At 42.4% G+C, this 139,392-nt stretch overlaps 1 protein-coding gene and 1 non-coding gene across 2 annotated transcripts; both read right to left on the bottom strand.

Annotated features, from left to right (window-relative positions):
- Nucleotides 1-3,785: 3,785 nt before the first annotated feature.
- Nucleotides 3,786-3,857, bottom strand: TRNAV-GAC (transfer RNA valine (anticodon GAC)). The gene has a single exon. It is a non-coding gene; the product is annotated as a tRNA-Val (tRNA).
- Nucleotides 3,858-4,855: 998 nt separating this feature from the next.
- STUM (stum, mechanosensory transduction mediator homolog) lies at nt 4,856-64,995 on the bottom strand. Its single transcript, XM_056853648.1, has 3 exons — nt 64,800-64,995; nt 9,263-9,442; nt 4,856-4,953 (listed from the first exon to the last, which is right to left on the bottom strand). Exons 1-3 carry the CDS (start codon nt 64,993-64,995, stop codon nt 4,913-4,915), a joined length of 417 nt encoding a protein of 138 aa, XP_056709626.1. The 3' UTR covers nt 4,856-4,912.
- Between the last annotated feature and the right edge of the window lie 74,397 nt (nt 64,996-139,392).

The following is a 139,392-nucleotide window of genomic DNA, read 5'->3' on the forward strand; positions in this document are numbered from 1 at the left end:
AGTTACCTGGGATGCAGCAACTATGACCATACTGCGAAATGTTTTTCAGGCTTAATTTTTTTAACAAATCAATTTTTAATATTCCTTACGATGCAATGAGCTACAACCACCCCCCTCTGGTTTGTCACATCCTATACTGTTCAGTGTCTATTGTTCAGTGTGGCACACATGATCAGAAAGGTTTACATTTCAAACTGGGAACAAATTCCCTTGAGTAATTACTTGTAATGCCCCTGATTCTGATGATCTTGTCCACTTGGCTTTAAAGGCAGAGGCAGCAGTTACACAGAATTCCTGACCAGATCAACGCTTGCAAGTGTAAAACTTTTCTCACAGTGGGAAAATGATGGAAGAACTCCTCTGCATCTGAATTTTAATGTAATGACAAGAGCATCTGGCTTCCTTCCTTCCTGATCCCCAGCACTATAACAAAGAAACGTAAATGGCATCTATCATTCAACCAAATTTCTTCTACGTCTCTTTCAACTGTGTAAGATTCTATTTTTAAAAGCCATATTGCTTTAAAACATAAAAGGAAATGTCTATTCTTTGCAGTGAAGATCAAAAAGAAACCAATATTAATGTATTACAGTTGTGACTTTAAACAGCTGGGACATAATCCAGCCACATGTTAAATTCCATTAATCCTATTAAAGCAATTTAATGTTTGGTGCAGACTGCATCCTTTAAGATGCTACTAATATTCTGTTATTCACACACAGTTGTGGGTGTGTGGGTGTGTCAAGGCCCCTATCTTATAAGGGGAAGACCTAGAGATGGTAGTTGAGGCAGCAGGAGGAATGGCACCCCTTCTGATGGCCCTTTCCATATCATGAGGCATCAGCCTCACACCTGCCATGGCTGTAGATGAGCCACTAGGGGAGGGACTGGCTTGGCGGGCCCCTCAGGAAGGCTCAGCTTTGCCCTGGCAACTGCCCATGGCACGGTTGACTGGAAAAGCCCCTTGGGGGTCAGGACAGTTGCCATGAGTGATGGAGGATAGGCTGGAAGGGCCTTTCAGGCTTCTGAGGGAGGAGTAGGAGGAGGGATGGAGCTGAAGGCCCAGTGAGGGCTTACCTGATCCTTCACAGGCATGGATTAAGGATATCCCCTGCACTCACTCCTAGCCCTCTCAGAGAGATGAAGGGCTCAGAGCAACAGCAAGGCAAGGTGCCTGAAACTGTCTCCCAGGGGACCAAATTGACAGGCTGATGGGATGGGGGCCTCAGCACACAGCAAGCCTTTACTCTTCCTTTTGCAATCTCAAGAACTGCCGTAGCTAGTATAGAAAATTTATTTTATTTTACAGTGTTTACAGTCTGCCATTCTCAAGAAGATTCAAGGACGACAACTAGCTGGCTTGCAATATAATTTTACTCAGGAACACCTAGTGGATGTTGTATGCTTTTCTTCCACTCTTCCTCCTAGAAGCTCAGGGCAGCGCTTTATCCTTGGAACAACCCTGCGCAGTAGGGCTGAGAGTGTGTGACTGGTCCAAGGAAACTTCTTGGTAGCATGCAGATTTACTTGCTCCCCGCTAGTGAATTTTGGATTGTATATTTATGTCAAACCTTTCTATGCCGCCTTTCTACCCAACTCAAGGTCCCCAAGGCAGTGACCCTGGGCATATAGGCATACCTAGGGTGGTGTGTAGACTTGATTCAAAGTAAGAGATTGCTCTAGTTGGCCATTTCTTTCCTAGGAGGGATTGCTGAACCATTACACCCTTGCAGTCCCTTCACAGGGCAAACAACAGCCTACCAGGTCCATTTTGGGTCAGGAAAACAGCACAGAGGGGAAAGTTGAAGGCCCCCCCTGCCCTATAGTCTTAACGTGAATGAGGTCCCTGCAGCACTTCAGAACTGAGTTCCCACAGGGAACATGCAGCTACTGTCTTGCTGCAAGTCCTTGTAGCAATCACATTTTACACATCAATGTCTAATTTGGGCTTCAGGTGGCTGTTGGGGGGTGGGGGAAGACTTCCACATATAGTAATTCTTATATGGGAATCCCAACATCTGAACCCCCCTCCTTCTTTATTAACAGCTCTCTTTCCACACCTTGTACCCAAAGTGGCATGAAATCCAAAAATTAAATTTACAAGGAGAAACTAAAGCAGTGATTAAAAACTGCAGTAAGAAATAGGCTGGGCAGTCCCAGTTGTAACAGTCTACCCCTCCACATTGCCAGTTGCTAATGGGTGTGGTGTCTGCCCAGGAAATCAGACCCATCCGTGTAGCAAGTACACTTCAAATATTACCACCCATACATACTGAGTAGCCATGCAGAAGTGTTTGTCAGCAGCCTCTGCATGGTGGACTGCATCATTTGAAATGGCCTCAAGCTATTCTCAGCGCTAAACCGGAGACTCCTGAATTCTTTCAGATAATGCCATAGTTTCCCCCAGATGCCAGCTCAGCAATAAAAATGGGGTGATCCTATTTACTCCCCTGGAATTAGACAAGTGTTTAGTAGCAAACTAATTGCACATTTACAGTGCAATTCTACAGAGTTATATTCTTCTTTCTAAGCCTATCGACTCTAGTAGACTTAGAAAGGTTATCTCTGCTGAAGATTGCACTGTTAATCTGACAAAGACCAGATCTCTGACTGCATAAATTGCAGCTGGGAATAAAAGCTGTCCTTCAATTAGAAACAGATCTTGTTACCTGCTTGGCAAGTGTGAGGAAGAGGTGTCTCAGTTGAGCAGCTGCAGACACTTGACAGAGCAGCTGTGCTTAAGGCCACCAAGGTTTTAATTCCGATACTGCGTTCCATGCAACATGAAATTGCAAGTTGAAGCTTATTATGGATGTGATCATCTACCTCTTTTGCTTGCAATTGAAGGAGACTTTGGGGTCTTGTCATTAGCCCATGAGGTTCCCCTTTATCAATAGGGAAACTTACTGAAGCCAGCCTGTTTGTCTTCTCATGTGGAAGCTAGAGCTGCTGCTGTTTTTGAAACTCCTGAAGCCCAGATACTTGTCAACAAGTTGGGGAAAAAAACAGAATGCGAAAAGTTCTTCTGTAATTCTGGTTAAATTATCAGAACTATTAATGCCAGCCTTTACCTGTAAACTGTCAAGAAACTGAAAATTCTATAGCCCATGGTTTGATAAGGAATGCAAGACTATGAAAAAACTCATATAAATTAAACAATGAAGATTTAGGAAACACTGTCATTCCTTATTACTCTGCAGTCAAAAGAAATCCAGATACTGAAAACAAAGTATAGGGAAGAAAGGCAGCTGACATCATATTAATGGTAAGCCTTTCATGTAATAATTGTCATAGTAGAAATATAAACAAAAATGTGGGCCCGCTTCCTCTTTCATTCCACCTTCCTCCTAAAAATGCAAGATGGCATAAATGCTTCCCCCCTCTCCAACTCAGACAAAACAATTCTATGAGAACATGAGTCTGTGATAGGTCAAGCTCGACTGACAAGCTTCATAGCTGAGGCTGCATTTGAATTCAGGTCTCTCTAGTCCAAATTTAACACACTGTCTTTATAATGACTTACGAAGCATTCTAGAGGGTCAGAGGACTGAGACTGCTCATTAATCACACCCTTGATTAAAAACGAATGAAGGAGCCATGAAGCTGCCCAGGATGCTCCAAGCCTTAGGCCACATGTTCTACCTGAAATGAACACATGAACGTGCCTTATACTGAACCAGACCCTTGGTCCATCAAAGTCAGTATTGTCTACTCAGACTGGCAGCGGCTCTCCAGGGTCTCAGGTCGAGGTCTTTCACATCATCTACTTGCCTCGTCCCTTTAACTGGAGATGCCGGGGATTGAACCTGGGACCTTCTGCATGTCAAGCAGATGCTCTACCACTGAGCCACAGCCCCTTCCCATTATGCTTCGTGGACCTTGTCAACCGAAGCAACTGGGCTTGCAGCAATGACAGCCTCTGACCTAGAGGCATGTGTAAGGGAATGCTGCAAGGAAACTATTTTGCTTCATTTAACCCTTTACAGAAACGTCATGTCACTGGTATGTGTCCACGGAGTGCTTATGTTGTGCCCTCTGCTGCATCTGTGTGCAGGGAAGTGGACAGCAACTACAGTAGTATTGCACACACGCTGGAAAATATAATCTATATATTTCAAGAGCACAGTTATAGTGAATTGGTAAAGTCTCTTTTGGCAGCTGATGAAAGAAAATCTTTATTATCTTTCCCTACTCCCCATAAATACAGTAAGAATGCAACCCCGTAAATCTTGTAAAAGTTGTTCCTCCCCTCCCACCCAAGAACACAACACCATGGAGTGACGGATCTTGGCAAGAGCCAGCTTCTTGCTTCCTGGCAGATAACAGATCAGAACTTCTTTTCAGCATTAAGCTGGCAGGATGCATAAACAGCTGAGCCTGAATTACCTTAAACAATGAAACAGGATTTACAAAAGCAGCAAGCAAAATCTTACGATGGCTGCAGAAACTGATCTTCAACAAGCACCATTAAAAATTGCACACACACACAAAATACATAACACACACACACAGCAGGGAAGGCTACACATTTGAACCTTTCTGCACCCAAGATAATAGTCAAGCAAGGTCTCTTGAAATACAGGTGATCCCATCACATTTGTTTTTACATCCTGTACATGTATCTATAAATACTTCCCCGGCTTCTTTGATAGTCACAGCATGGCTGTTTCTTCAGCAAGCCATAAAAGGAGGTGAAATGTTTCTGGATGGAGAAAATGGCATCTCTAGCTACCAGGTGGCCCCCTTGCATCTATGTCCGATCAACCACCATCTTCCTCAGTGACATCTCTGTTTAGACCAGTGGCTACCTCCTGCTTTTGGAATGGCTTGGCTGCCACAACAGTGTGTTGGTTATGCCAGTCCAAGAATCCATGTGGCAGCACCTCTGGGGTGGGGTGTGCTATAAAAGTGATCAGTGAAGGTCACTCTCCGCTGCTCTGCACCTTCGTTCCGCTGGACAGACAGATGGGGGGGGGGGGGGAGAGAGAGAGAGAGGAGAGAGAGAGAGAGAGAGATTAGACAAAAATGGTATTACTGCCACTGCACTCACTCAGAACTACGATGCTATGTTTTCTGTAGCCACGCAAAATGGAAAGAGATTAAACCATTATTTATTTGCATCATAATTTCAGCAACAAAACAAACAGCCTGCTCCCCCTGAAGTTCTGTAAGATTGCATGAAGCTGGTACGAGAAGTTGCAGAATTGACAGGGAGAGAACTCTCTCACTTATTTTCATAGAGATAACTAAAGCAAGGCCATGGATATTCTGTAATGGTGCTCTGAGTATAGAACTGGGTATCAGCTACCTGCTACCAAATCCCACATCCTAGGAGTCTCAGAATTATTTTTTAATTTGTTTTAAAAAAGAGTTTGGTTAAAATTCAAGGCTGCAAGATAAAAATTTGAATGAGCAGACAGAATCAGGGATTAGGATGGAGGCCGAGAATTTACAGCAATCCAACAGTAGGGTTTCTACGGGTTCTCAAAAAAAACCCCAACCCTGATCTGGATGTAATAAATAAATAAATAAAAACAGACATGATCTTTGGTAATCACCCAGAATAAGGGCTATTGCCAGGTAGGGAATAGAACAAACATTCATTTGTGTTTCATAAGCAGAGCGTCGATTTTAAAGTCCACAGATTGAAAAACACAGAGATGCAGGGCACAATTCTCTTCTCTGACATACATACACTGGTTGTGGATTAAGACCCTCCAGCCCTACCCTGCATTCTGGTTTCCAATTAACTTTGCTTCAAATAGCAGTGCTAAGCTTTGCAAGGAACTGAGAAAAGCATACCTTGTGAAACTTTGTCGATCATTTAGAAGAGGCAAAAGAAGCATGAAAGAGAGAAAAGGGGGAAATGTAACTATCAAGAGTCTTTAAACACATATAGAAGAAACTAAGTAAAAGAAACTAAGTAAAAGCATAGCATATGCGGCTTGGAAATTTTTCTCCTTTAACAGACTATGAAATTTCTTATTGCTAATTTACGACTAACTTTCTACCCGGATGTACTGTGGGAGGATACCACAGTATCTCCCCACAATACATTCGAACATAGATTGGAGAAGAGATGGGACATGCAAGCATACATGCAGGTGGATGCAAACCCCGCTTTAGTCTTCAGGGCAGCCCAAATTCTTATCCCATCCACCTATTGTAATCATCTCATGAACTTTCTGCCTGCTGATGCAATCCTTTCAGTGCCAAACTCCACCCACTCTGTGTCATATGGTCAGAGATGCCATGATGCTGGAACAACCGTAGAGATTATGGAAGTTCCGATTTACGCCTCTCACAAAACCTTACTAGTTAAAATGCACTGGAAGTTAGTTACCCATTGCTGACAAGCAGCTATTTGGCTGGGTGAGCATCAGGCAGGATCCATTTTAGGAGGAAAGCAGCCTGCGAGCCCCTTTCCTCTGCTACAGGGAATTGCAATAAGGGATTTATGGGAGAGGCATGGAGGTAAGGCAAGCCATTTCTGGGGTGGCCAGAATGGTCTCTCTCCCTAGGTGGCAGTGGGAATTTTACCGAGTGGCTCACGTCAGGTACATCCCGGTACTGCCATCCCCAGCTATTCCAGCGGGACCGCTGGAGTAGGAACAACATCAGTCCACACTGGGGTCGGCAGATGTTTGGGATCCTGCCCCAGATGCTGCGCCAATCCTTACAGCTGTTCATAGAGTTAAATAAATAAGTCGTGGCCAGTTACCACCACAACTCTTCTTCTTTTGAATAAGTTGTAGTGTTTTTCTTTGACTTCTGGTTATGATTACTTATCATTAGCTGACCCTCCCAGATAGCCCTGCACCAGCAAATGAACTGCGCAGTGGGCAGGGATAAAACTGCAGATTACAATGAAGTACCTCTTTTGACCAGCACCTCTTAAGAAGTGGTCACCAACATTCAACATGCAAAGTAAGTACTGTTGCTCTAACAATTGCATCTGATGCTTAGCACGTGAAGTAGCCATGCCAACTTTAACCAGGGCTTTTTTTTTTCCCCTCAGAAAAATGAACCATCCAGGTCTAAGGCAAATTGAATTGCTGTGCTCTCCGCTCTTCAGAAATCATGAAATTAGCTTTGACAAGGATCACTGTCTGAGTGGGCAGCTAATTTGACTCATTCCATGACATATGATGGCATCCCCCAGGAGAGACATATGAGTACTGTTCGTTAGACCAAGAAAACTAAAGATCTCTATTTCTGGATTATTTTGCTAGTTACACTGGCTGGCGAGCTAGCTAGCTTCTACTCATGAGGTACAACTTCAGTGTGCTTCCATCTACACATGTGTAAGTTGAGAATAATGTCCGCCACTTGGGGGATCACAATTAATGCTGAAATTCATAAAAGGGATAGCAAGGTGTTTCAGAAAACCCCAGAACAGCAACCTTTTGCCTATATTCCTCTCCTGCCTGATGGAGTGGTTGGAAAGAGGGTAAAATCTTGTGATTCAATAAAAATCATCATTGTAATCGGTTTTGTGTCTTGATTTATGCACGGGGTAGCATAATAGACATTAAAAATACACTATCCACGTGAACCTTTCTTCCAAAAGGCTTAGTCAGTTAAAGTTTCAGTCAAATAACTGGTTCTATTAATTCCTGTGTGTCTTATCAAAAGTTGCTGTCCACCCACCTTTCACATGCAGGGGTGGCAGACCTGTGCTTCAGTGACTCTATGGAAGAACAAACGTGGGCTAGGGCCTCATCAAGTTCTGCTCTGCCAAACACTAAGCAGCTCTGTAATTGCTGACAGGTATAGATTTGGAGCGACAAGTGGACTGAATAATTGCATATAACTAATTACAGCTCACCAATAAATCCTTGAGGGTCAGCAGCCTGCCAGTCATTAACATCCAACCGTGAAAGAACACACAATCCCTGTAAGTCATATCATTTGAGATTCTTGCCCACAAACCAACAAGACAGAAGAACAGGAATAGAGAACCCATGTACACATAGGAAGGTGGGAGATTGAAAACCCACGTGGGTGCTACCCATTTGAACTGAACCAGTGCAAACTTCCAATTGATGCAGAGATGCTGATGATATCTGGAACTGGGGGACTCAAGAATATGAACTTCCAAACGAATTATGATTTCACTTGTTAGTGTTATTTATTATTAATATTATTATTATTTTAAAAGCAACAATAGATTTTAAAAGCTTTCCCTAGATTTTTCACAAGATACTTCCCTGGAGGCAGTTACAGAATCTTCCAAATTATGTGCAGGCAGTTCCTTGATAGCTTGGAGCCTCTCTCTAGCCTTTGGAATACCATATTCACCAGAGTTCGGGAAGGCAACACCCTCTGGCAGTTAATGGCAGGGATCAAGGAACAGTTTGAAGACAGTTCTGCAAAAGTGTGGAACATTTTTAGTGGAAGTTAATTAAACTTGGCATGAAGTTGGAGAACTGGTAGAAACAGTTGCTCTCCAAAGCAAGATCAGGGACTATTTTGCCTGTTTCTGTTATGCTCAGCTTGTATTTTTTAGTACCTATTTTGTTTAGGTTTTGACCTGGCTAGCCTGATCTTGTTAGCTCTCAGAAGCTAAGCAGTGTGGGTGGGGGGACTGGTTAGTTCGTGGATGGGAAGCCACCAAGGAATGCCAGGGTTGTTGTGCAGAGGAAGGCAATGGCAACCCACCTGTTATTCTCTTTGTAGAATTATCAGATGTGGTGAAATTTTTCAGCACTCTGACCCTAAACTTACCTTTCCCAAAAAGAAACTAGTTTTCCTTCACTAAAATACATGGAAACTCTGAAATGAACTTTAGCTGTTGTTTTTTTAATGGCATAATAGGCTTGCAAATGAAAGAGTATTGCCTCTTTGGTACAAGTGTTCAGCAATAACTGAATGAAGACTCAAAGGCGAGCTCCAACCAAAAATATATATATTGTTTTCATTACTTGTTACCATGAGATGTTAGTATTCAGAAGACCATTTTAGGAAGTGAACATAAAAGGGGAAAGGGGTGGTATGAACCAACCTGACGTTGCATCAGACTGGAAAGAAAAGTGGACAGCCAGTGCATCTCATCAAGATGAAAGAATAGAGGAAGAGACAAAGAAACAAACCCCACACTTAGCCACATTTTAGTCTGATCTCACCAACATATGGAATCAAAAGAGAATAACTTGTGGTTGAAAATTAGTTTGGCAGGAATATCAATTGCCATGAACAGACTCGGCTGAATTTCAATAATAAGAAAAGACAGCTGGGAAAAAAACTAATGTTCTGTACTTACTGGCAAGAATGACCATGTCCATCCCCCAAAATATACTCATGATCCATCCAACCATTACAATGGCGGTGAGGATCTGAATCAGCGCTGCAGCAATGTTCAACCAGAAGACGCAGCAAACGTGTCTGTCAGGGAGGTCAGTTCGAGCTCCACACAGTACCGTGAAGGCCGACACAAACGTCCCTATAAAAAGGAAGAGTGCCAGTCAAAAGAATCCTCAGAAGACAAAGAAATACCTCAGGAAGACCTGGGTACAGTAACCTCTCCCCATGACAATTCTTTCCAAGCCCTATGACCACATCACATAGTTTTCACCTTACGTTCCCAATATGCCTAAGTGCTTCCTCGGTGCTTTAAAAAAATCCTCAGTGGTTTTTTAAAAAAAGCTGTTTACATAGAACTTCTAATAATTGTTGACATGCTTAGCAAATTACCCCCATCAATATACTAAGCAACTAAGGAAGTTGCTAACAGATGTAAAATCCAGTACCTGGAAATTCTCAGGTTTCACTGAAGAAAAAGCAAGTTTCTAGCAGTAGAAAGGATGTGAATGAAAAGCTTCAGTACTCCTTTCTGGGAGCATAGGGGTGACACAAATTACCGGTAAGTAGATATACACAATTCAGTTTTCATAATTTATTATAGTCATAAATTCTGTTTTTCATGGGGTAGAAATTTGGGACACCTTTATTTTTTGCGAGTAGGACAATAGTCATACAGTCCATGGCAAGCAAACGCCTGTATTATGAGAATAAAAAATTCAGCACCCAGAATATATCTGCAGTGCCATCTTAACCAGAGTTACGCTCTTCCAAGTCCACTGAAATCAAAGTCCTCAGAAGGGTATAACTCTACTTAGAAAAAGTAGAAAAAGCCTTGTTACTCATTTTGCATTATTTATTTTGCTTCCCACTTTAACTTTTAAAAATATCAATAGAGGAATTGAAGGAACTTAAAAAGCATCAGTTTAAGTAGTCAGTGGCAGTAGGAGCAGAGAATTGTAGCCACCGGAAATATGGAATGTGGAGATGGGCAGGGAATCCTCCATTTGCAACTTTATTTTTTGAATGTTCGACAGTCACACCCCTTTTCCACAAGGGTTGTTTGCCCCAGGTTTGATGCTGTTGGGAAGTGTTTTTCCCTTGCTTCCCCACAGTATTGTGGGGTATTTTTGTATCTCCCAGGTTTTCCCCAACTTTTCACTGCTCTTTCCCAAAGCTTCTTTATTGAAAAGTTTTGGGAAAGCTTGCAGCAAAGCCTGGAGAGCTGCTCTGTAGGCAGGAAATTTTGGATTTTCCCTGCCCCATCCCATCTTTCATTTAAAAAAGTCTAGAAAAAAGGACCTCAGGCAGTTCTCCAAGATGCTGGAAAGTTGCTGCAAGTCAGAGTGGACAATTATGACAATACTAAGCTACATGGTTTCATTAAGTTAATGTTTCTGTCTAAAATCCATTTGAGCTTGTGAAGTAATATTCCTTTAGGATCTCTCCCCCACGCAAAGGAAACAAGAATATATAGATATCAATGTCAACTGTCAGCCTAAGCAAATTTCCCCACGTTTTCAGAGCACACACATACAACTACAAAGAAATATTCTTCCGACATTTTAACCCTATAAGCAAGCAAGTGGGAAAAGCATGTTATTCATGGATCATAGACTTGAAGCAACCAATCACGCATACCACTGTTATCATGGAAACCTTTCGGGGAAAAACCTCAAGGAATACAGTCCTGATCAAATTCCAGAACCTTTCTACACTGTTAGGGTGAAAATAAGAGCAAAATCAGCTCTATGGGTGCTTTACTGCTGCTAAAAGGAGCACACAGTTAATTACCGTATATGTGAAGTTATTATTGTTTTTATTTATTTGAAATACTTCTGGGTTGGCTTTCAAGCCAAACCAATGTGGTATAGTGGTTAAGAGTGTCAGATTAGGACCTGAGACCCAGGTTTGAATTCCTACTCTGCTGTGAAAGCGTGCTGAGTAAACTTGGGTGAATCATACACACAGCCTAACCTACCTCACAGGACTGTTGTGAGGGTAAAATGGAGAAGAGGAGGACAATGTAAGCTACTTTGAGTTGGGGAATCATGGGCATAGGATAAGCACCAAAGTAGGAGATCTTATTGACCACTTTGAAGCCTAAACCCATCCACAGGCTCCCATCAGGCTTTGGTACTAAGATGATGGGACTTCTCCAGGGCTGGTTGAAACAATGAGTACGTCTGCTATGAGCATGTCCTGAACTTGCTGTCCAACTGGCTCCCAGGCTTTCCTTGGTAAGAGGCAGAGAGGTACCTGCAACCCCTTGTCCTGGCTCACTTTCAGTGGCATGATTAACGACAGAGGTTTGACCCACCACAGAGGAAAATAGGTCCAAGTACTGTTCCAGGAGTTGCCACAATTGAGACTATTGTTTTGGTGTGAGGCCTTATTGGGGCACTTCTGGCGGTCCAGTTGTGGTATGCCGTCGCAATGGTATGTCTTCCCTCTCAGGCAGTTCCTCTACAGGTATGAACAGGACAGGTCTCTCCTCCCACAAATGTTCCGCAAATTAACATGCAGACACTCAATTTTTGTGTGGGCTTTGGCCCACCTGTATTTCATAATTTGCTTTCCCCTAAAAGCCAAGGAATAGAAAAGGACCCCTCCAAGGGTTGCCACCTTGAGCCTCCGTGAGAACCAGGTCTCCAGGCTGGACCTCGCTGCCACAGTCATTGGCTCCTTGCCTCCTTCCACCCACCTGTTTCTGTTTCTGAGTGGGATGGGTTAGAGCGGAGGTTGCTGCCGCCACTGGGAGAACACTGGCCATCGGTGCCTTGTCACAGTGCTGCTGTGGCTGCCACAGCCCTCCCTGTTCAGACCCCTGCCCCTGGTACGTTGTTGGGGACGGGCCTTTATTGCCCGGGCTGGTCAAAATTGCCACCTCCCCTTCACCCCTCTCACACTTCCAAATGCATATAGGCCATTTATGCATGGGAGGGTTTGCCTTGTATTTGCCACTCTCTAGATGCACGTTTTTCCCATCCGAATTCTCAATCTGCATGGAGTTGAATTTTAAGAATTTGGATGGCAAAAATGTGCATCTAGAGAGTGGCAAATCCAAGGCTAAACCTCCCATGCATAAATGGCCATAGATGGGATAAACTGCAGATGTTACAGTGGTGAAGTGCTGGGATGGACAGAAACAGCAGGAGGCAATACTGGATGCAGAGCTTGAACACTTGGACAAGGGTAGAAGTCACTCTCCAAACATGCTACAGAATGGACTAAAACATTGGTGGGAGGAACTGTGCTGTCACAGACCACTGTAAATCTTTTGCAAACTCAAATCATGCAGCTTTCAAGTTCGGCACAGCATCTAAAGACTCCTCCCCCACCCCCCTTTACTGCTGTTGCTTTTACTTCCAACTCCCACTTTCTCCCAAAGCCTCTTGAAGTTAGAGAAACAGTTCAAAAGAGCTGCAGAGAAATGCAGTGAGTAGGAGCTGCTGGGGCTATGGAAAGTAACCCTACTTTGAAATAAGGAGGGGGTGAATTTCCTTTAGTGTGAGAATTCTTTTGCCTTCCCCAACGGTATAGCTCATCCAATGAATAAAATTAACAGCTGTCGAAGACTGAGGATGAGGGCTTCCATTCTGCAAGGGTTAATCAGCTGGCCCCATGTAGTCAAGCCTCGTGAAGCAAGAAAAGTAGGGTCTGTTGTCACTCTAGGATTGTCCACAGACATTATTCTTCGTTATTCTTCTGGGCAGAAATGATGCCCCACATTGTGTATTTGTAAAGAAATTCCTTATTACTAGTTTCCCTCCCTTACAATGCAATATAGGATCCCCTGCAAAGTCAAAAATGTAGCTTCTCAGAGCAATTTCCCCCCTGTGTACTCACTGAATATATAGCACACATCTGTGCATGCCATAAATACTACATACATGCATATGCATTTCTGATACAGGCATTGAACTACATTTGTGGCATAATCTATGTTTGGAAAATCTTTTAATGAAATTAGCACCCCAAACTGTCACATTTTGCGCTCCCTGCTGCTCACTACTTCAGTACTTATCCAACAGGATGCTTGACTCTGGACCAACAGCCGATGCAACAATCCCAGTTACAATAATACTGCTGGCGTGCAATATAAATCCATAATTGCTATTAAGCCAAGGAATGGAAAGCAAACACGAGATGTAATAAATTCTAAATATAAAGAAATACATCCAAGCTCGAGAGTGCGTAACTATCCAAACTTCTTTCATCTTCACTTCTTCCCCTGTTCATTTCATTTTACGCATTTAGAACTGACCAGGGAAAAGATATCAAGTTCAATGCTCCCATCATTCTTATGACCCAACCACCGATCTCTGGCACATCAATCAGAAATCTAAGCGGTCACTAGTTATAAAAGGATACCACAGATGTTCTCCTGGGAGAATGACTATACAGGACTCTGCACAGCCAGGGTTAAAGGTATATTTCCCAATAAATGCAATCTGTTCCGATTATTATTTTTTCTTTGATTCTTGTAGGTTATCCGGACTGTGTAACCGTGGTCTTGGTATTTTCTTTCCTGACGTTTCGCCAGCAGCTGTGGCAGGCATCTTCAGAGGAGTAACACTGAAGGACAGTGTTACTCCTCTGAAGATGCCTGCCACAGCTGCTGGCGAAACGTCAGGAAAGAAAATACCAAGACCACGGTTACACAGCCTGGATAACCTACAAGAACCGATATTATTTTTTCCTCTGAACAATTTATACATTCCCTCCTTTCTTTCCATTCAGGTCCACTCTGGAATGCAAAGAGACAATTCCTTTTCCTCCAAGAGTTCATATGTTTCAGACCTGAATTTTGTGGGATGTGTCCCAGGATATTCCAAGACCAGATGTTGCAGTCCACACCTCATTCTGTGTCGGGCCTGTTTGGTTCATTTCTAAGCTCTACTGTAAAGGAAGTCAGTACCTCATATTAAAAAGGTAGTATTGTACCAATAAAGTTATAGACAAGGAGCATTACTACTTTAAACAGCAGGCGAAGGTGCTTCTTTGTAAGCAGATCCAGACATAGGAATGCAGAAAATTTTAATAAGCAAGGCACAGGCAGAACTACCAACAGGTACCACCAGTCTGCTATTTCAGCTGGCAAGATGGAGCACCTTCCTTCCCACAGGCAAATTTACTGAAGAGAGAGCAGCCTCAACCTGTCACTTCAAATATCAGAACCCCCTGAAGAAATAGAGAAAGCAGTATATAGTTTATAGATATGTAAATATAACGATAAATAGCATCCTTGCTTTGTTAGCTACTTAGAAAGCAATCTAATTGTTCAAGTAAAAGTCAACATGAATAAGATACACCTCTGAAAACCATCCACAACTGACTACTTAGAGCACATTCCTGGGGGAAGGGGAGCAAAGCTCCATAGGAGCCAGTGTGACCCCATGCCGTCATAAGTGCCCATTTAACCAGGGATAACAGGCACTTATGACATACTAAGTGGCACACACAATGCCCGGAGCGGTGTGCCAGAACCTAAATCCCAGAATCAGCAGGCAGCGCTGGCATTGGGGGGGGGGGAGCGTTCCTAGGTGTTCCAAGGGCCAGTGCTGATGTCTGTCAGCTTCCTAATCCCTTTCGCCCAGAAATGCCCCTTTGAGCTGCAGCATGGCTGCGGCACCTTTTTCGGTGGCACAGCCTTGCTGTTTGCAGTGGGCATTTCTCCCCTTTTTTTTCTTTGTAAAAAAGCCTTTTTTCTCTCTGTGGCAGCCGGGAAGCCTCTGAGGAGACGTAGTGGCGCAGCCGCTGTAGATCTACCCCCCACCCCAAGGAATGGGCTGCCCGTGGCATTTGCAGTTTGCTGACATTTGTAATGGCTTATCCATAGTGTTTTATATTTAACATCTGGCATTTCATTAATGGTATCTGAAACAATGAAAACATTTGCCATTCTCCAAATAACATCTGAAAGTACTATATACTCAAAATTTGATACTAGTATTCCATTATCAATAACTGATGGAACTTAGTTCTAAAAAGTAAGTCCTGCAACTCAAGCATCTCTGGAAAAACTATGCTATTGGAAGCCCTGACTCAAGATATCAGGTTAACATGTAGAAACGACAGTTGTGATTGCCACAAAAGCAATCTGTACATGCTCATGGAGACAATTTTCCCCATTAATAATTTAAATATTACTGGTTTGAAACTGAGTTTTGAAAACTGGTTCCAGGCTGGGGCACGAGTATACACTGGCTCTTACTAAGCCCTGGCACTTCATGTTAATCGATACTTGAAATTCCTATTTAGAATAAACACTAGTTTAAAATTCAAATTATTGGGTACCGGTAGTTCAAATTTTATATTCAAAATTCAGTATTTAAATCCTAGAGTGGTATTGGTTACCAAGGAAACCACTAGTTTAAAAATACAGGAAAAACAGTTTTAAGATCATGCATTGATCTGAATTGTGCCTGTGTCCCTGGATAAATTTAAACCTTTAACCGATCTCACTGCATTTTGGAGATTAGCACATACAAATTTCAAAGACATAAAGGTTTCAATATATTGTTTCAGCTCTCACTCCTCCTTTAATAAGCATATACAAGGGGAAATTTCTCCTACCATTGTTTTGTAGTAGAAGGATCTGTCTTTTTGCTTCCTATCTTATATACAAGCTGCTGTTTAAAACTGGTGACCATCCACTTGGCCAGAAAAAAAAACTAGCCAAGAGAAAGTACAAAATAAGTCACTGATTATCTTCATTCTGCAGGTTCTAGTCAGCTAACATGACACATAAGAAATTAGAAAAACACACAATGAAACCACTTCCAAGTGGAAGGAGCCAAACTCAACAATCAGCAGACACATGGTGCAATTCTTGCCAGACTGTATCCTTTCAGACAGCCTAGGAGTCTACATATGTAAAAGTACCCATATACGCACCCTCCCTGCATATAGACCACTAGCACATCAGGAAGTAGCTTGACTAGATTACTTCTCACAACATACTAATTTTCATAGCGAGAGCCAGTGTTGTACAGTGATCTAAGTGTTGGTCTATAACCTAAGACACCACCATGATACTATCCTGTGTGGAGAGGGATTTTAATATGAATGGCAACTCAAGCACACGCAATCCCTCACCTGCAATCTGAAGGGGAACAGGCCTGAAGGGGTTCGCCATTTGACTCTGCTCACTGCGCAGCTCAGTGCTAACATTATAGCTCTACCACCTGTTAGAAATTCTTTGGAAGATGAGTTAGCAAGAAGGAAGTGAGCTGAGATCCCATCTCTAGGCTGTGAGATGCAAGGGAGTTTGCTCACACGTGTCTTATCTGTTTGCTGAACGTACCTTATGTTCCACTGAGGGATGAAAACATTTCTGAATTGACATATTCTTCTTAAAATAAGAATAAGAGCTTACTCGAAAAAAGCTCAAGGTAGCTAACCAAATTCCTCACCAACAGGCAAAGACAATACATTAAAAATCAATACAGTTACAAAATGACACCCAAGAAGATAATCATAACAAATGTCATCAGACATCAGTGGACTAATTAATGATAAAAGTTTGTCAAATTAAAAAATCAATTAAGAGCTCTGCAAGACTTGCATATTCATCTCAAAGCTATCAGGGGAAATGCCTTTATTATCTCCTCTGGCAAGTCATTCCAAAGTACTGAAACTGAGACTAAAAAATTCCTGAGTATGAGCCACAGAGGATCTTAGAGTCTTGACAGAGAGTACAAGGTGGAACTTGTCAGCTCGCAGGCTCATATAGGGAGAGAGATATAGGAATATTTCCTTTAATTACAACTTATTCTTCGTCACTTATGGCTAGGAAAGCTTGCTGTAATCTTGTCCTCACTGTTTCATTACCAGCATATCAGTTATATGCACCAACAAAGGTGGACAGAGAAACCTACAATACTACTATGACTACAATGTTGTGCTTTTATTAGCTGATAGCTGTTTGGTAATGAGAAATCCCCACTCTATCACACTGAAGACTGAAGATTGCTCCTCTGTATGATTTCTCTCAGCCACACTGGAGACTTGTATAAAGTACGAAATACAGCTTCAGGAATAAGCAAACACATTGGCTTTAAAAAACTTCTTATGCATTAATGGTCTGCTCCACATTTTATCCTCAGCATCAGAAGAAATCAGATAAATAGTTTTCAAGGAACTGACAGTCAATGCTGGATAAGTAATCCAAATGCCACAGTGCTGCTTTCATATAAAACATGGTTGCAATCTCAGAGTCTAGCTATACAAAAACAGGCCACGAACTAGATACAGAGAAAGGAAAAAGGATGAGAGGGAAATACACACACACACACACACACACACACACACACACACACACACCTGGGCAGATATGACTGATCCCAGGTGTTTATTCTGAAATAGCTTTCCGGAATTTTGTTTGGTATAAATCTAGATGTGTTTCTTAATAACATCAGTCAAATATAAACAAAGTAAAAAAAATTGGACTGAAGCCTTACCCTCTGCCCCACTGGAGTCTCACATACATATACACTGAATGAAAACATGTAGCATTCCTCTTTCTGCAGTCTCCGTGCCTATGTCCCTTCAAAAAGCAGATATGGATAGTTATTCTTTAGTTTTCCATAAAGTTAAGCATTCCTCCACTGACGTCTGCAAACATATACTGAAATAGAGGGGAATAACTCAGTGCATCCACATGTCATTGGAGCGCCCTTCTATTTATACTAGTCTATTTATATGTGCATTTAACTCCTCCACAACTAATAGAATTTCGTATGGCAGAACCCTTCATGCATACACAGATTATGGTACATTGCAAAATGTCGTGCACAGATTAAAATACTAACATTACCGACACCAGACTGTATCTAATTCGGCTCTCTTTCCCACAGCAACTGTTCCCCCCATTCCTGCCATCAGCTTTCTATAACAAAGTTTACCTTGGTAAGAAAAAAAAGCAAGCAGTCACAAGGAAGGGAAGGATGCTAGTGAATGGCTATAAAGATAACACCAAAAGCAGAACCTTTCAGCATATTTTAGTGCAATAAAGGGAGTCTCCAAATTGCCTACTCTTGCTGTTAGACACTGGAAGACCATTGCCCAACTGTCCAGAAGAAGCAAAATAGAGCACTGCTTTGGGTATTCTGAGTTGGGCCTTAAACATCAGGGATGCACACCACTTTATGATGATGGAGGAGCTAAGGTGGGAACCAGGGAAAACTCAGCCCCCAGTTCAGGATAGATCAGAGAGAAACCTCTCCCCCAGCTGTGGGGGTAAAAAACGTAGCACACTCTTTGGAAGCATGCAAGCCAAGGACCGGGGAACATGGAAAAATGAAGTCTGCCTCTGTTTCCAAGTTCCAGCTTTGCTTATGTCCATTCCTTGGAATGGAATGCCAAGGTAAAACCTGTGATTTGTACAACATAGGGCCAAACTAGATATTACGGCATCCTTGTGGCCCCCATTTTACGGTCATCCTGATCAGGCCCACAGCATGGGAGGCTGAGGCTCTCTTGTCCATCCCCACACACACAGCTTATCAAGTGCTGAAACAGTTGTGGGGGGGGGGTGAAAGGACGTAGCATTTTTAAATGTCTTTAAAATGGCAGCAGTGGCCTCATGGCAGCCACAATGACATTGTCATATCTAGGCTGTTCCTTAGTTAGCTTCATGTTTTTTTCTTAGTTCTGTAACACCTCTGTAATGTACTGAACTGACATCATTTTACAGTGCTTCTGTGCTCTTGGTGAATAGAGATGTGCGTTAATAAACAAACAAACAAACAAACATCATTGGTTCTTGTAGGTTATCCGGGCTGTGTAACCGTGGTCTTGGAATTTTCTTTCCTGATGTTTCGCCAGCAACTGTGGCAGGCATCTTCAGAGTAGTAACACTGAAGGACAGTGTCTCTCAGTGTCAAGGGTGTAGGAAGAGTAATATATAGTCAGAAAGGGGTTGGGTTTGAGCTGAGAATTGTCCTGCAAAAGTATTGTCCTGTAAGTATCAAGATAATGTGCTAATGAGGGTATGGTATGTTAATATGGAACCATTGTATCCTGAAGTGATCTGTTAATGTGTGTAATCCAAAGCTAATCTGTATGGCTATTGTTGAATGCTGTCTTTGTCTGGAGGTTTTTCAGGGCAGGAAGCCAAGCCTTATTCATTCTTAAACTCTCCTCTTTTCTGTTAAAGTTGTGCTGATGTTTATGAATTTCAATGGCTTCTCTGTGCAATCTGACAAAATAGTTGGTAGAATTGTCCAGTCTTTCAGTGTCTTGGAATAAGACCCTGTGTCCTGTTTGTGTCAGTCCATGTTCAGCCACTGCTGATTTCTCAGGTTGGCCAAGTCTGCAGTATCTTTCATGTTCTTTTATCCTTGTTTGTATGCTGCGTTTTGTGGTCCCGATGTAAACTTCTCCACAGCTGCAAGGTATACGATATACTCCTGCAGAGGTGAGGGGGTCTCTTTTGTCTTTTGCTGATCGTAGCATTTGTTGTATTTTCTTGGTGGGTTTAAACTCTGACCGTGAAAGCCTTCGACAAAACAAACATCATTCCCCCCCTTCTAAAGATCTCAGACTATATTCAAAAGATCTCATCCAGGATGCCTAGCCGCTTTCCAAGCATTGACCAAAAAGTCAGTTAGCAGGTAGGGGTGGAGGGGTAAGTGTAACAGATCACAAGCACACACATAGCCTCTATCTGCACCTCAAACTACGGATAGTAGAAGAACAGAGCAGTAGTAGAAAAGGGCAAGAGTCCAGTAGCACCTTAAAGACTAACAAAAAATTTTCTGGTAGAGTATGAGCTGTGGCTCACGAAAGCTCATACCCTACCAGAAAATATTTTTGTTAGTCTTTAAGGTGCTACTGGATTCTTGCCCTTTTCTATTACTGCAGACAGACTAACACGGCTACCCACTGTGAACAGAGCAGTGTTTCAGTAGTGGCAACCTACCTGAGGTAAAGAAGAAAGGGGAAGGCTGGGGAAGCCAAAGCCCTCTCACACAATGTAGACCCCCTGACACCTCTTGGATACTCTTGGGCAAGGAGAGAGGGGTGTAGGTAATCAAAGGGACAGTTGTGCAGTGGGGAACCTGTAAGGACTTGTGGGGGGACCTTACGCTCCCATGTATCCCTCACCCCACACTATTTCCTCTTTTCATCCTCCTGGCAGCCCCCATATCCTCAACTTGCCTTGCTTTCTTTTCTCTTTTCCACCCACCCACCCACCCACCAAGCTTTTATCTGCCCCCCTTTTAAGCTATATGTATTATTTATTTACCTCATTTTTACCCTGCCTTTCTTCACAATGGGAACCCAAAGCAGCTTACATCATTCTTCTCTCCTCCGTTTTACCTTCACAACTACACTATGAGGTAAGGCTGAGAGCGTGAGATTGGCTCATGGTCACCCAGCAAGAACCATGGCAGTAGGAATTTGAACTGGGATCTCCCATCTTCTAGTATGTCACCCTAACCCCTAGCTCAGTTTTTAAGCATATCAAGTAATGGTCAGTTCCTTCATGAGAACTTCTCAACAGCCCCTCTGGATTATCATCAGCCATCTAAATGTCTCTGTTGCATGAAACTAACCGCTCAGATATTTTATGGCTGACAGCCCATCAGAGAGTCATAGAATCCCAAAATGTCTGTCTTACCACAACTCACCACTGGTAAAATTTCCCTCTTTCTGCTCTACCCTTTTCTTACAGCTCACAGGACTGAACATTCCCACTGCCCCCCTCTACGTGCTCACAGATTCTGGCTCAGATACAGACTATAAACAATACACAAATAATTGTCCAATTTCAAAAGGATGTTCATTGGCACCAAAGTTCTGTAATTAGCTTTTTGAACAGTTTCACCTGTATGACATTCTCCAGGGTGGCATCTTGTAATTAATGGTTAGAGTTACTACCAGTGGGGTCCCACAGAGTTCCATCTTGTCCTTCCTTTCACACAATATGTTCAGGATACAGTACTGCTAGGGAAATCATGCAAATGGTACATTCTTCTATCTTTTTAATCAGACACAGGATCTGAAATCTCAGTACTTGTTCAATGCCTCAACATGATGGCGCATTTCAAGTTGCCACCTCAAGCCCTAATGTCACATGTCCCCCAGGGACCTCCCTGGGCTGGGTGGAGAAGTGTGTTCTAAAGTTCTGCACTTGCCAGGCATGTGGGCCCAATTCAGACTGGGACCATGACATGAAGACAGAGGGGCCTGAAAGTGCAAAGAGATGGGATATCTTCTCCTCCCATATCATTTCTTGGGTATTTCTTGGGTATTTTCTGGCCAGCAAACCCACTTTGGTTACAATCTTTCAAGAAAGACTGTACCAAACTAGTTTTTGGGACAACTGACAACAGAGCTGGGAAAACCTCCAATGGGAAAGCCCCCCAAAAAACTGTTGTAGTGGGGGTGGGGAATAGGCTGAAAGAAACCCTCTGGGTGAAAGTAGACCTGAACAGCACCACAGACCACTACTAACGGGCATTTTATCCTGGTCATAGTTCTTTAGGTCCCTCTTTCCTTCCCACCCACTGAAATACATATATTCACAAGATAAATAATTGTAAGATGTACTAAAAACTTAACAAGAAGTAAGAACAAAGCCAGGCAACTTACATGCAAAACAGAGAACAAAACACAAATAAAGGAAATAGGTCAGAAACACAAAAAGCACACACACACACACACACACACAGAGAGAGAGAGAGAGAGAGAGAGAGAGAGAGAGAGAGAGAGAGAGAGAGAGAGAGAAGAAAGAAAGAAAGAAAGAAAGAAAGAAAGGAAGAAAGAAAGAAAGAAAGAAAGAAAGAAAGAAAGAAAGAAAGAAAGAAAGAAAGAAAGAAAGAAAGAAAGAAAGAAAGAAAGAGACATAACCAAAAAACAAGAGTCACAGCCCAGGACTAATTCTGGGTCAATATAATGCCAATATGAAAACAAGCAACCGATTGCGTTAGCGTATATTGTCCTGAAGATTTCTTCTTTGGATTAAAAACAAACACATGTTAACCTTCATCATGGTTCAGTTCTTTTGTCACATATCTGACTTTTATCAGTAGTACCAAATATTCTATAAATGTTCATAAAATAATCTGTTTTATGTTCTTGGAATAATTTTAAATTTGCTTGAATAAACAGACAGTGAGATAGGCTCCCAGTTTCACCGCTATACATGCTAAAAGTTAGCTTCAGGTTTTGTGCTAAAGCTGGGCAGACTCCGATTCAAATCCCCACTCTGTTCTGAAGGCAGACTGTATTACCTTGAACACATGAAGCTGTCTTATACTGAATCAGACCCTTGGTCCATCAAGTCAGTGTTGCCTACTCAGACCGGCAGCAGCTCTCCAGGGTCTCAGGCGGAGGTCTTTCACATCACCTACTTGCCTAGTCCCTTTAACTGGAGATGCCGGGGATTGAACCTGGGACCTTCTGCATGCCAGGTAGATGCTCTACCACTGAGCCACAGCCCCTCACCTTGGGAGACCGCTCCCCTAACCTGACTCAAAGAACTGTTGTGAAGGACAGATGTATGCTTCTCTAGAGGAAGGGCTGGATAAAAAGTCAAAAATAGATACACGTAACATAAAATAAATAAAATAAAATATGAATGACTCCTCTTCATTCTCCAACATAAGAAAATCCACACAGTCAGCTTGCCTAGGGTATTTGGGGAGAGGGCATGAAAAAGTTTGAGAACACCTGTTTTTTTTTATGCCTGTGTACAGCCTCTAGTATTTAGCACATTAGGCCCTTTATTTTATTGGATTTTTATCCTGTCCTCCTCCACCAAGGTGGGGCTCAGGGCGGCTTACAATATAGCAACTATAAATACAATTTCATACAAATTAGTATAGTGTATAATATAAAATACTCTTAAGGCACTGCTTCTCCACCATCTGGTAGGACTAGAATTAAAACGTGATATAGCACAAAATATAGCACGAAATCTCCCTTTGTGATGTCACAATTCCTATCTCCAAAGGTTATGGCCTAAGTACGTTTATTTTAACCAAAAGCTGGCTCCCTGACTGTTCACAGATTATTATTATTTTTAATACAAATGCCAATTAAAACATAACACAAAGGGTCTTTGCAGAGGAGATTCTCAGCTGAGCTAGATTCAGGCAGGATGGAGGAGCTAGATTCAGGGAGTTGTAAGGAGGAGAAATTTCCACTGAAATTGCTTAAATAATGTAAGTGGGTTCTCATTAGTGGAATTACAAAAGCAAAAATGGCTATTGTTGCAATTCACCATGATGTCTGAATGGAAGTAGGGGGGAATCAGCAGAAATAACCAGCCTCTTTAAGAGAACGTAGCCCCTCTTAAGAAAATGCAAGTTCTCTTAAGTTTTTGTGATACAGACTGAGTTATCTATGTACGTACAAGATTAGCTGAGGCAGAATGTGGATATGCATGTTTATCTCACTGAACATACTGTAATGTAGATGGACGATATACACATTGATATAAAAAAATTGCTACAATTAGCTAACCAAGTGCTAGTACATCATATTGAAAAATGGTTAGCCTAGCTGCCTTTGTACTGGGGTACACATTCCCTTTTTCCATTTATCCAAACACAGACAAACAGATTTGTCCCCTTTCACAAATAATTGTAAAAAGAAATCACTGAAGGGGGATTCACAGGGAGTCACAGATGACTCCTATACCCCCCTTCCCATTTCTCAACATTACATTTCATAGCTGAGGGACACACAGATATACCTAGTAGGATACAGTATGATAATTAACTGCCTACCATACTGCTCAAATATGGTCTCTCAGGAACAATCCAGCAGTGATTTAAGGGCCATATTTGACTATTAAATAACATGCATGTTTAACTGCATTTCCTTATATTATTCATGATTAGAATGGGGCAGTTTCCTCACATACAACGCCCACCAAAATGAACAGCTTTTATGGGCTTCATAATTTCAACACAGCTTCACTTATTACATTAGATGCAGCATCCCAAAACAACACACACACACACACAAGTATTTTTAGCCAGCTCTGCTACAGAGAATATCTAATTGCAGGCCTTGCTGCTGTCATTTAAATGGGGGAAAAACTAACTGCAGTCATGAAAAGTTACTTTAATTTTTATGCATTCTTTGTTCTACAAGAAAAAACAGTTCGTTCCAGAAGAAAGTCTGTGATAACTGGCATACTGCAATCTTTTCACCAATGCTATGGTCTTGACTCTGGCATAGATTGGAACAAGGTCAGCAGAACTTAAGACACCAAGGAAAATTATGTATTACAACTTGCCTCAGTACAGCTTACATAGCACCATGGCAAATCTAAGGTTCACACAGACAAGTTTAATGCATGCATGCCTTTATGACAGCTTAGTTTTTGTGGGATACTCTGAAAGTCTCCATTCAAAGGCAACAGAACTATATCCAGAGATACATTGCTACAGGAAGAGGGGGGGAAACCCACACAGATTTTTTAATAGGCTGGAGGATGTGTGCTAAGATCGCTATTACCTAAATCAGTCCCCGTGTCAGAGCTAGCACATGCAGAGAGACCTGCACACAAAGAACCATGACACGAGTGTACAGACAAAAATACATGAATTCTAATCTGGCCCAACAATCCCATTTAGCAAGACCAACTGGAAGTGAGACAAGCAAGTAACTTTATTGCCCTGTCCAAGATACAGAAAAAGCAAAAATATGGAAAACCAGTCATTCTTTTGCTTTCTATTGCAAAAGTACTCTAGCAGTTTGTATACAGCAATCCAATAAAATCATATATGTTTCTAAAAACTAATGTCAAATTAATGTAACTGTCGTGAGTCAGCCTGAACTCTCCTCGGAAGAAGAGGTGGAAGGTGTGGCAGAGCAGGGTGATGCACCTGTGGAAGTTTTACCAGGGCGACTGGACCATAGCTCTGAGCCCGCAAAGACGACAGATGCAGAAGAAGGTGGTGCATATTGGCAAGGAGCAGAGGAACAGAGAAGTTTATCACCTCCAGCCCAGTTAGCTGGCAAAGATCAAAGGTTCGGCTCAGTTTGCAGGAGAGACGTCGAAGCGCGAGATTACAAGCACTTGTTCGTAAGTGTTTACAAGAACTGACACCAGCGAGTAATGCAGAACAGCTGGCCCTGGAAGGGAGTGCTGAGCAACAGCCATAAATCTTGGGCTGTCAAGTCATTCAGTGTGGGAACAACTTTGCTAATTAATACAAGCTCTGCTGCTCGTGCTGAGATCTCTGTGCACAGTATTGTCTTGCTTAGGTGCCAGCTACCCGCTCTCGCCCTTCCAGCATCCCTGCAGAACCTGGGAGGACCTAGCCTAGACTTTGAAGGAAAGGAACTCGTGCTGGTGAGTGAACCTGTTCCTTGTTTAGAGTGCTGCCTTGGTTATGCACTCAGTCTGCCCACAATACCGGGAAGAGTAAACCGTAACAGGCTCTGCTCCCCCCAGTACCCTCCATTGCCAGGAGTGGGGTCATAGGCCAAGCACCTCAGCCTGGTCCCTGCCTGTACACAACAGTAACTATGGGAAAGACTGGCTGGCAGTAAGGCAGACTGGCAACAGACAGGGAATGGGGAAGCTTAGGTCCACAAAGAAGCCCAAAGGAGAGAAGGAAAATTCTATGCTGCCTGTCCTGAAGAGGAGGGTAAAATATTTTCAAGACCATGATGCTGGAAGAAGGTCTTGGGGGGAATCCAGTGGTCTCAGCACTGGGCAAGGGTCTGTGGGGAGGGAATTGAGTGATTTCAGCAACAGAAAAAGGTCCCAGGAAAGAATCCAGTAATTTCAGCTGAGGCAGAAGTTCAGGAGCGGAACTAACTACAAGGACAGAGGGCAAGAGGTCCTTTTATATACTTAGGAATTGCCTAGGATTCAATGTGGGAGAACTAACATTGGCCAAATTCCTTGCTGAGCTGGAGTCTGTGATGGCACTGAGCCACGAGGTCAGGGTCTTGTTTCCTATTGGTGGATTTGTATCAAGGTGGAAGAATGATGTTTTCCAGAGGAAGGGGAAATCCACATATGGTCATGCCAGGTGTGGGGACAGCAGGGTGATCTAGGTGAAATGATATAATGACCTGAGTGGTGGCCTCAGACCTGTTTGACAAAGGCTGAGCAGTTGTGTTAGGTCCGCGTGGGGAGGACACACAAGGTCGAGACAGAGTTCCAACAACAAAGCTTTATTGTAGTACAAGACAGAACTGAGAACTGTGAAAACCGGCCCCGCTTATATTCCCCCTGGTCGCGTGTGGCCACTGCCCCCCCGATCTGTGATAGGGGGAACAACCCCCAGGTCGCCAATAGCGCGACCTGGCTTAGGAGTGTGCTGGCTCGGGTGCGTGCTGGCTCGGGCCAATCGCACATGCAGGGCTTAGGAGCCTTCGCCTGGAACTCAAGCTCCTAGGTTTCTCCCTGCTTACTATCCTAACTATGTACATACATAATACCCCTCCCCCCTAAGTCCGAACACAACTAGCACACAAAGTCTTTGAGGTGGCTTGGTCGTGTTCGTACCCGCTGCGACCTATGCGGCGCTGGAACCGGCGCTGGTGATACAGGATCAGCTGCTGTCATGGCGGTCAGCTCGGGTGCGCTCGTGGTGGGGCAGGCGGCGCCTGGCAGTTCCTCGGAGGGGCTGGCTCATCGTCCCATGCGATCTCAGCAGGTGCACCTTGCTCCGGATCTCTTGAGGACGCAGGGGCTTCCGTGGCAGTTGCGAAGTCGAGTGCATCAGCCGGGCGGCGGCGCAGCTGGTCGATGTGCCGCCTTAAGACACGTCCCTCGGGGGTAGCAACCCGGTAGGAGACCGGGCCGGTGGCTTCTTGTATGGTGGCAGGAATCCAGGCTGGCCCCGTCCCGTAATTGCGGGCGTAGATCGGGTCGTCCTGCCCGACAACCCATGGGGTGGCGGTTGGGTCCCTGTGGATTGGGAACTCTGGAGCCAAGTCTGGGTGAAACCGGTCAAGTGCAGTCTTGGGCCGGCGGCCCATGAGGAGTTCGGCGGGGCTCTTGCCGGTAGCGGAGTTGGGGGTGGTGTGTTGATCCAGGAGACCCAACAACAACAACAAATGCAGGACTCCCAGGGGGGGCAGCCTTGCAGGTAACAGTACTTATGACTCAAGAAATACTTGCAAAGATGTCACTGGTCCTGGAGGTAAAACTAACTGATCTCAAGGCAAATCTGAGAAGTTGCTTTTCTGTTTCCCATTAACAGAAAATCCAGTTAAAATTGGAAATCTATTTTCCCCAGCACATCAAAAAGATGCTACTCTCCTCTTGTAGGCTAAGCACGGTTTAAGACCCAGAGGAAGGAAAAATTGGGTCACTCATCATCAGCCTGATGTCAGCTCCAACAACTGTTTGCGATATTCGAGAAAACACATCCCAGAAAAATCGTTATTTTTTCTAGCTGAAGGAGGAATTGTATTTTCCTAGTCAGAATATATTTATTATCTCTGAAACAGAAGCACCACCTTGAGGGAAGATTATTGTTTCAGCACAACTGAGGATTGGCTACATTGACTGAAAAGGCCTAAACTCAGCAGTAGCCATGCCAAAAGATGCCTAACTAGTGGCAGCTCTGAGGAGAAAACATCTGGTTTAGTTTACGAAAACAAAAGGGACAATTCAACGATTATGAAGCATAATTAGTCTTATGATTTTAAGTGCCTTTTAATTGTTTTGTCCTGTTAGTTTTATCACCACATAATTTTAAAAAATTAAATTTTTAAAGAGGAGCCCTGCTGAGTCAGACTGAAGACTCTTCTAATACAGCATCCTCTTTCTAACAGCAGCTCAGCAAATGTCACCAGGAGGTCCCACAAGCAGGGCAAAGAGAGAAGCATTGTGGTACAGTGGTTCAAGTGTTGGAATATGGACAACTCTGGTTCAAATCCTAGGTCGCTCTGAAACATAACTGAGTGATCTTCAGCCAGTCTCTTTCCCTCACCCAAGTCTACCTCACAGCAGTATAAGATAAAGTAGAGGAAGAGAGAACTATGTTTGCCACATTGAACTCCTTTGAGAAAGGGTTTAGTAATAAGGAAATAATAGCAGTCCTTGCTATTGCCCCTTCATCAAATAGAGTTCAGTGGCATATTGTCTCTGAACATGGAAGTTCCTTTTACCCATCATTAACAATTAACTCTATATGGAATCTCTAATACAGAACTTTTCTGACATACTACTGAGTGTTCTGTGATCACACTTCCCTTTCAGGTATATTACCATTATTCCGATTTCACTTAGGAAACTGCTGGGGAGGCAGAGTGATTTGGCAAATACGTGTGGAGGCCTCCCACAAAAGTCCTGGTGAGATGATAAGCCATTATCCTCCTTTGGAACCCCACACCTAGAGTAAGCAGATACATATTCAACACCTGCTACTTTATTTCCAATCCATTCAGGTTTGTGGTGTGACTAGTTCATGAAGAACAGCTTCTGTTCAGAGCAGCGGACATAAAAAACTAAGGCAGGGCAAGGCACTGAATTGAGGGAAGGATGGAGAAATGTGAAATTTATTCCCACCATTTCTTTGCAATCAGGGCCGGATTTAGGTTTGATGAGGCCCTAAGCTAGTGAAGGTAATGGGGCCCTTTATATGTCCAGCTGTCCTTTGTCAACAACAAATTGTCTCTGTTTTTTTTGTGTTGAATATATGCTATATGGTAAATTTATGGACCTAATAGGTATCTAAAGCCATTTGCACATAACAAAATATGTATTTTATCAAAGTAATTGTTGAACTGAAATACAATTAAGAAGTTTTTTATCTTATATTTTGGAAATGTACATCCAGGGTTTTTTTTTCTTTAAATTTTTTTGGGGGGCCCAAGAGAGTGGGCCCCTAAGCTATAGCTTATTTAGCTTATATGTAAATCTGGCACTGTTTGCAATCCATTACAAATAGCTGGATTCTGCTAGTGTTGGTTTGGAAGTAGCATCAAAAGACACATTTAATAACTGGAGGCCTTAATCTCCTTCTTCTTCAAAAACATTCAAACAGTGAGTGTTACGTCTATTATCTACTATGATACTACAGTGCAGAATGCACGTATTGTCTCTTAGTGACTATATTGAATTTGTATTGTTATTGTTTCCTGGAACTGGGCAATTAATGGTTTCAGGTAGCAACAGCTTACATTATAATTATGATCCAATTATACCCTCAACATTTTTTTAAAAAGTTTCCCTCCTCTTATACAAATTCTTTCCCCCCTTTCCAAGATAAAAAAAAGAGTTTTATTTTCTACACACTGCAGACATTAGCTGTCAAGCCAAATTCCTTCCCAGGGAGAAAATATTAAACATGGCACTCCTAGCTGTAAGCCATGCACTGTAGAAATATTTACAATGCTTGGACTATCTATACATAAACATCCTTTAGTTGTTTTTGTTTTGTTTTTTTAACTTAATGCTTCCTCTCCCGATCCAGACCACCTTTTATAGCACCTACATAGCACATAATGAGCCCCGTGGCGCAGAGTAGTAAGCTGCAGTACTGCAGTCCAAGCTCTGCTCACGACCTGAGTTCAGTCCCGACAGAAGCTGGTTTTAGGTAGCCGGCTCAAGGTTGACTCAGCCTTCCATCCTTCTGAGGTCGGTAAAATGAGTACCCAGCTTGCTGGGGGTAAAGGGAAGATGACTGGGGAAGGCACTGGCAAACCACCCCATAAACAAAGTCTGCCTAGGAAACGTCGGGATGTGACGTCACCCCATGGGTCAGGAATGACCCGGTGCTTGCACAGAGGACCTTTACCTTTACATACACATGGTAATGGGAAATCTATGAATGAATCCTTCACTGTTTTTCAACTATAAATTGGGGCCCCAAAAGGGCCCCATTCAGATCTGAGCTGCAGCATGGGAATTCATCCTTCCTCCTGGATGGTTCTGTAATATGACTCCCCCCTGAAGGCTATTTGCCCTGACCTGGGGGGAGGCGAAAATACAGGCACCTATATTGTACTTGTTTGGTTTTGTTTTCTTTCCCACTGTCCCAATATTAACCTTGGTCATTTATGCATGGGAGTACTACCTGGGGCTCGATGCTCACTTGTCCCACACTTTTCTGTTGTGAATGCTAAAAATGCTATGCACCAGCACAATCACCAGCTCAAGTCTGGAAGTGTGAGTTCCCGCACCTTGAAAACACTGCTTAGTAATTGGCCGTAGTGCTTACTGTGAGAAAAATGTCCAATCCCCCTCTCCTCCCGCCACGGAAACCCGAGTGCCGTGTTAATAAGCATTTCACAAAAAGTAGCTCTTTTAAAGGAATGGAATAAAGTGAGGGAACCCAAGTGTTGTTTTAAAACCCATTTTTATGTGAAATAACCACTCAGAAAGAACTCCAGCTGGGAGACGAAAAATTAGGAAGCATCTGAGTCTCTGCTCCTTGAAATGCTGCTTTGTTAATGGCTGTAGTATTTACTGTAAAAAAAAGTCACACCCCAACAGCTCCCCTGTCCTGCGTTTTGGCTTATGCATGGAGAGGAGGACAATTTGACCCAGGCTGATCTCAGGAGAGATCAAAGAATCGGGATTTAACAGCATTGGGAAGACTCAGGATTTGAAAGGGCTTAGCATGAGGTCATCTCTGAGGGATGGAAAACTCATGCATAACTCCATGGAACAACCGAGTCAGTCCGGGGGTGAACATGAGTCCAAGTACCCATGCATAAAGAACCATAGAGTAATCCAGGGAGCTGTCCAAGTAGCAAAAATGCCATCTCTTTATCTACCCACAATGCAAAATCTGAAGCCTGCACAGCTACAATATAAAGTGTAAAAAACAGCCGACAATCCATTCACATATCTCCTATCCCTCTGTCAAGCTCTGCCTTTATACATTTGGGCCCATCCCCTCATCACACTCAGGCTAGAGCTTAGCATTTGCCTTGGACAAACAAGTGTCCATGGTGAGGAAGTCAGTGTTTTACCATTTATGCTGAGCCTGCCAATGGGCTCCCTATTTGTCTCAAACAGACCACTGTAATCCATACAGTTGTCACCTCCAGATAGACTACTGTAATGCACTGTACATAGATTGCACTACTGTAATGAACTCTACCCTTGAAGACGCAATTGGTCCAGAACGCAGCGGCCAGATTGCTGACTGGGTCTTCCTGGTCAGCTCATATAACTCCAACCAGGAGGCAACTGCACTGGATCTCAATTAGTTCCCAGTGACAATTCAAGGTGTTGGTTTTGACTTATAAAGACCTAAACGGTCTGGGACACTTCTACCCTCAGGACCGCCTCTCCCGATATGATCCCCTTTGCCCCTTTGGTCTTCATCATGGGGCCTACTTCAGATGCCTGGCCCAAGAATAGCCCATTTATCATCCACTAGGGCAGTGGTGGCAAACCTATGGCACTCGTGCCAAAGGGGACATTCAGAGCCCTCTCTGTGGGCACGCAAGCAGTCGCCCCAGCACAGAGTTCGCCTGAATTCGTTACTAGAAAGCCAGAGGGACATGGGGCCAGGCTGCTCCCCTCCCCCTTTCCACGTGCGCCTGAGGGCATTTCTCACATCACCCGCCCTTCTGCCCAGCAGCCCACTGGGAGCGCTTCCTCCCTCCCGTCACATGTGGCAGGGCGGCTCACATGCGGAATGCGGGTGCGGCGCAGATGGCAGCCTGTAGAGTCTGTGGCAAAGGTGATTCCCGTGGTGGGGTTGGAGAGGAGCTAGGTTGGAGGGGAGCATAGCTCACAGCGTGGCATAGCTGGAGGGAAGCAGAGCGCTCGGGCCACAGCGCGGGCTTTGTGGTGCCTCCCATCTTTCAGTGAAATCCCCTACTAACAGAAGAACACCCACTTACCCAGCATGTAATTAACCTGTGGAACTCCTTGCCACAGGATGTGGTGATGGCATCTAGCCTAGATGCCTTTAAGAGGGGATTGGACAAATTTCTGGAGGAAAAGTCCATCACGGGTTACTAACCCTGATGGGTATGTGCTACCTCCTTATTATAGATGTGGGCCACTAAACTAAAACCTCAGTATTCCAGTTAAATTGCAGTGTTGGCACTTTGCGATAAATAAGTGGGTTTTGGGTTGCAGTTTGGGCACTCGGTCTCTAAAAGGTTCGCCATCACTGCACTAGGGCAAAGACCTTCTTGGTGGCTGCCCCTATCCTCCGGAACCAGCTGCCCAGGGAGGTTCATGCCCTGTGGGATCTATTAAGATTTCATAGAGCATGAAAGGCTGCCTTGTTTTGTGCAGCATTTAATTAACCAAGAGTATGGGTGAGCTAATTAGCTGTCCAGATTTGTTCCAGAGCTGATGACTGGCTGAATTTTAATTAGAATCTGTTTATTGTATTTATTTGTATTTGTAGGTTTAATTATCTATTCAAGTTTTAATGCTATGTTTATGTATGTAGTGAACCGCCCTGAGTCCTCTGTTGAATAATCCAGGGAGCAATCCAAATGGCAAAAATTCTACTGCAGAGAGTTAAATCCCTTTATCTATCCCTAAAGCAAAATCTGAAGCCTGCACAGCTACAATTTAAAGTGTAAAAAACAGCCAACACTCCATTCATACATCTCCTGTCCTTATGTCTAGCTCTACCCTCATACATTTGGGTGCATCAGTCACTAAACACACACAACCCCCCACCATCACACTCAGGTAGAGATTAAAGTGATCTGAGGCGCCATCTACACATTAAAAAAAAATCTTCACGTTTGTTGACGAACAACATGAGGGCTTTCTATCACATGTGCAGTGGGAGTTTTGTGCCTCCCAGAAACACATCACTCTTTTACGTTTGTTACCACAGAATGCCAACAAAAGTGGCATAACCCCCCCACTCCCGCACACTGTTTTCACAAACCTCTCCATGGAGCTGCTATTGGCTCTGTTGTGAAAATTACATGTGGCCACATAAGTAACATGATGTCTTCCAGTGGTGTACACACATTTCTTTTGTTCTGCTGTCATCAGTAATAAAACAGATATTTGAAACAATATCCATGGTGATAGAGGGATGGCTGTACACACCTTAAGCAGCCATCCCTCTTTCATACTATCACCTCCCTGGGAAAACAACTACTATCAGTCACCTGCCTCATTCACTGTTTTCTACATTGCTTCTGGCTAAGATCAAGTGTAATATAATAACATATGACCATTCACAATGAACAATCCATTTTTTTCTCCAGATTTGGCTGGCTACTCAATTCACATCTCCCACCCCACTCCTCCATACATTTTCAAGCATTGTACCCATGACACAGTAAATGTGGATAGAGAGGAAAACTGTATATTCCACTAGAACTTTGTTCTCAACATGATTGTATGATCATGCTTGTGGTAGCTACTCTGAGATTTCCACACACTGGTTCCCTGCACTGGAGCTCCTCAACAATTCAATATTGTGAAGTCAGTGCTATACTAAAATTAAGGCTTTTGCTGCTGCAAATAACTAACAATACTGTAATGGTTGTATAATCATCCCTACCAGTGTGTGGTGTGTTCATATCTGAGTGTTTGGGTTGTTTCTGTGTTGGCACAAGTTGCTGTTCTGTGGAAGCTGATTAATTTTAGTAACTGTTGTAAGATCTGTGGCTGGTGGCTGTGCTGGAAACCACTTGGAAACCTTTTATTAAAGTGTTAACAATACAAGTGTGTAACATTGATCCAGCAAAGGAGAGTGATATGGTGCCAAATGCCTACAATCAACAGGCCACATACAAGAATCGACTTGTATAGCAATTTAATGTGTTTATCAATATGCCGATAGGGCTAATTTTCCAGCAGGAAAATGGTATGGAAGAAAAGGGTTGAAGAGTCACTGTCTCTCCTCACATTGTTGTTCTCCTTGTATGGCTACATTTGGAAAAGATTGTTTTTAATAAAATGGAAGAAAATATTACATGTACGGCTTTTCTGCATGCTCAATCAACCCGATCTTCTTGGCAGATGATCCACAAGCATCAGAATTAGCATTGGTACAGCTGTTCCTCACGTCTGCCTTTTCTCTCAATTTTTTCTGCTTTAGAGCCAGTTTATTCTTCCACATGTGGCCAAATAATCAGAAATATCCAGCAAGGGTACTGGTGTCACCAATGGAGTAACCAGTGGCATCACAGCACCAATCTCCTTTAAAAAACTTTTTTGTGCATGCGCTCTAGAGATAAAGCAATGTAACACTTATAGACCATTCCTCCCCCTTCAGCAAGACTGTGGTCACTGGTGTCGTCACAAGACTCCCACCTTTTGTGTGTGTGTGCATATGCTCTAGAAATACTGTGACATAACTCTACAAGAAATTTCTCCACCACCCAATAAACATGATTGGACTGATTCCTTCCCACCTTGTGGATTTTAAATGTATACTTTGTGATTGGGTGGGATGATTTTTTGAAAAAGGGTCACTGGCAAGGGATTCTTTAATTTGTACTTTTTTCTGGTAGCCCTTTCAAGACAAGAGTTCCAATTTGGATTCCAATTTCTGGACCAGTTGACAAAGTACAATGGAGCTGGAAGATTTTCTGATGGTGACACTGCAGGTTATCATTCTGTGGCTGAGAATCTCCCTTGTTGCCTTTTCTGTTTAATTGCATTGGCCACATGTGAATCAATCAACTTGTGAATGAATCAACTTGAGGGCAATGACAAAATGAGGAGTGCCACCTGGCAACATGGTTCAGTACTCATGGTTCAGCTGGATGCCTGTGCTCCATTGTTATTGGGTGTACTCAAGGAGCACGGCCTGGTAGGAGAATTTCATGCTTGGACTCTGGGGTGACGATCATTTAAAAACCAATATAGCAATCCTGCGCTAGTATGTTTCACCACTGGGTACAATACTAAGACAATAATTTGTATGGAGGTGGTGGGGTTACTTTTCAAACTATCATATGCTTGCTGTCCTTTCAGATAATGGATGGATTCAGTTGTCTGGGGTTCCCTCACTGCACTGGCACCACAGACAGGATGAACCTCCCAATTCAGTTCCTGGGCAGAGGGACCAACAAGTATGGGAACTGCAAGAAATATTCCTGCATCCTGCTGCTGGGAACTGTGAACCACACAGGACAATTCATTGATGCAGAGGTGGGGTGGAGCAGAAAGAACCATGATGCCTTTGTCTTTTGCAACTCCGCACTCTTCACTGCCATGAATGCCAGACTGTATGTTCCAGGGAACCCCACCTCACATCTTGAAGGGCTGTCTGTTCCTGCACTCACAGCAGTGGACAGAGCATACCCCATGAGGTGGTGGCTGATGAAGCCCTTTGGGAGATTCACAGAATTATAGAGACAGAAGGGGCCATACAGGCCATTTAGTCCAAACCCCTGCTTAATGCAGGACCAGCCTAGAGCATCCCTGACAAGTGCTCGTCCAGCCTCTGCTTCAAGACAGCCAGTGAGAGGGAGGTCACCACCTTCCTAGGTAGTTGATTCCACTGTCAAACTACTGTAAAAAAAACTTTTCCTAAAATCCAGCTGGTACCTTTCCACCCGCAATTTAAATCCGTTATTGTGAGTCCTATCCTCTACCTTGTCACTGCTGTAAGGAAAGGCTCTACACTGGGCTTCCAAGCTGGCTCTTCAATGTCTCTGTTGCATTTCTTGTCGAACCCATCTCCTCCACTGTTCCAGTGGCTTTGGCAAGCCCCCTCTGGGGATGCTGCTTGTTGCGAGGTGTCAGGCCCAACTGGAGTCCTTGAGCTGGAAGGCTGCAGACACACTGAGCCAATTTCTGCCTGTGGCTACTCCTCTGTTCTTACTGCGGCTATTTCTCTGTTCTCAAGCTGACTCTTCTATTTCCTCTTCATCTGAGGAGGTCTCAGCAGGCTGACTCATGACACTCATCATGTTTTTTCAAAGATATATAATCGGTTAATTAAGGGGAATCGGCATATACTTTCCAGTCAAGGTGGAGTAAATCTTTGGCTCGTGACGCTGCACCCGAAGTATGAGGTTTTATTATCTAGAAGATACTCTTTTTGCATAAGCTTGAGTATGAGGGGAAACCTAGGGAAGATAATTCATCACCTGTATCTTTCTCCCTACTGAATTGCAAAAATATATGGTTTATCTTTAAATAAATGTTGGTATTGTCATGAATCCTCTGCAGACTTTATTCATATGTGGTGATCATGTAAACATGCAGGGAAATATTGGGTTAAGATTGCTGATCTGGTAAGTGTGGGTTGTGGTATTACTACTGCAGTTTCTCTGAAGTTGTTTGTACTAAATTACATTCAACTGTATCTAGACAAGATCCGGGTCTGTCTTATGTATCTGATTACAGCTGCCAGGCTAGTCTTGGCAAAATATTGGAAATCCAAGAAATGTCCTACATCCAAGAAATGTCCAACAAGCAAAGTAAAAATAAAAAGATAACTATAACAAAAAAGGCTGGCTGTATACACTGGCTCCCATTTGGTTGCATGAATTGGCCCTTCAGTCTGATAAAGACAAGCTCTTCTTTAAATCTCTGTGTTTCGACTGTTCTTTTTTATCTCAGTGCCCTTGACCATTATCAGAAGACTTCCAAGCTCTTGAAGACTTCCCATAATTCCTTGCACCCTTCAATCTTTTCTTTTAGTCTTTTTTCCAATTGCTTTCTTCTTCAGGGCAGCTTTTTACAACATTGGTATCATTCACAAGGCTTAGATGTGCACCGTTGCTAGGAAACAAGTCCCAACTGTGCCTTTAAAACTCAGATTTTAAACATACAAGTCAAGAAAAAATGCAAGTTCTTTCCCTTCAACAGTGTTGTGTTGTGCATTTATCTAAGCTTCCTTCTCCATTTCATCAGACACTCTGAAGGCTATATTGACTTTGCAGCCTTCCAGTGAAGGGTGTGTCATTGCTTTAGTGGCCTGTATGCCATTCTGCTCATAGATGTCACAGTACAACCATCGCTGGGAAGAGGGCAGTCACCTTAGCCCCACAAGCTGTTTCCCTTTGCCAACTCAAAGGGAACTTGACACCCCTGAATAGACAAAAGAAAGTCTAACTAAGGGCTTTACTTAAAAGCATCTTTCCTCCTTTCTCCCTGTATGAAGAGATGTTCACATCTATTTTTTCCTGGATTAACCTCAGATCTGGATTTGGTGAAGGCACAAGATTTTTTTTCAGGGGGGTTTTCGGGTCCCAAAAATTCAGGAATATTTTATCAATTGCCCCCAATTCCCCCCCCCCAGAGGCAGCAGGAGTAGGGAGGGATGGAGGGAGTGTGAGAAAGCTGGTCTCACTAGTTATTTGGCGGCATTATTTCTCTAAAATCAGAGGACCATAAAAACAACTGTACTTTACAATTTAAAGGGACCAAACTGTTAATTAGATGGCAGTATCAACAAACAGCACTATTTGATGTAACTGTCTTTTAACTGTTCCATAAAGGACACTTTTTAAGATCTCCATTCCTTTTGTACCCTTTTTGTATTATGCTTTTATGCCAATAAAGGAATGATGATGATGATGATGACATATCCTCTAACTTCAAGATACCAGGACTGTAGGATCAGTCTTTAGAGATGCCCCATGATTATTTGGCCACTGATGCCATCAGCAACCAATGAGATGATCCTGATACAGCCTTAAACCTGATCCACTGATCAGAGCCTCTTCAACAAATAACATTAAAGCAGCACAGCTGGAAAATATCAATTCGAACATCTATGGATGCAGAGCTCTCTTAACCATTTGGTCATCATATAATACTTAGGTTTGACTAGAATAATAGCCAAAGGCACTGCACTGGAAGCTTCCTTTCCACACACAATTTCAGGACATAAAATATTCCACTCAGGAAAGACCATTTGCCCATCACTGTGCGTGAGGAATGATACCTTATCAAATCAGTCACCCTTCCTGCAACATCTACGGGTTAATTTCATTATTTTATCGCCAACTGTACCCTAAAGTTTGCACCAATAAAGCACCTCTGTATTCAGTTGTACAAGTAATAACTGGTATGTTATTCACCAATCAGGGCCAGAATCCAAAGTTCTGAAGCAGCAGCCATTTTCCCATAAACATCTTGGTAAATTCCAGTGTATAAGAAGGGCAACACAGGCCCTTCTACTTTGTAGATAGTGTTCTGCAGGAAGCAGAAGACACTAGGCGAACTGAGATACTGGACCCTTACTCGCAAAGACAGATGGAGTACAGTGTATTGTATGAACACATGAACACATGAAGCTGCCTTATACTGAATCAGACCCAGGGTCCATCAAAGTCAGTGTTGTCTACTCAGACCGGCAGCAGCTCTCCAGGGTCTCAGGCACAGGTCTTTCACATCACCTACTTGCCTAGATCCCTTTAACTGGAGATGCCGGGGATTGTTTTGTTTTCCTTTCTTTTCAAGCTCTTAGTCTTTCAATATGTACACTGTCAGGGTAATAAAGTAACCTTTACCTTAAGTACTTTGTCTCCCTTACATCATCAATATATCTAATTCTCAATGTGACCAAATCTGTGGATATTAAAATCCAGAGACTGGAACCATGAACAGACAAGCAAGATCTTTCTATAATCCTGAGGGGAAAAACAGGTTTGCAAAATAAATAACAAAACTTGGGGTTAACTCCTCAAAATAATAGAAGCAATGCTTGCAGCTTTAAGAAATAAATGCCTTCTTAGTGAATGTTGCTAGCCAACTACACCAGTGTTGCCAGCCTTCAAGCCGTGGTTTCTCTCAGTAAAAGGCAGGAAGGGCTGTTTCAGCTTCTGAGGGACGATTCATCAGGGCCAGGCTTATCAAAGGCCACTAGGTAACCTGCTACTGCACCCAGGACCAGCTATTGGCTAATGTTCAACAGCAGTCACTGCATAAAAGCCAGTGTGAAGTAGTGTCTGGAGTTTCAGACCCAGGAGACCCAGATTTGTATCCCTACTCCGCCATGGAAGCTCACTGGGTGACCTTGGGCCAGTCACACATTCTCAGCCTAACCTACCTTACAAGGTTGTTGTGAGGATAAAATGGAGGAGAGGAGAATGAAGTAAGACGTTTGGGTCTCCACTGGAGACAAAGGCGGGGTATAAATGAAGCAAATAAAGAATAAAATATAGCTGAAGATAGGGGCAGATAAAAGGTGGGTTTGTTGGTGCATGGGAAGGGAAAGGTGAGGATATGGGGGCTGTCAGAAGAAGGAAAAGAGGAAACAGTGAAGGACAACCAAGGGAAATTGAGATACCCCCCTCCTAAGCCCTTGTAGGTTCCCCACTACACAACTGGGCTTGATGGCCTGTACTATCCCTATAATCACTATTCCAGTCTCCTCTGCCACAGCATGTCTGCCTGTGGAGTGTACAAGCAAAATGTTTGCCCCTGTGCAGGCACAGTCTTAGAATACAAATCAACAAGCAAGTACCCCACTGCCATCTAATCAAGACAGTTCTTCCCAAGGCAGTGCAAGCGCAATGATTGTAGAAAGTCAAAATGCAGTGCACAGAAATGCATGCCCATGATGGTGAAGGCCGAGGCACTACTCTCTTCTACTTGTTAGAAGCTTATCAGATGTAAGACTCCCGATTCCCTATGCAGAAAGCCCAGTTCATGTCTTCCTCTGACAAAAAACAAAGACTACAAAGAAGGGTTTATTTTCTCTAGGGGTCATTATTAGATCATTCTATTAGGGCTGTTGAATTAAAAAAAATTCGGTATAGTTCGGATTCGGCTGAATTCGGCCCTTTTAGATTCGGCATATGCCGAAGTCCAAACTCCCCCACTTCGGGTCCATGCAATTTGGCGGGAATTCAAAGTTCGGGGAAAAAATTCGGCCAAATAAAGCCATTAAAAACACAACCGCGCCTTTCCGCGGCTCTGGGGGGGCATTTTTGGGGGTAGAGGTCCCAAACTTTCAGCGGAGCTTCAAAGGACGTTTCTTGAAAGACCCCTCAAGTTTTGTAAAGATTGGGTCAGGGGGGGCTGAGATATGGGCCCCGAAAGGGGCCCCCCACCCTTAATGTGCATGTCTGAGCAGAGCTTGCCGCCCACGCACAAAGCTCCCAGCCCTGACAAACAGCTGAGAAGTTTGCAAAGCACTGCAACATGACTGCAGAGCAACACAACCTTGTAAGCAACACCTTTGCAACTGTGCAAAGCAACACCTGACACCTGGGAGTTTGCAAACCATGGAAAGGGACAGAGGCAGCTAGCTATGCATAATGAGCAGGAGGGGTGGAATTTCTCCTTTTGCATGGGACTCCAAATGCATTCTTTAAGTCACCATTTGAAAACCAGTTTTGAGCAAGCATCCAAATAGACCTAACCGCTCTTATGAATGAGGGAAAACCTGAAGACATACAACTGAAACCCCCCTCAAACCAGGGAGAGAGAGACTCGAGGGGGAACACACCCCCAGGCAGAACCGGCAAAAGCCCCCTTTGGCTACCCCCCCCACCCACAGAAAATGCTCCCTCCCCACACACACACAGACTCTGCTTCCCCCCCACACACACACACAGGAGAAAAATTATAGATTAAAGCCCCCAAAGCGGTCTTACTGTGGCTGTCTTCTGTTCCATCAGGAGGGGCTGGGGAGGACTTGTAATCCAAGACGATTCCAATTAGGCACGGGACGTTTTGCTCTGGAGATGCACACAGGATCAGCTGATCTATTCATCCCAATAGGGAAAAGGGGAAAGCCAGAAGAAGACCCAGCTTGGCCACCGATTGGCCGGGGAAGGAGAATGCTGCTTACTGTCGGTTATGCTGCTTACTGCCGCCCCGAATTGGCCGGATTTATTCGTGAACTCCCGAACTCGCTGAATTCGGCCCCCCCTTTTCCTGCCATTTTTGAGTTCGGTTCGTCCCGAACTAAAAACCACCGAATCAGGGAAAATTCGGCTGTTTTTCAGTTCGGGCCGAACCGAATCAACAGCCCTACATTCTATTACTGTATCCATATAGCAGTAAACTTGAACCAATTTCCACTGACCTTTGCTTAGAAGGTTTATATTTTAGTAATATTTTAAACTCTTTCTTCCAGTCTTTTACAATTTTTGTTTTCTCTGTAAAATTATATACACAAGTCTAGTTTCCGTGAAGCACAGTTATCTGTCTTTCACAGTTATGAAATAAGATTGGCATCATTTGTTAAGCACTCAGTAATGAAAAGAGGAAGGGTGTCTGCCTGGGAACTTCTCCCATCCATTATTGGGTACTTAAAACAGAGAAATGAAAAACACTGCATTTAAAAAACAAGTTTCAAACTGGTATATTGGAGAATCTGCACAGTTGGCTCTAGCCTTGCAGATGTCTGCCCCACACTGCCCGAAATTAGCAAAAGGTAATGGCCAAAGTGAGTCTGATCTCAACTGCTGGCATAGCAATTACTACACCAAGAGCCCTCATTTTCAATTCTGAACATCAACCTGAGCTTAAAATGAAAACCATACTTGAATCAACCAAAAAGGCCAATGTAGCCATGCTGTGGTAGGAATTTTCAAAAGATTGGAAAATAGTACTTCTCTCATTAAATATAAGCATTAAATACAAGCACATACAGCTCAGTCTACCATCCCTACTAATTCTTGTGCCTTTGCCTCTACACAACCACAGTCCAGTGACATTACAAGGGCCAAATTAGGCATTATAGACACAGAACTGCCATTGATCCATGTCTCTTTCCCATATCCTGTGTAATACGAACAATCCATGAGTTGACATTGTGAGTCTCCTCTCTTCCTTATTATCACTGGTTGGAAGGAGTGGGTTAAGTGCAATGACATGACATTACATGCTGTATTGGGGAGGGGGGCGTGGCTCAGTGGTAGAGCATCTGCTTGGCATGCAGAAGGTCCCAGGTTCAATCCCTGAGCCACAGCCCCTCCCCATGGTATAGCCCGATCTCATCAGATCCCGGAAGCTAAGCAGGGTCAGTACTTGGAAGGGAGACCTCTAAGGAAGGCTGCAGAGTAAGGCAATGGCAAACTATCTCTGCTTAATCACTTGCCTTGAAAACCCCACCAGGGGTCACTATAAATCAGCTGGACTTGATGACATTTCACACACACACACAGTTACACTGTGCACATCATCAGGTTGCACCAACTAAAAAAAGCCTATCAAAGCCTGACTAACAGAAGCCTGAGAAGCATTCTGAATTTAAATCAATAATATGGTATCTAAAAGCCAAATTAGATGAGATGCTGGGTTCACCCTGGAACACCTTTTAAGAGCACTGAGGGCCCAATTCTGGTCAAGATCACTGCTGTACAGGTGCTGACGTGGCTCCCTGGGTATTGTTTCGGGTTGGAAAAATGGAACGGGGAAGGCAAGAGGAACCCCTCCTCTCCCTGTCCCCCACAGCACTTTTAAAAGGCTTCCATAACTATACAAAATTGAGGTGAGGGGGATGGTATCTCATCTAGTTTGGCCCAAAATCAGACTGAATGTGAGCAATAACTTTTAGTTTGGCCCTAGTATTTTATGTCTGGAGATTTATATACATTAGTTTTCACATTACAGCTCCCTCAGAAAGAAAACTGAAATTTTCAAAATGAAAGATAAGAAACAGATGAAAGCACAGTTTCCAGAGTTATCAAAAACGTCTTCAGGACCAGCAGAATAGTATAAGGAAGATGCCTCGACATATTTAAATGAAGAATGTCATACAAACTTCCTTGTAAGAGAATGTTTACAAGGGCATTTAACTTAACTTATACCCCAATTATTTTCCCCAATGGGGACACAAAGTGGCTTACAACATTCTCCCCCCTCTATTTTATCCTCACAACAACCTTGTGAGGTAGGTTAGGCTGAGAGTGTCTGACTGACACAAGGTCACCCAACAAGCTTCCATTGCAGAGCAGGGATTCAAACCTGGGAAATAAATGAATATTGATCAATTGTAACAAGGACTTGCTTTCCCTTTAACTATATTTTCTTATACATTGTGAAGGAATGGACTCACAAGCCCCCCTGATCCTTCTGGTTGGCCTCCTGGGAGTCAGAGAAACCTTGGGGCCATCCCAAGTCTTTGTTTGATGACATCCCTTCTTACCCTTGCTCTCCAAGGGTGCTAAAAACAAACTAGGTAACCTCCTCTGCCACCAGTGACTCATAGTATCTCCTTGTACATCTAGCATTCTGTACCTCTTCTGTCGTTTAGAGCCTTTGCCTAGTTGCTCCACTTCCCACTACACTCCTACAAGCAAGTATGTGGGCGATCTATCACAACTTTGCAATTTTGAGCTCTTGTGCTCCAGGGATGGCAAGCTGCCCACCCCCTCGTTACCACACTTCAGACAGCATGACTAAATGGGTGTGGTGTTTTTCCAGAGATCAGGCTTAGAATGTTCAAAATACAAGAAAGATTAATAACGAATAAAAAGGACACACATGTTCTGTTCAAGCATTCGGGCTGAGCAAGGGCACAAAACACACACACACACACACACACACACACACACACACACACACACATGGTCCCCTTTCCCAACTCTTGGAATTGATCCCAAACAATGTTTAATTAGGGTAGGGTAGCTTGCAGGTGTTTAAAGTTCAGCATTACCTTAGGTCTCATGGCTGGGACTTTTCCACATTATCCCTTGCCGGGCGGACAAAATGGAGTCCCTAGGTAAAAAGCCTAGTCCATCATGGCTTGTGCTTCCCTGGTCAGAAACTGAAAGTTAAGAGAGCTCTTCCTTATACCCTGAGTTTATGTAACCTCTTGACTTTCTCCCTCTCCCTTTGAGCATAACCTTACTGTCCTTCCTGTCCCCAAAGAGTTTACATTGTAGTAATTTGGCTGTTTCTCCTCTCTGTCCCTTCTGGGTGTGACATACTAGCAGGGTGTGGGGTGGTAAACCACTGTCCTGCTTGTCTTGTCTGATCTTGTGTCCACCATAAAAACGTATTGGCTGTGACAGCTACATAGAAACTCTTCTGACTGACATTCTAACCTTACAATTCTTTTAGATTGAAGCAATCTTTTGCAAGTCTTATGTTAGGCTACAGAATTCCTCTGAAACACTTGGATCCTTCAGTAGTGGGGAAAAGTGCTGATCTAAACAAGTCTTATTGGTAAAGCAACCATTTTTACACCAAAATTTCTACTCTTTCCTCAACTCATATCATCGCAAGTGTCAGAAGGTGCACACAGAGACATACAAAATCATGTTTATGGAAATTGAATTGTCATGGCAACAGGAAAGGACTGAAGTATTTTAAAAATAGCAAATTAACAAGACCCATTTATGAAATCCAAAATCCATTCTTTCATGGATACATTTAAATGCTTTTTTCTTTGCAGAAAGAGAATAAAGTAGGTTTACATCAACACCATCTCAAAATCAGAGATTTGGGTGCTGATGGGTAACCTCAAGTTTAGAGGCAACTACAACGGGAATATTTAATTATTGTACAAAACACCTTCAGGTTGTATGTTTTTTGTTTGTTTGTTTGTCTTATAAAGCTACCTTACACAAAATGCAGTTATTCTTACTTTCGATCCGGGTTAGAATTCGCATTGATTACTACTATGATTATTTTATGTGGGGATTTCGATTAGAAACCATAGTCTAGATCCAAAGAACTGCTCACTCAGACAAATCCACATGCCTAAGGGATTTTGGATTTGTGCTTTTTAAGCAACTGTCCCGTTCTGCCTTACAAATGGCTCTGAAAACCAAAGAGAGTGATTTGCAATATGGCATGGGAACCAGTTGTTCAAAGGGAAAAAAATTAAGTCCCAATGGATCCCTTTTTTTCTTTTTCGTCTTTTAAAATTATGCTGTGAATATGCTCTTGGTTCCAGTTTATTGCTTAACCAGGCACTTTTCACTGAAAATAAAATAATTTAATAATGAGAAATCAGTCTGACTCCTTAGAACATATTCCAATGTTCTTAAAACTACAATCCCATACACACTTACTTAGTAGTAAACCCCAAAGTTACTGCTGAGTAAAGGTGTTGAATCAGCCTACACTTTTTAAAACTAGTTATTTAATTAGGAAGGTTAATTCTTAATAAATAATCCTCAGAATTATTTGTTGTGGTACAAGCTAAAGGATCAGGACTTATTCTGCAGGTCTGACTTCATGGTAATACAAATGTATACATTTTCAAGGACTTAAGACACCAGCTGTCGTTGTTTAAAAGCTTCTCTAGTCTTAGCAATAACTGCAACTTACCCAGTTTGCTATCCATCATGCTTATAAGAATGAAATCAAAATTATTATACTGATATGTCTGCAAAATGGAGCAGCCATCATTCTCACATGGACCTCACTGAAGAACAAGTTGTACTTCATCAACCTCTTCTAAGCATAAATGACAAATATTATCTATGTATCTGTGGTTTTAAATCTCTCAGATGCAACTCAGGTTCAGAGGGCTGAAGCAGAGTCTGGGAAACCCATAAAAGATCCTGACTGACATGATGCTCCATCAGTGACCTTGGGCCAATCATACTCTTGCAATCTCATCTACCTTGCAGGGTTGTTGTGAGTAAACAAGTGAGAAAGGAAAACCGTGTGTGCCACCCTGAACAGTGTGTTCTGGTACAGTCACACTCCAATAATCTACATGCCTGCAGCAGAGAAACTGTCTTGGCCTGTGTCACCTAATTCTTCATTTTCAAGTTATAAAAGGTACTATACACACAGCCATTCCTTCTATTTCCTGTCTTGACAGTGACAGAAAGAAGTGGAAATTTCCCTATTTAAGTGTGACCCAGTGGATAAGGTGCAATTTATAGATCTGGGCTCTATTCCTACAGCTTCTACATACCAGCTATGTGAATAATCATCGTCTAGTCTGTTCAATCTGCATGAGCAGGAACACAGGCTAATTGCCCCCATTCTGGTGTCAACTCCCCCCCCATCTGATGCAAAGTTGAGCACAAAAGACCCCTGCTGGCAGTAATCTGTGCTTTTAGCTTTCAATGGTACTAGATCACAAAACTCTGATCTAATCACATCTTTCACCCTATGATTATTTTTTAGTCTCACTGTGTAAAATTGTTCTCTTCTACCACAAATAACCTAATCAATTTTACATTCCATTACTATGCATCTGATAAAATAGACTCTAATCTACGAAGCCTCATAATTTCATTAGATTTTAAACACCACAAGACCCTGTGATTTGTGTGAATGCAATTTTTCAAAAATCAAACCTTAATGAAAACGAACCTTTCTTTTCACACCAAGCATCCTATTTCACCCCTACTTTACCCTCTGCAATGTTTCTGGTTCAATTAAGTTAAAAATAAATTAAACAAAATGATAACCAAAAAATTGCCTCCAAGCCAACAGCTCTCCATACATCAGAGATAAGGTAAAATATTGTATTTCTATGTTTCTAGGTTGACATACATTCTCTACAAAATCAATAGCCAAAATAACTACTATACTGGCCTCATGCAGAAGAACATGGTATGGATCCAATACAAGAACGTCACTATATAAGCTTATAGGCTTGCAAGTAACCGGCACGCATTGAAATTGTGTACCCTGATAATGACAGTGTGTGTATGTAAAGTGCCGTCAAGTTGCAGCTGACTTATGGCCACCCCTTTATGGGGTTTTCAAGGCAAGAGACTCACAGAGGTGGTTTGCCATTGCCTTCCTCTGCACAGCAGCCCTGGTATTCCTTGGTGGTTTCCCATCCAAATACTTACCAGAACTGAACCTGACAAGATTGGGCTACCCTGGGCCATCCAGGTCAGGGGATAACCAAATCAGATATCCACAATTCTTACTTAAGGCCTTTCCTGGCCATTATCAAGGGCTCACAAAATGTTCCTTATCTCTCATTTTTCATCCTCACAAACATGGCTGAGGAAGCCTAGCTCAAGAAGTAATGACTTACTCAAAAGCCAGTGAGCTTCACAGATTAACAAAGAGACTTCCTCAATGAAGAAACACAATGGAACAGCTTCTGCTCCCATGAAGCTCCATACATGCAATGAAACCTCTGTATACATGCTAATGGATCAGAGCTATTCTCTTCCAAGAAGATTTGGTTTTTATATGCCGATTTTCTTTACCTTTTAAGGAGAATCAAACTGTCTTATAATCGCCTTCCCTTCCTCTCCCCACAACAGACACCTTGTGAGGTAGGTGGGGCTGAGAGAGCTCGAAGAGAACTGTGACTAGCCCAAGATCACCCAGCAGGCTTCATGTGAAGGAGTGGGGAATCAAACCCGGTTTTCCAGATTAGAGTCCACTGCTCCTAACCACTACACCATGCTGGCTCTCAATTCCAAGGTAATTGCTACAGGTTGAGTATCTCTTAACCAGAATTCTTGGAACCAGAAGTGTTCCGTATTTCGGATCTTTCTGTATTTTGGAATATTTACATATACATAATGATATATCTTGGGGATGGGACCCAAGTCTAAACACAAAATTCATTTATGTTTTATATATACTTAATATACATAGCCTGAATATAATTTTAAACAATATTTTTAATAATTTTGTGTACTTTGAAGCATTAGAAAGTAAAGGTGAGAGAGGCTGGGCACACTGCTGAGGGCCTGTGAGTAATGCCTGCATATTGGCTCAAAACATCCAGTTTTCGGATGTCCGGTTAAGGGACATATCTGATTATACTCAACTCTTATCATGAGTCAAAGTCATTCTATACATGTTTACAATCTGAGCTGTGGTATACAATCCAAAATTAGCATCCCCAGTCAAAGAAGATTTTTGTGCTACAGAATCAGATATACTCCATATTCAAATAATCTTTAAAAACAATATTTGTAACTCATTTTCACATGAACAGGAAAGTAGTGGATGGAGAAAGAGGCAAAAATTTAATATGTTGACTCAGAAGCACACAAGGAGCCAAATCAGCTCCCACGCTGACTGTCACACAGCAGTGCTAACAGTACGTGGTCCGCCAGCTATGGGACATAGCCAAATCCTTCCTCTCAGCTCTTATCCAAAGAACATTTCAATGGAGTGTACAAACAAGGGGGGCAGGAAATATACAAAACAAGATATTCTACCCTATACTAGCCAAGCTAGATTTTGCTAACGTGGACTCCAACTACATACAGCAGTGACAGAGTTGTTTATTTAAACCACGGTCCCCAGTATGGTGCTTTCCTGGAACCTGCCAAGGGCTTCTAAACTAAGGGTGGGGCCAGGTGGGGCTTTTGCCCAACAAGGCTTCTGATTGGCAGCAGCTGCCACCACAACAGAAGAATCTTCACTGTGTGACTGAAGCTGTATCAGTAATTTTGTGGCTGGCTCCACCACACTGTGTCACAATTCCAAAGGTGCCTGCAGGATCAAAAAGGTCAGGGACCCCTGATTTTTACCTTCAGGGTCCATCCTAGTGATATATAAAGCCGTAGGTGAGTCCAACATAAAAAGCAAAGAGTTGTGCATCTAAGTGGAACTGAACTCTCCCACTACCATTCAGTGTTTGAATTTTTCCCTTGCCTGGGCTCAGATACCAGAAGTGACCCCAAGTAGGAGAAAAGTCCCTGGGGTGATGGACTGTGACATAATCGATTACAGGCTGGTAAGCTGTGGAAAGGATCAACTTCCTTCAGTCATGCACAGCATTTGGGGGGCATTTTAGGGCTGAAGCTGGAGAGGGGAGCTAAGGAAGCCATGCTCTATGACAGAAATTCCTTCCATCAGAGGAGGTTTAATGCCCGATTTAAACCAACATGTTTTCTACTCCCATCTCCCACTCCACATTACTGGCTGCTGTTAGCAGGGAAAGGTTACCTCAGCTATGCCAAAACACTGGAGGAAGGGTGGGTTGAAAAAGAAATCTGCACAGGCTCATCTTCAGAAACAGCCTTGTGTGCCCAGCACAACACCTGCTGCTGCACTCAGTGGCAGGACATTTGGAATCCAGAATTTAGAAAAAGACAGCTTGCAAATGTCACAAGCCACTCACAATCGCTTGGCTGACACCCTCTACTCTACCTAAACAGGAAGTCTGGGGGAGCAGTTCCTAAACCAAATTATCCATACTTAGATTTACATTTGTTTTTTTTAATCCCTAAATTAGCACAATACATTCCAGCCTACAAATCTAAACAAAATAAACCATATAGAATTAACAGCTCCACACCGTATTGGCCTTGTATGTTTCCAGCTAAGGAACTTTTCAATCTTTATTTATAGAGCTTGGCTAGCAGAAGAAAGTATTTCCTACCTGATAAGGTTTACTTCTCCAAGGCAGGAAAACATATTCAGTACAGCAGAACAATAAGCTTTAGGTATAGCCAAGGGGAGAAGAAAACACTATAAAGGACTCGTTAAAGTATAAGTAATTAAATGAACTAAAGAGGTCACGTTACTGAGTTATTAAAATTTACACCACCATGCTGTTAGGGCTGAGCTTTGTCTTCCTCAGCACTGAACATTTTCCCTTGATATAATTAAATTTAATATCCAACACTTTGTCACAACTATATACTACTGACCTTAACTCATGAGAGGCTCTCAAATCAGAGAGCCAATATACAGATTCACAGGTGACTGTTTTTCACATAAAGATGACCACTTTAGTGTTAAAACCACTGTCAAAACAAAGAAGAACAGAATGGTGATGGTTTATATTATACTTAAAAAAACAACCTTGGGTACTGTTATTTTTCAGTAAGTTTCCCACCCGCTGCTATTCGATGCAGGACACATTTTGGTTGCTGTTGCTCGCACATAATGGCCATTACAAAATGGATGGAAGATCATTCAAAACAGGTGATTACACTGACAGGTATAGAGTGCCCGCTTGACAAGTGATATAACAAGCATAGTGGAGGAATAGCACACTGCTTTTCCACAGTGCAAAGCAGAGTGCCAGCACAACGCATGCATGTATGTATTTAATAAAACATTGATATCCTCCCTTTCCCATAGCTCAAGGAGGCTTTGAATATATATCTAATCATCCAGTGACTATAAAATCTCATATTGCCCAAATCTAATAAAATGCCTGCATCCTACACTCCATTTAAAGCCATGGTACAAAAAACAACCCTACTGTTCCTTCTAAAAGTTTCCAAGGATGGCACTCCCCTCACCTCCTTGAAGAGTCCATTCCATAAAGTGGGGAAAACCACAGAATACAGTACAAACTAGGCCTAGATCTTTTGTTTGCCCCTTTCAGTGTTTCTGCCATATTCCTATGTACGCTTTAACCACTGCTGTCTCATTATGTATATCCTCTCTCAGAATTTGCTTGTTTAATACTTTATTCATACTAGTAAATCTAGGTCTGTAGTACTCCAAAGGTAGCTATTTAACCATTCAATTTTTTCTGTTCGATACCTCCCCTGTCAACAATGAGGGAGGGAAGATTTAACAATGGCTTCCCCTCATATCTATTGTTTCGAGATTGTGCCCCAGCCAAGGTTGGCCCTTTCGAGGTTTGGATTTGGACAGCTCAGCTGTCATTGTTGGAAGGAACAGCAAGAAACTATCACCCATCTTGCAATTGGCTGGGCTGGCACTTCCAGGCCAGGTCTGAGAGCCAGCGTGGTGTAGTGGTTAAGAGGGGTGGTTTGGAGCGGTGGAGTCTGATCTGGAGAACCGGGTTTGATTCCCCACTCCTCCACATGAGCGGCGGAGGCTAATCTGGTGAACTGGATTTGTTTCCCCACTCCTACACACGAAGCCAGCTGGGTGACCTGTCAAGATTACAAGTCTGTCAGATAGTTTGACAGGTGCAGGATAGATCAGTGAGATCTAAGGATGATGTAATCAGCCTGGAAAGTACCTGGGGAGCTAGAGAAAGCTGGCCTGATCCAGTTAGAGCCAGGTGGCTGATGCAATGCAGTAGCAATACCAGGATAATTAGATATCTACTGTGATTGGTGGCTGCGTCCACCAGGTGTATATAATGAAGTGAAACCGCAGTTCTATGCGGGATGTTATGAGCGGAGAGTGTGAAAGGAGTATCTGTATATATTTCTGCACTGTACAAATAAACTACACTTTTCTATGTGGCCGTGGACTTTCTGATGGGTATCCTGGACAAGACTGCTAATCCGCTTGGCTTCCGCGTCAGGGCTCTGGGCCCAGCTCCTCTACGTTACAGGAGTGTTTCTGCTACACTGCGCAGGTTTTATGTGTGGTGGTAGTTAAGCAGAGTCCAGGATTTTCAGAAGCTACTAGAGAAGTGACGGCTGTGTGTGAGTAATAATGGCACAACAATCTTTTATCCCAGTGCATAAACTCACCTCAGAGAATTACCACGTTTGGTCTGTGAGGTTGGAGCAGTATCTGAAAAGGGAGGATTTATGGGATGCTGTGGAAAGACTCCCTACTACAGCAGCTGAGATTGCCAAGGACATAAAAGCCCTTGCCAATATCACCTTGACGGTGGGAGATGACCAGCTTATTTTTGTTGTTGGAAAAGAGCATGCAAAGTTGGCACGGGATAGTCTGCGAGCAGTGTATCTCCGGGACTCAGCTGGCACGCTGCTAGCACTAATGAGGCGTCTTTATAGATGCCATAAATCACTGCACACGCCGGCCGCAGCCCACTTGAAGACCCTAGCAGAGTTGTTCAGACAGCTGGAGTTGAGGGGAAAAGTTATATCTGCGGAGGACCGGGTGTATTTGCTTTTGAGTTCTCTGGATGCGAGCTTTGATGTTTTAGTAACCTCGCTGGAGAGCCTGGCAGCAGGGCAATTAACCTATGAATACTTGACGGGACGAATTCTGGAAGAAGAGGAACGACGGGAGGAAGGACGTAAGCAGAAGACAGCAGCCCAGCTGAGATACACCCCCGAGGTTAAATCAACAAATCGCCCATCTGCCGAGACCTCAGCCCCCCAGCGCGTTTTTCATCCCAGGCAGAGAGACTGGATAGAGTCTACGCCGAGGACTGCAGCCGAGCTGTTTAGACAACCCCGAGACGGGCAAGAGGTCTACTCAGCACAGAGCCAGTGGCAGCAGCAGAGGGGAGGCGACGGAAGGCAGAGTAGGAGCTACAAGCAAGATGAGGAATGCGTGATGTTTGTCAGAAAGTGTTTTCTTTGTGGGTCCTCACAACATTTGAAAAAAAATTGTCCCCAGTTGGCCAGGAAAAAGCAACCAAAGAGACAGTCAGTGAATGGAACTTACACTGCTGTTGTGCTGGCAGAGGCTGGAGACAAAGGGGACATTTGGCTCTTGGACAGTGGGGCAAGTACATGTTTTGTTAACAAAGCTTCCATGTTGGTTAACCAAAAGCAGTCTGCTAAGTCTTATGCAAGTCTAGCAGATGGGAGACACTTAAAGGTACACTCTGAAGGGGAGGTGTTTTTCCCAGAGTTAAAGCATAAGTTTCAAAATGTACTTTGTGTGCCTGAGTTACAGCATAGTTTGCTAAGTGTTTCTGTGCTGGCTAAGACTGGTTTTAAGGTGCAGTTTGAAGGAAACACCTGCCAGATAAGCCAGGGGGAGGTTGTAATGTTAGAAGGGCACTTGCAAAAGGATGTCTATGTGGTGCATAGAAGGATAGGAGAAACTTTTATGGTAGTGGAGTCTGTGAATAAAAATCCACATAATGACTGCATACACCTTCTACATAGGCGTTTTGGCCACGCCTCCTTTTCCATTCTAAAGAAGACCCTGAGTGTGTTAGGGAAGGATGACATTAAATTGAATGGGTGTAATTCTTTCCTAGATTGCACTGTCTGCAAATCTGTTAAAAGCAGACGTAGTCCAGTGGCTAAGGTAAGCCAAAGGGTGGCAAGCAGACCTCTGCAAATTGCTCATTTAGATCTCTGTGGTCCATTTCCTGAGAGTGTGTCTAAGAACCAGTACGCTTTATGTATTGTGGATGATTTTACTTGTTATGGCTGGGTGTATCTGCTGAAGCAGAAAAGTGAGGCATGTCAAACCATCAAGTATTGGATTAAAAGGGTGGAAAGGCAGCTAGACCTCAAGATATCCAGTATACAATCTGACAGAGGCGGTGAATTTGTCTCTAGTGCATTTACCCAGTGGTTAGAAAGCAAGGGAATTGAGCACAGATTGGCTAATCCCTGTGTTCCTCAGGAGAACGGTGTGGCTGAGAGGAGGATTGGTTATCTAAAGTCAATGTTGCAAGCTTTGATAGAGGATGCTAATCTAAAACCCAAGTTCTGGGGGGAAGGCATCAAGGTGGCTTGTTATTTGATTAATAGACTTTGGACCTCCAGCATTAACAATATTCCCTACAAGGCATTGTACAATAGAAATCCCTCTTTAAAGCATTTAAGAGTGTTGGTACAAAGGGTGGATATACCTTTAAAGAACCGCAGAGCAGGTGGCAAGAAATCCAAACCGCTGATTTTTCTGGGATATCAGAATGCAGCAAAATCTTATCGCTTTGCTAATGATCAGAACCAGGTGTCTTTTAGCAAATCTGCGAACTTTGGAGAATCTTTTAATTGGCCACGCTTACATGGAAATGAGAAGGTTTCTGAAGAAGTTTTATTGCCGGCTAATGGACAGCCAGAGGCAGATGAAAGTGTTTTTCCTGAAGTTGTTGCAAGCAGGGAAACAGTAAAGGTTGAGACTCCAGAAGGAGGGGAGTCTAGTGGCACGGTAGTCAGACGGTCAGACAGAAGTAATAAATGAGTACCTCCACAAAGATATGGTTTTGAAGATTGTGATCATGTTTACAATATGGATGATGGTGAACCTGGCAGCTATGAAAGAATAGTAGCTGATAATGAAAGAGAAAAGCTATTGTGGTTCAGAGCAAGGAAGGCTGAACTGGAAGAATGCCAATAGCTCAAGGTTTCTCACTCTAATCTAACAGGTGGCAGTTTGTAAATTGGCTGCACCTGGATGTGATTCTAGGGGTAAAAATAAACAGGGACAGTAAAGGTGTTTTTTACTTGTCTCAAACAGAAAAAATAAAACAGTTGCTGGAAAGGTTTAGCATGCTTGATGCTAATGCAGCTGAAACCCCAATGGTCACAGGTTATGTATGTGAAGAGTCTCAGGAACAAGAAGAGTGTGACAAATCTCTGTATCAGTCCCTGATAGGAAGTTTGTTATATCTTTCTTGTTGGACTCGCCCAGACATATATCAGGCAGTACATTGCCTGAGCAGGAAAAATATGTCACCAAAGCAGAGTGACTGGAAAGCAGCTAAGCGTGTACTCAGATACCTGAAGGGATCTGTGAGCAACCAGTTATGCTTGAATGCATGTAATGGGGAACTGACTGCGTATGCAGATGCATCATGGTCAGATCAGGGGAACGCAAAATCAACGACCGGGTATGTGTTGTATTTTGGTGAAGCACCCATACATTGGAAATCTGTAAAACAGTCATTTGTAGCCATGAGTTCATGTGAAGCAGAATATAGTGCTGTGAGTGAATGTATAAATCAGGTGGAATGGTTTGTCTATCTCATGAAGGAACTCAATGTGTCTGTACAATTACCAGTAAAGGTGTATACTGACAGTCAATCAGCACTACAACTTGCGACTGAGCAAAACTTTAAAGGCAGAAGTAAACATATAAGAATAAGATATGTCAATGTAATTGAATCTGTGAACAAAGGCTTGGTATGTATTGTAAAGTGTGCCAGTGCTGGTAATGTGGCAGATCTATTTACAAAAATTGTGGATTGCAATAGATTCATGAAACTAATCAAACTAATCTGAAATCCTTGAGAAGGAGTGTCAAGATTACAAGTCTGTCAGATAGTTTGACAGGTGCAGGATAGATCAGTGAGATCTAAGGATGATGTAATCAGCCTGGAAAGTACCTGGGGAGCTAGAGAAAGCTGGCCTGATCCAGTTAGAGCCAGGTGGCAGATGCAATGCAGTAGCAATACCAGGATAATTAGATATCTACTGTGATTGGTGGCTGCGTCCACCAGGTGTATATAATGAAGTGAAACCGCAGTTCTATGCGGGATGTTATGAGCGGAGAGTGTGAAAGGAGTATCTGTATATATTTCTGCACTGTACAAATAAACTACACTTTTTCTATGTGGCCATGGACTTTCTGATGGGTATCCTGGACAAGACTGCTAATCCGCTTGGCTTCCGCGTCATGACCTTGGGCAAGTCACACTCTCTCAGCCCCACCTGCCTCACAGGGTGTCTGTTGTGGGGAGGGGAAGGGAAGGTGATTGTAAGCCGGTTTGATTCTCCCTTAAGTGGCAGAGAAAGTCGGCATATAAAAACCAACTCTTCTTCTTCTTCTATCTTTCTCCAGAGGAAACATCAAGGCAGCACTGGAGGGTATGACCCTCTGGAATGAGCCTCCATCATGGCCATTTGGTATGGTACTCTGATCCTTGTAGATTGCCACAGAACCCTGGGATGTTTTAGGTTTGCTTGTTGGAGAAAGTGGATGGGGGGTGAAACATGTGTATAGGTTTTTTCTCTCTTAAGTTGGCCCTACTTCAGTGCTGAGCAGGCATGGGAGGTAAGGTGCCAGGGAGACTGTTGGTGTGCAATGGGAGTTGTGTGCAGATGCACCTAGAATCTAATATCCATCCTATCTCTTAATATGTAGAGGAAGAGACTTCTCTCTTTCCAACACTGTGAAATGCCATGCCTATTAAAACTGTTCCCCCATCATATACTATTTGATCACAGAAGAGGCTGTTGACCTGGCATATTTGAATAAGACCTGCCCCAATGGAATTAGTGAATCTTTTCTGTCTCAGTTGCCTCCCCAGGGTTTGCAACCCTTCATTAACCCTGATTTGGGGGGGTTATAGTAGCTAAAATCCTCTGAAAGTCTCTCTCATTCTGCAGATACCCAGTGAATACACCAACTTTGCACAGAATTGAGTTCCAAGGACAGATTAGAGATCGTACTGGTATACCATCTACCTAGCTCTCCTGTGGGTCTCTGGCAGAGTAGACCTTATGCCTCGTGGTACAGTCCCCAAGACTGGTTGTTTTTAGGGATTTCAGCATTCACATCTTATTTTGTACTGTTCAGGACATCATATCATCCATGGCAACTACAGGACTGTACCATGTTGCGCTGGGCCCAGCACATGAAAAGCACACACCAAATTTATTATTATGCATCAAGCAGGTTTCTGGAGATCCTAAAGTGGGTGGAATTGAGAGCGCTGGCATGATTTGTTAAAGGCTCCATCGGTAATAGCCCTCCCTGCTTCTAGTATGGGTGGTTAAGCCCATTAAGACGGTCCACTGCCAGACCCTTATAAATCCTAACAGTTTCTAGAATGCCTGGGAGGGCAGGAATTTTAGTAGTATCCAATGTCATGTCCTTTGTGGCAGCCTGGAAGGAATGTATCTTAAGGACCATAGAGAGGGTCACTCCCTATTGCCGCTCCTTTTCACCATAGAATATGAGCCCCCTGATATTCTGTGAAGTTTTCAGGATTGAGGAAAGTCAGAATGGTGTAGTGATTAAGAGTGGTGGGTTCTAATCTGGAAACCTGATTAGATTCCCCACTCCACATGAAGCCTGCTGGGTGATCTTTGGGCTAATCACAGTTCTCTCAGAACTCTCTCAGCCCCACCTATTTCACAAGGTGCCTGTTGTGGAGAGAGGAAGAGAATGCGATTGTAAGCTGGTTTGAGATTCCTTTCAGTATAGAAAAGCAAGGCATAAAAACCAACTCTCTTCTTCTAAACGTCTATTATTGAGTGACACTGGAGGAAAACTCAGGGCAAATCAAGAGAACACAGATAGAGCCCCATTTGCCTGCCTACAAAGTAGCAATGATGGTACGGTAGTGAAGAAATCATTCTTCTGGGGGCATCAGACCCAACCATTCAATTTTCTGTGGATCAATTCATTTGTTCTCCCCAACTGAAGAAGCAAGGGTTCTTGGGATTTTGAAATCCACCACCTACACACTTGATCCATGTCCTTCATACCTCCTTAAGAACTGTCAGCAGAATAAACATCTCTTTGGTTCAGGATTCATTTCCATGGGAGTTAAAAAGGCAACTGTTCCACCTCTGTTAAAAAGCCTTCTTTAGCAAATATGTTAAGGGAAACTAAAGACCTGTAACAAGTTGGGTTACTGTATCAGGCTGGATTACTGTAACTCACAAAGGGGGCCTTGCCTAGGGAACATATAAAGCCAGTGCTTTACCACCTGCACTGGCTCCAACTTATTGGATCAGGTTCAAGGTGCTGGCTTTGACCTTTAAAGCCTTACACGGTCTGGGACCCTCTTATCTTCGGGACCACCTCTCCTGGTATACCCCCCAAAGGGCATTAAGATTGTCCGATGAGAATTTACTGGTGGTCCCTGGCCCTATGAGCGTGCAGCTGTCCTTGACCGTCCTGGTGGAATGCTCTGCCTGGTAACATCAGGGCCCTGCGGGATCTGAAAGTATTCCGCAGGGCCTGCAAGACAGAGCTCTTCCACCAGGCCTACAACTGAGGACAGCAGCTTATATAATTTTTACTGGCTTCCCCCCCCCCCCTTCCCTCCCTTAAATGGGAATAATATAGATTGAAGGGTTACCACCTGTCTGGTGCCTACAGTTTATTTAGGATTTAGTGCGCCATTTTGTTGGGGTTTTAGAGTTTTATTATTTGGTTTTATTAATGATTATATATATTGAATCTTTGTGTTTTTAAATGATGTTACTCGTCCTGAACCAGCTTGCTGGGGAGGGTGGGGTATAAGTCTAATAAAAAAAATAAAAAAGTTTCCCTTTTTGGCATAAGCTTGTTAAGCAGGTAGTGGCGGAGCAACACCAGGTGTAGTAGAGTAAGACTTCTTCCCTTGATTCTTTTCCATTTGGCTTGTGAGGACAGATTTGGTAGTAGGTAAAGGTCCCCGGTGCAAGCACTGAGTCATTCCTGATCCATGGGGTGACGTCACATCCTGACGTTTACTAGGCAGACTTTGTTTACAGGGTGGTTTGCCAGTGCCTTCCCCAGTCATCTTCCCTTTACCCCCAAGCAAGCTGGGTACTCATTTTACCAACCTCGGAAGGATGGAAGGCTGAGTCAACCTTGAGCCGGCTACCTGAAACCAACTTCCATTGGGATCGAACTCAGGTAGTGAGCAGAGCTTTTGACTGCAGTACTGCAGCTTACCACTCCGTGCCACAGGGCTCCTACTAATGAATAATTTCTGGCTGCAAAGGGACATAGGAAATTTACCATTGATGTTGGACCTCAAAGCTGTATTTGATATGGCAGATTATACCCTCTTCGTAAATCATTTGGAGCAGGAGACTGGGAACAACTAGCACTACTCTCCATTGGCTTTATGCTTGCTGATATGAATAATGACAAAGTTTCTCTTGGAGTCAGCACCTTAGAAATTGATGCAAGGTGTTCCCCTATGCTTTTTAATATTTATACAAAAACAATTAATAAGACCACCCAGAACCTGGCAGTTGGCCATCATCATTATGCTGGACATTTTTATATTTCTTTATCATAATGTACAGATGCAGCTGTTTTTGTCCTGAATCAGCATTTTGAGGTTGTGATCAAACAGATGAGGCAGAAGAAGAGATAGAGCTGCTGTTGATTGTGAAAATGAATACTCTAAAAGGGAACTAATCTACATAGAATGGAGGGAACCACACTGGCTCTACCCAATCAAATGTAGAGTCCAGGTATGCTGAAGAAAAAGCCATTGCCAGGAGTCCTTCCTATCACTTATATCTGATACTAAACCTCTCCTCCTTTCGTGACTCCATTGTCCTATATGTGTCTGGCAGTAATTGGAATACTGTAGTGTGCTCTACATGAAGCTGCCCTTTAAGATAATTCAGAAACTACAGTGGGTAGAAAATATATCTGTTCACCTCTTGGGTAGGGTGGGGCATCAGATGCATATTACTCCAACTTTGCAAGAGCTTCATTGGCTGCCTGTTTGTCTCCAGGAGAAATTCAAGCTGCTGGTCAATCTGCATAGCCACATATTTAAAGAGCTGCTTGCCCCTATATAGACGCTCCCACCATCTCGTGTCTGATCAATGCAGCCTGCTTTCAGGAGGTATGTTTTCAGGAGATTGTCTCATCCATCCTCTAGAATGGCATGCCAGAAGAGGTACATGGAGCTGCTTCTGTAGCCAAGTTCAAGAAGTTATCTACAGCAGCCTTATTTTGTTGGGTCTTTTGCAATAAGGTTATTTTCTGCTGCACCACTGTGCTGTTTGAATTTCACGATTTCTGGCTGGTTAATTTATTGACTTGGTTATTGGTTTTGTGAGAACATTTAGATTCTTTTGGAGTAATTGGTAGTTTGAGGGTTGTTTGGTTTGTTATGCTGCTTTATTGTTAATTTTTTATTACTATTCAATTCATGCAGAGAAGCAGGCTACAAATTTTATACAAATAAACAAATACAGGGAAAACACTGGTGAAGGCATCAAAACAGCCACCTTAATATCTAGACATCACTCACCCAACAATCAAGAACATATGATTTGTCACTTGTACGTTGAAGAACTGCATAAAGTTTCTTCTTTTCCCACTTCAACAAATGTTCACACATATTGGGAGAACAATTTTAATACTGAAACTGCCTAGTACTGGAAAGCTTTAAGAGCCCCTTTCCATTCCCATGTCACCTTTCCCTTTGAAATTGGAGCTGCATTTGGTTTAAAAAATAGTTTATTAAAAGGAGCATGGATTTACATAAGATGCGCAGTTTTGCACAGCTGTTCTAAAACACTGGAACTTCTGATCCTTAGTTCTTTAAATGGGACATCATGGGTTCAAGGAAATGGTGAAGATTCTTATACACTTCCATTTCTAAGTAAAAAATTATTTATAGATTGTAAAGTACGCTTAAAGCTGCAACAAATTTCCACAGAGAGGCTGTTGGTAAAAAGGGAAAAACATGAGCTGCGGTATTATTTCCTGGGTAATTAAAACCAGGAATAGGGTTAATTTCCATTATCACTTTGAAAAATGAATGGAAGGCAGATGTCACAGTATATATTATGGGGTGATAGTCTTTACGTCAGGAGTAAAAAAAATTCTGGCACAACTAAAGTGACTTTTTCCTGCTTCTTCTGTGATTGTGTTCAGAAAGGTGAAAAGCAACAGAGAAAAAAAACACAAGGAAAAATTAACATTCAGAATCTGTGTAGTTTTTTAAGGCCGTTTTGAAAGAAAATATAGCAACAACACTGCATTTCTTAACTAGATTAAGAGAACACACAGAGAAAGCAAGGTATGAAGGTATATTGCTACAAACATTTTTTGGGGACTAAGCCCCATTGAACTCAGTGGCTGTCAAGAAAGTATGCATAAGATCAAGCGGCACACACAAGGTCAACTGAAATGTAAGAAAAGAACAAAGAGGCATGCCTTCTCACAAGACTATCCCTAAAACACACATAAAACAGAAATTTAGATAGTTGTAAAAATAATGAAACTGTGTCTTTTCATTTCAGGTAGAAAAAACAAGAGGGAAGTTTTTAGTGTCTTGTAATGGAATGTGTCATGGAAATATAGCAACTTTAAAAAACCAAGCCATAAGATCCTCCAACAGTTGATGTAGCCCCCAATCTGCCAAAGAGGTGGCTGGCTCCATGTCTGACGCTGATTGGCTAACAGTAATGGATACTGAGGCATAATAGGTTAGAACCAGGCAAGCTAACAGTACTGACAGATATGACCTAAATAAAGTCCTAACAACTAATTGAGATTTATTATTGTTATAGTGTGCTATGCGCTAGTAAAAAGTGTAGGAATCAACCACTGCTATAGGCACTGATTCTATAAAAAACACTGGAGAAGTAAGTCTTTATATGGTATCAGTTTTTCCCATTTTTACATAAGAACATAAGAAAGGTCCTGCTGGATCAGACCAATGCCCATCAAGTCCAGCAGTCTGTTCACACAGTGACCAACCAGGTGCCTCTAGGAAGCCACTAACAAGACGAGTGCAGCAGCACCATCCTGCTTGTGTTCCACCGCACCCAAAATAATAGGCATGCTCCTCTGATACTAGAGAGAATAGGTATGCAGCATGACTAGTATCCATTCTAACTAACAGCCATGAATACCCCTCTCCTCCATGAATATGTCCACTCCCCTCTTAAAGCCCTCCAAGCTGGCAGCCATCACCACATCCTGGGGCAGGGAGTTCCACAATTTAACTATGCGTTGTGTGAAAAAATACTTCCTTTTATCTGTTTTGAATCTCTCACCCTCCAGCTTTAGTGGATGACCCCGTGTTCTAGTATTATGGGACAGGGAGAAAAACTGCTCCCTGTCCACTCTCTCCAAACCATGCATAATTTTATAGACCTCTATCATGTCTCCCCTCAGCCGCCTTCTTTCCAAGCTAAACAGCCCTAAGTGTCTTAACCGCTCCCCATAGGACAGTTGCTCTAGTCCCCTAATCATTTTGGTTGCTCTTTTCTGCACCTTCTCAAGCTCTGTAATATCCTTTTTTAGGTGAGGTGACCAGAACTGTACACAGTATTCCAAGTGTAGTCTCACCATAGATTTGTACAAGGGCAGTATGATATCAGCAGTTTTATTCTCTATTCCTCGTCTAATTATGGCCAGCATGGAATTTGCCTTTTTTACAGCAGCCGCACACTGGGTTGACATCTTCATTGAGCTATCCACTACCACCCCAAGATCCCTTTCTTGGTCTGTCGCTGCCAGCACAGATCCCATCAGTGTATATGTGAAGTTGGGATTTTTTGTCCCAATATGCATCCCTTTACACTTGCTCACATTGAAACTCATTTGCCATTGTAATGCCCATTCTTCCAGTATGCAGAGATCCTTCTGGAGCTCTTCACAGTCCGATTTTGTTTTAACCACCCTAAATAATTTGGTGTCATCTGCAAACTTGGCTACTTTACTGTTTAACCCCAACTCCAGGTCATTGACGAACAGGTTGAAAAGCACGGGTCCCAACACAGATCCCTGAGGCACCCCACTGCTCACATCCCGCCATTGGGAGAACTGAACATTGATTCCTATTCTCTGCTTCCTATTTTTCAGCCAGCTCACAATCCATAAGAGGACTTGTCCTCTTATCCCGTGACTATGAAGTTTGCTTAGCAGTCTTTGGTGGGGGACTTTGTCAAAAGCTTTTTGGAAATCCAAATATACAATATCAACAGGCTCATTCCTGTCCACATGCTTATTCACACTTTCAAAAAACTCTAATAGGTTAGTGAGACAGGACCTACCCTTATAGAAGCCATGTTGGGTTTTGCCCAGCAGACCTTGCCCTTCTATATGCTTGACAATTTTATCTTTAATAATGCTTTCCACTAATTTACCCGGAACAGACGTTAAGCTAACTGGCCTGTAATTTCCTGGGTCCCCCCTGGAACCTTTTTTATAAATGGCTGTTACATTGGCCATTCTCCAGTCCTCTGGTACAGAGGCTGATTGAAGGGACATATTACATATCTTTGTTAGAAGTTCAACAATTTCCCATTTGAGTTCTTGAAGAACTCTAGGATGAATACCGTCTGGTCCCTGTGACTTGTTAGTTTGTACCAAAGGCAGTATGGGAAACTTGAGAAAAACAGGAACTACACCAATGCAAAGGCCAGAGACATTCTCAAGAAACAAAGTCATCACAACTCAGTAGCTCTGGAGTCCTTAAAAATCCAGCAGGTCGACAAAACATCTGACGTTCTTGTTCTTTTGGCGAGAAACTCGTTTGCAAGTGGATAATACGGCACCCCAAAGAAAGCAAGTTATTTTAATAGCGCTAACAAATTCCATTACGACAAACTTCTCTCACTGTAACTCTTTCTCTCACTGAATGCTACCCAGGAGAATGGAAGCCAAACGCCTCTCTATCAGAAGGGGCTCCAAACGTTTTTATGGTGTTGCTTCATACAGCCCCAGTCTCCCTTTTTATCGCTACTACAATTTATCTCACACCATGGTTGTTCACGTTCCTTTACAATCCAATAATTTAACCCCCCTTCCTCATAGTATGAGGCTTTCAAGTTTAACAGAAACAAAATAAAAAGGCAATGGATTGCCTATGAAAGGTCTGCTGTTTTGAAGAAGAATACAACTCCTATAGTAAGGGTGTCATTGTCTTCAGCAGAAACTCTGTGCCTTTGGCAGCTGCACAACAGGCAGAAAAGCAACAGGTGCAGAAAGTTTGGCATAGCGGTTAGACTAGTACCTGGGGGACTGAGGTTCAGACCCCCTACTCTGCCATGAAGCTTGCTAAGTAACTCTGGCCAGTCACTCTCTCTTAGCAAAACCAACCTCACAGGGGAAAATTCACTCTGGGTCCCATTGGGGGATAGGCGGGCTATAAATATCTAGGTAAATAAATAATTTCTAGAATGGAAACATTTCCCCTCACTGCTTTTGCACATTGGGAAGGCTATGCCTATTGAATTTCTGCCTGCTGAACAGATGCAAAAACACACTATCTCTTGCAGGAACAAAAGTAGGAGGGGACCTTGTATTTGAGAATTCCTTACTGAAGACTGCTCTTTGGCTCTTCTCCATAGTCTGTGCCAATCACAGCAGTTTGATCACACTGTAGTTTAGATTTTTCCCCACTTGAGCAGAAGATGTTGTTTCAGTCTTTGAAAGAGGGATATTTTCCTCTCTTCCCCATACAGAAATCCTTCAGGTATCAGTGTAAGAGTAATGCTTTCCTACATTTCCTTCAGGGGAAGAAGGGATGCCAATAATGTAGTTCATGAACCTGCTGTCCTGCAAGTTGGAATACACAAACCTTACTGCTTTCAGAACAAAGGGGACATGTTTGAGGCATTGCTCATATTTCCACTGTCCAAGCAGATGTTGCTTGTGCCTCCCCCGTCTCACCTCTGTGCAACAGCCCAATGAGACACAAGTGCACAACATGTGCAAGGATATCATTTTGTACTAGATTAATTAAAAAACAGATGGCTGTTGGCTACATACATTCAAAGCCACCAGTATAGATTAGGATCACCATGCACCATCAGAAGAGTGGTAAGTGATGTCTTCGGCAGAGCTCACCCCAGAGTATGAGAAACTACGAACACAGGATTAATGTAGGTTAAGATGTAACTGATGCATATTAAGTGGTGCATCGATATTTATTGATTTGCTTTTCTCTAGGCTTCTCGCACTCCGAGATTTCTCAGTGCGCAACCCTGGCTTGCTTGCTGCTATGGCGTGCATAACCACCTTCCCTCTGCGACCCACTTTCCGATCTTCCAAATCAGAAGAGAGCGCAGCAGGTTGTCGCGAACTAATTGGCCGCTCGTGGGGCGAAAAGGCACGGGAGGCTTTGCTGCTCTCCAAACGCACATTTTCCCCAGCCAAATTCTGTAACCCCCACGCAGAGTTCTGGGAATTCAGGTGGGGAAAAGGTGCATCTAGAGAGCGGCAACTCCAAGGCAAACCCTCCTGTGCGTTTTCGCCCGTAAGAGCCGCAACCAAACCTCGAAAAGCTTTCGCCTCCGAGGGTCTCCGCTGCTGTGACACACAAGAGCAACATCCCGAGGCAGGACGGGGAAAGAACCGGCCCATTCCCAAGCCCGCGGGAGCACGCTGCCACGAGATTCTCTCTCTCCCCCCCCCCCGGTCCCACGGCTGCCTAGCCCAACTCCACAGGCGCCCTCCCAGGCTTTAAGAGCATCTCCCGGCCGGGCAGTTTTGCACGCGCGCGCGCCGCCTCGAGGCAGGCAAGAACTCCACGCGGCCGCCCCGAAGGGCAGCGCCCGCTTACCTAGCCCCGGCACGAAGGTGTTGAGGAACAAGCAGATGACGGCCACGGGGAAGGGCATGTAGGGGATGGCCGCGCGCAGGGGGCCTTTCTTCTCCCGGACTTGCACCACCACCCCGCCGGAGGAAGAGGCGGCGCCCCGAGCGGCGTCCCCGGCCGCGGCTCCGACGGAGTCCCCTTCCTTGGGACCGTGGTCCATGACGCCTGGGGAAGGCGGCTCGCCCAGAGGAGAAGGGGAGCGAGAGAGAGAGGGCGACCTCGCCCCAAAGCTGCGTGGGGCGAGCGTCCGAAGGCGTCCGAGCGGGCTTGGCCTCAGGAGCGAGGGGAGAGAGCGCGCCCGGGCTTCACGAGGCGGAGCGGCGCCCTGTCTCCCCCCGGGTCGCTCCCTCTCGCGCCCGCGCGCGCGCTCGCCGAGTGGTTTGGCCCGCGCGGCCACACGCGCGCGCGCGCGCTCCTGCCTCTGCCTGGCTCCCTTCCCGCCAAGCCTCGTGCGCCCACGTCCCCCCGCTCCTTCCAGCGCCTCACTTTCTCAGTTGCGCACGTGGGCTTGTGAACTGTTCGCCTCCTCCTTCAAGCAGCAGAAATGGAGCCGGGGCAGCTTCCCCCCCCGCCCCGCATGCCTGGGAAAGCAACGCCTGAAGTTGAAAAGCGCCCTTGCGCCGCCCGCACGTGGTAACGTCTATTGTGTACACTACGGCCGTTTATTCAGGGGAGGTTTCGCCTTGGATTTGCCGCTCTCTAGATGCACATCTTCCCCACTTGGATTCCCAGAACTCTGCATGGGGGCTTATGGTTGAGTTGTGAGAATATGGATGCGGGGGGGGGGGGAGTGCATCTAAACAGTGGCAAATCCAAGGCAAAACCACCTGTTGGATGCAAAACCCAGACCCCGTTCAATGGCACAGATCCACCGAGAACAGGGACGACTCAGGTTATTTCTTTAGAAGCAAGAGGTTGTATTATGCTAGCAGGAAGAGAATGTCTCATGACAGACAAATACAGCTCTTCAAAGTTACCATGTAACACCTGGGAGAATTTATACATTCTTTGACCTCTTTGTCTACCTCTCTGCTCTTTGTGCATGTCCCATGAGCTCACCCAACCAATTAGCTTAATTGGTGCAACTCTTTGGCCTTCGGCCTTTTCTCAACCATATCTCCATCTCTATGCCAACCACTATACGTTTGAAGCTGGACAGATACCCCGCTTAGCTCACCTAGTTTGCGATATGTGAAGTGTCCACTGTTAATTTGGCATGCTTTTTCCCAATTAAGCTGTCATTTTGGCATGCCTTCACCCTACCAAATAGGGGTGATTTAATCCTTGGAGCGATTTCTAAACCTCTGTATTACCTAGTGAACTTTTGTACTCTTGCTAATTTCTTCTACTTTGAGGAGAGTCAGATCCCCCCTGGCCTAGACATTTAAAGCTTATACATACATCCCTTTAAGAGCTTCAGTGAAGTGTTTTTCATACATTTCTAACATTTCTCAGTGAAGTAATAATAACCATACAGTGATATTTCTATACTGTAAATAATGTGTGTGCTCATAAAGTCTGAATAACATAAGGTTACACTTTGGTGAATAACGTGTGTGCTTATAAACTCATAATTGTTGTGATACACAGTTAAGCCAAACATATTGAGATTTTACACTTCCTTCACTCCCATGCATAAATGGCACAAGTATTAATAATCGATTGGAATTTTCACAAGCCCAGACTTTCAAAATGGCCAACTGCATTGTGGGAACTGGGTTTCTGCCCGTTTCATAGCTGTGTACAAGTTGGCAAGGGCGCTTTTTCTTCACATCGCAGTGGGGTGAAAGGCAAGGGAACTTTTGGAAAATGAAGATTCCTGTGGCGCTCTATGAAGAAACCATGATCTGTGTCACAACAAGGTTGGATGCGCAGAAAGAGAACACAAATGTTTTACTGGCATATGCCGTACTCATAAATCTGAATCTGATTCTGAACACTTTGGCACTTTGACAAGTGATTCATCTACAACAGGTTGCCCGGTGGACAACTTCTGTTCCCCCCACCCACTGCCAACCACAAAATGGATTGCTGTGATGTGAAGAAAATAACCAGATCCGCCCAGCAAGCACATTGTATAGACAGTCTCCAACCCGTAGCAGTTTAAGCAACACTGCTGCTTGTGTGTGTGCGTTCGAGCAAAATATCACATTGGAAGGTTCATTCTTTGGTGTTAAAGTGACTGCCTAGGATCTGGGAGGCCTGGGTTCAAATCCCCAGTCAGCCATGAACCTCAATGAGTGACTTTACTCGACACAATGCTCTTTGGGGTATAACTACATGTGACATTGTTTGTGGGTGTTCCCAGAGTCTACCCCAGCTCCTGTCAAGCAGATGTTTGCTGGGAGTTCCCTGTTGAAATTTAGATTCTCAGATGTGTGGGGGGCCTGATTTGGATTGGGACTGGTGGGGAGAGGTGGCTTAAGCCTTCACCCCGTACCCTTTTCCTAACCTGAAACACCACCAGGGAGCTAGTATTTTATCTGCTAGGGAAACGTGTACTGCTTGTATTTATAGGGTTACATGTAAGTTTTCTCAACGGCATGATCCTAATTCAAACTTGGCCTCCATGTGTCTGAAAATCTAAAATTTCCATATGGAACTCCTAGTGCCTATCTGCTTGGACACAGGGCAGACCTGTAAACAATGGAAAGTGTATTTAGGTCCTTAATATAATCTCCCTTATAGGGTTATTGTATGGATAACATGGAGAAGAGGAGAGCCGTATACCATCCTGAGCTACCTGGATGGAGTATGAGTAAGAATGCTTGCTGACCCTACCATGAGGTGAAGTAAAGCCCCATATAGGGGCAGCAAAAATTTGATAGCCATTCAAAACTTGTCAAACTTCAAATCATTAAAAAACATGGTAATGATACCTCCAAGATGCTGCGTCAGTGTGTATACTTCTGTAGGGTACACACAAGAGATGCATATTTACATTTGTTACCACCTTAGAAGTACCATTCTCATGCTGAAGTTACATTCAGCTTTAAATGAAATAGTCTCATTAAAATGGGACTTTCAGCAACAGCAGGACAATGTTGCCTTTGAGATGGCACCACATGAGGATGAATATATCCTAACTTGCAGCAATTTCACATGCATACATTTCACTATTTCCAATGTGTCTACATGTTTACCCTCTAGCAAATATACTTTCACAGTGCATTATAGTGCACATACCCTATGCTTAGAGAAGGTTTCAGAGAAAAGATGCATGTAGGGTAAGAGCTCTCGTGACCTATTTCCAAGAGAGGCATACTTCTGACATTCGGCATTAGCTGCTTTTTAGACATAAATTGCAGCTTCCAAGATATAGTCATGTCATTACATAATAACATCTCCAACAAGCCATACACAAATTAGTTTGGGGCTATCTGACTGAGATATTAGTTATGGATCATTGCAGATGGCACAGCTCACAAAAAGGTAACTGCATAATAAGTCCTTACCCAACCTGATGCTTCCTTTTTGTGGACCTTGCTTCCTGCACTTGATTTTAGCACCGGCATCACAAAAAGCTTATTTCTGTTTCCACAGGGTAACATTTCATTTTCATGTCTATGGGCTTACAGTGCCATCCTAAGAACAGTTACCCATGCCCCCCACCCCAGCTTAGAAGGGTATAACTCTGCTTAGGATGGACTAGTTAACATACTACAGTGCATGAGGCTAGCAAAGAGACACTGAAGGTCACAGCAGGATTTGAATGAATATATAACAGTGATAGCTAAAATGCCTTCCAAAAAGATAATTTGGTCTGGTGTAGTGTTCAAGTTTTCTGCTGTCACATTAAAATACATTTCTGCTAGTTTGGGCCTACCTACGCTTTCTCGTGTGATTTCTGCTGGTAGTCTCCCACACAACCACTCATTTCATTGCCTGTATACACCCACAAGGAATTTATCAGTGCTGTTGCACATAAGGTGAATTCACTATGCCGATCCAGATAAAAAATTATTTGCATTGTACATATATACCACCATATGCAACTAGTACACCTATGTCTACCTGTGTATATATGCTACAAAACCCTCTGCCAACCAGGGCTTCCAGCTATATATGGAGTTTAGATAGTGTCCATTTAGTATACAAACAATTTCTTGCAAATAACTGGTACCTGTGGGAAATTTTATCTGTAGGAATCATACCCACTCATACATTAATGTTTCTCATATATTGTTTGCCCCTTATTGTCAAGTCAGGCTTAATTTTGTTGTTTAGATCCCTACAAATCATTTCATTTATTTTAGCTCATGGAAAAATATTATTACTGAGAGGCTCATGCTTGCTTCCCCATTGACACACAGACAAGAACTCATGCAACTGTATTTTTATTCAGCACTAAATCCTAATGATGAATATTATTTAATAAATGTATGAACAGTAGGAATAATACTTCGTGACTCTTTCGTATGGATGCATGCTTACTGTCTTATGCAAAGGTACACCTGGGAAGAAAGAGAAAAACCAAGACAAGATAGCAAGATATTTTATGTGATTTCATTATTTTTGTGAAAATTGATTACAAAGCCCTAAAAAAGCTGATAGTTCTTACATTCTAAAAATATTTATCTTTGGGGATGTGGGTTTGATGGGTAGATTAAACCTGTGGAAGCATCAGTTTTCTAAATGTGCCTTATTGTTTTCCCTAATCTCTGAGTTCCTGACACTGGAATATAACTTATTAATACCATAAGATGTAAAACTCTTCCTACAAGATGGGTAATTGGAATCTACCACACAGGCTGGTCACAGTGAATAGAATATTAATAGAACTTGAAGTTTGCTGTTAGAAATTGTTATTTTTATGTCTTTGTACGTATTTTAGGAATGTTTAATTGTTTTAATGATGTGTTTTTTTTTGTGGTTTTGTTTTAAAATGTGATTTTATTATGTATGTTTAATTTGTTAGCTGACTTGGTGGCCCTAGTGAGGGCATTCAGGTGGAATATAAATTCTGTAAATAAAATAAAAATAATAAATAAATATATCCCCAGTTAAGAATGTGTGTTATACAGTGGTGTAAATGGATTTTAGTTCCTAGAAGCTCTAGCTTACCTTTATGTGTTGGAGAAGGAAAAGAGTTTTTATACCCCTATTTTCTCTACCAAAAGGATTCTCAAACCAGCTTACAATCGCCTTTCTTTCCTCTCCCCACAACAGACACCTTGTGAGGTAGATGGGTCTGAGAGAGTTCAGAGAGGACTGTGACTAACCCAAGGTCACCAGCAGGCTTCATATGGAGGAGTGGGGAATCGAACCTGGTTCTCCAGAATAGAGTCCACCGTTCTTAACCACACTTTTTATTGGCCTTGGGCTGTATTAAATAAATTTATTTATATAACCACACTTACACCACACTGGCTAGAAATTCATGAGTATAACTGAATAATATGAAATATGTTTGGAAATTGATTTAGAGGATCTTTGATGGATACCATGATGACATCCACATATGTAGTCAGTTTGATTTCTTCTGTCCATTCTGCTGCACCCCTTTATCAGAAAAAAAAATCTTCCCCAGATAACAATTATTAAGAGGAATCATAACAGCAAATGTAGAAAACCTTACTGGACTTCCTGGGGAAAACTAAATGCTCCTATGAATAAATTGTTTACTAACATTCTGGCAGAGGGAAAACATGAACAAATTTTATCCATTTGAAATATTGCTTCAGATTACAGGTGCCAGTTACTCCATAAAAACTAAACTCATTCGATGTGGTTGAAAATTTTTACAGAGGCTCTGAAGAAATGGACAATTGGAATTCCCTATTTGTATTAATAAATTGCTTCATACTGTTGTAGATTTTCCTGTCTATAAGAAAGCCAGCCCAATCATATTATTATGTGGTATCCTATTTGTCATGATTTCTGCCATGTTATGATTAAATAAAGGAATTGGCCTATAGTATTGTAGTGTAACAGCACTTTGCCTTCTTTAAGAACTGAGATTGTTTTTGAGAGACTGTGAGTGAAGCCTTCTCCCCCCCCCCCCCGGTGGATCCAGAAAGACACAAGGATAATACATCCTATAGTTAGGCACTTATATAATACAACCTATAGTTAGCCCTTAGCTCACACCACTGAGACATTATGCCAGCACAACAGCATTAGCATTGGTGGTAGACTTAGCAACAGAACCACTACATGAGTAAAATGACAGTAAAATTAAGCACAGTCAGGGGCACGAATAAGGGAGAAGCAGAGCTTAGTTGGAATCTTATGCTATATCTGCACCCTACCTCAGCACAAGAGCTCCTTCCCTTCTCTATTGCAAATCACTCTCTTATGAAGGCACGCTGCAGTAGAGAAGGGATCATTGGTTGAAGATCTGAATGATCTCATTCAGCAACCTCATCTAGGTATAAAACAGCATGGGTGAGAGAATAGAGCCCTGTGGCACCCCACAAGATAAATTCCACACAGTTGATTCTGCACCTCTGGTGGAAGCTCTTTGCAGCCATTTGGACAGAAAAGACCAAAACCAGCAAAATGTTATTTAACCCCAATTCCATATTCCAACTGATCGAGAAGAACGGAGTGGTCATCTATATCAACGGCCACTTAAGGATCTAACAGTATCAAAGGGGATGACTGTCCCCTGTCCAACTTTAAACGAAGATCATCCACCAGTGTAACTTAAAGCCATCTCAGTTTCAAACCCAGGACAGAAGCTAAAGTGAAAGAGGTCAAAGGCAGGGCATTTGTAAATAAACAGATATTATAAATCTCTAGTGCTCTAGGGATCCCAACACTGCCATAGCAAATGCTGGGAGATTTGGAGGGTCTTTATGGAGAGTGTCACTATGGAGAGGCCATTTTTTTGCTCCTGTTTCTTGGGAGTGAGAAATTGGAGCTGGGGGCTGGTAATTCCCTTCCCAGGGTGTGTAAATGCGAGGCCTGGTGCACTCTTATCCAAAGCAAAGTAAGGCCAAACTACACATGATCCACAAGCCTGTAAGTTAGCTTCAAAAAGCAGCCATAGGACCCCTGACATTGATGGGGGCTGCAACACTAGGAGGTGAGGTGTTTTCTCAATCAAAAATAGCCTCCTGGACTGCTTTGGACAGAGGAAGCATTTTGCCTTTTTCCCTTACTGGGACTTCAACAGCTGGAGGGGCCATTTCCAACTGGTAGGGTTGCCAACCTCCAGGTACTAGCTGGAGATCTGCTATTACAACTGATCTCTAGCCCACAGAGATCAGTTCACCTGGAAAAAATGGCTGCTTTGGCAATTGGACTCTATGGCACTAAGTCCTTCCCCTCCTCAAACCCTCCCCTCCTGAGGCTCCGCCCCTAAAACCTCCCGCCGGTAGAGAAAAGGGACCTGGCAACCCTACCAACTGGTGAAATTGCAAATGTCCCCCCCACACACACACACACGCATTTATCCAGTATTGTGGCCACAGTCCTAACTGGGCCTCCTCTGTAGCATTACACAATGGGCATTCCAGTCATGGAACTCCAGCACTGCATGTCATTCAACTGAATGGCTGCAATCCTATGTACACTGACTTGGGAGTAAGTCCTATTAAAACCAGTGGGGCTTACTTCTGAGTAAACATGCATGGGTTTGAGCTTCACAGTTGGTAGCACTACTTCTTGACTTCTTGACTTCTTATCATTCTATAAACTGGAGATTGCTTAATATTTTAAATAAAAAATGTATACAAATTCCAGTACTGATTAACAGGACCAGAGCATAAAGGGCAATGTCCGCTGAAAACATGTATCTCGTATACAGATCTTGAATTCTCTCCAAGGCAGTCTTACATAGTTTAGAGACACGTTGAGAGAGATCCAAAAATAGACCAAATCCAAAACAAATTAGGAATGCTATTAAGAAAAACAATAAGTGGCATGTTTGCGGACAAATCCCTAGGGGGCTGACGTATCCCACCATAGCTTGCAACATTTCAACATTATTTGCATCAGCATAAATCAGCCAACCTTAGAATGCTCTGCTTTTGTTTACATGTGAGATCTAATTTCCATTACTTTCAGATTGTTCTTAATGCAGTAAGTTAATTATTTTCTGTTTGCATGGGAGAAGGGAAATTATATATAGATACAGATATAGATAGTAACATGGCCATTACAGTATCAGCTATGAGCAACCTCCCTAAATGCTCAGGAGGGAAACTAAAATTAAGCTCTTCTGTTTTGCCCTTATAGATACTATTCTGTGTTTATCTAGGACTTTCAGTTGTTGGTGTGAATGTGTGCAAAAGAAAAGTCCAAAGCTGTTTGACTTATACTATACGAACATGGAACATGAGAAGTATGAATCAAGGAAAGCTCAAAATCATAAAATAAGAAATGGAACATTTAAACATTTCAGTTCTGGGAGTGAGTGAACTAAAGTGGACTAGATTAGGGCATTTTTCAGTCAGAAAATTAGACAGTGTCTTACTCAGGGAATGACAAACACAGAAGAAATGGAGTTGCTCTAATAGTGAGGCGAGATGTAGCACAGGCAGTCAGGAGCTATAATGCAAAGTCTGATTGAATAATATCAGACTTCATGGAAAGTTTATCTATATAACCATCATCATTCAAGTTTATGCCCTAACTACAGATGCTGATGAGGAAAAATTTAAAGCTTGTATGCGAGTTCGAGGAAGAAATTGACCACACACCTAAAGAAGATGTGCTGGTAATCATAGAACTCATAGAATTTTGTGAAGACAATAGTTTTTTCATACATTAGTTACTGGAGCAGACAAGAGAACTTCAGAAGAAAATCAGCTTGTATTTCATAGATTACAGCAAACCTTTGATGGTGGACATCAGCTTGGAGATCAGTTGACTAGAGATCAATTGACTAGGAAGTGCTATTCATAGGTGGGACCAGATAAGTTTACGTCCCACAGGTTAGGGAGCCCATTTAACCTCATGAGAGGACACAGAGAGAAGTCCTGAATGTTGCTATCATTTCCAATCACATTTTCACCTTTAAAACTTGTCACAACTAGTTAAATAGCTCTTGGATGGCCAAACGGTAGAATGCCTCGTCTTCCTTTCACATTGAATGGAAACTGGCAAATAGGAATGCAGTTCAAATTACAAAATTAGTTTTAAGCTATATATTTTTCACTCAGTAAATTGAAATGGGTTTTAAAAAAATAAAATGAAATTGTGAAAATGAATTCTACCTAGTGTACCTAAATACCTTTCCTGAATACAGTCTGAGCCTGGTTCCTCTCGTTATGCCACAATAATATCTTCTGTTGCAAATTGGTATCCTGTAACATTTACTGGCACACTTTTCCACTTCCTTCTTGAAGATTAAGAGCAGCTGCTATTGGAAGTGGCATTTCATTCTCCCTGATTTTTGCTTACTGCTTCAGAGTTTGGAAAATTAGCTTTCATGAAATGCCTCTTACTTCTGAGAACTCTCTTCTATCCTTTAAGATGCATTCATTCCATTTTTTGCTGTTTAATGACCTCATTCATTCTGTAGGTCATATACGCAAGTCTTGAAAATGTTTATAGGTTGCCTCCTGGTGATTTTTCTTTCCTCCTCTGTGGATCTTCCCAACCTCCTCCAATTTTTAATACCTATTGCAATATTGCCGGTGCCCTTCCTTTCTTCTCCTTCCTTGATTTAATTTGCATGGTTTCTACAGAGCAGATGTGAGTTCAACATCTGCAGTCCATACATGCATAGGATAAGGCATCATGTGTACTGATGGGGAAAGTATATATACTTATTAGGGTGGAAGTACACATTACAAGAAACATAATTAGTTTGAGTCTAAAAATGACCTATTTGTGTTGAGTTCTTCCCTCTTCTTCCATAATGTACAGTGAAATTTTCCCAGGTTCCCAAAATGCTAACATCTGGCACTGCTGTGGGGGAAATTACAAAAAGTTGGGATATCTGAAATGGACCACCTTCTTAGGCTCTATTTCCAAATGTGCGCTCCCTGCAAATTCAAAGGTGATGCCTCCAGGGTTCTTCTGAAGCACCTCCTGCTCTAATGAGGTGAAGAAAATGATTGGCTTCTTGCTTTGGAAAGAAGTGTTTTGAGGAAGAAGCAAGTGCAGACCAGGAAACACATTGATGGTCAACTCTGTATGCTGGAGTGTCCACATTTAGCACTATCTCTGGAAGAAAATCATTGAAATATTTTATTAATTTTATTGAATCATGTTATACACCACTATATAGAAGTATATGTGTATAGAATTCTATTTGGTTTGTATTGCTGAAAGCATTGAAAAACGTAAATTGAACAAGGAGAGTTACCAAACCCTGCTCAAAACATTCAAATTGTCACTGAGAGGAGGAAGTGAATATTTATGGAAAGGTGCCAAAGAGACCAGGGACAAAGAGAGGGAGCCAAACATTAATTCATATGCTTACAATGATAGAGACATGCCCTTACGACTGTAGCTGTTCTTTTTTTCCTTTACCAGCAATGAAATGCAGTCTCTTATACAGATCAAGGGGCAAAACATTGTACAGGAATGAATCAGCTATATCGGGCTTGCTTTTTAGTTCTTACGTGCACTTATTAAAAATAACTATTTCCTTGTTTCATAATGTTTTTTTTTTAGTGGACCAAGTATGCTATACAATTTATCACACCATAGAATCCATTTAAGAAATCTAAGGACTTTTATGGGATCATTATTTGAATGTAAACCATACAGTAGCTTCGCATCATTGTGTCCTAGTTAATGGCATCGACTGTATGTGCAACTTTTAAATCATGTTCTGTTAACATTTCATTTTTTTGCTTTTAGTGTACCTGTCTGTGCTTCACATTTAGCTGGATCCAGTGAGTTGGTGGTTCCAGGACTGCAGATCATTGCTTTACTTCCTTCCCATCCTCAGCCTTTTCTGTCCATGGGACAGTTGATGCGCAGAATTGTAGGACCCACTTGGAGTAGGAGCCACACTGGCCAGGGGGGCTACAATGAAGAAGGGAACAGGGGGAAGAGGATTGCCCCCTCCCTTTTCCATAAGTACAGGTTCACTGATGGAAGAGGGAGGTGGAGCAATTTCATACCCTTCCCCTGTTCAGTGTAGTCCCTGATATAAGAATAGCCACTTGGGTCCTGAAACTCTGGGAATCGACTTTTCCAGGGTCAAAAGGGACTTTTCAGGAGAGGGAAATATGGCAAAGATATCCCCAGCACTTTCCTAGTTTAACCCAGTTTTGTACGTTGTCCTGTAAATTCTTATGATGTCCTTTGACTAAAAAAACAAGAAAGATGATGCTGGTGTCATTTACTGTAAATGAAATACCAAATAGTTGACCCAATCTGTTAAATTACAAATGGCTTTTACTGCTTTCTGACTCACATTAACATTCACAAGTGATGTATTCTAGACCAAAAAGTGTCCTTAGTGCCATTTGTCCCAAAACAGACCCCAGCCTGGCCTGTCTGGGACCACTGTGGCCACCCCTGGAGGCCACCGCTCCCTCCTCCGCGAAAAGCACAAGGACGGCGAGGCAGGACCTCCCAGGGATTCAAGCAGGACCGGGACCCAGGACCAGCGCCAGCCGACCGGAAGGAAACTAAGAGGCCGGGGACAGAAGGCCAGTGAGCTGCGCCGAAGGAGAGCTCCATGAGGGCCAACAAGCACGCAAAGAAAGACGCTGGCTGGGCCGCGCTGAGCCGGCCGGGCACTGCAGAATGATGCGGCCGGGTGATCCCCACCCTGCTGACCAGTTGAGGGGCAGGCGGGGGCGCCCAGGATGTGGCCGTGCTTGCGCCAGGCCCGGGAGCCTGACGAACCATGGGGGAAGTGAGGGCGGGGTTAGCCCAGCCCTATTAAGGGCTCGGGGGCAGGGCCACAGGGAAGAGGGATGAGAGCCGGGCCTATAAAAAGGCCAGTAGCGTGGACGCCGAGGAGGAGGGTGGTCAGGAGTGCCATTACTGATGCCGTCAGGAGAGAGACCCTGGCTTCCGCTGAGGGAGAGAGTGATTCAGACTCTCCCTCAGCATGGTCTGAGGCTGAGGAAACTCCAGCGGCTCAACCCCTGCGGGCATCAAAGGGAAAAGGGGCAGCTTCGTCAGACGCCACACACCTTACACCATTTGTGAAAATCTCTGGTTCAAGCTAAATGAGACATGTTTGAATCTCCGTGTCTCTCCCCCCCCCCCCCCGGAAAAAGACAGCATTAATGGAGGGGCAAATTCAGTTTGAGGCTGCAGTGCTAGTGGAAAGGGGAATCAACCCAGCGCAGATGCCTTCTCCCCAAGCTGCTATTTCCCTCTCTGGGGAAAGATAGAGGCATCTGTACATGTTGCTCTACAGGTCAAATAGCAGATGGAGAGTGGAAATTTTGACACCAATCACAGTCTACCCTCTGCATTAATATTTTTGTTTGTAAAGAAACCATTAAGAGATGCTGCATCACATCTGGTTTGTTGCCTTGATTCCATTGGGGGTGGCTGCAGCAACATTTCTGCTTTGTTGATGGAAAAGACAGTTATTTTTAAAGCAATCATGAAGTTCACTATCAGTTACACACCAGATTTTCCTATGCCAGCAACTCTAACATCCTGAAAGAGATAAGTATTGGAGGGAAGTCCCAGAAAGTCACTGACTCCTCCTTCTGAGTAAATATGCCTAGGATTGCACTGTACAGGCATTAAAGGTGGCTCCTACATTTCAGAAGATTGAAGACCTTGTGTCACAGGCACTCCAGGAAGATCAGGGGGAAAGCAGAGATGGAAGACACTACTTCCCCAGCCTTTCTGAAGCCCATCTAGCTTTTGCCTGCTTTTGAAACTATAGCCCATACACGCTCATTGGACAGCTGGCACTACCTGTCATTTCAGATTTGAAGTAGAATCTGACAAGCCGCTTCTACTTCTCTGTCTGTCTGTCTCACACTCACACCACACAGTTAAATACACAACCTGGCTCACTTAAGACCTACTCTACACAAAACCCAGTCCTTTGACACCTGAGCAACCTTGGGACAGCACATACTTTCTTCATAAAATCCTAAACTAAATAGCTTACAATTCACAGAGCTTGAACCATGCTCGTCTGATGCAAGTAAGGTAGGCTGGCTGGGAAAGGCAAGTGTAACTCTCACTTCAGGATTTTATCAAATTTTCTCCAATCACACTCACTTTCAGGAATGGGTGTTCTTTTCCCTCTCTGGCTGGTTCTAAGCCAGTCAGTTGTTTCCTTTTAGAAGAGAAATCCTATCGCTCTTTGTTGGGCTTTGTGATTTAAGGTCCTGTCCCTATTCTTGCCCAAAGGGATTGCCTGATTTTGAAGATTAACTAAAACAGGGAATAATGGGAACCAAGAAGAAAGAGTTGGTTTTTATACCCTGCTTTTCTCTACCATAAAGAGTCATAGTGGCTTAGAATCACCTTTCCTCCTCACAACAGGCACCTTGTGAGGTAGGCGAGACAGAGAGAGTTCTGAGAGAGAACTGTGACCGGCCCAAGGTAACCCAACAGGCTGCATGTGGAGGAGTGGGGAATCAAACCTGGTTCTCTAGATAAGAATCCACCGCTCATGTGGAGGAGCGAGGAATCAAACCCAGTTCTCCAGATTAGAGTCCATTGCTCTTAACCACTCCACCACGCTGTCTCTTAAATCCAAGGTGGGATTCATGAAACCTGGCCTAGTGGATACAGCATATAGACTTGGACAAGCAAGGCTCAAATTCATCCTGCCATATAATCTCCTCAGGGCATTTTCACATATTAGGAGGCTTAATGCATCTTTGAGCCTCTCCTGTATAGCATGTGTCTTATTGTGTCTGAACACTGTCAATGCAGGACAAAGAGTAAAATTATTTTTTAAATTTATGTTGCTAGTGGCTTCCTGCCACATTTTAGCCCCAGGCAACTCCAAATTCTGTCTCCTTGGCTTATTTGAGTCTGGATGGCCAACCAATAGCTGTGCTAACATACATAAGCCATTAAATCTAGCACAGGGTACCAGAAGAGAAGCCTGAAAGAATTTACAAAAGAGTCCTGAGTTCAGACATGGAGTTCAATAATTGTAGAGTTATTTTTTGTGGCTGTGATTTTTTTCAAAATTAAGAAATACTTGCAGACTCACTGGGATCAATATAAAGATATACATTACTGGGTCAATCTAAATGGGGAAGATTCCCTTCCTATCCCACTAATGATCCTTACAGAAACTTTCTGCACAGGGAGAGATCATTAATAAACTCAGCCACCTTACAATCATGAGTTCTGTTTTATTGGCACCAGATGTGCTCATAAATCCTGGCTCAATTGAGATCACACACAATTGTGCTGTCCGTGGAAGCAGCACAGCCTGTGAGCTGCTCTCAGTGTCTGCTGCTGCTGCGGTCTGACCTGGCCTGGCCCGGCGGCCGATGTAGCTGTGCTCGGCTCTCTGCAGTGGCTGTAGCCACTGCCATTTTGACAGTAAAGATTTTTTTTAATTGGGGAGGGGATTTAACCCCCAAGTTTTTTATTTTCAGATTTTTCTGCAGACTTAAGTCTGCAGAAAAATCTGTTGGTATCTGCAGGCAGGGGGCACAGGTGGGAATTAAATATATAGATTTTAAAAAATGGAATTACAAAGACAGAGAACAAGTGAGTAAGAGCAGGATAAAACATAATAACCCTTGGAATAGACTACAGCCCTGTTCCTTTTATAAAGAAGTATCCTTCTGAACTATTCCATTATATTTCAGTCCTATTCCTTCCTGAATACCCTCCTGAACAATTCTCTTTTACACAATCTACAGAATGATAGAAGTGTGAGAGCCTTGCTTACCTACCTGGAATAAGGTACCACCAATGAACTGACTTCAAAAGGAATCTTAATGTCCATCTTTTTGCCATTCTGTTAATGATATGGGTGTAGAGATTATTATAGGGAGTCAGCACAGATGATGATTTTAGAATGCTGAATGGTTTGAGGAGCAGGGTGGTATGATAGGCAGAATAGAGTACTCAATGTAATGCAGAATTTATGATTACAAACTACTTCCACTTCTAATGTTGTCTATAAGGGTCACTTTACCCATGGGTGCTTCATAATTCAGTGAAAACAACATCAAATAGCGCACAGAAGCATCAAGGGGCAGCAGATAGAGCACTGGACTTGGAATAAGAACACCGGGTTCCAAATTGTCACAAGACTATTAAGGTCAGCTGGTAGCCTTGGGGAAATCATTCTCCTTCCTCAACTTACCTTACGGTGACAGCATGAAATAATCCTACACAGTCTGCCCCAAGTTCCTTAGAAGAAGGGTGGGTTACAAGTATAATTAATAACTATATGCAGAAAATATCCCCCTTACAGAGAAGACAGCCCTTTCTCCCACTTCAGGCATTTTATTTTTCTGTTGAAGCAGTTCAAACGTTCAATTGTGAGTCATTATGCGATAAACAAAGTTTGGCGAGGTACATATATGTGTGAATCAGTCAAATATCTAAGGCTCAAGCGACACAATGTTGTTATTGTTGTTGCAGTAAGCAATGTCTGGTGCACAAAAAGAAGAGAAGGGACCCTTCAGGGACAACAAGAAGAAAGGCCAGTTAGATAGAATAGTGAGGTCAGCACCTTCTTTCCTGTTGTGTCATTCCTTGTCAGTCTCCAGATTGCTATTCTTAAGGCAATATGCTGCTGCTTCTTGGAAATTCCAAAACTCTCCACCTATATCTCTCAGCTAGTAAAGTAGCTAGAAAACGGTCTCTTCACTATCAAATACGTTAATTCCTGAATAAAGCATTCTCTACACTTCGATCAAGAGCCTTGTGGCGCAGAGTGGTAAGCTGCAGTACTGCAGTCCAAGCTCTGCTCACAACCTGAGTTCGATCCCAACAGAAATTGGTTTCAGGTAGCCAGCTCAAGGTTGACTCAGCCTTCCATCCTTCCGAGGTTGGTAAAATGAGTACCCAGCTTGCTGGGGGTAAAGGGAAGATGACTGGGGAAGGCACTGGCAAACCACCCCGTAAACAAAGTCTGCCTAGTAAACGTCGGGATGTGATGTCACCCCATGGGTCAGGAATGACTCGGTGCTTGCACAGGGTACTTTTACCTTTACCTTTTTACACTTTGATCTGTTTGTGCACCTTGGTTGTATTAATAACTCAACCAATATTTTTAACAAATTGGGGGTCAGAGTTCTGAAAACTGCACCTGCAGTCCTGCAACGGGGCAAAAAGTACCCTCCTAGAGGCCATTTCCCTCCTGGGGTGTGAATGGGAAGGCTGGAGCCCTTCCTTCCCGGTGCCATAGGCCTGATCCAAATTGGGTCCTTGTGGAAGTAAGTTTCTCACAGCAGCAATGTGGCTGTGAAGAAAGTGAGTAGGGTTTGGGCAACACCAACCCAACTTGTTAAAAAACATGTCATGTAGTTTAGCCCTAAGATTTGACTAGGTTGTTGAGTAACTTAGCAAACTGCCTGAGTTTCATGGCTTGTGTTTACTTTCCTCTGGTTTGTTATGGCTTTGTTTTTCCTCCAAGAAACGTATTATTCTTGTAGGGAAATGTGCTAATTAATATTGTATCTCCCCATTTTTTTCACTTTTATCCTATTTAATTTGAAAATGGAACATGAAACATTGAGGTTAAACCTTAAGGTTAATTTTAACTTTTCTGTTGGTGTAACACGTGGTGGTTTTTTTTCCTTCTGGAAATATATTACTTAAATCTTAACAGCTGGTAAGGCATTATGGTACACCATTATAAAAATATGAATGATGGTAACATAGAAACTGCAGTAGCCTCTTAGGCACCTATTTCTACCACATCTATACTAGTAAAAAGAAAAAAGCACTTTCTGTATGAAAGAACTGTTTCTTCGGTGCTGCGATAGCTCTTTTCCCCTTCTACTGTCACATTTACATGTGAAAGAAAAAGAACCTTTCAAGTGACACATAAAACTTCTTTTACTTTCTGGAGAAAATAAAATAGGTTCTGATTTATACTTATTGTTTTAAAATAGTGACACCTTAAGTATAACCTGACTGAAAACACTGAAATTGGATCTACTTCCATTTCAAAGGCTTTGACTCTAAGTAGACTTTTAACAGTAGTGATGTATATAAAACAAGATTTCCCACAAATATATTACTTGGCAAGTGTTGAAGAGTGGGTTTTGAGGTGTTAATTACAGCATGAACACCTGAATATTGAGTATTTGGCTGGGAAGATTTCTTTAGTTTAGAGATTACCAAATGATACTGTGTGTGTAAAGTGCCTTCGAGTCGCAGCCGACTTATGGTGACCCCTTTTGGGGGGGTTTTCATGGCAAGAGATTAACGGAGGTGGTTTGCCAGTGCCTTTCTCTGCACAGCAACCCTGGTATTTCTTGGTGGTCTCCCATCCAAATACTAACCAGGACTGACCCTGCTTAGCTTCTGAGATCTGACAAGATCAGGCCAGCCTGGGCCATCCAGGTCAGGGCACCAAATGATACTAAAACCCACTAATATAGCCTTCAGCAAGAAGGTCCAGGTTATTATCAGGTATACCTGGGACTAAAACTGAGCCTTATTACAAACTGAACCCTACAGAGTACTGTAACTAACAGCTGTTGCTGTTAGTATGATCCTGCTATATAATTTCTGCATCACTTAACATGTCATGTCAATGCTTATGCTTTGTTTCAGCTCTGTTTCAGATTTCTGCAATCCAAATCTTATTGCCTTGTTTATTGGATGTCCCAACCTGCTGATCGTATTGACTTAGACTGTGTAATCTGCCATGAGTCTCAGTGAGAAAGGTGGACTACAACACATAAACAGGGCTGTCTTAACACATGGGCACGCTGGGCAGTTGCCAGGGGCCCCCACGAGCATAGGGGCCCCATGCTAATCTATGTACGTTGCGACTTGCTGCCAATTAATAAATAAATACTATATTAAACTATAAATATTTGTTATTGGAAAATGCATATTTAGCATGTGTTTTACCAAAAATAATGAACAATGTTAATGCTAATTTGGGTTTAGATTAAGAATAAATACTGAAGTATAATGTAAGAAAGGACTTGTTCATTATGGAAGCACAAATAAATATATATTTAATTTTATTGACCAGTTACATTTTTATTCCTGTGAGTAGTTGTGTACGTAGGAGCCCCAGTGCACTGCTTTGCCCAGGGGGCTATAATGCTGTTAAGACGGCTCTGCACATAAATCAATAAAAGTTATGCAGACGGGGTGTGAGAAGAATTGGGGAGCTGGAAGAAAAGTGGTGATGTGCCCCCTCACCAGTTCTGGAGACAAAGTAGGGCTGCTGAAATTTCTCCAGTGCAGGAGAGTACCGGTATATGGATGAAAGTTTTTAAAAACTGTTTCTCCCATTCCCACATGCCAAGGTGACCTCTGCATCCCAGCACTCACCAATAACTGGATGCGGTAGGGTTATTATTTTCTTGGAAGCTGACATTATAAAGTAGCCATGGAACAATGTTTAAGATCAAATATTATTTTACAGTAGTTATCAGTCAATTCACAACCATTCTAAGATCAAAGACCTGGCTTAATTGTTCACTGTTTCCTGTTCCTCAATACAAGAAAAAAAATCACACCTACTCATGTAGCCCCTCCCTATATGCATTTAAACCTAGCTATAGCCCCAGGCTAGCCTGATCTCATCAGATCTCAGAAGCTCAGCAGGATCGATCCTGGTTAGTATTTGGATGGGATACCTCCAAGGAATACCAGGGTCTTGATGCAGAGGCAGGCAATGGCAAACCACCTCTGAACATCTCTTGCCTATGGGGTCGCCATAAGTCAGCTGTGACTTGATGGCACACACACAGGATCAGCTTCTCTAGATTTGCAAATGGTTGTAAGTGAGCTTAGCTGCATGGTTAGAGGCTACAGATAACTGCCTCTGCCCATGAATACAGGTGACTCACTGTAACCTTTTAAATTGCTTTTGTCGAGCTCCAGGTCATCACAATCTACAATACGCTTCGCAATATGGGAATGCAAGCACTTGCTATACTTTATATTCATACAGCAGCAAAGGTACATCTAATTAATCTGTGGCCTTGGAGGGAACACAGCACAGGGTCCCACTGGGCCCGGCAGGAACATTCTTGCTAAGCACACTGCTAAGGAACCCAAGCGATACTCCTTTTCCATTATTATTACAAATCCGTGACCTTCATTTGCTTGACTATCACATTATCCTATGAATAGGTATCTCTGACATCATCTCCCCTTTAACTAATGAATATAAGGCTTTGAACTACTTTTTTTGTTTAGCTTTTTTCAATTCCAGCAGTGATTCTTTTGCCCCTTTGAAATGAATATGGTTTAATCACCCAGATGGCACCCATAGGGTTGGTAGATATTTAATCTCATACAATGCAACCAACTTCCATTATAAGGGCAAGCGAATCCCATCTGATTTTCAAGTGAATTGCATGTGGTTTCATTCAGAAGATTAAAGGAAAGAAGTGGCAAGAGATCTTTGTGCTCATAAAATGGATTACCCCCACCACCACACACACACCTTCAAAGTAGCATCTTATGTGCAGAACTCTCATGCAATCAGAGAATCAGCAGCCGAGGAATTCATTGTATAAGATGTCTCTGCTGGAATACTGTGTCCAGTTTTGATCATCACATTTTAAGAATGATGTACAGGCAGTCCCAAAGTTAATGAATGATTTTGAATTTATTATATACATTAAAAGAAATGCTGGAAGAAAGGTATGTAAAAAAAGAAGAAGAGATCTTTGTGGTGTCACAAAAAAGACAAAAAAAAGATCTTTGCAGGGACACGACATTCATTTTGGAACATCTAAAACAATGCCTCAGGAACCAAGCAGGCATCAGTTTTGCAGTCAAAATGTTGGGAGGGAATTCTTAAGCAAATGCTGGTTCACATTTATAACATGTTCCTGGTTAACCTGTTCCCATTACAAGGCAAAAAAAATATCACATTTTCAAGCAGCTGAAGCTTCTGAGAGAAGTTTTACGTAGAGCATATTTCAGTAATCTAGTTTGAAGATCAGGGAGCGGTGGTCAGTAGGGTCTGTTTGAACATAAAATATAGCACTGCTGTCCAGATTTGTAATTTGGACTCCCAGGCTCAATGGTGTACCTAGAGACCCTCCCAGTAGTGGAGGAGTCCAAACATTATATAATAATTCTCCCTTATTTCCCCAAGTCACAACTAGTCTTCTGTGAATTCAGTTTGAAGTAGCCAAACTTGCATCCAGATTCCTATCATTGCATTGGTTGAGCAAAACCCTGCAAGAACTAGGTAAGATCAGTTTGAGTCAAGGGAAAGAAGGAAAGGTAAATTACAGGTTGGGAAAATTGTGTGATAGGAAAAGGCTAACTTACCCTCCCCATAGCACTACTTTTCAATCAAATGAGTAGCCCTACATAGCTGTTCTGAAGTAAACAAATACACCCAAACAATAAGCTTTCTGATTATGAATCTCCCACATCAAATCTAAATAAATCAGAAATTTGTGGCTACCCTTCTGGAATTAATTTCATATCTCTGTGTGTGTAAAGTGCTGTCAAGTCACAGCTGATTTATGGCAACCCAGTAGGGTTTTCAAGGCAAGAGACTAACAGAGATGGTTTGCCATTGCCTTCCTCTGCACAGTGACCCTGGTATTCCTTGGTGGGCTCCCATCCAAGTCCTACCCAGGACTGACCCAGCTTAGCTTCTGAGATCAGGCTAGCCTGGGTCATCCAAGTCAAGGCAACATCTTATCTAGCTTGGCCTTAAAGCAGGCAAAAGCAGTTGGTGAGTCAGACACAAGCAACATAAACCAAGGAGGCAAACCATCAAGTTGGTGGTGCTGATCCTGGATTATTATGGATGATGATGACTTGTGAGGATGCTTCATCTGGAAGGATATTCTCGCTAAGAGATAAGGTGGTCATGCTGATGAACAACTTCTGGAATGAGGCTTTATACTGTTGCATTGGTTTCCCAAGGAAGTTTACTAGGTGCTGAGTCGGCTGGTGGGGCTTATTAGGCAGCCTAGCTGATACCTTTGGGTAACATGTTTCAGCCCATGAACACATGAAGCTGTCTTATACTGAATCAGACTCTTGGTCCATCAAAGTCAGTATTGTCTACTCAGACCGTCAGCGGCTCTCCAGGGACTCAGGTCTTTCACATCACCTGCTTGCCTAGTCCCTTTAACTGGAGATGCTGGGGATTGAACCTGGGACCTTCTGCATGCCAAGCAGATGCTCTACCAACTGAGCCAGGGCCCCATAAATTATTGTGCAAGCATGCCACTTTAGGGCCTAACCAGCTGAGATGCTGAGAGTTCCCTGTATAAGCTCCCAAGCATTCTTTTTTAAATAGCAAGTTTGCAGGACCGTGGCATGGAGGGAAGGAGTGGTTTAAACCCTACCCCATCATGCTTGTTTCTCAACCTGAATCAGCCATGCTGAGTCGCTATTTGCCTTATTATTAGGACGTGTATGTTTACTCCAATGAGATATTGAGTGTAGGGGTATGCATTTGGATAGACCCGAGCCAAAAATATACCCGAAAAATACCTTATTGCTATTTTCCGGGTATATTCGGCATCTCAAATACATCTGGGAATATTTGGGGATACCAAAAAAGTGATCCCAAAAAAATCCCAGAAATATTTGGGATTTACCTGGAAGATTAGGAGCCAATGTTTGCAGGCTCCCGGGGACTGTTTTCCCCCTTTGTTTTTGCATGGGGGGGAGGGTTCTATGGGCTTGCCAGGCTGTTTGTGTCAATTTCAAATGGGTTTGTCAGTTTTAATAAGGTTTTTTTTTTCTTTGCCAAAGCTGCTTTGTGTCCCCTTTGCGGTTTTTACAGTGCTGCTCAGTGTTTAGATTTGTTCTGCTGTGGTTTCACTTTGGTACTGTTGAGCTTCCAGGGCCACAGTGGCCCTGGGTTCTGCTGAGCATTGTGTACATTGCCCTTTATTCTGTTGGGCTTGCAAAATCCCTCCCTTGCTTGGATTTGTTCTCCTGTCTGTGATTCTCTGGATTCACATTAATCCTGTTGATCATGTACTGCTACAATGCATGGGGTTCTGCTAGGCATACAGTACTTTGCTGTTAGCTCTGTTGGGCTTGCAACCCCCCCCCCCCCACACACACACACACTTGGATCCCTTCTGCTCACTGTGATTCTCTGGATTCACATTAGTCCTGTTGATAGTGCACTCAACCATGGGCCTGGCAGAACATCTCTGTCTTGCAGGCCCTGCAGAACTTCACTGGTAGAACAACATGTGTTGCATGGAGAGGATTTAATCCTGGGCATCACAGAAAAAGATAGAAGGACTGAGAAAGACAATGACCATGACAATGAAGAGCTGTTGCTAGTCTAATTGAACAGTAGTGGGCTGGGTTGCACTAACAGTCTGACTGAGTATAGAATCAAAGAAACATAGAGTTGGAATGGACCTCCAAGGGTCATCTAGTCCAACCCCCTGCACAATACGGGAAATTCACAACTACCTCCACCTCACACCTCCGGTGACCCATACTCCATGCCCAGAAGATGGCAAAAAAAAAAAAAAAAACCTCCAGGATCCCTGGCCAATATGGCCTGGAAGGAAATTGCTTCCTGATCCCAAAGTGGCTTCCTGATCCCAAATAAGGCAGCGCCATATGTTCACATACTGGATAGCAGCTGCAAGACTTCATGCATATGGAATGGAAATAAGCTTATGAAGAAATCAAGAGAAGCTATGTTTTCTTTAAGATACACAAACTCTGTCATCTTGACTATGTCAGCTATTTTCCACCCATCAACAATAAACTAACAGCCCGTTTATTAAGATTATATTTCATACTTTTAATAAAAGAATTAAAGTTGGCAGCAAATAAATCATAAAGTTTAGCTAATGAAGAGATATCCAAATTTCTATATTGAGAAGCTCCTCATGTAATATTAAATGTATGAGAAAGGGTATCTTTAATTGTTTTAGAAATACTAATATAAAGAAATGTTGTTTTTTCCTATATTAACTTTATTAATTTTCCTATATTAACTTTGTATCAAAATATCTCCCAACAAAGCTCCAATGCAGCTAATGAAGTGATCAGAGACTTTTTAATCTCTAAAGTTTTAAAATAGAAATACCCATTCAAGTTTATCAAATGCTTTCTTCCCTATCTAATAGGATCAGAGTAAATTCTGCATCATTTATGTTTAAAAGATTAGTAATATTAATAAAAATGGTTGCATTCTTACATGGGGTGATAACATTTCCCAGTCCTTTAGCAAATGCTGACATAAAGGGTAATTATGAAGAAATCAAAGCATGGGGATGGATGCAGTGTAAGGACCATTGAAGGATCGGATCATGGATCTTCCACATTTCCCCCTGCCAGTATGGTGAAATGGTTAAGAACGGCAGACTCTAATCTGATGAACTGGATTTGATTCCACACTTCTCCACATGAAGCCTGCTGGATGACCTTGGGCTAGTCACAGTTCTCTCCAAACTCTCTCAGCCCCACCTACCTCACAAGGTGTCTGTTGTGGGGAGGGGAAGAGAAGGCGATTGTAAGCTGCTTTGAGACTCCTTAAAGGTAGAGTATAAAAACCAACTCTTCTTCTTCTCCCAGCAGCCATTTCCAACCTCCAGAAAATTTATTAATGAAGTTGCAAAACTCATGTCAGTAATAATCACATACATGATGTGATTGTAGTGAGGAGGGGAAAGGGGGTAAAATTGTTTCCTTTTCCCCTTCTTTCAGGATAGTTCCACAGACAGCAGAGGCAGGAAGAGCAATTTCATCCCTTTCACCATCCCCACTGCAGCCTCCTGACCTGCAGGGCTATTACTTTGCATGGGTCTCATGACCCTGGAAATAAACTTTCCTGGGGGTATGAAAAGACTGTTGGGGGAATGGAGTAACTGGAAGACCCGCAACCATTGGAACCTTAACGTTAAATTAACATTATCATTCCTCATTCCAGAAATCAGAACACTGTCAGGAATTTAAACAGCAATTAAATAATTCAGTCAACAGAGCTCACAATATATCTAAAAATGATTTGTTTAATTCTGTGAGTAAACATCCTTCCCAGAAAATGTATTAGATTTAAATAAGAGTGTTAACTCATTTAATTTCCTGTAAACTAAAAGCAGTATTTAGTGATCCTCTCTCTTCATTACTCACTAGTGGGTCAGAAAGCTGACTTTAAAATAGTGAATTATTCTTTTGTCATTAGCTTATTATGATCAGAACATCTGTATTACTTCTTCAACAGAACCACTGTCATCTTTCTTTGCTCTTTTGTTAAAACACATTTGTTTTGTTGTTGGTTTTTTTCAAAATACTTTTGATTAGTGCATTTTAGTCCTTTTTCACCATCATAAGGTTATTGCAAATCAAGCAAATGTCTATAAACTTTAAATTCCCCCAACTGTGATTCATCCAACATTTGCTTATGCAACAATTCCAGTTGCTTTATTTTCTTATCTAATTCTTGTTTAAACTGTATTCCCAATTTATTATATTAAGAGTGTTGAGACACATTGCAGATAAACGTTAGCAGTATCCCAAATAAAGCTTTTAGGAATATCAGGTATATTGTTAGATTGAAAACCACACACAATGATTCCAGTATTCACCTTAGCATTTCCTTTCTTTTGTTATCAGAGGAATTTAATCTCCAAGGCTTCAGAGCAATTTAAAAAGGAAAATGTCAAATATAAAATGGCATGTATGTGATCAGATAAATCTTGAAATCAAATCTCAGAAGTGTTAATGTATAATAATATGTTAAAAGTGCATAAAAGCATACCTATTCTTGTGTGATCCCTATGGGACACTTAATAAAATGGATAATTTCTTTCCATTGTATTGAAAAATCTCCAGACATCCATCATTTTTAAAATACCCATGCCTTTATTAAAGGAATCAGGAAGAGTATAAATCTGGATGAATAACTCAATCAAAGTCCTTTGCCATTATAACCTCTCCTTTAGCCAATGTCATTAATTTCTGAAAGAGAGAATCATAATAATTTGTCTGGAATGTTATTAATAGTGTGTAAAGATTCACTAGAGTCAGTTTAGATAAAGCTGATACTGCTACTTTTTACTTCGCTTCATTTTGTACCCTTTAACAGTAAAGAGGCTAAACTGCTTCTTATCGTGCCTCAGTTTTTTTCCCTTTAGACGAGAATGGAGAAAGTGTATGCCACATCTTGTGCTTCCTCTGGGCTCTTTGTCTCCAGGGAAACAAACAGTTCAGTGTTCCTTGGGGGGAGTGGTTTTGAGGTGTTTTGTTGGCTTTGAAAAATTTAATTTTCTGAAGGAACTTTCTAGTTAGGGTTTAACAACAGTTAATTGCTTATCTCTGACCCTGTGACCATCAATATTATGCCAATAAAGGTTATCTGATTCTGATTCAGTTAATTGCAGGAGAGGGTTTAGGCATTTTTTAAAAACCACATAAATTTCAGTGTAGGGTTCAGTCAGTGTTCTAAAAAAAATAGGCTTTTGTTAGGCTTCTCAAATGATAAGAAGCCAGATGGTTATTTTTGTTTTTGTATTGAATCATAGGGCTTATTTAAATATATATATATATATATATATTAGGCTGACCTAGGCTTCAAAACAATTGAAGGCAAACATTGCTTTTTAAAACTGGGTCTAGGCTAGGGTTGCCAGCTCCAGGTAGGGAATTACCTGGAAATTTGGGGGGTGACGCCTGAGGAGGGCAGGGTTTGGGGAGGGACTTCAATGCCATAGAGTTCAATGGCCAAAGCAGCCATCTTCTCCAGGGGAACTGATCTCTATCACCTGGAGATCAGTTGTAATAGCGGGAGATCTCCAGCCACCACCTGGAGGTTGAAGGAAAATAACAAGCACTGATGGCTACTGGAAACATCAATAAGACTTTTTTATAATTCAGTCATAAAAATCAAACCTTATATAGTGAAACAGAAGCAAACAAAGTCCCGTGGTGAAAATAAATTTCGCCAGGTGAGGTCTCCCGGTTGCCAAGTTCCAGGTGAAGGCTGGAGATCCGTTCACTGGGGCGGCACTAGCAGCATGCCAAGCCGCAGATGAAACAGGTACCGCAGGCAAAGGTAGTTGCAGATCGATATTGGCTGTATGTAGCCGAAGAATTTTGAGCCAAAACTTGATTTTAAAGTATATTGTAACAAAAATTGTTACAACCTGGAGGTTGGCAAGCCTCGCTATTTTCAATAGGGCGAAAAACCCCAATTAAACAACAACAAAAAGCCGTGAAATGGCTTTTTTTTTTAACAGCCTTGGGGAAACGGCTTAGGAAGAGGCGCCGCTGCACCTCTTCCCCGCTGTCCCCGTACGCCTCAGCTCAGGAATGGGCTGTTACTGTTAGAAAATTCTTCCTAATGTCTAGACGGAAACTCTTTTGATTTAATTTCAACCCGTTGTTTCTGGTCCGACCTTCTGGGGCAACAGAAAACAACTCGGCACCCTCCTCTATGTGACAGCCCTTCAAGTACTTGAAGATGGTTATCAATCCCTTCTCAGTCTTCTCCTCTTCAGGCTTGGTGGTGAGGATTGCCCTACATTTTGGTTCTGCAGAGAATCTGATGTTGTGACTTGTGATTTTCAATGTCTGTTCCCAAACTACCAGACTCTCATGAGTCACTTCTTGCACAGAGTGAAGGCTTACCATCTGCTGTGCCAGTAGCAGGTGCTGACAGGAATGCCAAAGTGCCTCCTATCAGCGACTTCAGCTCTTGTTGGAACGTTTGGTGGAGCAGAAGAGCACCCTTGATCAATCTGACCTCAGAAGTCAATGCTGGCTCTCATGTAAATTCTAAGTATTACGATTCACTGGATTGCTATTATTATTTTAAATATTACATTTATATCAATCAATAATTAATGAAGTTGATTATATTAATATCAAACATATCATAATTATTACTATAATGCAAAATATTGTGTATCACTTCCAAAAACCACTGGAACTACTGTAGCTGGTGTCTCCACTGCATTTGGGGCCTAATGCTGGTAATTACATTAAATTACATGACCTTAGGCAGATCATGAGAGGGAGGGCATCTCGGCCATTTTCTGGGCATGGAGTAGGGGTCACTGGGTGTGTGTGGGGGGAGTTAGTTGTGAATTTCCTGCATTGTGTAGGGGGTTGGACTAGACAACCCTGGTAGCCCCTTCCAACTCTATGATTCTATGAAAAGCTCTATATGGCCTGGACCAAATGTCTCTGAAAGCACATCTTCTGCTATTCTTTTCCTCTTCATTTGTCTGAGCCAGCAAATGAACCTCTGCCCCATGTGACTTCTGTTAAGGATATGAAACCTGCCAGCATGGTATGGTAGTTAAGAGCGGTGCACTCTAATTTGGAGAACCTGGTTTAATTCTCCACTCCTCCACATGAGTGGCAGACCCTAATCTGGTGAACTGGGTTTGATTCCCCACTCCTCCACATGAAGCCTTCTGAGTGACCTTGGGTTAGTCACAGTTCTCTCATAACTCTCTCAGCCCCACCTACCTCACAAGATGTCTGTTGTGAGGAGAGGAAGGGAAGGCACCTTTCACTGAGTGACTCCTTACGGCAGAGAAAAGCGGGGTATAAAAGTCAACTCTTCTTTTTCTTCAGATATGGGGCAGAGCTTTCTTGGCTGCAAGAGTAATTCTATGAAACAGTGATATCAAGGACTCATGCCACGCCTTCAAGCTTTCATGATCTAGCAAATTGTAACATGCCTATCTGCAATCTGCATGTTCTCTTCTATGTGGTAATTTTACACTGTTGATTTTGCTGTTTTAATGCTTGTTGTTTTTAATTGTAATAATTTTAAATATTTTTGCACATGATCTTGAGCATTGTGGGAGAGAATGGACTGAATCTAGCAGTAATTTTCCATTAATGGAAGGGGGCAATTTTTGTCAGCTCCCCACTGCAACCTCCCCCATTCACCTCTCATAGGGTTCCTGATGTTCAGTTGTCCCCCACGAGCAGCAATTTGGGGAGCTCAGTGGGCTGCAGGAGGAAGGGGAAGTTCCATTCCACTTCAGGAAATGCCATCTATTAGTGGAAAATTACTGCTGGATCCAGCCCAATGATTTGGGCAAAGTTAGTTGTGCTTCAGTCCCATTGAAATCAATTGAACATTAAATAATATTACAATGTAATGAGAAGCAGGATGCTCTGCGGAAATCATCCAAAAGATTCTTTATGAAAGATGAAACCAGCCAGGAGGATCATCTTTGTGTTTCTGAACTTCAAAAGTCTGTGAAAATTGCCCTTAAAGATTGGGATGCTGATTTTTTTTAAAAAAAACTTCTCAGTTTTGCCATCTGGTTTATATTCAAGTTAAGGCTCCAAACTTAATTGGTGCAGATTAATAAGGAGAAAGAGTCATTTCCTGAAAGAACCAAAGCTTTGGCTCTGTTTGGGTGTTGGGGATGGTCCGTGTCTCTAAGACTAAGGCTCACGTGAGGTATCAGCAATGGGGGAGGCTAGCACAAATGCTTAATGAGTGTACAATATAATATGCCCAGAGGGAGAGTTCTTTGAGGTAGTTTGCAGCTAACAGCCATTTTGCAGTTTCCATAGAAACACTGAAGAGATCGAGAAACAACTCACTGTGAAAGTTGACAAATCTGTGAAACATGGACTGCAAAATGCCCTAGTGGTGTTAAATACATTTGACTCTAGTTGTAATTGCAGAGTAATTGATGTAATGCAAGCTGTCAATTAAAACCTTTAAGTTGGCAGTCAGACGGTGAGGTGGTTTTTAATCATTAGAGAGGCATCATTCCAGAATGGTCTCCTTGGTAATTTTTAAAGTGAAATCAAATGAAGATATGCTTCAGGATTGGCTATATGGGATGTGCTGTGGAGGGTGGCACCAGATCACGTATTCTCTTCAATGCTATTTAATATATATACAAGACAACTTAATGAGATCATCTGATGCTTTTGTGCGAGTTGTGTCATCAGTATGCAGATGACACCCAATTTTATATATCATTAGATATGCTACCGGATGCTGCCATCTCTACCATAGGCCAATGCCTGACAGACACCATGAAAAACTTGGACTTGGCTCTACTATCAGAGAAACGGGTGACAGCAGTGGCCCACAGTTAAGGTCCCTCTTTTCCATCGGTGGGAGGTTTTGGGGGCAGAGCCTGAGGAGGCAGGGTTTGGGGAGGGGAGGGACTTCAATGCCATCGAGTCCAATGGCCAAAGCGGCCATTTTCTCCAGGTGAACTGATCTCTATCAGCTGGAGATCAGTTGTAATAGCAGGAGATCTCCAGCTAGTACCTGGGGGTTGGCAACCCTACCCACAGTTTGGCCCATAAGCTTGCCCCATATCAGGTCACGCCGATCCTTGCAAAAGCAGCCTCAAGGCTTGACTGTTGAAATTTGCCCCATATGCTCTGTCTGCTCTTGAAGAGGATTCTAAAGCTGCAATTGGTGCAAAATGCAGCAGCTCGTCTTTTATCGGGTCTGTTTTCACACCCATTTAGCAATCTTTGCACTGTTGCCTATTGGTTTCCAAGTCCATTTTGGGGTGTTGGTGCTTACCTTTAAAGACCTTCAGGGCCTGGGGACTGCATACCTGAAGATCTGCCTCTCCTGGTTTGAGCCTTTGTGGGTACTATGCTCAGTGTAGCAATGCCTATCGGTTCTTCTGACCCTGCTGCTGCCTGCTCTCAGGCTTTCTCTGTAACCACTCCAGGGCTCTGCAACTGCCTTTCAAGAAGAAATCAGGGTGTTTTTTCTCTCTCCAGTGTCTGAAGAAGGGACCTTTGACTCTTGAAGACTTATACCCTGAAAATTTTGTTGGTCTCTCCCACAGCTTCATAAGAGTTCTAAATCAGAACTTTTAAAAAGAGCCTTTGGAATCTCGTGATGACTTCTGTAGTCTGTTCGTTCCTAGGGGGTGAGATCTGTTATGAATGGCATTTACAAGGTTTCTCCTGGAAGTTTATGGTTTAATGTTTTAACTGTACAGGTTTTTTCCTCCCACACAGGGATTTCCCCCCACATGCAAAGCAGAGAAACACTGCATGAAAGGAGGTCATCCACATTACATTGTGGTCAATTTCTGGACCTTTTCTCTTTGAAACAGGTTAAAATGATGGGTGGCTGCCAAGCTGCCAGGTTCCTAGCTTTATAGACCTTCAAACTCTATTTTATTTCATTTATTTATAATGTCTTAAACGGTATATATTGTCTGTATTCATAGTATTTTATTGCAATTTGAAATGTAATTAATTGATTGTTGTTAGCCATTCCAAGCCCCGCTTTGCGGTGGGAGGGCGGGATATAAATTGAAATAGATAAATAACCAAACAAACCTGTTTGAATCTGGCTCATAAGGGATCTGCAAAGTTGCTGCATGGGAGGGTAGGCTGTCCTGAGCTCCTTAAACGAAACAGTTCAGTCCCATTACACTGAATGGGACTTACTTCTGAGTAAACATACCGGTACTTTGGATCTCACTGTGTGTAGATGAAGCAACATGGAGTTTTAATGGGGACAGGGGTTGTGGGGGACTCGTTTTAATTCTGCAGCGGGGTCATGGCAGTACAAAGAAATCCTCATGTGGATAGTTCCTTGATTTCAGTGCCTTTTCAAGAAAACGGTAAGAAATAAACAGCACCAATGTTTTAGCCAGATCATGACCATTCAACAATAGCTTTTCCTGCCTCACCATTGGTGAGTGAAGACTTCATGTAAAACAGCCAGTTGTCGGTGTGTCCAAATTGCAAGTACAGCCCCAAAAAGTTTAAAGAAAAGCCCCCAATCTATTATTGTAGTGAAATGAGAGGCAGGGGCGGGGGGCAGGACATACCTTAACAATGATGATGATGGAAAGAGGTCCAAGCATCTTCATGGCTAGGAAGAAGGGGGAATGATGCCCTTTGCTGAAACAGAGCATCTTTTCCAGCTGAGAGAGGTAACACACCACCTCTTTGATGTGTTAAACACCTCTTGATTGTGTTAAACACCTCTTGGAGGTTTGGTGGACTGGAGACCCAAAGCATAGCACTCAGATTGGCTGAAGGCCCCAAGAGCACACGTCGGGGTGGGGTCTGAAAAGGGGATCCATTCCTTTGTTTGGGGGCTTCCTTCTTGGCTTCCTTCTGGGCTCCTTCTTGGTTGGGAACTCAGAGGAGTAGGAGTTTTGCCATGAAGGATGACGGGGGGCGGCGGGAGATGACGCGAAAAAAGGTGCATATGCACCAGGGTAGCATCCTGCATCTAATCAGTTCAGATGCAATATAGATGGTGATTAGTTTAGTTAGAACCTGTATTTTTTGTTTATTTTCCTTAATGTGGCTAGATCCTGACCATTGGAATACCCTGAGTTTGTCCCTTGTAGAGGAGGAGGAGGAGGAGGACGAGAGGTTTTTATATGCCGACTTTCTCTACCACTTAAGGAAGAATCAAACCGGCTTACAATCACCTTCCCTTCCCCTTCCCACAACAGACACCCTGTGAGGTAGGTGTGGCTGAGAGAGCTGTGACTAGCCCAAGGTCATCCAGCTGGCTTCAGGTGGAGGAGTGGGGAAACAAATCCAGTTCACCAGATTAGCCTCTGCCACTCATGTGGAGGAGTGGGGAATCAAATCCACTTCTCCAGATCAGAATCCACCACTCCAAACCACTGCTCTTAACCACTACACCACACTATTTAACTTGAGAGGGTCTGCACAAGTCCTTACCTACCTGCCTGGTTCCTTGGCATGCTACTGAATGATACTCCTGCGAGGCTGTCTTCAGGCAATCACGCTGGAGAGAGGGGGACTGGATTTTACCTGAAGTGGTGGCAGAGACCAGAAAGGGGGGGTCAAACTGTGGTTAGCCTTGCCCACAATGTGCCAGAGACCATGACAATAATATATATTTTACAGCTAGAAAACTTTTCACTTACGGAAATAAAGAAATCTTGAAGCTGTTACATGTGTACTCTGAATCACTATTTTAATTTTCATCCTAATGAAATGTTGTGCTACTGGAACAGCTATAACAGACTCTCCAGACAAGATGGCACTCGACATACAAATTAAAAAAAATAAATTATAAATGCACTGAACAGGAAATTATGTAATACATTGTATCAAAGCACTGAGGCGGCACAAGGCTGCTTGTCTCAGATGGCTTGTGCAGATTCTTAAAAAGCAAAGGCTAACATTTGTCTGGCTGATGCACTAACAAGGGAATATTTCTGGCACAATTAATTTTTACTGGCTGACAAGTAGGAAATGCCAGGCCGTTCTGTTAAAAAAAAAAAAAAGGAATGTGAAGAAATAGAAGGGATTGTGATTCCAGTCTTGGGTAAAGAGCCCTGTGAACTGTTTAATAGTACACAAACTGAAATACTAGAATTCTGGACATAAAGGGGAGAGATTTTTGCATCCTTTGCCCAGGACCAGATTTTGGGGACAGATAACCCAGGCAAATACCTAGGCCACTATAATTTTGAGGCTCCAGGCTTGGGGGGTACCCTAAGGGTCTATCTATTCAACTGTTACCCATTCCAAATAAGGTTGCCAACTCTGTTTGGAAAATTCCTGGAGACTTGGGGGTGGAGCCTGTAAAAATGGGTTTTAAGGAGGAGAGGAACTCAGCATGGTTGTGAGTAGGGTTGCCAGCTCCCTCTTCGCCACCGGCGGGAGATATTTGGGGAGGAGCCTGAGGAGGGTGGGGTTTGGGGAAGGGAGGGACTTCAATGCCATAGAGCTCAATAGCCAAAGCGGCCATTTTTCTCCAGGCGATCTGATCTCTATCAGCTGGAGATCAATTGAATTAGCAGGAGATCTCCTGCTACTACCTGGCAGTTGGCAACCCTAGTTGTGAGGCCGTAGAATTCACCTTCTGAAGCTGCCATCTCCGTCAGTGGAACAGATCTTAGTAGTCTGGAGATCCGTTGTAATTCTGGGAGATCTCTAGGGATGCTAGGTCCTTCTTTGCCACGGGTGGGAGGATTTTGGGGCGGAGCCTGAGGAGGGTGGGGTTTGGGGAGGGACTTCAATGCCATAGAGTCCAATTACCAAAGCGGCCATTTTCTCCAGGTGAACTGATCTCTATTGGCTGGAGATCAGTTGTAATAGCAGGAGATCTCCACCGACTACCTGGAGGTTAGCAACCCTAGAGATCTCCAGGCCACACCTGGAGGTTGGCAACTCTAAATGGGGAGGAGTGGGGTGGTGGAAGCAGCAAGCAAAGTGGGAATAGGGGTGTGTAGATGCTGTTCCTGCATGTTCCCATACCACTTGCTTCTGCTGCTGTGCTGCAGGCCAAATGGGGCACATAGCAGGTTCTCAATAGTTGTTTCAGATCATAAAACAGCTTGGGCCCATGCACCAAGGGCCTAATCTGAATTGGGCCCATGTGCACCTGGGAATTAAGTTTCAAGCATGGAACTCCCAGGCCTAGAGTTGCCACCTCCAGGTACTAGCTGGAGATCTCCTGCCATTATAACTGATCTCCAGCTGATAGAGATCAGTTCCCCTGGAGAAAATGGCCACTTTGGCAATTGGACTCTATGGCATTGAAGTCTCTCCCCTCCCCAAACCCCGCCCTCCTCAGGCTCCACTCCCAAAAACTCCAGGTATTTCCCAACCCAGAGCTGGCAACCCTACCCAGGCCACATCTGTCAACCTGCTACATAGAGGACATGAGGACTTTGTGATATGTGAATCAGCCCCTTGAATCTGAGTTAGAGCAAGCCAGTGCAATCTGAAGTTGCCAACTTTTTTCCTGCCAGGCCTACCCTGCCCCAAGCACTTGTATAACAGGAAAAAATGTGACAGTTAAGGCTTTCTCCAGCACTATATATCACTGCTGGGGAAAGACTCAACTGCTAGATTTATGGCTTGAATTTACCGGAAATAGGCAGGGTTTTCCATCTGACCGGTGCAACTTTCTTGCCTCCCCACAGTCACAGGGACCCCAGGAACAGCATGATGGGAGTCAGAGGTCTGCAGTGGGAAGAATGAATTAGTAACTCCCCCACCCCTTTTGGCCAGGGAAACACTTTATAAGATCAAAGCCCTTGCTGGCTCAAAGAAAGAGCCTAATCCTATTCCAGGCAACTATGGTGTAATCCAGGAGGCTTTGGACAAAGGGTTTTGCTGCAGCTAAATATCCACTAATGGTGGGTGAGATTAGGTTGGCCATTCTCTTTCTCTCAGCCTAACCCACCTCACAAGGTTGTTGAGAACCATTTATGCCACCCAGAGCTCCTTGTAGGAAGCATGAGATTAAAATGTGAGAGAACTTCCATCCCGTCCATCCCATAGCAGGTTTCATCATGTTCAAGAGAGGTTCAAAGTCATGATAAGACCCTCATGATTAAACTACCACCTGAGAGGGGAAGTAGTTAGAGACACACTTGTCTTCTTGCAGGCTCACAAACCTTACTGATCAGTTGGTCTTTTTCTTCCACAATGTGGGAAGTCAGATCTACAATTCTAGAAAGGATGGTGAATATACCGAGCAACAGTTCTAACAAGGGTGCTGCAGAGGCGCACAGTTCCAAGTTGGTTATATTTTTAACATATCCACCGCCCTCCCCCTTCCTCCTAGCAACTACTTTATGAAAATGAGGTATGTTGGAAACACATGGCAGGAAAGTGACTTCCGGAAGATAAAAATCCCTCATGGAAATGCACAGCTATTAAGGGGAAAAGCTCTTGTTGCATTGAACGAGCCTATAGAAATCCTAACACAAAGGTGTTCAACCGCCAGTACGTTACCAGCGTGCGAACAATTTAATTGCAATAATGACAAGGTGCTTTCTCAAAAGAATAAATTGTAGCTGCCGCGAGCCGTGCCACGCGCAAATAACAAAACTGCAAGTAACCCTTATAGGCAATTACTCTTTAAAAGAATAATCAGGTGACCCTAAAGGTATTAAGGCTTTCTATTCATTCTAAATCTAACCTGTGGGACTTTTACTTTGTCTGGGGGAGGGGGGGTCGGTGCTGAGGAAGTGAGCGCATTCTTTGTGACAGGTTATTAGAATGCCAAGCAGGTTTCTCCAGTCCACCCACTCAACCTTCCCTGGGGACTGCTGAGGTACCACCTCTCTCCTTCTCGATTGCTGGACAAAAGGCAATGTAGGCAAAGCAGGTCAGGACTGACACTCATCCTGATGGCACTTCAGTGTCTCTCAGCAACTTATCACACTTTCCCCACCTGGCAGGCAGAAGAGGATGAAAGCAGAAGATTCCAGGGCAAGAGTGGTCAGCGGTAGTTTAAGGACAGAGCTGGTGCGTGGATCAGAGCAGAATGGTGCTGGCCACGTTCTGAGGCTTGTTTACTAGGGCTGCAATACTCAGATTGATTACTCAGATTAATTTAACATTTGAAAGTTATCTCCAGATAACTGGCTAGCAAGGTTTTTTAAATTAAATTTATTCTTAATACAAGCCCTTACCCCCCAAAATATTTTTTTTTATTTAGATATTTATAGGTCTTTTATGCATGGGCACTTTGACTTACTTTCTCCGCCAGCCCAACTTGGTTTTTCGTTGGGGTTATGCATGAGTTTTCTGTCCCTTAGAGATTACTTTGTGCCCAGCCCGTGCAATATCTGGGTCTTCCCAATCCTGGTTTAATGCGATTCTCCAATCTTCCCTGATATCAGCCCAGGTCAAATTGTCCCTATTTCCATGCATAAGCCAAAGCGTGGGAGAGGGGAGCTGGGGGAGGGCGACATTTTTCTCACAGTAAGCACTACAGGCAATTACAAAGCTGCATTTTCAAGGGTCAGGGACTCAGACACTTCTGGATTTCTGCTGGTGATTCTGAAGTACTCCAGAAACCCCAGGACTTTCTCCAGGGTAAACAACAACATACATAGCATTTTTAGGATTCGAAACAGAAAAGTGTAGGTCAAGAGAGCCTCGAACCCCAGGTTAAACTCCCATGCATAAAAGACTATAGTCTACTTTTCTCTCCGATGGGAACCCAAAACACTTTACAACATCATTCTCCCGTCTTCCATTTTATCCTGAAAACAAAAACCCTGTAAGGTAGGTTAGGATGAGCGAGTGATTGGCCCAAGATCACTCAGCAAGCTTCCATGGCAGCATGGGGATTAGAAACCCTGTGTCTCCTAGATCCTAGTCCTATACTCTAACCACTGCACAACGCTGCAGGTGATTGGTGGCACCTTAAAAATAGCATCTTTCTCACTCTGTGCCCGAACACCCAAGCAAGAGATTATTGGCACTGTTGATTTGAGGAGGGCAGCTACATCGTGAGGAGGGGAATGTCCTGGGATCATCTCTCCACTTTCTGGAAGGGTACCTAGCAATAACATCATTCATAAGCTGCTTGGTTGTGTTTGCATAGCCTTAGCCCAGCACCCAAAACAGCATGTTTTTGCTTGTGTGATTCACAATCAGGAGAAGAATCTACAAGTAGAACATCTTCTACTATATTTAGATATCCTGCCTATTGAATGGGCAGCCCATTCCTGAAGGGGGCGCAGTTAGGCAGCGGCAGGGAGCAGAGCAGCTGCACTGCCTGTACAGAGGCTTCCTGGCCACTGCAAGGGAAATAAAAGTAATTTTGAAATGAAAAAGGGGGGAATGCCCCCATAGAAAGCAATGGGGCTACACCACCAAAAAAGATGGCGTAGCAATGCCGCTGCTCAAGGGGGCATTCTGGGGGCAAAAGGGGTTCAGCTCCACTCCTTGGAATGCTCCCCCCCCCATGCCAGGGAGGGCTTTCCCTCTGGGAAATCCCTGCTGGCGTGGCTGCGCTGGCAGGGGAGCGGTGGGGCTCCAAGGCTCCCGGATGCCGATGTGTTTGCCCCCGCACCAGCTCCTATGGAGCTTCACCCCACCCCAGGAATGTGCTCTAAATTTCCTTTCATTATTTCGTTTGTTCTGAAATCTCCACCTCATTGAATCAAAAGCTCACCGATTAAAAACATAAGCATTTTTGTTTTTAAATACAATTATTTCATGATGGGAAAACATCTGAAAAGAAACCTTAAATGTTTTTTTAAAAAGTGTTTCTTCAATTATCTTTTGTTCTACGTTAGCTAGCTTGATGGGAGCGTGACTCATGGTCTTGTATATTACCATACATTTCTTTGCTGTGACATGATATATTACAATAATATGTTTATATGATCTATTTCATCCCAGCCCCTGTGTACTCTGAATGCGTTCATCTTCTTTAGTTATGACTTCTTTTAGAGAGCAAAACAGCAATAAAATAAAATTACAGGATAAGGAAAAGACTAAGAGAAATGACCCCATAAAGCAGCACCACAGTCTTCAGATAAGTACATTTCTGCAGGCGGTATATGTTCAAACATACATGCAAATCACTGCAGTTTTTTCTTCCTCCAGCTTGATCCCTCCTGCATTTGACAAACGTACTGACCATTAAATCTCTTGAGTCTCCTCCATGCTGTCTGCCTGTCTTTTTTTAAAAAAACTGCTGCATATACATTTACTCAATTAAATGTGCATGTGTTATTTCCCTCAATTAAAAAAAAAGAAATAGAAGTTCGCAAACATTGAATACTACTTTAGGGAGAAGGGAAGTTAGTGAAATCGGCCAAGCCTCAGATGAAGATTAAGAGCTAGTATGTTGTAGTGGTTCGAGCGTTGGACTGGGACTAGGGTTGCCAACCTCCAGGTACTAACTGGAGATCTCCTGCTATTACAACTGAACTCCAGCCAATAGAGATCAGTTCACCTGGAGAAAATGGCCGCTTTGGCAATTGGACTCTATGACATTGAAGTCCCTCCCCTCCCCAAACCCTGCCCTCCTCAGGCTCTGCCCCAAAAACCTCGCACCTGTAGCGAAGAGGGACCTGGCAACCCTAACTGGGACTGAGGACATTCAAGTTCAAATCCTCCTTCAGCTGTGAAATTTCACTGGGTGGCCATGAGCCAATATGTCTTTCAGCCTAACCTACCTCACAGGGCTCTTGTGAGGATAAAATAGGGGAGGACTGAGGACCTTGCATCTTGCCCTGAGGTCAGTGGAGGAAGGGTGTAATAAAAATGAAATAAACAAGTAAAGGGTTTAACAAACTGACAGGAGCATCTGGAAAAGAACATCCTTCAGAATTAAAAATCCAACATATACACAAAAACAGCATAACACAACTAAATGACTTGGAAAAGTAAAAATGGGTTTGGTGCAAATGAAACTTTGAAGGAGTCTGGTCTGTACCACTAATAGGTTCTTCATGTCTGCATATGCTGGCTAGTTGGCTGAAAAGAGGTCCTGAAAGAAAAAAAGGTTCATCCTACATCTGCAAGAAGCAAGTAATGAACAACTAATCATGTATTTCAGGTTTCCAGAAAGCTTTGTTGGAGTGACAGCAATACTAGCTCAGTTCACTGCCCAAGAACTACTACTGAAGTCAATATATTTGTACCAGTCACCAGATGTCACCTGTTGCAAGTCTGCTGTGCTGATTGATCCACTGGAGATAGGAAAAGTCTCAGGATAAGCTTCTGCTGCTCATTACTATTATGGCAAGACCTTGCCCCCCTTCAAGCTAGGGTTGCCAACCTCCAGGTACTAGCTGGAGATCTCCTGCTATTACAACTGATCTCCAGCCTATAAAGATCAGTTCTCCTGGAGAGAATGGCCGCTTTGGCAATTGGGCTCTATGGCACTGAAGTCCCTCCCCTCCCCAAACCCCTCCCTCCTCAGGCGCTGCCCCCAAAATCTTCTGCCAGTGGCGGAGAGGAACCTGGCAACCCTACTTCAAGCAGAGTGAGGCCTGTGCTTTATTAGTGTTGCTCAAATAGGCTCTTGGCCTGGTGTTAGGGCTGCCAGGTCCCTCTTGGCAACCAGCGGGAGGTTTTTGGGGCAGAGCCTGAGGGGGGTGGGGTTTGGGGAGGGGAGGGACTTTAATGCCATAGAGTCCAGTTGCCAAAGCGGCCATTTTCTCCAGGTGAACTGATCTCTTTCGGCTGGAGATCAGTTGTATTAGCAGGAGGTCTACAGCTAGTACCTGGAGGTTGGCAACCCTACCTGCATGTGTATCACTCCCAATTAACCCAATTAGTTGGACTCCATGGTGTGGATACACGCCAGTCACGTGAAGAAGCCAGCCCTGCCTCCTGATGTTGAATCAACAAAGGGAATCCCAGATTCCCAAAATCTGGACCTTGTTCTAATAACACTAGTAAAAGAGGGGAAATAGAAAGGGGAGGAGAGGCAGTCAATGCCCTTCCTCTTCATGCTCTACCTCACCTCACCTCTTTTTCTTCTCCTGCCTCATAGACTAGACTGGTTTTTAAAAAGCTGCGCTCTCCCTGCAGTGTTCTCCCTGCTCAGACCTTCTTGGTCAGAAGGACTGCCAGCAGGAAAGGGATGTTGAGTGAGGGCCAGAGAGTCTTTAGGCACTATAAGAATAACCAGGCAGCTTGTTCTAAAGCAAGACTTGGTGTGGTGACTACTTAGGGTTGCCAAGTCCCCCCGCTCCACTGGTGGGAGGTTTTTGGGGCAGAACATGAGGAGGGCGGGGTTTGTGCATGGGAGGGACTTCAATACCATAGAGTCCAATTGCCAAAGTGGATATTTTCAGGTGAACTGAACTCTATCGGCTGGAGATCAGTTGTAATAGTGGGAGATCTCCAGCTACTACCTGGAGGTTGGCAACCCTATGACTACTCCCTCAAAAGTAGTAAAGAAACAGAAGAATCCACAAGACACTGAAGGCCCAAGAGAGGCTGCCCCTTGCCCAGAGACTCATCCTGTCACTCAGTAAGCCAGCTAAAAAAGAAATGTGATACCTTACCTACTGTGTATGAGATAGGCCAGGGAGATGGTCAAATGCTTGCCCTCTTCTTTGCTACAATGACACAAAAGCCTTCTTGCAAATTACGTTGTTTGCTGTGAATTATGTATGTCATGAGCATTATTTGTCTTCCCCTTGAGTCCCATCATTACTAACAGTTGTAAGAAGGCTTACTCTTTTTTATGTCACAATGGGACATAAGCTATGTTGACCGTCAATGCAACGTGACAGAAAGCCACGCGGGTGACAGAATGCCCACGGCACAATTGATTTTCTGCCAGACATCTAAATGTTCTGTTAAAAACAACAGCCATACACAGCCCCTTTCATGCTTTATCGCTTTCCTTCTGTGTTGAATTTAATAAGGCAACTCAGATACTAGGCTGCACATACTCCTCAGCCGAAACAAAGTCTAATAGCGTTGGGGGTTTTTTTTGCTACAAGCAGGACGCTTCTTTACTGAAATTGAACAGCGATTGCTGTAAGCACTTTACAACAACTTTAAAGTGATTATTCATTTTATACAGCTCTTTCCAAGTGCAGAGTGCTATAGAGAATGCAAAGGGGCAATATCTTTTCCCAAAACTCTCTTAATGTTATACCCAAACTCTACGGTCATTGATGAATGAGAGCGAGTTTGCTGGAAATCTGTATTTGTCCCCTTTTAGCACTGAAAACTATATTATCCATACATTTTAAATCTTTAAAAGCATTTTAGGATGCAAGTAATCCATTGTGTCGTTGCACTGTGGAATTGTGCTTTATGGACGCTGTACAGCAATTTTGCTGCACTATTAGCAGCAGATAAACTGCTTTCTGTTATAGCAGCTTTGTTGTTCTCATGGGTAGGATACAGGAGTTAGTAGAACTGGAAACAGATCAATACTTTTTGTAATTTTGATTGCCCGGATAACGGTAATTTTGATTGCCCTCTGAATCTTCCAGTTCTTCGTAGCTAAGTATGAAAGTGTCTGTTCTTATAACACAATACAATAATTTCTGTCTCAGGGAAGGTAAAAGATCGGGCAAGCAGTGACACCAGCATTATGTTGTTGTCGAACTAGGATCTGGGAGACCCAGGTGTGAATCCCCTGTTTCATTGCTTGCTTGGGACATTATTGGAGTAAAGAAAGACCCCCCTAAAGAAGCATATGCGAAACACGGGGAGGCAATTTAATTATTAAATATTTTTCCCTTGCACCAATTGCTGCTTTTTGTCTCCATTTGGTTTGGTGTGGCCCTCTTTTGTAAAAAAAAATTAAGTAATTAAGTAAGAAAATTAATCTAAGAGTTTTTTTTTAACTATTCAGGAAGGCATGATTCCATCTGGAAGAGAATTATGTTTCACCTAATGAAGCATTCAAGCTAGTTATATGACACATCCCCCTGTGCTGAGGGCCAGTACAGGAGGTAGGCAGCACCATAATCCCATTTAAACCAGGAGTTAATGTGGGGATTTGAGCAAAGTGCTATACTGTGAACTGGGCTGTATTCTCCCTGAGACAAAAAAAAAAAAAAACTAATAATGACTTCATGAGCTTTCAATCTGTGGTGAAAACTCAGTGGGGATTATTTTTAATTGAAGAAAATTTGTTTCAGTTTAATGTGGAATAAATACACTAAACTACATTTTCTGTTTAATAAACTAAGGTGTCAAGTGAATTTTCCTATTCAATCTATATCGTAATATAATCACCCTGCTCAAGTGCAGCTACCAGCTCACTTCTGATGATATTTATGCATGTATGCTTTTTATTGATTTGTTTTATGAATTCATTATATGAAAGTATCACATTGTCAGTCTTGTTGGATATCTTACACCAGAAGAAGAGTTGGCTTTTATATGCCAACTTTCTCTACCGCTTAAGGAAGAATAAAAGTTTTCTCAGTAGATGATTAGCATAAAGTTCCTATGATCGAAAGGAGACTAATTGGTCTAAAGTTAGGTGGAATTGTATGTCTCCTTTTTTGTGAATGGGAACCAATATTGCTCTAGTCCATGCCTCTGGCATAATGCCAGTTCTATCAACCCAAGTGAACAATTGAGCCAATAAGGATGCCCATCAATTGGGATCTGCTTTGAGTACTTCTAAGCCTAATACATCTGGGCCGGGGGCTTTCCTTGGTTTTAGGTGAAGAATTAACTTACTTATTTCTCCCGGAGAGACAGGCAACCATTCTGGTGCATCAACTGAGAGGGAGGGTAGCAACTCACTCCCATCTAGTCTATCCTCCTGAAATATTTCTACAAAATACTGGTGCCAGGAGTTAGGAGAGATGTTTGCCATATTCGGGCCTCTGATATTAAGTGCCCCAGAAACTGAGGACCATGTCAAAAGACAAGAAGGCATTTACATGTAGTCACTGCTGGTACTGTACTTCCAAAAGAAGGAGATAAATGGGGAGAGAGTAGGGTTGCCAGCTCTGGGTTGGGAAATACCTGGAGATTTTTGGGGTGGACCCTGAGGTGGGCAGAGTTTGGGGAGGGGAGGGATTTCAATGCCATAGAGTCCAATTGCCAAAGCTGCCATTTTCTCCAGGTGAACTAATCTCTATTGGCTAGAGTTAGGGGAGGGGCTGTGGCTCAGTGATAGAGCATCTGCTTGGCATGCAGAAGGTCCCAGGTTCAATCCCCGGCATCTCCAGTTAAAGGGATTAGGCAGGTAGGTGATGTGAGACCCCTGCCTGCCCTGGAGAGCCACTGCCAGTCTGAGTAGACACTATGGACTTTGATGGACCAAGGGTCTCATTCAGTATAAGGCAGCTTCATGTGTTCATGTGAGTTGTAATAGCGGGAGTTCTCCAGCTACTACCTGGAGGCTGGCAACCCTGGGGGAGAATTTGGGCCAGTTGACAGCTTATGTGTGTTAACCACTTTTACTACATTTTGTAATTTAGTTTCTCAAGGCATTGTAAGTCACTTAAGGAGTACTTTTTAAAGCAGAGTACTCTTTTTCTTTCTTCAATAATAATAAATGCAAGGTATGACTTATCCCATGAAGATGAAATGCAGTATTTTCATTCAGTGACTGAGTTTCTTATTCATGCAATGTTCTTCGTGACCCTTCAGAATCTTCAGTGCAAACTATATATTATTGTCATCTTTAAAAAAAACCTTTAATGTAATAAATGACACTGCTATGCCAAGACAATCTGGGATAGCTTTCAAGGGGATTTTGTGCCCGTGGAAGTATATTACTTTCATAAAACAATAGACATGGATAGAGAGTTCTTCCCCAGCCAAGATTACAGATGTTATCCTTCCCCATGCTGGACTGCAAAACAGTCACATAAGATAACATTCAATCATGTGCGACAAGATAAATCATTATTTGGTATTCTCTCATGGTATAGCTTACAACTGTATCTTTGTGTGAATAGATTTCCAGATGGCTAGTTTTTGATCACTGTATGGAGTGTGAGTGATCCTACATAAATTGGACTGCATGATGAAGGTGTATTCACTGTAATGCTTCACTGTGAGGGAAAGGCAGTGTTGACTCTTTTCCTGTCAGAAATGATCATATAAACCTATCCACAGATTCAGACAAAATCAAAATGGTCCTGTGTTGGTCCATGATAAAAGTTTTCCTTTTCTACTGGCACTCTTAGCTGACCTTTTCTTTTGATTTTGGACAATTAACAAAGAGAAGACTTCACCGGTCACTGAGGGGTCTTGGGCTGTGTATGTAGCATTGCATGACCTGCTGGGGATCTGTCCACAACAAGTCTGATTAATCAGACCAACTAATAATTTTTGTCAGATAAGTTACTTTCCTTCATCCTTGCTTTTTCTCTTTGCATCCAACTTCTGCAAACAATATATTGCTTGACTGCATCAGAAACTGACACACATATACTGGAAAAGGAAGTGGGGTGCTTTTCACAAAAGTGTCACATAGAAATGTTTGAGGATTTATTTTGGCAGCCTCCCCAGACATATTTCTTAGACTGATTAAGATTGGGATCCTAAAACTACTTACTAGGAGGAAAATTCCACTGAGCGGAGTAGACTTTATTTCCACATAAACGTATTTAGGGCTGGGATGGAAGATTTCTTAAAAGATCCAATTTCCCATTTCCCAGGATGAAGCTCTTAAGAAAATCGAATCAATGGGAACATGTGACTGAACTGGTGCAGACTGTGACTGGCTTTAAAATAATTAGCCATTCTTTAAATAAGAGTTAAAAGAAATTTCTCTGCCTTTTATTTTAATGATACTTTAGATTACATTTCAATTACATTTTCAGCTTTCATCTACCACAACAAGGACTGGAAGCTCAACCTGGAAAGTGAAAGCAGACATCTATTCTTTGACTTCTTATTACAGTTATGACATTGATTCTCAGATAGAGACTTTGACCTAACTAGGGGACATCCATCCATATTATCTGTGGACATCGTGGGTACACCACAAAAATTAATGTGGATGGATTCAAAAGAAAGGTAGAAACCCAGAGCAGTGTAGTAAAGAGTGTCAGACCAGGGAGATCCAGGTTCAAATCCCCACTCTGCCTTGGAAGCTTGCTGGGTGACCCTGGGCCAGTCTCATTCTCTCAGCCTAACCTGCCACACATGGTTATATGCAGATAAAATAGAGCAGAGTAGAAAGATGTATTCTGGATTTCAGTAATGCTTTTGACAGGGTTCCCCATGATGTTCTGATGGGTAGAGGACTGTGGACTGGACTCTAGGATAGTTAGGTGTATAGGGAACTGGTTGGAGAACCGCACTCAAAGAGTAGTTGTCAATGGCACTTCATCTGAATGGAGAGAGGTGTCCAGTGGGGTGCCACAGGGCTCAGTTCTGGGCACAGTATTTTTCAATATTTGTATAAATGATCTGGATGAGGGTGTGGAGGGATTACTCATTAAATTTGAAGATTATAACAAATTGGGAGGAGCAGCGAATACCCCAGAAGATAGAGATATAATTCAATGAGATCTGAACACACTGTGTACTGGCCGGGCAGGCGAGCTGGACTGCTATTGCAGCACAGTGCGGAGGGAGTTAGGGAGGGGGTGGCCAGAAGTCAAGGAGGAAACTGAAGCCAGAGGCTTCTGCAGCCGGCAGGCTACACTAAGCAGTGAAGACAGTGGGGGATGCAAAGTCCGATAAACAATTCCAGAAGTCAGGCCGGGGCTGGTACTTATCAGGGTTGAGGCAGCAGAGTTGTCAATTAGGCAGTCCAAGGTCAGGGTCACTGGCAAGGCAGTCTGTTGTTATCCAAAGGCAGTCCGGGTCAAAAGCAGGCAAGAAAATACCAAGTGGAGCAGCACTGAGACCAGAGATCAGTACACTGCTTCCACACTTTGGTTCCTTCCTCAGTTCCTTAAATCTAGCTGGCTCTCAGAGAGAGGCTGGTCTGGCAATCAATCACTCTCATCTTCCACAGCTGTCATCCCACGCCTATTCTGAATTCTTGCAGAGCATCGTCTTTCACTCATTATAGCTCTCAATCTTTTCCTTCTGCGAGATCCTGGGGATAAATCCTCTCCTTCTGATAGCTGGCTTCCTGATGGGGTCTGTATTTCCTTCGCCTGAGTCGGCTCTGTTAATCTAACAGCTGGTTCAGGAGATGTGTCGGCTGCTTTCTCTGGCGAGACTGCTACTTGTTCTAGTTCATCATCTGAGCTCTCAGAAGCAGGTGAGTCCATGACACACTGGAAAAGTGGGCAGATGGGAACAAGATGCAATTCAACAAGGATAAGTGCCGAGTTCTACATCTGGGTAACAAAAATGAGGAACACACATACTGGATGGGGGATACACTTCTGGGTAGCAGTGTGTGTGAACAGGAACTTGGGGTACGGGTAGACCATAAGTTAAATATGAGCAGCCAATGTGATGCGGCGACAAAAAAGGCTAATGGGATATTGGGGTGTATCAACAGAGGCATAACATCCATATTGCAAGATGTCATAGTTCTGCTGTACACTGCATTGGACAGGCCACACCTGGAGTATTTTGTGCAGTTCTGGAGGTCTCACTTCAAAAAGCATGTGGACAGAATGGAGCGAGTGCAGAGGAGAGCAACGAGGATGATCAGGGACCTGAAGCCCTATGAGGAAAGGCTGAGGGAGTCAGGAATGTTTAGTCTGGAGAAGAGGAGTTTGAGGGGGGACATGATTGCTCTCTTTAATTATTTGAAGGACTGTCACTTAAAGGAAGGCAGGGAGCTGTTCCAGTTGGCAACAGAGGATAGGACTCACAATGATGGGTTTAAATTATGGGCGGAAAGGTGTTGGCTGGATATTGGGGAAGGGGGAATTTTACAGTAAGAGTTGTTCAACACTGGAATCAACTTCCTAGGGAGGTGGTGAGCTCCCCCTCTCTGCCAGTCTTTAAGCAGGGGCTGGACAAGCATGTGTCAGGGATGCTCTAGGCTGATCCTGCATTAAGCAGGGGGTTGGACTACATGGCCTGTATGGCCCCTTCCAACTCTATGGTTTTATGTTTCTATGATTCTATGCTGTTGATCTGGTAAATTTTATCTCAACCTTCCTCTAAGTAGCTCAGGGTGGTTCATATGATTCTCCATAGTCCCTTTTATTCCCCCGGCAGCCCAGTGAACTAGGTTAAGCTGAGAGAGAATGAAGATATCATCACAGAGAGGGAATTTAAACTCAGGTTTCCCAAATCTTAGTCCAACACTCTTACCACTGTATTACTATGCCACTCCTGAAATCCAGCATCTGGATTCTTGGGATGTACGCCATTCTCCCAAAAATCACCTTAGAACTGAAAGTGTATTCTTTCACTCTACTGACTTCCTCACTGCGGACCTAGCCCTATAATAAAGGCAGTGTCATTTGGTGGTAAGAATCTCCCAGCAATGAAACACTGTACACTCAGGCTGTCATGTTATTATATATAAAATCCAAAGAGAGTTGTAACATTGAGATAGATGGGGGTTTTCCTTGTGAGAAAATGGATCCCAAGAGGCTGAAGATCTTTCCCTGACTCTAAAAGGCAGTCACTGAAATGTTAGGACGAAATCCATAATGTTCTTATTTTTTTATTTTATTGCATGTGCTACCACCTCAGTCCAATAGATAGTGCTGGCATCTGCATAGAGAGGCAGAATTCCAGGACCCCAAGAGAATGCTGCCCTCTTCTCTCACCCCATACAAGATAATGGTGCAAAAGACCCTCTTACTTGATTCCATTGGCTTAAGTGGAACAGGGCAAAGGGAATGCAGTTGGGAAAACCCTTAAGCAGGTAACACAACTGCCTCCCCATCACACGCAACAAGATTTTGAATTTGTGGCTCATTTTATTTTTACGTGGTGCCTTGTATGTTATAGAAGGGTACAATTTTGATGGCATTGGATCAGATAAAAGTATGTTGGCCCAAGGGTAGTTTGTTGGCCATTCCTGGCATTAGTATCCGCAGTGAAGTTAGTATGACTCACATTGCTGCTTAGAACTGCCAGCAGGCAGAACATGCAGGGGGAAGTAATGGGAGAAGCGCAGACCCTCAAAGGACTGCCAAGTGCATTTGGCTGTCCACGATCCAGCGAGCTGTTCAGGTTTCTGATGGTGATGACAGGCTTGCCAGGTCCCGAATGAATCATCAGGCACTGAGCAGCTGTTTGGGGAAGACAGCATTTCATAGGCAGCTTGTCTCTGTTGATGGCAGGCTATGCTCTGGCTGTCCCTAAGGATTAGTTCTTCCTCGCTCTCCAGACACTGGGGATTTGCATTTCCTGCAGCAAGGGAGTTGGAAGAATATTAGAAGGCAGAGCAGGTAGAATTGCCAGATATCCAAGCAACTACAACATTCCTTATTTCGAAAGAGGACGTGAAACCGGCTCCAGGTTTTTGTGGACCCCTGGGCAACAGGCTATCAATGGACTCTCCTATTATACTTTTGTGCCTAAATATGCTCTTAGACATGAAATGTTCAGAGTGCATTAAATAAAATTAATAACTACAACTGGTCTCAAAATGTTTTAGAGAAGGGTAAGAATACCCAAGCAGCACCTCTCAGTTCACATATTTATGACATGTTGACCTGTAGATCCCACCAAATATTCTTGCCACTAGAGTGCATGGAATATCACAGCCCATGTGTGCACTTTAGGCAGGGACCAATGTAATGGGGGTCATTGCACCAGTGGTGGGCCCCTCAACAGTTTCTGAGTTGCAGCAAAAGCTTAACCATGTCCACTGCAGATGCTGGCCATGACACAAAGGTTCCAAAACAAATATCATGGATCTGTTATCTGAGAACACTCTGGTTTTATATCACACTGTAGAATAAGCACCAGAATTCTAGACCTGTTCTTATTCTGAGTAATTTGGTGTGCCAATATAGCCTCAGAGAAATCTTCCAGTTGTGAAATGGCTTCTGGCTCTAGTCCTGCACAGAATAGTCAAATGTGAGCTCTCAAGTCTTTGTGAGCTCTCAAGTCTTCTTCAAGCTGTGTAAAGTCAGTCGGGGCATCTCTAGTGTAGAGTTCATAATACTCAGTCACCACCACTGGCTTGATTCATGATAACTCCAGGCTACTAGTGTTTTCCATGTGTTATATTTCATTCATTCATTCATTCATTTATAGCATTTCTTAGCTGCTTTCCTCCCTTGCAGAACTCAATGTGCCTTACAATATAAATAGAACATTATGAAAAACACAATAAAAACAATTATAAAATCCTTAAAAGTCACAGATTAACTCCAAGTAGGACTGCCAATAATAAAAGCTAAGTCAATCAACATGCAGTTAGGCTTGCCAGGTCCCTCTTCGCCACCGGCGGGAGATTTTTGGGGCAGAGCCTGAGGAAGGTGGGGTTTGGGGAGGGGAGGGACTTCAATGCCATAGAGTTCAATTGCTAAAGTGGTCATTTTTCTCCAAGTGGTCTGATCTCTATCGGCTGGAGATCAGTTGAATTAGCAGGAGATCTCCTGCTACTACCTGGCAGTTGGCAACCCTACATGCAGTCCTAAATAAAACTATCTTCAACTGCCTCCTGAAGATCGACTATCAGGTGCCTGGGCACACCTCCCTGGGGAGGTTGTTCTATTATTGTGGGGCTTTCACAGAAAAGGCCCTTTTGTGTACCCACCAAACGAGCGTCCTTTAAAAAAACATAAAAAAGAACAAGGGAAAAAAATTAAAATCCTCAACTCAATAAGATTTTTTAAAAAGAAGAAGTGGGGAGGATATACATAAAGACAAAAATATAACAACTGTGGTGGTGGATCTATACACAAGTTTCGATAAACGGTTTCCAAATATCTAAAAATATGCCTATACGCAATTGCCATCTATATGCCATGCTTTCAAATACTGATAGATTTCTAAGATCTTCAGTCAATTGATTCACCGGAAGTCCATTTTCAGGGAGGGTCCATTTTCATTGACCATCAGTTAGCCTCCAAGAGACAGGCAAATAGTTTAAAAGTACATAGACATCCTCAAAAATCAGTGAACAGAAAATGGCAAAAACTCATCATCTTAACCTATCAATTGGTCCAATGTAAAAATCCCCCTATCAGTCCAAGCCTTCCATAAAAAAGATTTATTCCCAGTTCCTAGATCTGGACTGGCCCATAATGTTAATTTAGCATGTGAAAATGGATGAAATTGATATTGTCGGGCCATTACACACCATTGTTCTCCAGTTTCAGAAATTTCAAGAGGAATGGGATCCACTCTAGCATAAGTAGATCCTAATGCATTCCACTTCAAGAGGGGCACCAGACAAGAAGCCTCCAGAAGAGGCCAAGATGGATAGTCCAACTGCAAGGAGCTATCCCAGTAATTAGTACAAGTTAACAAGTATGCCTGATGGTATAAACTAAGATCAGGAAAACCAAATCCTCCCTCATTGAATGGAAGTTTCATCCTCTTTAAAGAAATTCGAGGCAGTGACGAACCCCACATAACAAAGCATTAATTTTATGAATATATCTGCAAGGTATATAGAAAGAAATTACATGTAAAATGTAAATAATTCTAGGTATAATAGTCCTTTTGAGTGTATATGCTTTGCCCCATAGAGACAAGTTTAAAGTTGCCCATCTGTCTAAATCCAAAGATATATCAGCAATTAGCTTGTTAAAAATTAATATAATCATGTGTGCGATATCTCTAGGAATCAGTATTCCAAGATAAGTAATGATATCTCAGCACCACCGAAAATGTTCACGGGCAAATACACTCTGTGATATATTGTCTCCCAGTGGCATCAACTCAGATTTTGCCCAATTAATTGAATATCCAGACAAGTCTCCAAAGGTATTAATCAGATTAATTAATGCAGAAATGGAACTGAGGTTCCAAAAGAAATAATAAAAGATCATCTGCATACAAAATGAGTGTCTTTCATTGGTGGGACAGTCAGGAGGGCAACTCCCCACAATCTTAATTCCTGGGCAGGAACATAATCCAGCCATAGTCACCCGATTCAGTATGCTTAATGCAGAACAAGATGTTTAGTGTTTAATTCGTCTAAAGACGTCATCCTGCAGCAAGGAAATTGTGGCAAAACCTGTCATGTGGGAACCCCATTGCTGCTGCGGTGTATTGGTCAGCTGTAGCAGCAAGAGAGAAACCACACAAGCCTGTCCTCGTGTGGAAACCACTTGTGTGTTCAGGAATTTGAACCTGGATCCTAACAACACTAATACCGGAACTGGCAACCCTACTTATGAGCCTATATGATCACTACGGTCATCTTCTGAGGCCCTGCTTTGGGTGTCCTCACCTTCTGAGATGAGGCACCAACTACCTGGAATTCTCTCCCCAGGGAAACTTGTCTGCCCCCTTCCCTTGCCATTTTCTGCCAGTGGGTGAAGACTTTTTTGTTTTGTTTGGCATTCCCTCAGTGATACTTCCTTCCTGCCCAATGGTTTAATTGTTTTGTTTATGTTTTTGTATGTATTTTAGCTCTGGTTTTAATTGTTTTAATGATGTATTCCTTGTTGCTTTTTAAGATGCAATTTTATTATGTGATTTTCATTTGTTAGCCATTTTGGTGGGCCTTATGAGGGCAGAAAGGTGGGCTATACATTTTGTAATATAAATAAAATATAAATGCCCAAACATGTGCTAGGTTTTCTAAGAGTCGGTATGGCATAACGGATAGTGCTGAAATGGAGAGATTAGTATTCAAATCCATACTGAATCACAAAGCTCATGAAATTACATTGAGCAGTCATTGGGCTGGATCCAGTGATCCACTCATATAAGGATAGTGGATCTTGGAGGAAGGATCATGGATCTTCCTTTCCTCCCCAGCAGGCATTTCTATCCCAGACAAGTTGACTCCAGGGGTCAGTAGGGTGCAGTGAGGAGGGGGCCAGCAAGGAAATCATGTGGGATGTGTAAGATTTTAATTAATTTAATTCTAGCATATTGGAAAAATGTTATTTTTTTATTATATTTGTAAGCTGTGGTTATTTATATAAGTCAGTAAAAAATAGTCCTGTCTAACTTAAACTGAACAAAGCAGGTGATCTTTCGTATCTGGTACAAGATATCACCAAATAACAGATGAGATCATATCCATGTGACCACAAAATGAGATCAGAGTTAGGGTGGATTTGAGAGGAGGAGATATTCAAATCCTCTTAGAACAAAGAACTCTGGAAAAGTATAAATATGAGAACTAGGCGGAGTCTGTTAGGAGACTTTCACTTTTGAACCCGAAAAGGGCTGAAATGTCTTCCTCTTTTGCCTGGCAAAATAAAAAAAGCTTTTTTCTCCCTTTGCTTCTTAAACCTGGCGTCGTCTCTACTTTGTGATAATAAATCTGGTCACAGAGGAGAGTGTATATTTACATCCAACAGATTTATGGCACCCCAGGGGACATCTGGTTGTCAATTGCTCACAGATGACGGGTGTCGAAGTTTTGTAGGACAGGTGCACCCGGCGATTTCGCTGGTCCTCAAGCTTGGCAGACACAGCATCTGGGGGTGAGTGCAATTGCAGAGTCCCACTTTTAAACCGACCCAGGAGAAGCAACGGGCTGGAGGTAAGGAACCGCGGAAAGGAATTACGGGACCTTAATGGTGGGGCAGATCTTAGAGGTAAGCCCTTCTAAGAGGAGAAGGCAGAAGCAACGCCACCATGGATAAGGGGCTCAGTGGGACGCCACTGAGTTGGAATGGTAACGGGGGCTGTAACAGAGGGTTCAGCCAATGGTATTTTATTGTCAGTGTGAAAAGCAAGAGCAGGAATTGTGGAATCCTGTGCTGATCCAGAATTTTTCCAGTTGCCTCCAGGGCACTGGAAGAGGTAAATGCCTAGAAAAAGGAACGTAGTGTCTTGTCTTGTCCAGCGTGATTTATGTTCCCTCTTTCTGTGAAGTATTTTATAAAGGGTTATGTGATTATTTGACAAATGTTAACGTGTTTATTTTTTATGGGGCCAGCCTGGGATACTGGACGGCGTCAGCCAAAAGAAATTTCCCTCCTCCCTTCAAACTGTGTTGCCGAAAGGAAATCAAATTGTTTGAGTAGTCTGGTTTTGTTGTGTGTGTTGTTGTTGTTTTCTGTTGAAAATCTGTTCTTTGCTGGGAGAAAAGTAATCTGGTTGTCTTCTTTCTGAGGAAGAGACTGGAAGAAAAAAAAAAAATCCCCCATGCCCCTCCTTTCTCCGCTTTAAAGTGTTTCTTTAAACCTTCTTGCTTCTCTGTTCTTTTTTTCTCTAGGTTTTTTTAACAGACTGGTCGTAAATCAAGGCAGCAATGCTGTTTTGTTAACAGAAGATCCTTTCTTTCTCTGAAGTTTAAAATGTGAAACAAAATTAAAAAAAAATGGAATTTTAAGTTAACTCTGACTGAACCAGCCCTCTTGCTGAACGCAGGAGGAGGGTCAAGTCAAAAGTGTTTGGAATTTGGAAAGCAGAGTCTTGTGAACTGTATAAAACTTTATAAGAAAAGAAACAGACTGGAAATGCTTACAAGGTGGAAAGGCAATGTGTATTAATATAAGGGAATAAGTAAGTTATGAGAAAGTTAGAGCATGTTTTAGGTGTGTTGTAAAGGGGCAAGTGTTGTGGCTTAAGAGGGCTGAGGAAAGGTGTTATGTATGGTTGGGAAAGACTTTAAGAGAGGAAAGCAGAAGGGTTTATAAAGAGAGAGGATAGTTATGGTTATTCAATGAGATGGATATTGGTGATGCTGGGTGCCTGTTTTCTCCAGGGACGGAGAAATCATGTTAATATATTAAGTGTTTTAAAACACAGTCAAATTAAAGCCAGGGTATTATTAAAGGCTTTCACGGTCAAAGTTAATTGGTTCTCATAGGTTATCTGGGCTGTGTAACCATGGTCTTGGAATTTTCTTTCCTGATGTTTCGCCAGCGGCTGTGGCGGGCATCTTTAAAGAAGTAACACTGAAGGACAGTGTCTTTTTATTTTATGTTTTTCTGTTTTTATGTTGTTATAACATAAAAGTGGCATCATTAAAAAAAAAAAAAAAATTATATATTATTTGTAAACGAATGCTGTAAGTGCAAGATGACAATGCAGGCCAGTTGAACATTTCACCCATACAGGTAACCTTTGACTGGGAGCGTAAATGCCAGTTAAAATTACCAGTAGTACAGCAGTTGCTGACAAATGGGAGACAACAACCCTATTCTGGCATTGCCAAAGCCAGGTAGAAAAGAAAAGAGAAGAGGATGGAGATTAGTTGAGGATTTAAAGGAAATTAATGAGATTGTTCAACATGGGCATCCAATGGTGTCAGATCCTCACACTTTCCTGTACACCCCATCAGGACACCATGTATGGTTTAGTGTGACAAATTTGAAAAATGCCTTTTTAGCATTCCACTGGATGCCAACTCTAAGGACCTGTTTCTCCTGAGGTGAAAGAATCCAGATAATCTCTGCAAAAACAGAGAAACTGGTGTTAGAGGGAGCGATCTCATTGCTGAATTTCTTAAGACAGAAAGAATATAGGGTCTCAAAAGAAAAAACTCCAAGTAGCCCAAAGGAAAGTAATTTATTTGGGACACAAAATAACACAGGGAAGACTATTTATCGCATGCCACTCCCTCAAACTAAGAAACAGCTAAGGTCCTTCTTGGAAATATTGAAATTTTGTCGTGAGTGGATAAAAGAGTATAGTAAACTAACCAGAGACTTTATAAAAATATGCCATGATGAGGAACCAAAAGTATTGTAGTGGGAACCTGAAAATGCACATAAGTAAAAAGAGCTGAAGCAAGCTTTGATGACAGCACCAGCTCTGGGTATCCCTGACCTGCAAAAAAAGAGGGTTGCATGGCGGGGGTCCTTACACAAACTTGTGGGCTAACTGAAAGACCTGTAGCTTATTTATCAAAACAGCTGGATCCAGTGGCACAAGAGTGGCCTCCATGCTTGAGGGCAGTAACTGCAACTGCCCTGGCTGTGAAGGAAGCAAAAATTGACTATTGAACATCCAATCAAAGTGTTTTGCCCTCATGCAGTGACTATTTTGTTACAACGGAAAGGAGCCAAATAACTTACAAAAATCCTGCTAGTCTGCTGCCTGTAACAACTGACTGTCTACAGACTGTAAATATGTGCACCATGGCACGGGTAGATGAGCCTATCCACAACGCAGATCTCGAAATTTGGATTGATGGATCTTCTCGAGTGGTGAGTGGAAAAAGGCAGAGTGGATATAGCCTGGTGACTGAGTGCAAAGTGCTTGAAGCAAAGCCATTACCAGCGTCATTTTCAGCACAAGCAGCCGAATTATATGCATTGAACCAAGCCTTATTTAAAGCAGCAGGTAAGACTGTGAACATTTATACTGACAGCAAAGATGCTTTTGGAGTTGTACAAGCATATAAATACATCTGAAAAGAACAAAGAGTCCTGACAGCTAGTGGGGAGCTGTAAAGCATGGAAATTTGATTTTACAGGTTTTGGACAATATTTAGTTACAGGTGACAATAACATCAAACTGGACATACCAAGGAGGCCAAAGAAAATTGCAGAGCTGATGAAATGGCAAAAGTGACTACAGCAAAATCAACATCCTGTGATATGGTAATGACTTTAACCCCAGTTTTTACACTACCACCTACAGGGCCCTGCACTGAAGAAGAAAAGGAACTGGATGGCAAAAGTGGGGACTACAGAAACAAGAGGGGGGTGGTAAAAAAAAAAAAAGCCTAAGGGTACACATCACACACATCCTCACACAATTACACTAGAATAGTCATCTGGGGAACAGGGTTAACAGAAATATTCTTGCAGTCATACAATGGAAAGGGCATCTATCAGAAAACAAAACACATAGCAAAAGCATGTAACATATCAAAGGGTATATGTAGACAGAGGGGGTTATTTGTTAGGGAAGTTATAGAACAGTTTAAAAAAAATGAAAATAAAATATAGTTTTTACATGGCTTGGCGATCCCAGTTACCAGGGACAGTAAAAAAAAAATGAATCAGACCCTAAAAAGAGATGTTAATTAAAATCTGTGTAAAAACTAATTTAAAATGGTCAGATGTATTGCCTATCACACTGACACGCATCCGTATATTAGCCCGGGGACCACACAAGTTGTTGCCCTTTGAGGCTCTGTATGAATGTCTCTTTTAGCATTTTTTAAAATCAGGGAACACCCAATAAAGAGGTTGGAAACAGATATTTGAAAAAACTATACAAAAACTTTAAGTGCAGCTTTGAAGGAAACCCAAAAAAACTGGCTTGTGTTGTACAACCTCTCCCCCTAAACTCTGTTGTCCATTCTTTTTTAATAGGAGACTGGGTGTTTGTAAAATCTTAAAAGCATACTACTCTCCAGCTCAGGTAGACGGGTCCGTTCCAAATTCTTTTCACCACAGATGTCGCAGTGAAGGTAAATGGAAAGGAAGGCTGGGTCCATTAATCCAGATGCAAGAAAGTGCTACCACCGTGTGAGGCCGAGATCAGAAGGGCAGTAGATGACGTCGTGGCAGCCAACGCCACTGCAACTGGAGAGAGTCCATGCGCAAGAGGCTCGAAGTGGTTGGTCGAACCTGCAGGCGAACTTAATTTTTATTCAGAAATCAACAAGACTTATGATTGAAAACTTGGAAACCAGAGCACAATTGCTAGCTAAAGAACAAGAGTAGATGTTTGAAACTCTTTTAGAAAGCCATTTTGATGTATTATTTGGTCCTTTGGGTTAGAAAAAAGTGGCTAGGGAAACATTGTGTCTACATTATTGTTTTAAAATTGCAAGTTAATATAATAGAATGATCAAGATTCAAAATAATTTTGATTTTGATCATGAGGGGGGACTGTGGGATGTGTAAGATTTTAATTAATTTAATTCTAGCATATTGGAAAAATGTTATTTTTCTATTATATTTGTAAGCTGTGGTTATTTATATAAGTCAGTAAAAAATAGTCCTGTCTAACTAAAACTGAACAAAGCAGGTGATCTTTCGTATCTGGTACAAGATATCACCAAATAACAGATGAGATCATATCCATGTGACCACAAAATGAGATCAGAGTTAGGGTGGATTTGAGAGGAGGAGATATTCAAATCCTCTTAGAACAAAGAACTCTGGAAAAGTATAAATATGAGAACTAGGCGGAGTCTGTTAGGAGACTTTCACTTTTGAACCCGAAAAGGGCTGAAATGTCTTCCTCTTTTGCCTGGCAAAATAAAAAAAGCTTTTTTCTCCCTTTGCTTCTTAAACCTGGCGTCGTCTCTACTTTGTGATAATAAATCTGGTCACAGAGGAGAGTGTATATTTACATCCAACAGATTTATGGCACCCCAGGGGACATCTGGTTGTCAATTGCTCACAGATGACGGGTGTCGAAGTTTTGTAGGACAGGTGCACCCGGCGATTTCGCTGGTCCTCAAGCTTGGCAGACACAGCATCTGGGGGTGAGTGCAATTGCAGAGTCCCACTTTTAAACCGACCCAGGAGAAGCAACGGGCTGGAGGTAAGGAACCGCGGAAAGGAATTACGGGACCTTAATGGTGGGGCAGATCTTAGAGGTAAGCCCTTCTAAGAGGAGAAGGCAGAAGCAACGCCACCATGGATAAGGGGCTCAGTGGGACGCCACTGAGTTGGAATGGTAACGGGGGCTGTAACAGAGGGTTCAGCCAATGGTATTTTATTGTCAGTGTGAAAAGCAAGAGCAGGAATTGTGGAATCCTGTGCTGATCCAGAATTTTTCCAGTTGCCTCCAGGGCACTGGAAGAGGTAAATGCCTAGAAAAAGGAACGTAGTGTCTTGTCTTGTCCAGCGTGATTTATGTTCCCTCTTTCTGTGAAGTATTTTATAAAGGGTTATGTGATTATTTGACAAATGTTAACGTGTTTATTTTTTATGGGGCCAGCCTGGGATACTGGACGGCGTCAGCCAAAAGAAATTTCCCTCCTCCCTTCAAACTGTGTTGCCGAAAGGAAATCAAATTGTTTGAGTAGTCTGGTTTTGTTGTGTGTGTTGTTGTTGTTTTCTGTTGAAAATCTGTTCTTTGCTGGGAGAAAAGTAATCTGGTTGTCTTCTTTCTGAGGAAGAGACTGGAAGAAAAAAAAAAATCCCCCATGCCCCTCCTTTCTCCGCTTTAAAGTGTTTCTTTAAACCTTCTTGCTTCTCTGTTCTTTTTTTCTCTAGGTTTTTTTAACAGACTGGTCGTAAATCAAGGCAGCAATGCTGTTTTGTTAACAGAAGATCCTTTCTTTCTCTGAAGTTTAAAATGTGAAACAAAATTAAAAAAAAATGGAATTTTAAGTTAACTCTGACTGAACCAGCCCTCTTGCTGAACGCAGGAGGAGGGTCAAGTCAAAAGTGTTTGGAATTTGGAAAGCAGAGTCTTGTGAACTGTATAAAACTTTATAAGAAAAGAAACAGACTGGAAATGCTTACAAGGTGGAAAGGCAATGTGTATTAATATAAGGGAATAAGTAAGTTATGAGAAAGTTAGAGCATGTTTTAGGTGTGTTGTAAAGGGGCAAGTGTTGTGGCTTAAGAGGGCTGAGGAAAGGTGTTATGTATGGTTGGGAAAGACTTTAAGAGAGGAAAGCAGAAGGGTTTATAAAGAGAGAGGATAGTTATGGTTATTCAATGAGATGGATATTGGTGATGCTGGGTGCCTGTTTTCTCCAGGGACGGAGAAATCATGTTAATATATTAAGTGTTTTAAAACACAGTCAAATTAAAGCCAGGGTATTATTAAAGGCTTTCACGGTCAAAGTTAATTGGTTCTCATAGGTTATCTGGGCTGTGTAACCATGGTCTTGGAATTTTCTTTCCTGATGTTTCGCCAGCGGCTGTGGCGGGCATCTTTAAAGAAGTAACACTGAAGGACAGTGTCTTTTTATTTTATGTTTTTCTGTTTTTATGTTGTTATAACATAAAAGTGGCATCATTAAAAAAAAAAAAAAAAAAAAATTATATATTATTTGTAAACGAATGCTGTAAGTGCAAGATGACAATGCAGGCCAGTTGAACATTTCACCCATACAGGTAACCTTTGACTGGGAGCGTAAATGCCAGTTAAAATTACCAGTAGTACAGCAGTTGCTGACAAATGGGAGACAACAACCCTATTCTGGCATTGCCAAAGCCAGGTAGAAAAGAAAAGAGAAGAGGATGGAGATTAGTTGAGGATTTAAAGGAAATTAATGAGATTGTTCAACATGGGCATCCAATGGTGTCAGATCCTCACACTTTCCTGTACACCCCATCAGGACACCATGTATGGTTTAGTGTGACAAATTTGAAAAATGCCTTTTTAGCATTCCACTGGATGCCAACTCTAAGGACCTGTTTCTCCTGAGGTGAAAGAATCCAGATAATCTCTGCAAAAACAGAGAAACTGGTGTTAGAGGGAGCGATCTCATTGCTGAATTTCTTAAGACAGAAAGAATATAGGGTCTCAAAAGAAAAAACTCCAAGTAGCCCAAAGGAAAGTAATTTATTTGGGACACAAAATAACACAGGGAAGACTATTTATCGCATGCCACTCCCTCAAACTAAGAAACAGCTAAGGTCCTTCTTGGAAATATTGAAATTTTGTCGTGAGTGGATAAAAGAGTATAGTAAACTAACCAGAGACTTTATAAAAATATGCCATGATGAGGAACCAAAAGTATTGTAGTGGGAACCTGAAAATGCACATAAGTAAAAAGAGCTGAAGCAAGCTTTGATGACAGCACCAGCTCTGGGTATCCCTGACCTGCAAAAAAAGAGGGTTGCATGGCGGGGGTCCTTACACAAACTTGTGGGCTAACTGAAAGACCTGTAGCTTATTTATCAAAACAGCTGGATCCAGTGGCACAAGAGTGGCCTCCATGCTTGAGGGCAGTAACTGCAACTGCCCTGGCTGTGAAGGAAGCAAAAATTGACTATTGAACATCCAATCAAAGTGTTTTGCCCTCATGCAGTGACTATTTTGTTACAACGGAAAGGAGCCAAATAACTTACAAAAATCCTGCTAGTCTGCTGCCTGTAACAACTGACTGTCTACAGACTGTAAATATGTGCACCATGGCACGGGTAGATGAGCCTATCCACAACGCAGATCTCGAAATTTGGATTGATGGATCTTCTCGAGTGGTGAGTGGAAAAAGGCAGAGTGGATATAGCCTGGTGACTGAGTGCAAAGTGCTTGAAGCAAAGCCATTACCAGCGTCATTTTCAGCACAAGCAGCCGAATTATATGCATTGAACCAAGCCTTATTTAAAGCAGCAGGTAAGACTGTGAACATTTATACTGACAGCAAAGATGCTTTTGGAGTTGTACAAGCATATAAATACATCTGAAAAGAACAAAGAGTCCTGACAGCTAGTGGGGAGCTGTAAAGCATGGAAATTTGATTTTACAGGTTTTGGACAATATTTAGTTACAGGTGACAATAACATCAAACTGGACATACCAAGGAGGCCAAAGAAAATTGCAGAGCTGATGAAATGGCAAAAGTGACTACAGCAAAATCAACATCCTGTGATATGGTAATGACTTTAACCCCAGTTTTTACACTACCACCTACAGGGCCCTGCACTGAAGAAGAAAAGGAACTGGATGGCAAAAGTGGGGACTACAGAAACAAGAGGGGGGTGGTAAAAAAAAAAAAAGCCTAAGGGTACACATCACACACATCCTCACACAATTACACTAGAATAGTCATCTGGGGAACAGGGTTAACAGAAATATTCTTGCAGTCATACAATGGAAAGGGCATCTATCAGAAAACAAAACACATAGCAAAAGCATGTAACATATCAAAGGGTATATGTAGACAGAGGGGGTTATTTGTTAGGGAAGTTATAGAACAGTTTAAAAAAAATGAAAATAAAATATAGTTTTTACATGGCTTGGCGATCCCAGTTACCAGGGACAGTAAAAAAAAAATGAATCAGACCCTAAAAAGAGATGTTAATTAAAATCTGTGTAAAAACTAATTTAAAATGGTCAGATGTATTGCCTATCACACTGACACGCATCCGTATATTAGCCCGGGGACCACACAAGTTGTTGCCCTTTGAGGCTCTGTATGAATGTCTCTTTTAGCATTTTTTAAAATCAGGGAACACCCAATAAAGAGGTTGGAAACAGATATTTGAAAAAACTATACAAAAACTTTAAGTGCAGCTTTGAAGGAAACCCAAAAAAACTGGCTTGTGTTGTACAACCTCTCCCCCTAAACTCTGTTGTCCATTCTTTTTTAATAGGAGACTGGGTGTTTGTAAAATCTTAAAAGCATACTACTCTCCAGCTCAGGTAGACGGGTCCGTTCCAAATTCTTTTCACCACAGATGTCGCAGTGAAGGTAAATGGAAAGGAAGGCTGGGTCCATTAATCCAGATGCAAGAAAGTGCTACCACCGTGTGAGGCCGAGATCAGAAGGGCAGTAGATGACGTCGTGGCAGCCAACGCCACTGCAACTGGAGAGAGTCCATGCGCAAGAGGCTCGAAGTGGTTGGTCGAACCTGCAGGCGAACTTAATTTTTATTCAGAAATCAACAAGACTTATGATTGAAAACTTGGAAACCAGAGCACAATTGCTAGCTAAAGAACAAGAGTAGATGTTTGAAACTCTTTTAGAAAGCCATTTTGATGTATTATTTGGTCCTTTGGGTTAGAAAAAAGTGGCTAGGGAAACATTGTGTCTACATTATTGTTTTAAAATTGCAAGTTAATATAATAGAATGATCAAGATTCAAAATAATTTTGATTTTGATCATGAGGGGGGACTGTGGGATGTGTAAGATTTTAATTAATTTAATTCTAGCATATTGGAAAAATGTTATTTTTCTATTATATTTGTAAGCTGTGGTTATTTATATAAGTCAGTAAAAAATAGTCCTGTCTAACTAAAACTGAACAAAGCAGGTGATCTTTCGTATCTGGTACAAGATATCACCAAATAACAGATGAGATCATATCCATGTGACCACAAAATGAGATCAGAGTTAGGGTGGATTTGAGAGGAGGAGATATTCAAATCCTCTTAGAACAAAGAACTCTGGAAAAGTATAAATATGAGAACTAGGCGGAGTCTGTTAGGAGACTTTCACTTTTGAACCCGAAAAGGGCTGAAATGTCTTCCTCTTTTGCCTGGCAAAATAAAAAAAGCTTTTTTCTCCCTTTGCTTCTTAAACCTGGCGTCGTCTCTACTTTGTGATAATAAATCTGGTCACAGAGGAGAGTGTATATTTACATCCAACAGATTTATGGCACCCCAGGGGACATCTGGTTGTCAATTGCTCACAGATGACGGGTGTCGAAGTTTTGTAGGACAGGTGCACCCGGCGATTTCGCTGGTCCTCAAGCTTGGCAGACACAGCATCTGGGGGTGAGTGCAATTGCAGAGTCCCACTTTTAAACCGACCCAGGAGAAGCAACGGGCTGGAGGTAAGGAACCGCGGAAAGGAATTACGGGACCTTAATGGTGGGGCAGATCTTAGAGGTAAGCCCTTCTAAGAGGAGAAGGCAGAAGCAACGCCACCATGGATAAGGGGCTCAGTGGGACGCCACTGAGTTGGAATGGTAACGGGGGCTGTAACAGAGGGTTCAGCCAATGGTATTTTATTGTCAGTGTGAAAAGCAAGAGCAGGAATTGTGGAATCCTGTGCTGATCCAGAATTTTTCCAGTTGCCTCCAGGGCACTGGAAGAGGTAAATGCCTAGAAAAAGGAACGTAGTGTCTTGTCTTGTCCAGCGTGATTTATGTTCCCTCTTTCTGTGAAGTATTTTATAAAGGGTTATGTGATTATTTGACAAATGTTAACGTGTTTATTTTTTATGGGGCCAGCCTGGGATACTGGACGGCGTCAGCCAAAAGAAATTTCCCTCCTCCCTTCAAACTGTGTTGCCGAAAGGAAATCAAATTGTTTGAGTAGTCTGGTTTTGTTGTGTGTGTTGTTGTTGTTTTCTGTTGAAAATCTGTTCTTTGCTGGGAGAAAAGTAATCTGGTTGTCTTCTTTCTGAGGAAGAGACTGGAAGAAAAAAAAAAAATCCCTCATGCCCCTCCTTTCTCCGCTTTAAAGTGTTTCTTTAAACCTTCTTGCTTCTCTGTTCTTTTTTTCTCTAGGTTTTTTTAACAGACTGGTCGTAAATCAAGGCAGCAATGCTGTTTTGTTAACAGAAGATCCTTTCTTTCTCTGAAGTTTAAAATGTGAAACAAAATTAAAAAAAAATGGAATTTTAAGTTAACTCTGACTGAACCAGCCCTCTTGCTGAACGCAGGAGGAGGGTCAAGTCAAAAGTGTTTGGAATTTGGAAAGCAGAGTCTTGTGAACTGTATAAAACTTTATAAGAAAAGAAACAGACTGGAAATGCTTACAAGGTGGAAAGGCAATGTGTATTAATATAAGGGAATAAGTAAGTTATGAGAAAGTTAGAGCATGTTTTAGGTGTGTTGTAAAGGGGCAAGTGTTGTGGCTTAAGAGGGCTGAGGAAAGGTGTTATGTATGGTTGGGAAAGACTTTAAGAGAGGAAAGCAGAAGGGTTTATAAAGAGAGAGGATAGTTATGGTTATTCAATGAGATGGATATTGGTGATGCTGGGTGCCTGTTTTCTCCAGGGACGGAGAAATCATGTTAATATATTAAGTGTTTTAAAACACAGTCAAATTAAAGCCAGGGTATTATTAAAGGCTTTCACGGTCAAAGTTAATTGGTTCTCATAGGTTATCTGGGCTGTGTAACCATGGTCTTGGAATTTTCTTTCCTGATGTTTCGCCAGCGGCTGTGGCGGGCATCTTTAAAGAAGTAACACTGAAGGACAGTGTCTTTTTATTTTATGTTTTTCTGTTTTTATGTTGTTATAACATAAAAGTGGCATCATTAAAAAAAAAAAAAAAAATTATATATTATTTGTAAACGAATGCTGTAAGTGCAAGATGACAATGCAGGCCAGTTGAACATTTCACCCATACAGGTAACCTTTGACTGGGAGCGTAAATGCCAGTTAAAATTACCAGTAGTACAGCAGTTGCTGACAAATGGGAGACAACAACCCTATTCTGGCATTGCCAAAGCCAGGTAGAAAAGAAAAGAGAAGAGGATGGAGATTAGTTGAGGATTTAAAGGAAATTAATGAGATTGTTCAACATGGGCATCCAATGGTGTCAGATCCTCACACTTTCCTGTACACCCCATCAGGACACCATGTATGGTTTAGTGTGACAAATTTGAAAAATGCCTTTTTAGCATTCCACTGGATGCCAACTCTAAGGACCTGTTTCTCCTGAGGTGAAAGAATCCAGATAATCTCTGCAAAAACAGAGAAACTGGTGTTAGAGGGAGCGATCTCATTGCTGAATTTCTTAAGACAGAAAGAATATAGGGTCTCAAAAGAAAAAACTCCAAGTAGCCCAAAGGAAAGTAATTTATTTGGGACACAAAATAACACAGGGAAGACTATTTATCGCATGCCACTCCCTCAAACTAAGAAACAGCTAAGGTCCTTCTTGGAAATATTGAAATTTTGTCGTGAGTGGATAAAAGAGTATAGTAAACTAACCAGAGACTTTATAAAAATATGCCATGATGAGGAACCAAAAGTATTGTAGTGGGAACCTGAAAATGCACATAAGTAAAAAGAGCTGAAGCAAGCTTTGATGACAGCACCAGCTCTGGGTATCCCTGACCTGCAAAAAAAGAGGGTTGCATGGCGGGGGTCCTTACACAAACTTGTGGGCTAACTGAAAGACCTGTAGCTTATTTATCAAAACAGCTGGATCCAGTGGCACAAGAGTGGCCTCCATGCTTGAGGGCAGTAACTGCAACTGCCCTGGCTGTGAAGGAAGCAAAAATTGACTATTGAACATCCAATCAAAGTGTTTTGCCCTCATGCAGTGACTATTTTGTTACAACGGAAAGGAGCCAAATAACTTACAAAAATCCTGCTAGTCTGCTGCCTGTAACAACTGACTGTCTACAGACTGTAAATATGTGCACCATGGCACGGGTAGATGAGCCTATCCACAACGCAGATCTCGAAATTTGGATTGATGGATCTTCTCGAGTGGTGAGTGGAAAAAGGCAGAGTGGATATAGCCTGGTGACTGAGTGCAAAGTGCTTGAAGCAAAGCCATTACCAGCGTCATTTTCAGCACAAGCAGCCGAATTATATGCATTGAACCAAGCCTTATTTAAAGCAGCAGGTAAGACTGTGAACATTTATACTGACAGCAAAGATGCTTTTGGAGTTGTACAAGCATATAAATACATCTGAAAAGAACAAAGAGTCCTGACAGCTAGTGGGGAGCTGTAAAGCATGGAAATTTGATTTTACAGGTTTTGGACAATATTTAGTTACAGGTGACAATAACATCAAACTGGACATACCAAGGAGGCCAAAGAAAATTGCAGAGCTGATGAAATGGCAAAAGTGACTACAGCAAAATCAACATCCTGTGATATGGTAATGACTTTAACCCCAGTTTTTACACTACCACCTACAGGGCCCTGCACTGAAGAAGAAAAGGAACTGGATGGCAAAAGTGGGGACTACAGAAACAAGAGGGGGGTGGTAAAAAAAAAAAAAGCCTAAGGGTACACATCACACACATCCTCACACAATTACACTAGAATAGTCATCTGGGGAACAGGGTTAACAGAAATATTCTTGCAGTCATACAATGGAAAGGGCATCTATCAGAAAACAAAACACATAGCAAAAGCATGTAACATATCAAAGGGTATATGTAGACAGAGGGGGTTATTTGTTAGGGAAGTTATAGAACAGTTTAAAAAAAATGAAAATAAAATATAGTTTTTACATGGCTTGGCGATCCCAGTTACCAGGGACAGTAAAAAAAAAATGAATCAGACCCTAAAAAGAGATGTTAATTAAAATCTGTGTAAAAACTAATTTAAAATGGTCAGATGTATTGCCTATCACACTGACACGCATCCGTATATTAGCCCGGGGACCACACAAGTTGTTGCCCTTTGAGGCTCTGTATGAATGTCTCTTTTAGCATTTTTTAAAATCAGGGAACACCCAATAAAGAGGTTGGAAACAGATATTTGAAAAAACTATACAAAAACTTTAAGTGCAGCTTTGAAGGAAACCCAAAAAAACTGGCTTGTGTTGTACAACCTCTCCCCCTAAACTCTGTTGTCCATTCTTTTTTAATAGGAGACTGGGTGTTTGTAAAATCTTAAAAGCATACTACTCTCCAGCTCAGGTAGACGGGTCCGTTCCAAATTCTTTTCACCACAGATGTCGCAGTGAAGGTAAATGGAAAGGAAGGCTGGGTCCATTAATCCAGATGCAAGAAAGTGCTACCACCGTGTGAGGCCGAGATCAGAAGGGCAGTAGATGACGTCGTGGCAGCCAACGCCACTGCAACTGGAGAGAGTCCATGCGCAAGAGGCTCGAAGTGGTTGGTCGAACCTGCAGGCGAACTTAATTTTTATTCAGAAATCAACAAGACTTATGATTGAAAACTTGGAAACCAGAGCACAATTGCTAGCTAAAGAACAAGAGTAGATGTTTGAAACTCTTTTAGAAAGCCATTTTGATGTATTATTTGGTCCTTTGGGTTAGAAAAAAGTGGCTAGGGAAACATTGTGTCTACATTATTGTTTTAAAATTGCAAGTTAATATAATAGAATGATCAAGATTCAAAATAATTTTGATTTTGATCATGAGGGGGGACTGTGGGATGTGTAAGATTTTAATTAATTTAATTCTAGCATATTGGAAAAATGTTATTTTTCTATTATATTTGTAAGCTGTGGTTATTTATATAAGTCAGTAAAAAATAGTCCTGTCTAACTAAAACTGAACAAAGCAGGTGATCTTTCGTATCTGGTACAAGATATCACCAAATAACAGATGAGATCATATCCATGTGACCACAAAATGAGATCAGAGTTAGGGTGGATTTGAGAGGAGGAGATATTCAAATCCTCTTAGAACAAAGAACTCTGGAAAAGTATAAATATGAGAACTAGGCGGAGTCTGTTAGGAGACTTTCACTTTTGAACCCGAAAAGGGCTGAAATGTCTTCCTCTTTTGCCTGGCAAAATAAAAAAAGCTTTTTTCTCCCTTTGCTTCTTAAACCTGGCGTCGTCTCTACTTTGTGATAATAAATCTGGTCACAGAGGAGAGTGTATATTTACATCCAACAGATTTATGGCACCCCAGGGGACATCTGGTTGTCAATTGCTCACAGATGACGGGTGTCGAAGTTTTGTAGGACAGGTGCACCCGGCGATTTCGCTGGTCCTCAAGCTTGGCAGACACAGCATCTGGGGGTGAGTGCAATTGCAGAGTCCCACTTTTAAACCGACCCAGGAGAAGCAACGGGCTGGAGGTAAGGAACCGCGGAAAGGAATTACGGGACCTTAATGGTGGGGCAGATCTTAGAGGTAAGCCCTTCTAAGAGGAGAAGGCAGAAGCAACGCCACCATGGATAAGGGGCTCAGTGGGACGCCACTGAGTTGGAATGGTAACGGGGGCTGTAACAGAGGGTTCAGCCAATGGTATTTTATTGTCAGTGTGAAAAGCAAGAGCAGGAATTGTGGAATCCTGTGCTGATCCAGAATTTTTCCAGTTGCCTCCAGGGCACTGGAAGAGGTAAATGCCTAGAAAAAGGAACGTAGTGTCTTGTCTTGTCCAGCGTGATTTATGTTCCCTCTTTCTGTGAAGTATTTTATAAAGGGTTATGTGATTATTTGACAAATGTTAACGTGTTTATTTTTTATGGGGCCAGCCTGGGATACTGGACGGCGTCAGCCAAAAGAAATTTCCCTCCTCCCTTCAAACTGTGTTGCCGAAAGGAAATCAAATTGTTTGAGTAGTCTGGTTTTGTTGTGTGTGTTGTTGTTGTTTTCTGTTGAAAATCTGTTCTTTGCTGGGAGAAAAGTAATCTGGTTGTCTTCTTTCTGAGGAAGAGACTGGAAGAAAAAAAAAAAATCCCCCATGCCCCTCCTTTCTCCGCTTTAAAGTGTTTCTTTAAACCTTCTTGCTTCTCTGTTCTTTTTTTCTCTAGGTTTTTTTAACAGACTGGTCGTAAATCAAGGCAGCAATGCTGTTTTGTTAACAGAAGATCCTTTCTTTCTCTGAAGTTTAAAATGTGAAACAAAATTAAAAAAAATGGAATTTTAAGTTAACTCTGACTGAACCAGCCCTCTTGCTGAACGCAGGAGGAGGGTCAAGTCAAAAGTGTTTGGAATTTGGAAAGCAGAGTCTTGTGAACTGTATAAAACTTTATAAGAAAAGAAACAGACTGGAAATGCTTACAAGGTGGAAAGGCAATGTGTATTAATATAAGGGAATAAGTAAGTTATGAGAAAGTTAGAGCATGTTTTAGGTGTGTTGTAAAGGGGCAAGTGTTGTGGCTTAAGAGGGCTGAGGAAAGGTGTTATGTATGGTTGGGAAAGACTTTAAGAGAGGAAAGCAGAAGGGTTTATAAAGAGAGAGGATAGTTATGGTTATTCAATGAGATGGATATTGGTGATGCTGGGTGCCTGTTTTCTCCAGGGACGGAGAAATCATGTTAATATATTAAGTGTTTTAAAACACAGTCAAATTAAAGCCAGGGTATTATTAAAGGCTTTCACGGTCAAAGTTAATTGGTTCTCATAGGTTATCTGGGCTGTGTAACCATGGTCTTGGAATTTTCTTTCCTGATGTTTCGCCAGCGGCTGTGGCGGGCATCTTTAAAGAAGTAACACTGAAGGACAGTGTCTTTTTATTTTATGTTTTTCTGTTTTTATGTTGTTATAACATAAAAGTGGCATCATTAAAAAAAAAAAAAAATTATATATTATTTGTAAACGAATGCTGTAAGTGCAAGATGACAATGCAGGCCAGTTGAACATTTCACCCATACAGGTAACCTTTGACTGGGAGCGTAAATGCCAGTTAAAATTACCAGTAGTACAGCAGTTGCTGACAAATGGGAGACAACAACCCTATTCTGGCATTGCCAAAGCCAGGTAGAAAAGAAAAGAGAAGAGGATGGAGATTAGTTGAGGATTTAAAGGAAATTAATGAGATTGTTCAACATGGGCATCCAATGGTGTCAGATCCTCACACTTTCCTGTACACCCCATCAGGACACCATGTATGGTTTAGTGTGACAAATTTGAAAAATGCCTTTTTAGCATTCCACTGGATGCCAACTCTAAGGACCTGTTTCTCCTGAGGTGAAAGAATCCAGATAATCTCTGCAAAAACAGAGAAACTGGTGTTAGAGGGAGCGATCTCATTGCTGAATTTCTTAAGACAGAAAGAATATAGGGTCTCAAAAGAAAAAACTCCAAGTAGCCCAAAGGAAAGTAATTTATTTGGGACACAAAATAACACAGGGAAGACTATTTATCGCATGCCACTCCCTCAAACTAAGAAACAGCTAAGGTCCTTCTTGGAAATATTGAAATTTTGTCGTGAGTGGATAAAAGAGTATAGTAAACTAACCAGAGACTTTATAAAAATATGCCATGATGAGGAACCAAAAGTATTGTAGTGGGAACCTGAAAATGCACATAAGTAAAAAGAGCTGAAGCAAGCTTTGATGACAGCACCAGCTCTGGGTATCCCTGACCTGCAAAAAAAGAGGGTTGCATGGCGGGGGTCCTTACACAAACTTGTGGGCTAACTGAAAGACCTGTAGCTTATTTATCAAAACAGCTGGATCCAGTGGCACAAGAGTGGCCTCCATGCTTGAGGGCAGTAACTGCAACTGCCCTGGCTGTGAAGGAAGCAAAAATTGACTATTGAACATCCAATCAAAGTGTTTTGCCCTCATGCAGTGACTATTTTGTTACAACGGAAAGGAGCCAAATAACTTACAAAAATCCTGCTAGTCTGCTGCCTGTAACAACTGACTGTCTACAGACTGTAAATATGTGCACCATGGCACGGGTAGATGAGCCTATCCACAACGCAGATCTCGAAATTTGGATTGATGGATCTTCTCGAGTGGTGAGTGGAAAAAGGCAGAGTGGATATAGCCTGGTGACTGAGTGCAAAGTGCTTGAAGCAAAGCCATTACCAGCGTCATTTTCAGCACAAGCAGCCGAATTATATGCATTGAACCAAGCCTTATTTAAAGCAGCAGGTAAGACTGTGAACATTTATACTGACAGCAAAGATGCTTTTGGAGTTGTACAAGCATATAAATACATCTGAAAAGAACAAAGAGTCCTGACAGCTAGTGGGGAGCTGTAAAGCATGGAAATTTGATTTTACAGGTTTTGGACAATATTTAGTTACAGGTGACAATAACATCAAACTGGACATACCAAGGAGGCCAAAGAAAATTGCAGAGCTGATGAAATGGCAAAAGTGACTACAGCAAAATCAACATCCTGTGATATGGTAATGACTTTAACCCCAGTTTTTACACTACCACCTACAGGGCCCTGCACTGAAGAAGAAAAGGAACTGGATGGCAAAAGTGGGGACTACAGAAACAAGAGGGGGGTGGTAAAAAAAAAAAAAGCCTAAGGGTACACATCACACACATCCTCACACAATTACACTAGAATAGTCATCTGGGGAACAGGGTTAACAGAAATATTCTTGCAGTCATACAATGGAAAGGGCATCTATCAGAAAACAAAACACATAGCAAAAGCATGTAACATATCAAAGGGTATATGTAGACAGAGGGGGTTATTTGTTAGGGAAGTTATAGAACAGTTTAAAAAAAATGAAAATAAAATATAGTTTTTACATGGCTTGGCGATCCCAGTTACCAGGGACAGTAAAAAAAAAATGAATCAGACCCTAAAAAGAGATGTTAATTAAAATCTGTGTAAAAACTAATTTAAAATGGTCAGATGTATTGCCTATCACACTGACACGCATCCGTATATTAGCCCGGGGACCACACAAGTTGTTGCCCTTTGAGGCTCTGTATGAATGTCTCTTTTAGCATTTTTTAAAATCAGGGAACACCCAATAAAGAGGTTGGAAACAGATATTTGAAAAAACTATACAAAAACTTTAAGTGCAGCTTTGAAGGAAACCCAAAAAAACTGGCTTGTGTTGTACAACCTCTCCCCCTAAACTCTGTTGTCCATTCTTTTTTAATAGGAGACTGGGTGTTTGTAAAATCTTAAAAGCATACTACTCTCCAGCTCAGGTAGACGGGTCCGTTCCAAATTCTTTTCACCACAGATGTCGCAGTGAAGGTAAATGGAAAGGAAGGCTGGGTCCATTAATCCAGATGCAAGAAAGTGCTACCACCGTGTGAGGCCGAGATCAGAAGGGCAGTAGATGACGTCGTGGCAGCCAACGCCACTGCAACTGGAGAGAGTCCATGCGCAAGAGGCTCGAAGTGGTTGGTCGAACCTGCAGGCGAACTTAATTTTTATTCAGAAATCAACAAGACTTATGATTGAAAACTTGGAAACCAGAGCACAATTGCTAGCTAAAGAACAAGAGTAGATGTTTGAAACTCTTTTAGAAAGCCATTTTGATGTATTATTTGGTCCTTTGGGTTAGAAAAAAGTGGCTAGGGAAACATTGTGTCTACATTATTGTTTTAAAATTGCAAGTTAATATAATAGAATGATCAAGATTCAAAATAATTTTGATTTTGATCATGAGGGGGGACTGTGGGATGTGTAAGATTTTAATTAATTTAATTCTAGCATATTGGAAAAATGTTATTTTTCTATTATATTTGTAAGCTGTGGTTATTTATATAAGTCAGTAAAAAATAGTCCTGTCTAACTAAAACTGAACAAAGCAGGTGATCTTTCGTATCTGGTACAAGATATCACCAAATAACAGATGAGATCATATCCATGTGACCACAAAATGAGATCAGAGTTAGGGTGGATTTGAGAGGAGGAGATATTCAAATCCTCTTAGAACAAAGAACTCTGGAAAAGTATAAATATGAGAACTAGGCGGAGTCTGTTAGGAGACTTTCACTTTTGAACCCGAAAAGGGCTGAAATGTCTTCCTCTTTTGCCTGGCAAAATAAAAAAAGCTTTTTTCTCCCTTTGCTTCTTAAACCTGGCGTCGTCTCTACTTTGTGATAATAAATCTGGTCACAGAGGAGAGTGTATATTTACATCCAACAATCATTCCCTTCTCCCTCTTCCATCACTGGAGTTTCAGTGGGGAATGTGGAAGCTGTCTACAGAAGAACAATTTGGCTCTGTTCCCACTCTTCAGTGCAGCCCACTAATGTGTGCGGCTGTTACTCTACAAGAGTCCCATAATCACAGGAATCACATTTTCCCGGGCCAGAAATGGTTGCTGAGAAAGGGGACGGCAAAGAAGATCCATAATCATTAGCGCTTTCCACTGACACATTGCTGGATCCAACTCATTACCTCTCTTCCTAGCCTACCTCCCTTGTTCGGAGGATAAAACAGCAGACTGTATATGCCACCCTGAGCTCCTTAGAGGAGAAGTGTTATACATATCAGTAGTGTACTCAATTAAGATAGGATACAGAACATAATACAGAATACAGAACATAACCTCAGATGACATGGTTCAATGCCATTGAGTCCAATTGCCAAAGCGGACATTTTCTTCAGGGGAACTGATCTCTATCGGCTGGAGATCAGTTGTAACAGCAGGAGATTGCTAGCTGCTACCTGGAGGTTGGCAACCCTAGACTGAGATGTTCCCCAGAGATGTCACCTGGCTGTTTTGAGCCTTGAGGGTGGATTAGGAGAATGCAAATATATACAGCAGGCTTCATGTGTGCAATCTTGTGACACTTGGATAGGTTGACAACTTTTGTTTGTTGAAAATGTTCACAACAATATAAAATTCAAATAACAACATAATCATAAAAATATCAGCTAACATAAAAGCAATCTGGACCAGCTAATAGCTGAAAAACTAATTAAAATGACCAGCAATGCTAAAGCAGTAGTGAATAAAAATAATTAAAATCAAACAGCGGCTGACTGAAATTACAATAAGGCCAAAGGAAAGAGAAGCAGTGGGCAAAGACAAAAACACCAGCTGAAATACAAAAAGTTGTAGTTTGGTGCAAAAACAATCTAATGATGGTGGCAAAGACAAGGAATGCGAGAGGGCATTCCATAAGGGGAGAGGGGTGACTACTAGAAATCCCTGTGTTTGAGGTCACCCACCTGGCCTCTGATAGTAGGGGGTTATGAAGAAGAGTCTGAGGTGAAGGTCATAATATCTAGGCAAAAAACTCATTCTTGTTATGAGCAGGAGAGGTAGGTGATGCCTCCGCCTATTGAACTTCCCTAATATTTCAGCATTTTATTTTCCACACATGAGAAAGTATGTCAGCCCTAGTATAATTATATGTGTGTAAGTTTGCCTCTTAATACTTGGAATAAATCATCACAGTCAGTGACAGAAATGCTAATGTGACTGAGTCCCTTGCTCAGTAGAATTATTCCCTTTGAATAGCAAGTAGGCATCAGCTCTTTCCCTTAGTCCTGACCTTGTTCTTGAAATAATTATTAGTGCTGATGTGTTTCTTTCTCCTTGGCTCCCATTCACCTCTTCAAGATCCTGCCTTCCTTACCTGGCATTAGTCCTTGGCATAAGGTCTTCATGACCCTGTCTTGTTTATTTACAAACTGTTACAAAATTTGTATCCCACCTTTTACAACGTCCACCAAGGTGGCTAACAATGTAAAACATACTTGATAAAATCTCATTTTCAACCTATTAAAATCAACCCCCAAAAATACATCATTAGGACATAAAAACAACAATTAAAACATTGGGCAGGAAGGAGGGATCACTGAGAAACTGGCAAATGAAACAAAAAAAAGTCTTCACCCACTGGCAGAAGATGGCAACAGAAGGGGACAGATGAGTCTCCCTGGGGAATGAGTCCCAGAGCTTTGGTGCCATGGCTGAGAAGGTCCTCTCCTGGATTGCCATCCACTTAATCTCAGGGGCATCTGAATCAGGGGTCTCCAAAGATGACCATAGTGGTAATAGTGACATCTGTGTCTGTGATAGTGGTGGGGATGTCAGCCTGCAGGTGGGGCCTGGGGATCTCCTGGAATTACAACTCATCTCTAAACTACAGAGAAAATGTGTGCCAGTCTTCATTCTTAATGGGCTCCAGGTCACACCTAAATACCAGAATTTTAGAAATCAAAACAATACAGAGACATTGTGAAAGATTTCCCCATACCACTTACTCTGTTGAAGGAACAGATGCCCTCCCCTATACCAGCAATCAAATATAGCATGAACTGACCCTGAATCTGTACAAGTTGGAAGGAACTGATATTATTTCAAATGTTTTCATGTATTATATTGCTCGCATTAGTAGAGCACTCATGTGAACTGAGAAATATGCATGCCAGCTGAATCAGCCTCGAGATTAAATTAGAAGCCAAATTTCATAATAATATTCATCTATAATGCTAATGCCCTGGAATGTGACATCTTGAACTGACATCTTGAACTGAGTAAAACTGAGTAAAACAGTCTTTTAAGGGAAGATTGGCTGCCTTGATTAGTACAAATGGACCTTTTGCCATAGCTTTTCCTAACAAACTTTTAGAAACGACTTAACAAAATAATAATAACATTGGGAGGTGGTAAGCTCTCCTTCCCTGGAGGTTTTTAAGAAGAGGCTAGATGGCCATCTGTCAGCAATGCTGATTCTATAACCTTAGGCAGATCATGAGAAGGAGGGCACCTTGGCCATCTTCTGGGCATGAACTATGGGTCACTGGGGGTGTGGGGGGGTAGTTCAGAATTTCCTGCATTGTGCAGGGGGTTGGACTAGATGACCCTGGTGGTCCCTTCCCACTCTATGATGATATCATTCTATTGTTCTATCCTTAACTGGATCTTTCTCTCTCCTGTCTTGGGAATGTGACACCAATTGGTATTTAGGGAATGGCACGGAGATTGCTATAAGTAATTTCACAGTATGAATTTATTCACAGGCAGGGAAAGAAACAGAGAACGTGGGTATATTTAGCTGGAGCAGGATGAAACTGAAGCATTTTGAAGTGTACCTGTAGCTGCTCTCTGGGAATCTAACTCAGGATTAACAGTTATGCTGCTTGATGTTTGCTTCCATAATGCTCTGCTTACATATTTGTAAATATATAGTTAATAAATGCACTATAGGTCACAAGAACTCTTTTTTATTCACCCTGTAGAATTGCTTTTGGATGTTTCCTTCCTTGGAGAAGTACGGAGTATGTAATAATACATTGCATTATGTTGTAGATTTAGCATCACAGTCCTAATGATCCCTAAAGATCAAGGTAGATAAAAAATTATCTTCATAGCCAACAAGTGAGAGCTCAATATTATTTCCATTTTGTGAATGGGAAACTGAGGCTCAAAACAGCTAAACTAGTCGTTTCATGCAAAATCAAGAACACTCTTTTTTTTATTTTTTTATTTATTTATTTATTTATTTATTTATTTATTTTAAATGCTGTTTGAAGAGAGGGTGATTGGGACCAAAGATGCAAAGTGAAAGAGCATAAAAC

This window comes from Euleptes europaea, chromosome 7 (assembly GCF_029931775.1).
Source record: "Euleptes europaea isolate rEulEur1 chromosome 7, rEulEur1.hap1, whole genome shotgun sequence".
NCBI classification, from domain to species: Eukaryota; Metazoa; Chordata; class Lepidosauria; order Squamata; family Sphaerodactylidae; genus Euleptes; species Euleptes europaea.

What these genes read in the sequence shown, in the direction of transcription:
- STUM (XM_056853648.1), bottom strand. Translation starts at nt 64,995, where the DNA reads ATGGACCACGGTCCCAAGGAAGGGGACTCCGTCGGAGCCGCGGCCGGG. An exon ending in CACCTTCGTGCCGGGGCTAG is followed by an intron (nt 9,443 to 64,799) that starts GTAAGCGGGCGC and finishes TCCTTTTTATAG; the next exon opens with GGACGTTTGTGTCGGCCTTC. An exon ending in GGACATGGTCATTCTTGCCA is followed by an intron (nt 4,954 to 9,262) that starts GTAAGTACAGAA and finishes CTGTCTGTCCAG; the next exon opens with CGGAACGAAGGTGCAGAGCA.